Below are 144,179 nucleotides of genomic sequence, written 5' to 3' on the forward strand. Positions count from 1 at the left end.
GACCTCCCTTCCTCCTCTCTCGCCCCGCTCCGGTCTATTCTTCACTCCGCTGCCCGGCTCATCTTCCTGCAGAAACGATCTGGGCATGTCACTCCCCTTCTTAAACAACTCCAGTGGTTGCCTATCGACCTCCGCTCCAAACAAAAACTCCTCACTCTAGGCTTCAAGGCTCTCCATCACCTTGCCCCTTCCTACCTCTCCTCCCTTCTCTCTTTCTACCGCCCACCCCGCACGCTCCGCTCCTCTGCCGCCCACCTCCTCGCCGTCCCTCGGTCTCGCCTATCCCGCCGTCGACCCCTGGGTCACGTCCTCCCGCGGTCCTGGAACGCCCTCCCTCCTCACCTCCGCCAAACTGATTCTCTTTCCCTCTTCAAAACCTTACTTAAAAATCACCTCCTCCAAGAGGCGTTCCCAGACTGAGCTCCTCTTCCCCCTCTACTCCCTCTGCCATCCCCCCTTTACCTCTCCGCAGCTAAAGCCTCATTTTCCCCTTTTCCCTCTGCTCCTCCACCTCTCCCTTCCCATCCCCACAGCACTGTACCCGTCCGCTCAACTGTATATATTTTCGTTACCCTTTTTATTTTGTTAATGAATTGTACATCGCCTTGAAGCAGCGTGGCTCAGTGGAAAGAGCACGGGCTTTGGAGTCAGGGCTCATGAGTTCGAATCCCAGCTCTGCCACTTGTCGGCTGTGTGACTGTGGGCAAGTCACTTCACTTCTCTGTGCCTCAGTTCCCTCATCTGTAAAATGGGGATTAAGACTGTGAACCCCACGTGGGACAACCTGATTCCCCTATGTCTACCCCAGCGCTTAGAACAGTGCTCGGCACATAGTAAGCGCTTAACAAATACCAACATTATTATTATTAGTTGCCATTGTTTTTACGAGATGTTCTTCCCCTTGACGCTGTTTAGTGCCATTGTTCTTGTCTGTCCGTCTCCCCCGATTAGACTGTAAGCCCGTCAAACGGCAGGGACTGTCTCTATCTGTTGCCAACTTGTTCATCCCAAGCGCTTAGTACAGTGCTCTGCACATAGTAAGCGCTCAATAAATACTATTGAATGAATGAATGAATGAATTTAGCTCTGTACTCAGTAAGAACTTTATATTCTCAGACTGACAGCGTTTATGTACATATCCATAATTGATTTTAATGTCCGTTTTCCCCCTAAAGACTACAATTTCCCTGTGGGAGGAGTACCTGATGATGAACTCTTTTCTATTGTGCTTCCCAAATATTTAATACAGGGCTCTTTACACAGTAAATGTACAATGAATATCATAGATTGATGGATAGACTGATGAAGGGTTAGCAAAATCCAGACCAAAAGGATATTATGAGTAAGGGGTGTCAGAAGTGCTTTTCATGAAGGTTTATGTGTAATATTTACTTCTTGTGTAGGGGAATTTAGGCAGTGATTTTGTTACTTTCTAATCACAACAACATTTTGGGTTAGTCTTATACTTGAGACCTGTTAAACATTATTCAGGTATATTAACACAGGGATTCATGGCTACTGCAATAGGAACTGGCTTGATTTCTTCCTAAATGAAAGGCAGAACTATTTTGTTATGAAGATACAGTAGAATTAATCAACAGTATTTATTAGGTGCCTGCTATATATAAAGAACTGTGCTGACCACTTGGCAGGCTAAAAAAAAAAAGAGGTAGAAGATAGGATTCCTGCCCACAGAAAACTTATAAGTCTCTACAAAGTGCCCTGATATTGAAAGACAGATAAAAACTGGCAACATTCAGTCCCAGCTCCTAGCCATGAGGCTTAGCATTCTGTGGGGACTAAGGTAATGATAATAAAAGTGGTATAAATTAAGCACTTACTATGTGCCAAGCACTAGGATAGGTACAATATAATCAGTAAGATCAGAAACCATCCAGGTTCCACATTAAGCTTGCATTCTAGTGGGGAAGGAAGAGAGTTATTGAGTCCCCCTTCTACAGATGAGGAAACAGATGGAGAAGCCAAGTGAGTTGCCCAAGGTCACACAACAGACAAGAGACAGAACTGGGATTAGAACCCATATCTTCTCTGTTGCAGGTTTGTAGTCTTCCCACTAGGCTATCTGCTTCCACTATGTTAAGGTGATGCAGTGAAGTGGGGTCAAAACCAGGGATGAGCTACCTCACTTATCCTGGGAGGAGAGGTAGGGTGGAGACAGTACGTCAAATGAGAATATTCAGAATGTGTGAGTTGTCCTGGAATCATTCAATTTGTAAAAGTGTTTTTAAAATGGACATTTAAATTTGTCAAACCTAAACTGTTGAATTCTTTATATGTTCTTCTGCTCTTTAGATGGCAACCTCCTTGAAGGCAGTACCACATCCAGCTTCATTCCTTGTAATATCACTAGTATTTAGCAGAAGCCTTGGCAGAAAGTGGATATGCGGTAAATCACTGATCTCTCCCCACATCCTGTTCAGGGAAACTGGAGGGAACAGCACATTATGCTTATTACCGTAACAGCACATAATCTCACGGGCTATCGCAGAAATATGGCAAACTTTGTGAATTAAGGGAAGAGAAACCAGATGGACCACATGGGGAAACAAATGGAATAAGTTAAGCAGTTGCTGGACAAGAAATGATTGCAAGCAAGAAACAGACTTACAGGGCTAAAGCATATGAAGACACGTGACCCAAATGACTATGCAGTTGAAATTATTTTCCTCCTTCAGAAGAGAGTGAAGATAGAAGCACAATGGAAGCAGATGAAGTTTCTGTGAGGAATGGTGTGATTTCAAGTTTGGGAAGGGCTGAGCTACAGTTCTGGACTTTGGTATGGATAAGTTAGTTTACTGTTTAAATCAATCAATCATATTTATTGAGCACTTACTGTGTGCAGAGGACTGTACCAATTATTCATTCAATCAAGCTCCTGAGAGAGTACCATACGCCAATAAACAGACACATTCCTTGCTCACATTGAGTTTACAGTAGAGAAGTGGAGACAGACATTAATAGCAATATAATTGGTTGCCTCTTATATCTCCTTCAGCTTACTAAGAGCAGGGTGCTGTGCATAGATAGCACTTTATTTGCATTTAGTTTCTCTCCTGTTTGTTTACCCTTTGTAAGAGAGCTAAGAAGTTGGGGGATAGATATTTGTGGCCCAGTGGTTTAGGTAAAGGTGAGACAAGAGCAGAGGACATTTGGGTTAGGCTTTCAGAGCAATGATAATAGTTTTATCTTCCATAATCATCTTGTCCTTTTGTCACTGATACTGGTCCCATGTTTTGAGTTTAACTGCATTTTTAATAACCTTGTGTAACCACATCCACTGAAACTATGGCAGTGAACAGAGAGGGCTCTCAAACGTAGAAATTGCTAAATTCCTACTGGAGTGCTAATGACTAGCCGTGTTTAACTCTGATGGTGAGATGAACTACTATTCCTATTAATATCCATCTTCACTTGCAGATGACATGTGGGAATTGGAAAACACCTGGACTCCCCAGGAAGCCCATCGATGGCTTTGTTTACACAACAGCGGATGCTTGACTGGCTCTAGCTTTCTTGTCACCCCCACATAGTTCCATTTGTCTGTGGTTTTGGTTAATATTTATTAGCAAGTTGACAGCTATTATTTTAAAATGCATATCAGTTTGTGGAGCAAAGCTTGGGAGAGAAGGCATTTCTGCCACCCCGAGCTCTTAGGGAGATGAGGCAGAAGGAAAGATTCAGACGTGAAATATGCTCACACATAATTAGCCCATCCCACGGATGTTCAGACTGTTAGTGTGAAGATGCACATTCATAAGTATGTGGCTGAGTTTCCAAAATAGTTTTGCATTAAAAACATTGCACTGTGTAAAGTGCTTAGATTTAGTTGTGGTCTTTTATTGTTTGCTACTGATTCTCACTAACCTGAAGTAGTTAAGAGTATTTATTGAGTACTTACTCTGTGCAGAGCACCATACCATCTGGGTGTAAGAGAGTGAAAGTCTCATAGTTCCCAGGATTCCATCCCAGCTCCACCACTTGTCTACTGTGTGACCTTGAGCAAGTCACTTCACTACTCTGTGCCTCATTTACCACATCTGTAAAATGGGGATTGAAACTATGAGTCCCACGTGGGACAGGGACTAAGTCCACCCCGATTTGTTTGTATTCACCCCAGTGCTTACTACAGTGCCTGGCACATAGTAAGCACTTAACAGATATCACAATTATTATTATTATTATATGACACAAGGATGATCTCCAAGCCAAAAATCACCTCAATGCCTGAACTCTGGGATGTTTTTGAGAACTGGGTTCTGTTTTTGTGATGAATATACTCTGGAACTTAATCATAAGTATTGATTGAGCACTTACTGTATGCAGAGTACTGTACTGTGTTTCAGAGAGCACAATATTATTAGTAGACATAATCCCTGTCCTCAAAGAGCTTACAATTTAATGGGGAAGACAGACACTAAAATAAATTCCACTTGGGGAAACAGCGTAGCCTAGTGGACAGAGCGTTGGGCCTGAGAGTCAGACCACCTGGGTTATAATTCTGACTCTGTCACTTGCCTGCCATGTGACCTGGGGCAAGTTACTTAACTTCTCTGTGCCTCACTTTCCCCAACTGCAAAATTAAATTCAATCCCTGTTCTCCCTCCCACTTAGACTGTGAGCCCCAAGTGGAACAGGGACTTTGTCTTACCTGATTAACTTGGATCTACCCCATTGCTTACAAAAGTGCTTGACACATAGTAAGTACTTAACAGATATCACTGTTAGTATTATTATTATTAACAGCGGTTGTGTAAAATATGTACTTAAGTACTGTGGGAAGTTGCGAGGATTTATTTGTTTAGGTGCTGAACTGTATCCAAATTGATTATGTTGTATTTACCCCAGCACTTAGTACAGTGCTAGGCATAGGGTAAGCACTTCATTCAATTCATTTAATCATACATATTGAAAAGTTACTGTGTGCAAAGTACTGTACTAAGTACTTGGGAGAGTACATTATAACAATAAACCGACACATTCCCTATCTACGAGTTTACATTCTAGAGGACTTCACAAATACCACATTATTATCATTAGTAGTAGTAGTAGAAGTGGGGGGGGAGTATTATTATTATTATCATTAGTAGCAGTAGACGGCACCAAAGTGATGAACTGGCCGTGGGGGAGATTTAAAATTAATCAGGGAAGGACTTCTGGAAAAGATGACATTTTAGAAAGGTTTTGATGATGAGGAGAGCTTGAGTCTGTTACAAAGGAAGGGGAGGGAATTCCAAGTAAGGGATAGGCTATGAGTAAGAGGTTGGCAGCAGAAAGGAAGAGAATGAAGACAATGAGTAGGTTAGCTTCAGAGGAACAAAAACTGTGAGCTGGAGTGTAGTGGGAGAAGGAAGTGGATAAGTAGGGGGAAGAAAGCTGATTGAATGTCTGAAAATAAATGCTCAGAATGTTCTGCTTGATGCAGAGAGGAATGGGCAACTATTGGATTTATTTTTTTAGGAATAGGGATATGTATGTAGAATATCCAAGTAGCAGGGTGAAGTATGGACTGGAGAGAGAAATAGTGAGAAGGCTCATGGAGTAGTCAAGACAGAATATGACAAGTTCTTGGCCAACACAGATGCCTTCTGGGCTGAGCAGAAAGAGTAAATCCTGGAAATGTGGAAGAAAAACTCATAGGATTTGGTGACTGACTGACTATAAGGGTTAGGGATTTTGTCTACTTTCTCTTATGTACTCTCCCAAGCACTTAGTACAAAGTTCAGTAGACAGTAAGGGCTCAATAAACTCCATTGATTGATTGATTGAAAGAAAACAAGGAATCAAGAATAAGAAGAGTCAAGAAAGTCCAACTTTCATGTTGTAACAGTGTCTAGAAGTAAAATCAAATGGGCTAGGTCTATGCTACAGCAGCAACATCCTCAACTTGCATCATATCTGCAAACAATGTAAACCCTTTTGTAGATTATGAAAAGACAAATGAACTTGGTTCAGAATCTTCCAGTAAGTCCTCTGGCTAAAGGGATTGTAATTTTTTTAGTGGTCAATATCTGTTCAAAATTACTTGAACTTCTCTTCCAGCTGAAAAATTATTTTGATGTTTGAATATTGGCATGTGCAAATGTAGATATGATCAACTAACTCTAGAAATGCCAAAATATTCAGGGATTTGATAAAAGGACTAGCCCTTTAAAGGTCTCCTGATCATCAAGTCTTCTACAGAATTTGCAATTTTTTAATGGAATTTACTAACTGCTTACTATGTATCAAGCACTGTGGTAGATACAAGATAATCAGGTCTGACATAGTTCCCACCCCTCACAAAACTCACAGTTTAGTGGAGATGGAGAACAGGTATTTGATTCCCATTTTATAGATAAGGAAACTAAGGAACAGGGAAGTTAAGTGATTTTCTCGAGGTCACAGCAGGTAAGGGGCAGAACTGTGACATGACTCCTGGGCCAGTGCTTTTTCCATTAGTTCTTTTTGCCATACTGTTGTCTCCCAGACTCCTAGTATAGTGCTTTGCACATTCTTAACACTCAATAAGCACTGCTGAATGAATGAATGAAATCACTTTTTGAAGGCATATGTTCCATTTTTCTGGCCCTGATACTAATTTAGGGATCTAGATCCAGTAGGGAAACATAATCAACATAGTGATAGATGTATAATGTTACCCAAGGTGATAGGCTGAGGCTAGAAGGAACACGTGTTCAGGGCTGCACATTGCTGTCCATATTTCTGGTCACTTGTTCTCCAAGCCTGTTGGAACAAGAAGTGCAGTCAGAATGAAAGACTACCATTTAGAATGTACATTGCCCGAGTGATTAAGATAACAGCACTGTATCTAATAGCCTAGACTGTGCTGCCTTTTGTACACAAGAAAGGCTAATCCCATTAAAAGTAATGGTTTGAGATTGCTCACTCCAAGTTCTGTTAATGAGTTAAGTTTCTTCTGTCTATAATGAGCCTTCAGTGTTCTTCATGTCCTTACAATTGATGAAATACCCTGCAAAGTCCCCACAGATGCAGTTATGACATTCAATTTTTAAAATAGATTTTTGGTTAACCCTTAAATAACTCTGTCATGTTTCCCTCAAGTCCTCTTCATGCATACTTCTGAAGGTTTTTCATTTGGGATGGGGTGTAGGGTGTTCAAATGTTTATTGTGTTCCCAGTGACCTCATTTGCAGGACTGCAAAGCACATTACTAATTGATGTTTAGCAAATACTTTGCCAATGAAAAGCTAAATGAACGCTTAGCAATTTATTTTTGTCTACTACAACCGATAGCCCCATTTATAGTCCCCAGGTGTCCGTTGCTGAAATTTTAGCAGTATTTTGTACAGTGCTATTAGATTCTTAAAATTAAGCATATAGGCCCATGCCAAAATACAGTTCTATTTCATTTGCTCTCCTTAGGTGTCTATACTCTTTCCCGACACCTTGCTTCCACCTCAGAATATCTGGCAGTTCTGAGGTGACATAAAAGGAACATTACTGTTATTTATTTTTTTGCATTACGGTTAAAAGCCCCTTGATGTCCTCTGTGCTGCAGTATTCCAAATGTGCCTGCATCATTATTGAGCTGTATAAAAAATTTTTCACAACATAAAGCCATTGGAAATCATCACATACCTCTTTTAAGGAGCCTTGGAAGTGATTGAATAACATCTTACCACATGGAGGAGAATATAACAGCAGTCAGCAAAAACTAATTCCTCTGACTGGAGGGTTTTGCAGTCATTATTTACCTGTGCAGATTTTTTTTGCCTCCAATGGTAGGTAATAGAAATATTTTATCAGTTACTTAAATATTTGCAGTGAGAATTACTTCTATGGTACAGATATGATGCCCATTTGAGAGTGTTCTTAAATAGAAAATATTTCTGGCCTGAGAACTTGATTTCTCAGCTAGAAATACTGTAGATCCTTTCACAGTGTTCTGGAAATTTGCAGTAGAATTGACCCACTGTTTTGTGAAAATAGGTTGTACTGGGTGATACCAACTAGGGAATTAGGGACTCTGCTTCTCCAGGAACTGAGGTGAACAGGAATCTTAATAACTTTTATTCTCTGTACAGAACTTGTTAGCTAAATCAGCCTAAAGCAGAAATCAATGTAGCTCAAAAAAAAGGAGAAGAAAAGGCTATGGAAGGGGAGACATAGGAAATATAAGTGCTTTGGAATTTGATTCATAGCAGAGTTTTGTCATGACAATTTACTAGAAATATTTCCAACTCATTTCTTTCCACCAGCACCTATGTCAGATTTACCCTTGAAAAGAAAATATTACAATCCTGAAATAAGGTCTGATAATGGACACATAAAACTTTTAACATTAAAACATACATTCATATCTCTACCTCCATCTGCATGCACACTTCAACAGAGGGGCCAAAGAGGAAGGATGTTGGGGCCACTTGCCTTTCTAGAATTGGGACTATGGGCATGAAACCACCATTCATTCATTCATTCATTCATTCATTCATTCATTCAATTGTATTTATTGAGCATTTACTGTGTGCAAAGCACTGTACTAAGTGCTTGGGAGAGTACAAAATAACAAACAGACACATATTCCCTGCCCACAGTTTTGTCCCTTTCATTAACATTTAATTTAAGGAAGCTGGAGATTTGGCAGGGCTCCTAATAATTATTAATAATTGTGGTGCCTAATATGGGCCAAGTATTGTGCTAAATGCTAGGTTAGATACAAGATAATCTAGAAGGACACAGTCCCTGTCCCACATGGGGCTCAGAACCTAAAAGAAGGAAGGAGAACAAGTATTTCATCCTCGTTTTACAGATGAGGAAACTGAGGATCAGAATATTAAAATGACTTGCCCAAGGACACACAGCATTTAGTCAATCATACTTATTGGGTACTTACTGTGTCCAGAGCACTGTACTAAGCATACAGTGTATAAGAGTATAATTTAACAGAGTTGGTAGTCACGTTCCCTGCCCACAAGGAGCTTGCAGTCTAGAAGGGCAGACAGACATTAAAATCAATTGTGGATATATACATTAGCTCTTATGGAATGAAGGGTCTGGGCTGGGTTGTTGTAGGAGAGCAGCGAGGTAAGTAAGCTAGGAGGAGGATAGTTGATTGAGTGCTTTAAAATGATGGTAGGGAGTTTCTGTTTGATGCAGAGGAGGATGGGCAACCACTGGAGGTTCTAGAGGACTGGAAGATTGAAGGTTGTTTCAGAAAAATGATCTGGACAGAAATGTCAGAGCCAGGATTAGTACTTCGGCCCTCTGGCTCCCAGCCCGATGCTCTTTCCCCTTGACCGTGCTCCTTCGCTTGCAGCCGCTCTCTTCCATCCCTAAGCAGCATGGTATAGAGAAACAGCATGTTGTAGTGGATAGAGCACAGGTTTGGCAATCAAAAGGTCATGGGTTCTAATCCCCGCTCTGCCACTTGTCTGCCATGTGATGTTGGGCAAGTCATTTTACTTCTCTGGGCCTCAGTTAACTCATCTGTAAAATTGGGATTGAGACTGTGAACTCTGTGTGAGACAGGGACTGTGTCCAACCTGATTTGCTTGTATTCACCCTAGCACTTAGTACAGTGACTGGCACATAGTAAGAGCTTAACAAATACCATAATTATTAATTATTAGCTACTAGTCAGGAATGAAAGATTTAGACCCAGCTCCAGTCCTAAGTGCTGACTGGGCACAGATTGCTTTCGCTTTCCCTGCGGGTTGTCCAAGCTTTATTGTTCCATCTGAAGGTCCATGTCCCAGCCTTCCATGTGTCTTCCTCTCATTTATCCCCAGACCTGGTCCCTGGGGATCCTTCCCCAAATTTGATGCCAATTTTGTCCCCTCATCATAGCCAAAATTAAAAGCTGAGAGTTAAACTCAGTTCCCCCGAAATGCATGCTTTCACTATGCAGTTTGTGTAGAATTATCTTGAGAAATTAGAGAGTTTTCTTCCAATTACACACCCCTACCTAGGTAGAATGTGATGTACTGGAAAAAAAAACACTTATAATGTTGGTATTTGTTAAGCGCTTACTATGTGCCGAGCACCGTTCTAAGCGCTGGGGTAGACACAGGGGAATCAGGATGTCCCACATGGGGCTCACAGTCTTAATCCCCATTTTACAGATGAGGTAACTGAGGCACAGAGGAGTTAAGTGACTTGCCCACAGTCACACAGCTGACAAGTGGCAGAGCCGGGCTTCGAACTCATGACCTCTGACTCCAAAGCCCGTGCTCTTTCCACTGAGCCACGCTGCTTCTCTAATTGTGTGGCCTAGGGCAAGTCACATGCATGCAGCATCAATCAAAGTGTGGGTATTATAGTACAAGTTTAACTTAATCAGGTTTCTTCAAGAATGTGACCCTCATATAATTGGAGAACTGACTGCATTTCCTCTTTTTCCACTGCAGGAAAGGACAAATTTATGGAGATACCATACACTTAAATAGAAAGTACTAACGTGATCAAAATTGAATGGTGTGTATTGGTGATACCTTAGTGATTTTTCCTCAGCTTGAAGTCTTTATGGAGTGTTAGTTATTCAGAAACCATTTCATTATGCACCAAGAATCCCTCTATGCCCAAGACATGAACTTCCGCATTCGCACATCCGGATTCTATTGATAGTTTATGAACAAATGTTTTGAGTGTGCATTAAATTCTTCTAAATTCCAGATTTTACTGAATGATAAATACTTAAGGTGGGCAGAAACAAACTATTATTAATTATTGCAGACCAGAGAAGAAATTATATAAAACTTAAAAAAAATTGATATTAGAAGGGGAATTGGCTGAGGAATGAATTTACTTTGTGATATAAATAGCTCAGTGACCTTAGTTTTTCTCAAATACATTGTCAAACTTTACTAGGGAAGCTGTGTGACATAGTGATACATGGGTCTGAGAATCAGGAAGCCCAGGTTTTATTCCCAGCTTTATCACTTACCTTATGAACTTGGACAATTCATTTACGCTACCTGTGCCTCACTTTTCTCATCTGTAAAATGGAAATAAAATATTTGTTTTCCCTCCCTCTTAGACTCTGAGCTCCATCTATGACAGAAACTGTATTTGATCTAATTACTTTGTATATACCCAAGGTCTTTGCACAATAATTAACAAATTAACAGCAACAATAATAACGGTAATAATAATGAAGAAAAATATTCTGGTCTGCACATTCAAAGAATTGTGTGGTTGTTGCATAGGTTTTGAAGTCATTATTAATGCTAGTGTGTTATTGACAATTTATGTAAAATAAAGCAACCAGGATTGAATTGACTTAAAATTCAAATTGTGTAATTGGCTAAGTTTCCTGAAGAATAAATCTGAAAAATGAGGCAATATAAAGGCCTTTTCCTTAGAGGACTGTACCTAGGCGGTTCAAATAGGTTGGCTGCAGCAAGGGTGGAAAATTAACATGTAAGCATTCTATCTATCTAGATCAAGCCAGAGTACATAGCAGGAGAGTGAGCCCGTTGTTGGGCAGGGATTGTCTCTGTTGCCAAATTGTATATTCCAAGCGCTTAGTACAGTGCTCTGCACACAGTAAGTGCTCATTAAATACGATTGAATGAATGAATGAGTGGAGAGGGCAGAGTTGGTTCTCTGGGTAAGTCAGTTTTTTGTGGTTGAGAGAATAGTGGAATTTAAAGCAAACCTTTTGGGCAGAAAGTGTCTATCAACTCTGTTACATCCTACTTCCCTAAGATCTTACTATAGTCCTCTGCCCACAGTAAGTGCTCATTTAATATGATTGATTGATTCCAGCTGCATTCCTCCTAGAAATACTCCTCCTCTCCCTGTTCCCATGTCCCAAGCAGTGTTGCCTAATTGATAGAGCATATGCCCAGGAGTCAGAAGGATCTGAGTTCTAACCCTAGCTTCACTGTTTTTTTTTTTTTTGTAATGATATTTGTTAAGCCCTACTATGTATCAAGCACTGTTCTAAGTGTTGGGGTAGATATAAATGTATTAGATTGGACACAGTCCCTGTCCTACATGGGGCTTGCAATCTAAGAGTCTGCTGTGTGATCTTGGGCAAGTCACTTCACTTCTTTGTGCATCAGTTACCTCATCTGTAAAATGGGGATTAAGACTGTGAGCCCCAAGTGGAACATGGATTGTGTCCAACCTGATTAGTTTGTATCTACCCCAATGCCTAGCACTGTGTCTGCCACATAATAAGTGCTTAACAACTGCCAGAAAAAAAAGTTGAACTCAAGTGCTCTTTTTCCAACTTCAACCCTTCATTGGGCTTAAGCAGTGGAAATACTAGTCATCAGTACTTGCACCTTTAAATCTTTTTCCCCTTCAGTCTATGGAAGGAAATATCTGTTTCCCCAAGACTGTCAGTCAGCTACACTGACATTAGGGGGTTCAAAGCCTTCCTAATATCAATCATTGGAATTTATTGAGTGCTTATTATCAATTGATTAATCAATCATATATATGGAGTGCTTATTGTGCACAAAGCACTATACTGAGCACTTGGGACAGAATAATATAACAGTTAGTAGACAAGCATGAATTCTATGACTTAGAAGCAACTAGCTTAAATTTAGGCTGATTTTGAAGTTCCAGCGTTTTCAAGTACTTAGTTGTTTTAATTGTTTAACTTTTACTTGGTCCAATGACGAATTGAATCAATTAGAATGTAAGGAATCTAGAATACCTTTTCTAATGTATGCTTTTTTTTTCTGTGAGGTTTAAATGCTTCAGGTTAATGTAGTTCTGCATTGACAGATCATCATCTCATTATTATCGTGATCCATTTATTGCGTAACTACTATCTGCTGAGAATTTTATTAAAGGAACATATAAAGAGGTATTAGATGCAATCCTTATCTTTGGGGAGTTTATAGTCTAATAGGTAAGGCAGGCTGACAAAAAATGATGAAATACCAGTTAAGAGGTGAGATTCAGAGAAATAAGTAACAATTCACAAATAATGTCTAGCTGGTTTGTCCCTAAATGAATCCAAATATCAAAAAATATAAACTGATTCAAAAACTTTATAGTACTGTTGAAGTTATGGATATTATTATTTTTAAACACCATTTGTCCACTATTTGGGGAAGCACCATGGCCTAGTGAAAAGAGCAGGAATCTGGAAGTCAGAAAATCTGGTTTCTAATCCCCACTCTGCCACTTGTTTGCTGTGTGACCTTGGGCAAGTCACTTAACGTTTCTGTACCTCAGTTTCTGTAGGATTTAATCCCCATTTTACAGAAACTGTAAATTTTGCCAGCTACTTAGACTGTGAGCCCCATGTAGGAAAGGGACTGTTTTCAACTTGATTATCTTGCATCTACCTCAGCATAGAAAAGTACCTAGCAGAGAGTAAGCTTATAACAAATACAATAATTAGTGTGAGTTCAATGGTGTGGTGACATGAGATAAAGTTTGGGTTAAAGTAATCAAATTATTTCTACAATTAATTTGTGACATATTTGTCCAATATAATCTTATCTTATTCAGATAAGATTTCCACAGGTAAACTAAATATTTATGTCAATATTACTTGGAGAATTTATGAATATTTTCAAGTTCAAACCTGATTTTAATAATCAACAAATATGCCTAGTAATAGCTGATGGTGTAGGCTTTTTGCCTCAGCTTTTAAAACAGGAAGAATGCTTAGGAAGTCTAAATTTGAAGTGTAAAAGGTTGACTATTACCGGGAGAAACAATGAATAAAGTTGCTGTAAAGACATACAGTTCCCAGAAACTCTGTGTAGGTCAATGTGCTACATTTCTTTGCGGAAAAGCTATTAAGTTGCTTAGAGCACCTTAGCCAATGGATAAGGCTAAAGAGTTTCATTTCTGTGGTGTAATCACTACACTTTTCTATCAAGATAAATTGGTTTTGAGTTTGCTTCATGATGAATTTAAATGTTGAGGTCTGTCACAACTGGGCCTTTTACTGACACACCCATTACTCTGAACATTAGGGAAAATTTGGAAGTTCCAGCTGTATTTTTCTGTTAAACTGTCTCTTTTTTTAACCTTAGAAGATTGGTAGCTATGCAGCAAGGAAGTGTAGGTGTTAAAAGGTCTCCAAAAGCAATAGGTGTTGAATAAGCTGTTAAACAAGAGAATTGGAACTCTTTTGTCATCATTCCCAGTGTAGCATTGATTGATGTGAGGTTGAATAGGTATTGGTTTTAGATAAACAAGATAAAGTGAAAGATCAACAGTAACTGGTGAGGGTAAGGTTTAGAACAGGCTGTTGAAAGAGACTGCAGAGAGGGGAGGAGTCAAGAAAATGACAACAAATTTATTTTACTATTGCCTTTTCCACTATACCATGATCAGGTTGTATGTGGTCCTTGTCCCAAATAGGGCTCTCAGTCTAAGTAAGAGGGAGAAGAGATACTGAATCCCCATTTTACATATGAGGAAACAGAGGCACCAAGGTCACTCAGCAGGCAAGTAGCAGATACAGGGATTAGAACCCAGGTCCTCTGACTCCCAGGCAGGTGCTCCTTCCACTAGGCCAAGTTATTTATTAATATTGAAACCTGATTCAATATCTTTGTTCCTAAGTTTAGATCAGGCAACCTGAATGCCCTCAACTCTATTTTTTCTCAGTGGATATCAAATAGCTCCTTCAAATACTGCATATATACCATCGCTTATTAGCCTTTTTCCTTTAACTGGAATATAGTCATACTAGAACATGTTCTTCATCGGGCAGTGATTGGAGAGGAAACCTGAGTGAAAATTCAATAGATTCCTCCTATACCTACGTAACATCTTGCTTGTGACTCAGATTCTAACAGAGTATCTTGTTTTATATTATTATGAAATTTCTTGCTTGTTCAGATTTCCCTTCCCAAATGATCTCCCGTCCAGTGTAACCTAGACTGCGGGGGGAAAGAAAAATGAACCTAACCAGGGAAATCAATTATATGTGGATTTGTTTGTATTTTTTATGGTATTTGTTCAGCACTTACTACATGCTTGGCACTTTATTAAGCACTAGGGTAGATACAGCTAATCAGGTTGGACAAAGTCCACGTGGGGCTCACAACCTTAATTCCCATTTTACAGATGAGATATCTGAGGCACAGAGAAGTTAAGTAACTTTCCCAAGGTCACACAGGAGACAGGTGGTGGAGCTGAGATGAGAACCCAGGTCCTTCGATCTCCCAGGCTCATGCTCCATCTGTTAGGCCACACTACATCTCATTTGTGGGTTTGTGTGAATCTTTGTAAGAGCATTATTAGTAGCAGTGCATTGCACTTACAATGGGCAGAGCACACTACTAAGCATTAGTGAAGGAACGAAGATATTGAATCAGATTTCAGTATTGATAAATAACTTGGCCTAGTGGAAGGAGCACCTGCCTGGGAGTCAGAGGACCTGGGTTCTAATCCCTGCTCTGCTACTTGCCTGCTGAGTGACCTTGGTGTCTCTGTTTCCTCATATGTAAAATGAAAATTCAATATCTCTTCTCCCTCTTACTTAGATTGTGAGCCCTATTTGGGACAAGGACCACATACAACCTAATCATGGTATAGTGGAATTACAGCATGGGACTGGGAGTCAGAAAGTCATGGGTTCTAATCCTGGCTCTGCCACTTGTCTGCTAAGTGACCTTGGGCAAATCACTTCACTTCTCTGTGCCTCATTACCTCAGCTATAAAATGGGGATTGAGACTCTGAGCACCATCCAACCCAATTTCCTTGTATCCACCCCAGCGCTTAGTACAGTGCCTGGCACATAATAAGCACGTAAATACCACATTATTATTATTTTATCCTATGTCTATCCCACTGCTTAGTACCAGTGCTTGACTTTTAATGTGTTTAACAAATACTACAGTTATTATATGCAATTATACAAGTCGTGTTTCTTGATGCAAGGTCAAGAAATTCTTCTTATAACACCTTTCTAACAGCTGAATTTTTTAGCCATAGGTTTTACTATGCATGATTCTTCATTTAAAAAATAGCAGCTGGAAAAGTAAAAAAGTTATTATTCCAAGACAAAATGGGTTGCAAAACCTGGGAGAGAATTGAGATCCTTCTATTTCCAAGTCCCTTGTCCCTCTGAGGTTTCAAGGGGGCAGTTTAACAAAATTAGTCCACTGCCATCTCTTTAGGCTGCCTAAAGCAAGACCCCAATCTCACATAGTTTATCAAGGTAATCAAGACAAGGTAATCATTAAGAGATTTTCCTGAGTCTGGAATCAGATCAATTTTGACAAGCTTAAACACAGTTTACAAGGCCAGTCTCATTCTTCCCAAATGTAATGCTAAGATCTGTAATATTTCAGGTTTTGGAAAGATTGCACCATAAAGAGAGAGAAATGAAAATGCTTCTAGAGACTGCAGATAGCAAAACTAGCAATGCAGAAAGAGATAGTCTTTATATGCATACCAGGTGGATACTGGAAATTTTTACCAACCACACTTGTGCTCACAGAAAATTGCTCTATAAGATTTAGCATGCACATTTTCATCATAAACATGAGATTTTTGTGTGGCCTTATAGAAATAGCCCCAACCTGGGTGTCAGAGGACCTGGATTCTAATCCCAGCTCTGTCGTGTATCTGCTGTAGGAATTTGAGCAAAATCATATAAACAGCTTTGTGCCTCAGTTATCTTATCTGTAAATTGTAGATTGTGAGCTCTGTGTGGAACAGGGACTGTGTCTCACCTGATTATCTTCCCAGCACTTAGAACAGTGCTTGATGCATAATAAGTGCTTTATCAATACCACAGTTATTATTATTTCCCTGGAAATTTGGATTTCAATTTATACACACATTTTTCCATAGTATGAGGGTTGTATATGTAAATCCACTTGTTAAATAAAGGTTTTGTCATGATGCTCATCTGATCTAGTACTGCATGCATACCCATGTATGTATACATGAACATATGCACATAAAAATGTCAGTTGTTTCTTCAGTAATGTGTCACCTCCAGCCCAATAGGCTTGTGTTTTCAAAAGAATGTTTCCTAATTACCTAGTGACATTTTAGTTAAAATAGGCATCAAAATGCCACATTATGACAGAACTGAGTGTCCTTCCAATCACCTAATCTGTAGCTTTGTTATTAGAATGAGCAGTGTGCAGACATAGGATGTGGAAAGAGAGTTTTGAAGGAGTTTGTGCAAACCTACATCTTTCCTCAGACAGGGTTGGCAAAATTCAATTAGCAACAGATTTTTCTCCCAAACTGAGCAATAAACAGTACCCAGAGCAAGTACATCTTCCACACCTTTCTGGAGCTTCTTCAGAGGAATTTTTTGACTGGGTTAACTGAAAGTAAAATCCTCAGTTAAGAAAAGCAGTCTTTTTTAATAAATAAAATTGTTACATAATTTGCCAAGATGACTTTTAAAATGTTATTTTATAAGTCTATTTGTGATTTCCTTATTGAAAGCAGAATTCAAAAAGGTAGCTATTCACTGAATCTTCATTAGAAAGACATCTGTATAATGCTGGATTTGGTCTACTTACTGCTAGGTACATCACTTGCTCCTGACTGTATATGAAGCAACCCATTACTTGAAAAGGCATTAGAAACTGAACTTAGTTAATGAAATCAATCATAATTAATTCCTTCCACATGCACAAAGCCATAGTATATATTTCCTTAGGAGTTTCAGTCTAATTTGACATTAATGGAGATAGAAACTAGTAAAAACTGTACATAATAAAGGCATTGTGTCATTGGGGTTCACCAGTGGAATCACTGTGCAAGTCTATCAAGGTCAAATAGTTCCTCAGTTTTGCTTGCTTGTGAAGATAGAATTCCATATGAATCAGTTTGAGTGTTTTATCATTTTCTTGAACTGATATCTAAATCCATCAAGTAGAGACCAAATTCTTTCAGAGATTTTTTTTTTCATAATTTATATATTTGAATTTATATATTTCAGTAAAACATGGGATAGCAATATAGGGGCCTCTGGTGGAAAGGAAGGAGTCAATGCAGTGTTAGTTTCAAACTCCTATCCATGAGTCTGGAAGGGGTTGTTGTTTTTAATTGAAAACAATCCCATCCAAGAGTTAGGAGACCCACCTTAAAGAGAGTACAAACTACCTCAATGTCTTTTTTTATGATATTCGTTAAGGGCTTACTAACTACCTCAATGTTTTTTTATGGTATTTGTAATGTGCTTACAATGTGCTAGGCACTATTTTAACCTCTGGGATAGATATAAAGTAAATCAGTTTGGACACAGTCCATGTCCCACATGGACTCACAGTCTTAACCTCATTTTACAGACGAGGCACAGAGAAGTTAAGTGACTTGTCCAAGGTCACATAGGGACAAGTGGCAGAGCCAAGATTAGAAAGCAAGTCCTTCTGTCTTCCAGGCATGTGTTCTATCCACTAGGCCATGGTGCTTCTCAGATTGTTCTATTGGAAAATTAAAAATCCTTCCCAACAGCAATTATTATTTCCTTTCTTAAATAGATAACACTCACTCTTAATACCTATTATTCCTAATAAGGGAAAGCATCAGTGACTGTAGTCTTCAATAAGGGCCATCATTGAGGAAAATTTTAAGCCAGACCAAAATGGTCCATTTTAATAGGTGTCTTTAAGGAAGATAATCCATCAGAATCATCTTTGTCTTTATCCTACAATCCAAACATATCTATCTATCTGTTCTTCAGCCATCAATCAATGTAATCCTATAAGAATAGGATTTTCATTTCTAGTTACATAGGAGATCCACTAAATTTGATAAATCCAATCACTACTTGTGATGAAATGATTATTTAATTAATGTCAGCTCTGCTTCAAATAAATACAGAGAGGAAATCCAAAAACGTTGGCAGTCAATGGTAATTTATTAATCAATTAAATAGTAGTGCTCACCTAAGCATAATTTGCACAATAAAATTAAATTAAATATCTAAACACAGAAGGGTGTTTTGGTAACATTAAAGGTTGTGACAATGCAGAGAAAGCCAGAATATTCAAGGCTGAAGATGACAGACTTTAATATGTAGAGACAAAAGTCACATGAATGTAGACTGAAGTGTGAAGTTTCAACATTAGGTACAGATATCCCTGAACTGAATAAAACAAAACAAAAAAAACCCCTCTGGATTTTAGTATGAGTTTCTTATCTTCTCTTTCACAAACAGCAGTCTCTAGTCTCCTATTTACCACGCAAATTTCTCATTCTAAATTCTTATTATGTAAATTATACTTTTATATGTTTTGAAAAATCCTCTTGTGGACAAGAAATTGTGAAATGCATGTGTTTTGAATTGATGATATACAGATGGCAAATATTTAATAAGTGATTAAACCATACCATGCTATCTCGATATACCAGCATTCTTGGTTGGAAGCAAGCTAAACACAGATACCCTTTAGTTATCAGCACAGGGGCATACAACACAAAGGGGTCTTATGGAAGACCACTTAGACTGTGAGCCCATTATTGGGCTGGAATTGTCTCTATCTGTTGCCAAATTGTACATTCTAAGCACTTAGTACCATGCTCTGCACATAGTAAGCGCTCAATAAAATACTATTGAATGAATGAATGAGAGAATGAGAGACAGCGATTCTTGGAGGGATAAATTGGTGAAGGAAATCCAGCAGCATAGTAAGAAGTAATCAGATAATGTTCTTATAGCCCTTGGACTTCTTGGACATGAGGTTGAATTAAGAAACATGGTGAAGTCAGTTTTGGAAAGCTGCCTACCTGAAAGACAGTTTAAGTATGGGTTTAAATGATCAGCTATTATCAGTAACCTGCATTTGAAGGACAATTATCAGAAAGCCCAATTTTGCTGGCAAAGTAAGACTTCCATTTTGTCAGGGCACCTCCTTAAAGACAGGAAGCTGGAGGATAGATTAGCACAGAATCAAATCTTGATGTGGGCCATCTTTAAGCAAATTTGAAGAAAAAAATAAACCCTTCCCATGAAAATAGAACAACTTGGCTTATTGCCAGTTTTAATAGTTGCAGTATTTGCTAAGTGCTCTACTGAGTACTGACTGGGGTAGATACAATGCAATCAGATCAGATTTCATCTCTATCCCACATGAGTCTAAAATGGAGGGAAAACATATTTTAATTCCCATTTTACAAAGGAGGAAACTGAGACATGGAGAAATCAACTGACTTGTTCTAGGTCTTTTGGAACTGGCAAGTGGAAGAGCTATGATTAGAACCCAGGTCTTTTGACTATCAGGCCTGTGTTCTCCATTGGGCATATTTCTTCTTGTGATTTAACTAAGACCAAGCATGACCAATTAAATGATTTATCTCTCCTTTCACACAGAAATTGAGAATGAAGAAGAGAGAGAAATCATGAATTTTGAATTGCTATGTGTGTTCCTGTGAAACTGAAATGCTCTTCTAAATATACTGTCAAGGTGGCATAGCCAATTCGTGTAAACTGACTTGATTCTTGTGACACCTACTTCAGATAACTTTTCTCAGCGCCCAGAGGCTACTGATGCAATATGTATTATCTTGAACCACAATCATGAAGCTTGGCAGAAAATTTGCCTTAGATTTTATTGCACAAGTTTTTTTTGCCATAGAAATCTTCCCCTTTTGTACTCTAGAAACTCATGAAATGGGGGAAAAAATGTTTCCTGTTTTTTCATGTGGAATTATTGGCTTCCCTGACACAAAGGAGAGTGCTTTGTCATTGTTTTCTGTACAACATTGATGGATTTCATGTTGAATGGGTATTGGGTTTTAGTTAAACATGACAGAGGAAGAGATTTATAGGCAGTGGTCACAGGGGTTGTTTAAAAGGTCCAATAATGCTTCAGTGCACAGATGTGTTTTCAGAGTTCATTTCTGGTAAATAATCAGCCAGTGCCGTCACTCCACCCAGATTAGAGAGCTACTATCTGTAGCCACAAAGCTTTCCTTTCCTCCTCACTCCCTGCCCTTTAACACCACTCTTGTTTTCTACCTCTATCCACCATACACAGGCACATCCTTACCTTTTTGACTCTTTTTGCTCTTCTTCTTCCTTCTCTTTTGTGCTTGTTTCCCTTGCTAGATTCTAAGCTCCCTGGGGGCAGCTATCATTTCTATCAACTATATTGTATTATACTCTCCCAAGCACTTAGCTAGTGCCCTCCAAACAGTAAGCCCTCAATAAAAATCATTGATTAATTGACTGACAGAGAAAGGGACTAAGAACAGCCTTCCTTTGCCTCTACTATGCTTTACTTTGGATCTGGCTCTGGAGGATACACTTCTATTTTGTTTGTTTTTGTGGTATTTGTTTAGTGCTTACTATGTGCCAGGTACTGGATTAAGCATTGGGTAAGGTACAAATTAATCAGGTTGGACACAGTACCTGTCCCATATGGGGCTCACAGTCTTAATCCCCATTTTACAGATGGGGTAACTGAGGGCCAGAAAAGTGAAGTGACTTGTCTATCACAATGCAGACAAGTGGTGTAACTGGTATTAAAAACCAGTCCCTTCTGACTTCCAGGCCCCTGCTCTATCCTCTAGGCAATTCTGCTTCCCTTCCCCTCGGCTCTATATCACACACTCCACTTAATAATAATAATAACTGCGGTATTTGTTAAACACTTACTATGTGCCAGGTACTGTACTACACGCTGGGGTGGATACAAGTAAATCAGTTTGGACATGGTCCTTGTCCCACATGGGACTCACAGCCTCAACCCTCATTTTACAGATGAGGTAACTGAGGCCCAGTGAAGTGACTTGCCCAAGGTCACGCAGAAGACAAGTGGCAGAGCCAGGATTAGAACCCAGACCCTCTGCCTGCCAGCTCCATGCTTTGTCCACTAGACCATGCTACTTCAGGGATACGAGTCAAGCAGTCAGAAGAGCTTTCAAACATCAATCAATGGTATCTATTGAGTGCTTACTTTATGCAGAGCACTGTACTAAGCACTTGACATGATCTCTTGGACTCAAGGAAAGGTACTGGGGACAGGTTCTAAGGCTGGCTATGTCCAGGCAACTCTATTCTATCCGCAGGCTGCCATTTCCCCTCAGACCACCTATAGACCACCTTAGTTCTCTTGCAGCTGCTGCAGCTACTGGGCTGCCTGATCTCTTGGTGTTGGGCTCAAATGGCAGGGCCACACTGACTGTCCTACCTCTCACCCCTAGCTGCCAGCAACCTGGCAAACTGCTTTATAGATATTTTCCTTCAGACCAGGGATGAAGAAGGAGACCATCTCTCATTTTTTCCAGCTCTACCATGGAAAATTTGGCCATTTCATTCCCTCAGTTGGCTATTGTGATGGAACCAAAGGAAAGAGAGGGCTGCTTGAAGGTGGAGAGGTTTCAAGCTCAATCTTCTCAGGAGGGTTCTGGGCTTAAAATATTGTATTAACAAAGACAAATTTTATTCCAACAATCAATCAGTCAATGACATTTATTGAGCACTTACTGTCTGCAGAGCACTGTACTACTACTACTAATAATAAAGGTATTTGTTAAGTGCTTATTGTGTGCCAGGCATTGCATTAAGCCCTGGGGCTGATACAAGATATTCAGGTTGGACAAATTCCCTGTCCCACATAGGGCTCACCATCTTAATCCCCATTGTACAGATGAGGGACAGAGAAGTGAAGTGACTTGCCCAAGGTCATACAACAAACAAATGTCAGAGCTGGGATTAGAACCCATGACCTTTTGACTCCCAGGCCCTTGCTTATCTACCAGGGCATTCTGCTTCTATAGCATTTGGGAGAGTACCATACGACAATATAACATATAGATTCCTTGCCCACAATGAGCTTACAGTCTAGAAAGGGAAACAGATATTAATATAAATAAATTGATTATGGGTATGTACATAAGTGCTGTGAGGCTGGAATGGGGGATGAATAAAGATCAAGTCAGGATGACACAGAAGGGAGTGGAAAAAAAGAAGGCTTAGTTAGGAGAGAAGGGGACAGAGACCTTAATGAGCCTTATTCTTCCGAACAGCATTCTGAAAGACACTCTTGACAGTCAGCTAAGAGAAATCAGCCTTTTTCGATTCCCCTCCATTGCTTTCCACCTGATAAAGGTGACAACCTGCTTTAAATGGGAAAATATCTTCCCAGGAGGGCAGAATCTGGGCAGAATCGTCTGCCCCCCAGCTCTTTATTTCTGCAGATCACCCTTCAAGGCACACTGAGAATTCAGAAGGGAAGCAGCACAGAAGCAGCAACCATGTAGGAGAAATCACCAGAGAGGCCCAGTCAAAGTCCCCCTCTGACCATCCCCACACATGGTACCATATCCCTGCCCTCAGATTCCAGGGCAAATATGCTATAATATTTGCATTACAGGTATAAAAGGAGACATACTCTCCTGTCCCTTCCACTTGAGTTCATTTGAGTAGTTCTGAGGACTGTCTTTTGTCTTTTCATGCAGAGGGGACAACCCGACTCAGTGGTAATAATCTAACTCTCTGATTCTAATGTGATTTGCTTAGCGTGGCTCTAATTTCAAATTTTGGCCCAGAGGGAGCACAATTCTCCAGACACTTCATATTTGCTTGAAATGGGCTCTGAAACAAGGAGAGATCGAGTGTAAATTCCCTCCATAATCACAAAAGTATAAAACTTCACCAAATGAACTCTAAAAGGCCAAAGGAAGATGATGAACTAAGAGGAATGCACTTCACACCAAAAGCATGTAACCTTTAGTTCAAGTTACATGGATATTACTGTAGACTCTCAGGGTTAATCTGTTTCAGTCTATTTATACAGCTATTATATAGCCAATGACAGGAGGATTAAAATCTATTGCACTATTCTTCTGAGGTCCTTAAATATAAAAAAATCCATGTTTTCTCAATATGGAGTCTATTAATTAAGAGTAAATTAAAAAGTATGAAGACTAACTCTGAATCATTAGCAAAATATAAATGCTTCAAAGAACAAAAAGGGTTTCATCATTCCTCTTGTTCTCTTCATGAGGCATCACATTAGAAACTGTAAACCAGCTCTTCTCTCAAAGTAACATGGCTAGTTGGTGAACCATGTTAAGGGCTAGCTAGCAAATACCATACTCACTCAATTTCCACCACATTTAATTTTGTTTTGGATCTTTACTATCTTTAATGGGAAAACTGTCCAATTAATGACACCCATGTTAAAAGAACACCCAGGATGTGCCAAATTTGCTTCTCCATAATATATTTTCATAAAGACCCATCCCACTTAAAAATCACAAAAGCAAAGGAAATTTTTCCCGTGCCTACTAGAAATAAGTAGCATGGCCTGGGAGTTAGAAGGACCTGGCTTCTAATCCCAGATCCTACATTTGTCTGCTCTGTGACCATGGACAAGACACTTCACTTTTCTGTGCTTCAGCTATCTCATCTGTAAAATGGTGTTAAAACTGAGCCCCAAGTGGACAGGGACTGTGTCCAAACTGATTACCTTCTATCTACCCCAGTGCTTAGAACAGTGCCTGGCACTTAGTAAGCGCTTACAAATAAAACAGTAAAAAAAAAAAGCATAGACTGGAGTCAGGAGGCTGGGTTTGAGCCCCGAGTCTCAGCTCCACCACTGGGACTGCTTAAGTGACCTTGGGTAAGTCACTTGCCACCTCTGGGCCTCAGTTTTCTCATTTGTAAAATGCGATAGACTCTGAGTCCCATATGATACAGAAACCTCATCTCATAACCTTGTATCTACCCCAAAGTTTAACATATATTAAGTGCTTAATGAATTCCATAATTATTCATCATTAATTATTGTACCTTTCCCTAAAGATGGAAAAGATTACCTGCAGGTCAAAGTGAGAGCTTCACCTGGTGCCTTGAAAGCCAAGTGGTAGTTTACAAGACACCACCAGAAATTATAGGGACTGGTACCTTTGATCATCAGAAGGTGAGGCACATATGGGACTCTCAGTCTTAATCCCCACTTTACAGATGAGGTAACTGAGGCACAGAGAAATGAAGTGACTTGCCCAAGGTCACACAGCAGACAAGTGGAGGAGCTTGAATTAGAAGCCAGGTCCTTCTGACTCCCAGGCCATGCCTCTTCTTTCTAGTAGGCATGGAAAAAATTCCCTTTGCTTTTGTGATTTTTGAGGCATCATCAATGGCATTTATTTAGTGCTTACTATATGCAGAGCACTATACTAAGTGCTTGGGAGGGTACAATACAACAGAGTTGGCAGAAATATTCCTTTCCCACAATGAACTGAGAGTCAAGGGATCAACCTTCCCATTTTTAAATTTTAATGGTATCTGTTAAGCACTTAGTATGTTCCAGGCACTGTACTAAGTGTTGGGGTAGATTCAAGCTAATAAGGTTGGACATAGACCCTGTCTCACATGGGACTCACAGCCTTAATCCCCATTTTACAGCTGAGATAACTGAAGCACACAGAAGTGAAATGACTTGCCTAAGGTCAAATAGCAGACAAGCGGCAAAGCCGGAATTAAAACCCAAGTCCTTCTGACTCTCAGGCCTGAGCTCTGTGGATATGCTGATGGTGATCTATTTGTAGAACCTTAGTCAACATTTTTAAACCTATCAAAATCCTCAGATGAAAGCAATACTCCTTTGGGATTGCTCAATAAAGTGTCCAAACACTGTGTCTAAGAAAATCAATAGGGTGGAAATACTTATCAGGTCACAAATTCAGCATGGTCACTTGTACTTTCTAGGATTACTTAGCAGTGTACTGGAAAGAGTAAGGGCCTGGGAATCAGAGGACTTGGGTTCTAATCCCAGATTTTCCAGTTGCTTTGCTATGTGACCTTGGGCAAATCATTTAACTCATTTATACCTCTATTTCCTCATCTGTAAAATAGAGATTCAGTACCTGTTCTTCCTCCTACTTAGACTGTGAACCCCAAGTGAGTCAGGGACTACATCCAACTGATTAACTTGTATCTATCCCAGTACTTGGAACAGTGCTTGACATGCAGTAAGTGTTCAACAAATGCCATAAAAAAATTTCAGTTGAAGGAAAAAATGAAAAAAGGTTTGTTAGCTTTCTGATTTTATAGACATCGTGTTTGATTTTGTTTCTCAAATTCATGCAGATACGTGCTAGTTCAGCATAGTAAGGCAAATATCACCAGATTGCCATAGAAGGAATGAGCCTTCGCAGACACACTGATGTAATGAGACATTAAAAGGAGACACAATGTGCTGTAGTTGAAATAGCACTGAACCATGAATCCTCTCCCAGCCCTTTTCCCGGGTGACTTTAAATAAGCTACATAACTTCTCTGAGCAAAAGATTCCCCAGCCATGAAATGGAATATGATGAGCCATGTAGGTAACCCTGAACTTCTTGGGTAAAAAAAAAAAAGTAATAACAATTCATTAATATCACTTTCTTTAAAGACTCGGGCTTTGCTTTTTAATGGTACTTCACCCTCCTAATCAAATGCTGGTTTTCAATTTGAATATTGAACTCTGCATCTGAATTATTTGAAGACTTTAATTGGACTGCATCTTCAGTAGTACATCATGTCTATGAAAAAAATGTGTTTCCTTCAGGGAACTTTTTAAAGTACCATCTTAAAGGACATCAGCCTAATTAACTAACTTCAGATTCTCTCCATTGAGTTTGTTCTTTAGTCTCGTATTTTTGTTTCAAAAATCTCAAAGAAGTAGAAATTGTTTTGAGAGCTTCAAAGGCGATTCTGAGTGTACATGGAATATCACTGCCTCTAAGTTGTGTGAAAGGAGACTGGTTTCTATGTAGAACAGAGGGCTTTTAACTAAGGTTGTGAACCTTGGGAGAGGAAAGTTAAAAAAAAAAATGAGTGGTCAAAGAGCCCATATCCTTATTGTTTTGCGCTGCGTGTTAAATGATCTCTCTGGTTACATTTGATTATTTTAAGGTAAGGGTAGCACTGTGACAAAGGGCCAAGATGAGAAATGCAAAACATGCCTGAGTAACATAATGAATGACCATGCTGTCAGTTGAAAAGAGCTGGCTCTCTGGAGGCAATTTGAGAGGATCTGAGGAGTTTTTCAGGGCTTCTCATTCAACTACATAGCTATTTTGCAGGGCACTTCACAGACTTGGTGGTGTCAATTCTCCCTCAGACACCACACTTTCCAGCTCATGGAACAGCATATTGTCAGTCTAAAGTACACTTTTGCTCTTAACTTCGCAATCAAAATATTGTGCCTGATGTAAGTGAGACTGCATGAAACATGAGATATGGGCTCCACAGAATCCTTTACTTCTTCAGCGTGTTCCAAACAGGGTCACTGATTTATGGTAGAGTTGATTACTACAAAAACATGCATGTTTTCTAGGGCCCAGACTCTTATGCAGAAACATTAGGAAATTGATTAAGATGTATAAAGATATGAAGTGTTTAGGCAGGAACATCTCATCCAACATTTCAAGGGTAATGGCACCAAATTAATGATGTGGTTTCAGCTACTGAAATCTGGCAATCCTCAAAAATTGAATACCTGTGAGCTTTCAAAGAGGAACAACCCCCAAAAGGCTTGTAAAACTATTATTTTCAGATAGTGTGAATTAGAACTTGGTAGAACAGATATATGGAGCATTTTAGTCGTTAGAAAGGTTATTCCATCTTTGATTTATCCCCAATTTTATTTCCAATCAGCAGCATGGCCTGGACTTTCTGCTCTTTAATAATTGCAGTAGTTGTCTGGTTTGAGCAATGGGACTCAATTCTGGAGTTTGGGCTTGTTTTTGTACCAGGTGTGTAAATTAATTGGATCAGGCCAGAATAAATAAATAAATAAATGATTTCCTACTATGGCTCATTCTGTTCACTTCAATCCTCTCTTACCAACCTACCCACTGTACCTTCATCTCATCTGTCTCATCTATAATCTGTTGACCACAACCTTGGTCTGATTTAGAAGTCCCTCCCTCTTCATATCCAACAGACCACCACTCACCCCAACATCAAAGCCATCTTAAATCACATCTCCTCCAAGAGGTCTTTCCAGATTTAACTGTCATTTCCCCTAATCACTCTCCCTTCTGCATCACCCATGCACTTGGATCTGTACACTTTAAGCACTTGATATTCACCCCACTCTCAGATCCACAGCACTATGTACATATTCTTTTACCTTGCCATTTCCCTATCTGTAATTTATTTCTGTCTGTCTGTATGTCTGTCTAGTCTGTAAGCTCCTGATGGGCAGAAATCGTGTCTACCAGTTCACACAGTAGGTGCTCCATATAAGCCCCCGATTGATTGACTGATTGATATTGCAGAGTCTAGTAGGATCACCTTCTGAAGGTAACTGGATTTTCCCAGTTGCTGTCAATATAGCCACTGCAAGACTATTTCCCCAGTCCTGGCCAGGCTGCACTGAACAGGATGGATGAGAAGGTACAAAAGAGTTGAACAGGCCTTGTCCAACAACAGGCTCACAGTCTAAGGGGAGGGAGATTGAGAGAAATGGAGTGACTTGCCCATGGTCACCCAGCAGATAAATGGGGGAGCCAGGATTAGAACCCAGGTCCCCTGCCTTCTAGGCCTATGTTTTTTCCACTAGGTTTTTTCCATTGCTTCTCAGTAATCCTTACAATGCAAGGAAAATATTATTAGATTTAAGAGATTGAAATTGGGACCACTTAGCTGGAAAACCTCAGCCTGGAGTATAGGAAAGAGTGTAAGAAAATAAAATGGCTGAATTTTCCTAGTTTCTGCATCAAGAGAACTTAGCCCTGGTGAGGTGAGGCTTTCCCTCAGTTGGCAGAGGAGTTAGCCTCATAAGGGAATGTCCCAATAGTTTAGAGGCAGGTGAAGGGGGGTATTGATTAGAATTCTGTTCCATTCTATGTAGCCCTCCTTCCAGGCCTGTGATACTGCTGTCTAGCAAGCATTTCCTAGTTCCTCAAAAGTGTGCTATCCAAAAGACCAAATGAAAACACAGGATTACTGCCTACATAGGCAACTCTGATATTAACCTTAACTTCTATTTCTCAGTTCTCCATATTCAATTGGTCATTAAATACTCTCCATTCTTCCACAACATTTCCAGGATTCAGCATTAATCTCCATCCCAAAAGCCACCATGCTGGTTGGCACTTGTAATATCCATGATTAAATATTGCATCAGCCTCTTTGGAGACCTTCCTGCCTCCAGCCTCTCCCCTCTCCAGTCTGTACTTTACTCTGCTTCCCGAGTACTTTTTCTAAAACATCATTCAGAACACATCTCCACTCCTTGAAAACTTCCAGTGGTTGCCCATTCTTGTCCATATCAAGAAGAAACCTCTGACCATTGACTTGAAAGCTCTCCATAAATTGTCTCCCTCCTACTAAACCACTCTCTTCTCTCATTAACACCCGGCTCGAACTCACTGTTCCTCCAAACCGGCCTCTTCACTGTCACTCATTTCTCATCACTCCTGCTGCTCATCTATTCCTCACAGATTTCTCCCTGCCTAGAACTCCCCCCACCTCACTTTATGTCTGACAACCGCCAATATTCTGAAATGCTTTTTTCCTCAAGGAGGAAATGGATACCTAATCTCCCCACGTTATAACCCCCATTTGCCACTTTAGCCCTTCCATGACACCTCAGCACTTAAGTATTCATAACCTCCCATAGAACTTAGGCACACAAATCATATTCTTTATTAGTTTTGAGTATGAAAAAAATGATGGCATTTATTAAGCTATGTGAGATTTTCAAGATAATCAGATTGGACACAGTCCCTATCCTACATAGGGTTCACCATGTAAGGAGGGGGAAATTGAGATGAGAGAAGTTAAGTGACGTGTCCAAGGTCACGGAGTAGTCTCTACTTTGTATGTAATTCATTTAAATGTCTGCCTCCCTGCTAAACTCTAAAATTGGGCGGGGGGATGCATTTTGTCTATTCATGGTAATTCATGCGATGGAATTTAATGAACATTTACTATGTGCAGAGTACTGTAATAAGTATTGTACAGTGCAACAGATTTGACAGACATGTTCCCTGCTCTGCCTGCTCACAACAAACTTGCAGGCTAGAGGGGTGGACAGGCATTTATAGAAATAAATAAATTACAGTAATCTAATGAAGGGTGTGTACATTGGTAGTGTGGGGTTAAGGGTAGGGAGAATAGCTAATGTCCAAAGGTCACAGGTCCAAGTCCACAGATGACAAAGAAGGGAGAGGTAGCTGATAAAGGAGAGGAGGACATGTGAACATAACAATGCTTTTATTAATGTGAACTTAATGATGTAATCTCCCTAGCACTTGGTTTAGTATTCTGCATACCTGGTCTACTAGGTCTCTAAGGATGCTCATTGATAACAGCCATTCTTGAGTTCATATAGTTTTTAAGTAAGAATAGAACAATATTCAAATTATAGAGCTAATTTCTTATCGTGAAATACATCATTTCTAATGATGCACTGCCAATTCTGGGGCATTGCCCAATTATTTTCAGAACTTTCCTTTATTTTCCCAGGTTTTCGAACAAATAATCATTCCTCTTAAAGGCCATAGGTATTTTTTAGCTTATCCTTTGACATGTTACTGTCAAGAATTAGGAATGACAAATTAACTCTCATGAGGCCAAAGTACTGGAGTAACACAGTTTCAATAGAGTAAATCCACCATAAAATTAAACTTGCTTGGAAGTATAAGAAATTTTGGGGACTGACAATAGTAAGGTGGTCTTTGAATTGAAAACAACACTGCTGATTAGAAGATTGTACATGTGAATATGAGTGTCAAGCTGAGAATTATTTGTGCACTTACACTTTTCATCCCTGAAAATGCAAGGAGCATTTATTAGTAGCATTTATTAAGTGCTATGGCCTAGTGGATGGTGCATGGGCCTGGGAGTCAGAAGGATCTGGCTTCTAATTCTGACCCTGCCATCTGTCTGCTGTGTGTCTTTGGGCAAGTTACTTAACTTCTCTGGGCCTCAGTTACCTTATCTGTGAAATGGGGATTAAGACTGTGAGCCCTATATGGGATGGGGACTGTGACCGACCTGATTAGCTTGTATCTAAGCCCAGAGCTTAGAACAGTGCTTAACAAGGACTAAGCACTTAACAAATACTCTTATTATGATAATTATTATTACACAGCACTAGGAGAAAATATACAGGTGGGAAAAAAGCATGGTCCCGGTACCTCACAGGCCCACAGTCTAAAAGAGAGTTGTGATTTACAAACAGCAGGATGTGTGCACTTGAGTTATTTTTATTTGATTACTGGTGATAGTTTAGGCTCATCTCCCTCACTCTCTCACCTGGTCCCTCTGTGTACATCAACACCTTATGGCCTAGTGGATAGAGCACGGGCCTGTGAGTCGGAAGAACCTGTGTTCTAATCCTGGCTCTGCCACTTGTCTGCTGTTTGGGTGCCTGTATCACCTTGGGAAAGTCACTTCACTTCTCTGCCTCAGTTACCTCATCTGTAAAATGAGGATTAAGACTTTGAGCTCTATGTGGGACAGGTACTGTGTCCAAACCAATTACCTTGTTTTACCCCAGCACTTAGTACATTGTGTCATACTGTAAGAGCTTAACACATGCCATCATTATTACTGTGAGATGGATAGTAGGGAGCAAAAGTGTTGTCTGTCCCAGAGCTGAATATCTCTGAGACTGTACAACAGCTGACATTACTGTGCCATCACCGTTTTGTGAACCATCTCTGAGTATGATTGCTGTTTTTCAAAGCAAGAAATGAAACCCAAAGAACATCATCAGCAAAAAGAAGTATACAGTTGAATACTGCACAACTAGACATATCATAGCCAGAAAATAGCAAGAGCATCATAACAGGAAGGGCATTTGAAGACCAGGGTGACTATTTCAAGGAGAAGTAGAACATCATCAGACAATCACTTATAGCTCTGGGCAGATTTGGACAGACCATTCCCAGGAATTGTGAAACCATTTCCCCATCAGTGACTCCTCCAAAACAGATGCATCAGCATCAATCTTGTTTGAGCTGTCCCTCAACAGGCCATTTAGCCTGACCACTGGTGAGAGATATTGACTCCACATCTGGCCGGCCCATATGGTACCAATGCTGCCATCCCTTCTGGGGATGTTCTTATTGTCACCTGGCACCCTGTTTGGAATGGGTACGATATGGAAGTGGCATGTGTGGAAGTGGAGTGCGGTAGATTAAATTGAATGCCTAAAACATGGCAAAGATATCACATCAGCTGAGAAACTAGATGGTGGGCATTCCATTTCTGGGTCACACTATTAGAAGACATAAAAAACAGAAATAGCTTAGCCTTGCTTGCTAACTTTTAGTTTGGTTACTACTCCCACTTACACTGTGAGATCCATATGGGATGGGGACTGTGGCCAACCTGGTTATCTCGTACCTACCAAATGCTTAATACTAGGTAGAAGCAGCGTGGCTTAGTGGAAAGAGCATGAACTTGAGAGTCAGAGGTTGTGGGTTCTAATCCTGGCTCCCCTGCTCATCAGCTGTGTGATTTTGGGCAAGTCACTTAACTTCTCTATGCTTCAGGCACCTCATCTGTAAAATGGATATTAAGACTGTGAGCCCATGAAGTACAACCTGATTACCTTGTATCTACCTCAGCATTTCGAACAGTGTTTGGCACATATTAAGCGCTTAACAAATACCTTCATTATTATTATTACTGTGCTTGGCACATAGTGTAAGTGTTGAAAATTACCACAATTTTAAGGATGACTCTCACTACTGACATACAGAATATTGGCAATTAGAAGGGGTTTGGTAACTGACAGGTCTGCTGTAGATAGTGAATGAAAATGAATGAAAATATAAAATGAAAATATATAGGATCAGAGTGCAAATTAGTGCACCTGGACCTTCCAACTCTTTCCCATGTTAACCAGGAGGTAGGGGATAGGGAACTACTGCTTCTATAAGAATTCACTCCCAAGCATACCCTGTCTAAACTAATACAAGCAAAATGCAAGCAAACATAAAGGAAGTGGTGTTTTATCTTGTTTTCTGCCCACTTCCTACCTGGTTCTGAATCTGGGGAGATGACAAAATACTATGATGTTGATTACAATTTGATATAAAGAGGGAATTTTGGCCTCCTGGATAGAGCATGGCTTGGGTGTTAGAGTGACCTGGGTTCTAATCCCAGTTCTATCACTTGTCTGCTGAGTGACCTTGGGCAAGTCATTTAAATTATCTGGAGCTTAGTTACCATATCTGTAAAATGGGGATTAATACTGTGAGTCCCATTTGGGGCATGGACTGTATCCAACCTGATTAGCTTGTACCTACCATCAAGGCTTCCAACAGTGCCTGGCATATAGTAAGCACTTAACAAAAACAATAAAAAACTTTAAAATCTGGATTATTGAATTAATATATTTCTTATATAGCCACTTAGTGAGAAGCGCCAGGTGCTGAATGGCATGGCAAGTGTCTCATTGGAGATAATACAGACTTCTTGTGGGCAGGAAACGTGTCTACCAACTCATACCTTCTAAGCCCGGCTCTGACACTTGTGTGCTGTGTGACTTTGGGCAAGTCACTTCACTACTCTGTGCCTCAGTAACCTCATCTTAAAATGGGGATTGAGACTGTCAGCTCCATGTGAAAGAGGGACTGTGCCCAACCAGATTTGTTTGCATAGACCCCAGCACTTAGTGCAGTGCCTGGCACATTGTAAGCTCTTAACAAATGCCATAATTATTATTATTACTCTTCCAATCATTTAATACAGTGCTCTGCACACAATACACACTCAATAAATACCACTGATTGATTGACTACAGGGCATGGAGCTAATATCAGAATTCTTCATCCTTGTTCCAACAGCACTATATTCACTGTAACTGTGTATCTTGGCAGAGTACAATCCCAATTGTGTGTTATGAACTCAGTAGGATCATAGCACACTGCTCAATGACCCTAAATGATTTATCGCAAGGGTGTGGTGAGACTGAAATATTCTAAATGAAAACAAACACAGGGAAGCAGAAGCAGCATAAGGGAAACAATAAACACTGGTGCCTATTTTCAGAAAGAGTGGTGACTGAGTTCTCTTTTGGATAAGCAATGCTCAAGTCAGACAACTCAGTCTGCAATTGATTTTTTTTAATCATATGCAAAAATAAATGAATAATATACCCAAAATGCTTCAATTTCTCATTCTCTGTGGCTTCCTATCTTAAAAGTGGGGATGAAGTCAATGTAAAATGTATTTCAAAAAAAAAAAGACATCCTCAGGGCCCTTGCAGAATTCCAAGATGAAACCCAATATATTACTTGGTTAGCATCCTCCTTCTGGCAAAAGGAGAAAATTTAAAAGGTGAAGTTGCCCCAATTCTAACACATAATGCGATGAGCAATGCTGGGACTGCAATCCAGATTTAATTTATCTATTCTTCATGCATCGTGGACACAATGTAGAGTTGAAAATATATTATGTTTCCACTTTATATCAAATTTACATTGGGTTATGGTGTGTTCCCTTATTTCAGATTTCACCACATGTATTCCGGTAATTACTTTTCTTTGTAATAAAATAGAACATAGCTTTTGACCATTGTAAGGGATATTGCATCTTTTAGACATCACGTATAGACAAGAAGATATAAATGAGAGTTAATAACCATCAAATGTGCCTATTTCCTTTTCCTATAAATTAGACCATGCTTTCCTACTGAATTTTGCAAGAAGGAAAACAGACTCCCTCCTGACACTGTGGGAAAGCAGTTCTAAATCTCCCTAAAGATTCACTCTAGCTTCTTACAGCTGTATGCTAGTACCTTTTTATATGCAATTTTACTTCATTTAGTCTTTAAGGTTGTGCCTGAGGTTAGTTTAAAAGGTTAGTTAAATGTTAATGGATGTTAATGCTGCAATTAAATTGTTAAATCAATTGAAAACTGAGGCTCCATCTCTATCTGTGTTAGTGCCCGCCTGAGCTCCATCGGCGTATAAATTAAAAGCTGTAAATCTAGTGAAGTCTAATTAGAGACCAAATTTCTCATTTATCTTATTTTCACAGGACTGTAAGCACTGATAGATAATCAACGAAGGGCTAAAACTTTTTAACATTAAAAAACTATTTTATCTATTTCAGGGCTCAGGTGACTGATTATAATTCAGATCCAATTACTGTAAAAGGTCATATGTGAAATGAAGTTCTTACAGACACTACAAGTTTTATTTTACAAGTTTGCCCACAACTCAGAATCATCTCAGTCCCAAAAAGCAAATATAAATACATTATTCGAGATTGGCCATAAGAATACTAAAGCAAAGATAGGACTCTGAATGAGCACAGGCAGGTTTTTAAATGTGCATTAATGAGCTAAGGAATTAGACAAAAATAAAAAAATTAGAAAAAAATAAACATGAGTGGTACATTTAAACTCGAGGGACGATGTATTCCCAGGCGAAAAATTCAGCCTCAGAAAGAACTAAAATGACAACTTTTCTGTATTGTATAGAACTGGCTATGACTGTGTGACTTTTCAAGAAAAAACATGTTATGAGTTCAAACGAGAAATTTTCTTCATTCCAAGTACATTTACTAGATCATTCAGTGCTTTTAAGGCAGTGCTCATAAAATAAAAATGTGTTTCCTTCAAACTCAGATCCTCTGAAGTTAAAAATGAAATGTAAGCATGCTGTTGTGGTTTCTAAATTACTCTTAAACCCTTTGCTAGTCTCCAAACTGCAGTTCTTAAATTACATTATCCTACTATGGACTGTTCTATGCACAGGGAAAAACATAAAGATGTGTTAATTTACAAATAAATTGTCAGGCAAAATATCTACACTCACCCAATCATAGCTGTATTACCTAATCTTATGAAGTTGAATCTAACTAGTGTTAGCCATATATGCTCCTGTTCCAGAAGCCGGAGGTGGACTTTAGTTGAAGAATAGAAAGTCCTTTCATCCAACCAATTATTTACTTCTCTACTAGTGCAAGTTGTCTGCTAGTATTTAGCTAGCAGGCCTAGTCCCCTAATGAAGATGAAGATCTTACCCTTTTACTTGGGCAAAGTTTCAGCATTCATTTAATCATGAAAGAAGATCAAATCTAAAAGTGAATATTTGAGTGACTTGAATGTGCTGAATTTTTCGTAAATTTTGTTTTGAATTCAGATCTTCTAAAGACGTCTTGATCACAGACTCTGAAGGAAAACTGCCATATTAGGTTGTGTGTTCCCTGGAGCAATTGAAAAGGATGTTCTGTTTCTTCAGAAAAGGTGCACAGATTTCCTGACAGCATCTTTGCTTCTTATTTGCATCAGTTCCAGACTTGGGGACTCAACGTACCAAGCTGTACAAAAATCAGTCCCAAATTAATGAAGTGTTATGACTGAGAGGGAGAGTGGGAGTGATGATTATTCCTGGATCTGATATATCTTTGCTGAAGTTTGGTAGGCGGTTGTTCATAAAAGTTGCAGGTATTTAATAAAAAATCTAGTTACCGGTATTGAATAATAAATCTAAATATGAATAGAACCCATTTTTGAAAAGAACTGTGATTAACCAGTAATGCATCTGAAAAAGCTATGGAATATTTCATTGAGCCAAGGTTTTTTTTTTCCTCATTAATGACTAAAGGCATTCGAATTATGTGTCGATGAGAATGGGAAACTGATAATGCTCCAGAATCATGTTTGGTAAATCACTTCCACAAATTTTGAGTGAGTAATTAATCATTGGAAATGATACATAACTCCGTATAACCAGATAAAAATATTATGTTAACTGACAAGTAATTATGATCCATGCACTTTCAAAGCTTAAATAAACTATTCCTTTGGCTAATAGCCTAGGGAAAATAATAATTCCATAGGCAAGGAAACCAAAGTTGCAACCTGTTTCACTGGAGTATTCCAGTGACCTGATTTCCAGGCCTCCAAATCATATTGCCTTCCATTCCAGTATAAAACAATTTTCATGCCAGTTTATGGCTGGACTTGAGAAATACAAATTTCTCTAACAACCTTAGCTGGGATATATAAAAGGAAGAGAGCCCCAAGTTATTTTCCGCTCATTAATCGATCAGTGGTATTTATTGAATACTGTACTAAGCTCTCAGGAGAATACAGGCCAATAGAGTTGGTAGAAACAGTGCCTGCCCAGTGCTTACAGTTTAGATGGGGAGCCAGATATTAAAATAATTTACAGATATGTACATATGTCTTTTGGGGCTGAGAGTGGGATGAATATCAAGTGCCTAAAAGCTAAAGATCCAAGTGCAAGGAGAGAGAGTAGGGGGAGTATAAGGGGATCAAAGTTCCAGGCCACAAAGAGGATGTGGGCATGGAGTTGACAGTGACATAGATGAGTTCAAAGTTCAGTGAGTAGGTTGGTCTTAAAGGTGAAGTGTGCAATCTGGGTTGGAGTAGGGAATCATTGAGGTAAGTTAGATGGAGGAGAGCTGATTGAGTGTTTTAAAGCCTATGGTAAGGAGTTTCTGCTCAATGCAGAGGTGGATCAGTAACCACTGGAAATTCTTGGCCTAAATGTAGCAGCGTGGCTCAGTGGAAAGACCCCGGGCTTGGGAGCCAGAGGTCAAAAGTTCGAATCCCGGCTCTGGCACTTGGCAGCTATGTGACTGTGGGCAAGTCACTTCACTCCTCTGGGCCTCAGTTACCTCATCTGTAAAATGGGGATTAACTGTGAGCCTCACGTGGGACAACCTAATTACCCTGTATCTTCCCCAGCGCTTAGGACAGTGCTCTGCACATAGTAAGCACTTAACAAATACCAACATTATCATAACAGCTTGGATCAGCATGGTAGCAGTTCAGATGGAGAGGCAAGGGCAGAGTTTTAAGAGATGTTGTGAAGGTAGAATTTGGGAACAGACTGAATATGTGGATTGAAGGATGCAAAGGTTATGGGCCTGTGAGACCAGGCAGAGTGTGAGAGGATGAGGAATTCTGTTTTGGGCATGTTAAGTTTGAGATGTTTGCAAGAATACAAGTTGAGGTGTCCTGATAGCAGGAGAAAATGTGAGACTGCAAAGAGAAGAGAAGTCAGGGTTGAAGTAGATTTGGGATCATCCGCGTAGCTGTGGGAGTAAATGAATTTTCCGAGGGAGTGAGTATGGATGGAGAATAGAAAGGGACCCAGAACTGAGTCTTAAGGGATTCCCACAGGGAGAGGACAGGATGAAAAAGAGGAGCCTGCAAAAGAGACTAAGAATGAGGAGCCAGGGAGAGAAGAGAACCAGCAGAAGACAGAGTTAGTGAAGCCGAGGTTGAATAGTGTTTCCAGGAGAAGGGATCGTCGACAGTGTCGAAGGCAGCTGAGAGGTCAAGAAGGATTAGGATGAAGTAGAGGTCATTGAATTTGGCAAGAAGAAGGTCATCTGTGACCTTTAAGAGGGTGGTTTCTGTGGAGTGAAGGGCCAAAGCCAGATTGGAAGAGAGCAAAGAGAGAATTGGAGAGGAACTAGAGCGTGTGGGTATAGATGACATGCTCAAGGAGTGTGGAGAGGTGTGGTAGGAGAGAGATGGGCAATAGCTATTGGGAGCTGTTGGGTCAAGGGAAGCTTTATTTAGGGTAGGGGAGTCATGGGCATGTTTGAAATCATTGGGGAAGAAGCCATTGGAGAGTGAACAGTTGAAGATGGTGTCTAGGGAGGGAAGAAGGGAGGGGGGAGGTGTTTTGATAAGGCACAAAGGGATGGGGTCGGATGCGCAGGTGAAGAAGATGGATTTTGAGAGAAGGCAGAAAATCTCCTCTTGAGATACTGCTGGAAAAGATGGGAGATTTGAATTAGGAGCAAGAGGAGGGAGGGACTGGGGAGAGGCAGGGGAGATTTTAGGAAGATCACTAAAGTACTTGAGAGAGTAAAATACAACAGAATTGGTAGACACCTTCCCTGACCACAAGAACCTAATAGTGATAATAATAATAATAATAATAATAATAATAATAATAATAGTGGTATTTGTCAAGCTCTAACTGTGTGCCAGGCACTGTACTAAGTGCTGCAGAGTCAGGTTGGACACAGTCCCTGTCTGACATGGAGCTCCCAGTCTCTATCCCCATTTTCCTGATGAGGTAATTGAGGCACAGAAGAGTGAAGTGACTTTCCCTAGGTCACACAGCAGACAAGTGATGAAGCCAGGATTAGAACCCACGACTTCTGACTCCCAAGCCCATGCTCTATGCACTGCGCCATGCTGCTTCTCACTAAATAGTCTGGAGAGAGAGAAGCAGACATTAGCATAAATACATAAATTATAGATATGTACATAAGTGCTGTGGGGCTGAGGTTGGGGTAACTATCAAGTTCATTTAATTGTATCAAGTGCTTTAAGGGTATAGATCCCAGTGCATAGATAACTCAGATAGGAGAGAGAGTAGAGGAAAAGAGAGCGTAACAGGAGTGTCTTCTTGGAGGAGATGTGATTTTAATAAGGATTTGAAGATTGGGAGATTGATAGGTCTGTTATATATGGATGAGGAGGGAGTTCCAGGTCAGAGGGAAGATGTGGGAATGGGGTCGGCAGCAAGAAGACAAGATCATGGTACAGTGAGCAAGCAGGCACTAGAGGAGCAGAATGTGCAGGCTAGGCCATTGTAGGAAATCAGTGAGGTAAAGTAGGAGAGGGTGAGCTGATTGAATGTTTTAAATGTTTTAAAGCCTTTGGTAGGGAGTTGCTATTTGATGTGAAGGTGGATGGGCAAGATGTGGCAACAGCATTTCAATAATCTTCTTCAAAGTACTTTACACCACTTGGGAAGACTACAAAGAACTCTTTGCCTGCTAATATGTGAAAAACATATGATTCATTTATTCATTCAGTCATATTTATTGAGCACTTACTGGGTTCAAAACACTGTACTAAGCACTTGGGAGAGTACACTGTAACAATAGACACCTACCCTGTCCACAACAAGCTCACTGTCTAGAGGGGGAGAGAGACATTAATATACATAAATAAATACATAAATTACAGATATATATATAAGTGCCATGGAGCTGGGAGGAGGGGTGAATGAAGGGAGCAAGTCAGGGTGACGCACAAGAAGTGGAGAAGAGACGAGAAGGGCTTCCTCAGGGAATTCTCCTTGGAAGAGATGTGCCTTCAATAAGGTTTTGAAAGGAGGAAGAGCAAGTGTCTATCTGTTATGAGGAAGGAGGGTGTTCCAGGCCAAAGGCAGGATGTGGGTGAGAGGTCAATGGCCAGATAGATGAGATCGGAGTACAGTGAGAAAGTCCGTATTAGAGGCATGAAGTATACGGGCTGGATTGTAGTAGAAGAGTTGTGAGATGACGTAGGTGGAGCAAGGTGATTGACTGTTTTAAAGCTCATAGTGAGGAGTTTTTGTTTGATGAGGAGGATGATGGGCAACCCCTGGAGTTTCTTGAGGAGTAGGGAAACATGGTCTGAACGTTTTTGTAGGAAAATGATCCAGGCAACAGAGTGGACTGTGATCAGGAGGCAGAGAAGTCAGCAAGGAGGTTGATGCCATAATCAAGATGGGATAGGGTAAGTGCTTGTTTACTTGACTGATGCCTTTATGATTTCCTCTTTTTGTGAGATGAAAATGAAACCATCTCTACTCTTCAGTTAATGACATGCCATGTTTAATATCATGTGACAACTGGGATTACAAACTATGAGTTCATCCTGTCGCTGGGCAGACTACCTGAAAAAAGTGCTCCGTTGGCAGCAGGATACCCACACAGCAGCTTTACGTGCTGTTAAAATGGGGTGACTAGGAAGGACAGAAGAATACCTTAAAGATACTATGAGGCAAACCTCCATTAATATGGTAGGGAAGCAGAGAATTGGAAAACAGGACCAGAAAGCAGATTATCCTGGAGCAACCACCAAAGACAGAATGACTGTCTTAAAGCAAAAGCTCTGTACAGGTGGTGTCAACAAGAGGGAGAAATGAGAAAGGTACATAGGTATTAAGGATAATCTTTAGCTGTAAATAATAGGGAAGGAATGTCAGTCACCCCATGGTCTTATCAGGCACACCTGCACACAGTTTATAAAACCAAAAGATTTATTCACAGTAATGTTATCCTTAAACCTAAAGGACAGCTTTACATTTTCTTTTAGGCAGTTCAGTTTGCCATTAAAATGAAGTAAACTAAAGACCTGGTAAACTGATATAAATCAGATTTCTGAATTAAAGTAAGAGTCACTTAAACTTCAGTTGACGTTTGAGAATAGGAGATGTGACTTCTTCCAAATTTGAAAGATGAGCCTAATGTAGATAGGCCAGCAGAATTGTGAAGAGATGGGAAGAGTTTTTGTCAATAGAGAGTAGAATGGCCTAATGGAAAGAGCATGTTCCTGGATGCCAAAGGACCTGAGTTCTAAATCTCTGCTCTGCCACTTATCTGCTATGTGACATTGGGCAAGTGACTTTACTTCTCTGTGCCTCAGTTTCCTCATCTGTAAAACAGAGATTAAATTCTACTCCCTCCTACCTAGACTGTAATCCCTGTATCTTGTATCTGCCTGATTATCTTTTATCTAAGCCAGTGCTTAGAAATGTGCTTGGCCCATAGTAAGGTCTTAACAACTACTATTGTAATAATAATCTTGATTATTATTACCAGCCAGATAAAGGGTGATATATTTTAATGCTCATCCTAAGAAAAGTTATAAATCTCTAGAATTTTCTCAAATGTGAGCTGTTCATCCTTGAAATAAGATTTTCCCCATAGTGACTTTTAAGAACTTGTAGTGCTCCTTCAAAAAAAGTCAGTGAAGCCATTTTACCCCATAAACATCTTCAGTTAAACCTGACACAAAATTAAATAAAACACAATTTAGACTTCAAAGATCAGTGCCATAAATGAAGTGAAAAAAAAAGCTTTTTATGGCATTATCACCATCTAATAATATTTATTGAGAAAACACAAGCAGAAACTCCTTACCATTGCTAAAAGGCTCTTTACTAGCCTTTCCCAACTTATATATCTGTTCTCTTACTTGCAACTCCCAGGTCACAATCTTAGATCCTCCCAAACTCTCTTAAGTGTACCTTTCACTCTATTCTTCCACTTCTGACTTTCACATGAAATTATTGTAGTGCTTATCCCACAGTAAATAAATACCATTGATGATGAACATGATTTTTGGGTGTTACAGGCTTGGCCTAGTGGAAAGACCAAAAGACAAGATTCAGAATACTTGGGTTCTAGTTCCACCTCCACCATTTCTTATTGGGTGACCTTAGTGTGAGGTACACTTAGTCTCTCTGGTCATTAGTTTTTTCATCTGTAAAATGGGGTTAAGATAGAATGTGAGCCCTGTGTAGGACAGGCAGTGATGTCAAAACCTTTCCCTTGTTGGCAGGGAACATTTCTACTAAAACTGTTACATTGTACTCTCCCAAGTGCTTAGTAGAGTGCTCTGCAATCCATCAAATCAATCATATTTACTGATTGTTACTGTGTGCACAGCACTGTACTTAGCACTTGGGAGACTTTAATATAACAGAGCTTATAGATGTGTTCCTTGCCCACAACAAGTTTACAGTCTAGAGGGGGTGGGCACAGTAAGTGCTCAATAAGTATGACTGATTGATTGTATCTACTTCTATGTCATATACAGTTTAAGAAAGTGCCATAATTGTAAGAGTTCATTTTGATGCTTTACAAAATATGAACTAAACATACCCCCCACCCCCCATCTTTAGAAACACAGCACCCTAATCTCAGGCCAAAACCTGAAATTATCTCACATCTCGTCATTATACTTCTATGAATGAGGTTTAACACTAAGTGAAATCCAGAATGAAGGACCCCACTTTGGAACAACAAAAATAATAATAATAATAATGATAATTTTATTTGTTAAGCTCTTACTATGTGCCAAGCATTCATTGTAGGCAGGGAATATGTCAGTTTTATTGTTTTGTTGTATGCTCCTAAGTGGCCTAGACACAGTAAACACTCAGTAAATACAACTGATTGATTGAAGCACTGCTCTAAGGCCTGGGGTAAGTGAAAGGCTAACAATTTGGACACAATCCCTGTCCCACAAGGAGCACACAGACTAAGTAGGAAGGAGTAGGATTTAATCCCCATTTTGCAGATGAGGCACCAAGAAGTGATTTGCCCAAGGCCACACAGCAGGTAAATGGCGGAGCCAACATTAGAACCCAGATCCTTTGACGCTCAGGCCCCGGGCTCTTTCCACTAGGCCATGCTGCTTCTCAAGCCACAGTACTAAATGATTTTATTATTTTTATTTTTTTCTTTGCATTTGGAAGCATTGTATTGGTTTGGCTTTTCTCTGTGCTAGAATGAGGAGAAAGAAAATAATATTGTATTCTGGGAAGTTATCAGGTTAGGTCATTGCTCTAGGTACAACCACTAAAACAGACCATAAAAGCCAGCAACATCATTCTTATCTTTGTCCTAGCAGTCAACATCATTTTAAGAATTCAGAGACAGCAGCTCTGGGCTCATCCTCCTAGCTTCCAAGTAAAGTTTCAGCTCTCTGATTTCCCCCAAAGAGGGTATTTTGTGAGAGGAGATGGTCAGCAATTTCGTTCATTCGTCTCAATATTATGTTAATAAGGCCAATAACATTTTTTCTCCCCATCCCCACATCCTCTGCTTTTCACTCCCCCAAGGCATCATGGGGCAAGTTTGTTGCTTGCAGAAGAAAGGCTCAAACGTTTGTGCAGTCTGACTGTTTACGTACGACTAGGCTCCTGTGAGCCTTACCAGCTGTGACTAATAGCAGAGAAAACGGGGAAAGAAAGCTTCTTGGGCCTGTAGGCTTCAGACAGGCAGGCTCTAGGGGAAACAAGAGAAAGCCATTAACTAACCACAGTATTATCTTGATTCTCTCAGAGAAACGAGCTAGGGAGGACTAATGAACTAGCCTTAACGTTTCAAACTGAATGCACCTCTGGGAGCTCTGCTAGAACAAACAGTGTGACAGATCAATGCCTGATTTCTATATCAAGAGAAAAGGTTATTTGCTTCTCTAAGGAATTATGGGATTAATACATCTGTATAGTAGACTTTTTTTATCCTAAAACTATGTTTTCTTGGCATACTTCACTACAAATAATGGAAAGTGGGTAGATACATATGTGAGCATATTTGTGTAAAGTGGGTTTAAAGATTATTAGCAAGGGAGATAATCCTGCTGAATGCAAAGGTATTTCCTTCCTTTTTTTACATAGTAGATAGGATAGTTGTTGTCCAGTGAAGGCACTTATCCACATAAAATCAGAAAAGTCTCAGCTCAGGGGCCTAGAAAGAGAAGTAGGGCAGAGTACCGGGTTACACTTGAAAAAGAGGGTCTTTTTATTCCTGAGATCACAATCTCGATCCTAGAGAAGATATTTTCTAAAGAGTAGTGGCTGAATAGCAAAACTATGATATTTAAGAGTATTTAAATGTTGTCTTTATAAGTAAGCTCCTGGCATGAAGTGATTCTTAACTTGTTTCATGTCACTCTGTATTGAAGATTGGTATAGATTTTAACAATGAAGAACAGGTCGACTTGGTCAAAATAGTGGCATAGAGAGATATTGGATACATTCTGCAATTTTCCCCTTAGAATCACAAGTGGAAGATGTTTTGCTCAGTGGCCTCATTCAGATAGCCATTTTTTCCATACATATTAAGATTGTTCAATGAGATCATGCAAATTTCACAAGATTGCTTCCAGGGACATTGAAGACAGAGATTTTCACATTACTTATCATTAATGATTTCCCCAAAGATATCTGAGAGTAGAGTGATTTGGCAGGGTGATTTTCCCATTGTTAATGAATAAATGTCTTTCCTTCACCTTTATTGTCCTAGTAAATTTTACTTACATATTGAATTACAAATTCGAACAATGACCAGTGATTACTTATTGCAAGGCATGAAACCTTGCATATATTCTCAAAATATCCAGGAAGGACCATACCCTGTTTTTTTCCAGAGGTCCGTGTGCAATATTCTTTTTATAGGAACAACTACACTTGGTAGTTTAATCAGATTTGTTGATGATGATGAACACCTGAGAATTTTATTTTTGATTTGGTACAATGTCTGTTGCTTTTATATTAAACTTGTAAAGCCAGATATGCAGGCAGTGCTCTTTATTCCCTTACACATATTGGTAAATTCTCATTATATCTATTATCTATAAGCATATTGATATGTTGGGTATTACATTATATTTTTAACTTCAAAATGCTATTGACTGCATTAACTGACATTATTCAATTAGATGGTAAATTAAAGCAGGACCTAATGACAACCCTGCTGTTGGCTGTTCCCTACCTTGACATCCCCCTTTGACCTTTTTTTTGCTTTTGCTTCTCCGCCAGCTGCTGTCTATCTCGCATGTCACTACCTCTTCATCTATATCAACTCCATGTCACTACTTTTTATTCACCAAAGGTTTTCCACCACCCCTCCTATTCATAACCTTATCTTGAGTTTTCTCAGCTTTCACTAACAACTGGCTCTTTTATACCATCCAATGTTAATGCCTAACCTGTCACCCATAAGAGAATACCCATTCTTTCAGGAATTATTGTGAATTGAAATCCACTTTTACTATTTAGCCAAAGGGTAATCTGTCCAGGTTCTCTGGACCCTCCATGGTTGTTTGGAGTTTATTGTCTTTGAGGGAGTTTGGGGTGGTGAAAGTCATCCAGACTGTGAATTCCAACTTTTTCTACTCTTAATTTGGTTGTGGCTTAGTATGGGGGCTAAAGTAGACTTTGAAATGTCAGAGCCAAGTATCTGGGGTATGTTCATATCTTTGGGAAAGCGAGAGAATTTGGCCTAGGGCTAAAGAAAGCAAGAGGGCACTGGATCTTTCACACTGCTTGGCTCCCTGGTACTAGATTGAATTCAAAATCAACACTGTTTGCAAGATCTTGCACTCCAATTTACCTGCCTCAATTTCCAAAACCATATCACATATCACCATAACCATGCAAAATCAAAAATTTCAGTTATTCAGCAGTGACTTCATCAGTCTTTCAAATGTGGCCCCACATACAATTTCTCTCTGGTTCATGATTTTCTTTTCACAGTTAAACAATGTCCAAAAGCCTAATATTTTCTCCAATTCCTATCCCATCATATACATAAGTGACATGCATATATTTGTGTACATACATACAACTCTTTTTTGCTTTTAATTGGCCTAAATAAAAGTAAGACAAGTATTTTTGAAACACTGTGTGTGGGAAACATAGGCCAAGCTAATTCTATTTTAAAGTGCTAAGTAAATACCATTGATTGATTAATTTTCACGCTAAAATATTTACAGAAATATTTTCTTAGGGACAATTAAAAAAATATTTTTAACCTAGACAAAATCTAAAAACCAAGAAACCTTCCTCTATCCATAAGACATGTGTGTGTGTGTGTTGTGTGTTCATTGGTGTACCTGATTATAATTTCTTAAAGTGAATTTTGGATCTGTTCTAAAGATATTTAATTGAATAGCAACTAAAGGTTCATAATATATTTATATACTAATATCTATAGTATTATACCACTCCAGTGACTTAAAGGAAGCTGTTTTTCTTGTTCTCCCCAATGATGTTTTCTACTGCTACATAGATTTTTTTCTTACAGTTTAACATTACTGTAGCCAATCAACAAAAATGACAACTGGTTTACAAGAGGCAAATGGTGCATTTTTGAAAATTTATGGTAGTTATATTCAAAGTAATGCATACAATTTACTTTTTTACAATTTATGTATATGTATTTATTTTATTATGGCTTCATTTAGACAAAATATCCTAGGTGACTCCTGCCTTTACAATGCAGTGCAACAAGTGTTGTATATCAGATATGTAGATTCCATTTAATTGGATTTTGGGTGACGAGAGCAACTAGATAGAGTTGGGTATCATGTTTTGAAGTTTTGTGAAATAACCAGAAAATCTAATGGAATAGAATTTGATTCATTTTATTAGGAGAAGGATTATCAGCGAGAATTTATTAGGAAAAGTATATGTGTCAAAAAAAAAGTCCTTGAACATTTTCTACTTATAATTTAATATAACTAATAGTAATAATTTTGGTAGACTGTAGACTGTAGTCTCCTTGTGGGCTGGTAACATGTTTACCAACTGTGTTATTTTGAACTCTCTCAAGAGCTTAGTACAGTGCTCACCACACAGTAATCAAACAGTGGTATTTATTGAGCACTTACCACATACAGAGCACTAAGCACTTGGGAGAGTACAATACAGTAGAGTAAGCATGAACATTCCCTGTCCACCATGAGCTTACAATCTAAAGGGCAAGAGAGACATTAATATAAATAAATTATTTGTAATGTATAATTTAAAGATAATATGAGGTTTAAGGTTTTGTGGGGTTGAGGGTGGGGTGAACATCAAATGCCCAAAGGTCTCAGATGCAAGTGTGTAGATAACGCATAAGGGAAAGCAAGCTGGGGAAAAGAGGGCTTAATTGGGGAAGGCCTTTTAATTCTGGGAAGGATTCAAGAACCACATAATTGATTGTGGTATTTGTTAAGTGCTTACTATGTGCCAAGTATTATGCTAAGTGCTGGGTCAGATACAGCACAATCAGATCACACACAGTCTAGGGCACACAGGAAAGGAGAATGAATAATTAATTAGTCTCCATTTTGTAGGAGAAGAAACTGAGGCATAGTGAAGTCAAGTGACTTGTCCATGGTCACACAGCAGACAAGTGGTTTCATGACCTTCACCTACTCTGTGTTCCATGTCTCCATGTGGAGAAAAGTTATGCATTTCATAGTAACTTTGACCAATTAAAATCATCAAAGTGAGCTCCTTAAAATTGAGCAACAAACAAAAATCCTTTCAAAAATAAACGATAACTTTTTTCCCTTTCTTTCAGAAACTTCAAGAAGAATCTCAGCATTCTAATTGTTAACTCAGTTCTTACTCAAATTTTTTAGACCTACCTCCTGCCTCTTGGGGTCATTTTGTCAGATTTAAGAAAAAGCTACTTTGAATGCCAAGGGCAGAAGTGAGGAACGAAGTCCCTGTGAAGGAGTAATGCATATTATTTCAGCAATGGACTGCAATTCACAGTAGGTGAAGTAATCCCATGTGCATAAATTCAGAAAAAACATTTAGAAATCCTTAAGGATAAAAGTTACTGTGCAGATCCAAGGTATTCTAAGAGCTAATTACTTCAGTATACAGTCACTGAACAATTTCCATTAATATGCCCCACTAGGCATCTTCTCCAAGGTTTTTGGGGGTGTCTCTTTGGCACTCAGCATTTTTCACTTTATAGGAATGCTATCTCCCTGCAGACAACTTAGATACAAGCAAAATCCCAATTCTAAAGTGGTCTAACACAGACTAACCTTATTTTAAACTACAGCAGGCTAAATAGAATGTAAGATGTTTCTTACTGTCTATAGAATCAGTGGGTTGAAAAGCTGCTTTTCACAAGTTCCCTGAAAATGTGGTAAATATTAGTATCGGGCACAACAAACATTTTGAGGTATAGACTATGAGGAAGGTTTCCTCTTAGGCAAGTTTTAAGTCTTTCAAATTGAACTGGAAAGCTGATGATTTTCTACTGAATTTGCTCTGGTTGAATCGCTGATCTGTATAATTTTTTTAAAAAATTTGGATTTAAATGACTGGGGAATCTAAACTAATTAACTATGTAATTTCCCAGATTTTAACTTTATATTACAATTTGTCAAATAGGTCTTATATTTCAAAACAGCAAACAACAAAGGCACCATTCCTTCTTAGAATAATTTAATGAAAGGACTAACATTTATTCTTTGGTTACGATTAATATATCTTAATTTTCCAGAAATATCTGTGTGTGTATTCCAAAAAAGATTTTCAGGTTCTCATGTTACCCCTAAATGTGCTAGCTGCTGGAAAAGGGTTATCCCACAAGGTTATTATTGTGTGAATGAACTTGTAGACAGTACATATCAGAAAGCATTGAAAGGAAATATTATATAGGCCATAGTCTCAAATTTCCTGATTACATATACTGAGCCTAAATAGGATAGAATAGAACTCGTTCAGAGTCCAGTGAAAAATAGATGCCTAATGTGAATTATAATCTCTTTGACTATGAAAACTCATGAAAATTTATGAAGATAAAGCTAAATTTCTGTAATTAGAATATATGAGGGCTTAGGGTAAGGAGCCAAGACCTGGCTTCTGTGGCCCAGAGAAAATATGAATGTGTGGTGCGTGAAGATTGCAGTTGTTCATGTGAATGTGTTTGCTTGGGATTTAACACTTGGGGTTTTGCATTTCTCCTTCCTTGTGATATCTCAGATAAGGCATGGTAACTGAGCTCTCAGGGTTTAAAAAAATTTTACCTGCTAACCTAAAAGGACCATTTACAAATTGGAATGCACATCTAAACTGAGATCCAGGTCATTTCAGGCCTTCGAGACCAAAAAGCCATCCTTTCAGAAAAACAACCAGAGACTGTGGCAACAAAGTTTCCAGCAGGCTAGGTGAGAGACCGGTACCCGAAGACAGCTGCTTAGAACAGCTGTCTACTTACACAGCCATCTCAGAGAGAGAATGATTAATGAATTCACTTGGGCAGCAAGAAGCACAGAGCAGTGATCCATAGTTTCAGCACAGGTATTGATGTGAAACTAATGAGAAATTTGATGCTCAAATTTGAATGTTTATTCCAATTACCAACCAACAGATCTAAATTTTAAAAATAGCTTCAAGTTTTAACCTTTTATTAGTAATGGTGAAAGCTGAACTGTTGCTTTGCACCATGTGACCTAATTTAAAGACAAGGATTACTATCACCTTTGCTATTTTAGGTTATGTCCTTACCTGATTGACTATGCTCCAGCAGTGGAACTAGAATCTCTTCCTTTATTAGGGCTTCTTTAATTTACATGTTTTTGCCACTTGTGCAAAGCCTTTTTTTTAGCATCCACTTAAGGCTCCAGAAAAGGATTGCTACTGTAAGTATCAAAAGTTTAGCCATTTATTCATAAAAAAGGCTTATCCTGGATCTAGGAACCTGAACTCTCAGGAGAGTTGCTGAAGTGAAGAATAACTTCAATCCAATGTGAGTGTATTTTATCAACTAGATTAACCTACACGGGTAAGGAATTTGAGGGATTTCTCTCAACAAGAATCCTTTAGTAGCTGCTGTAACTCTTTGGCCACAAAGTGTATACTTTGGGAAATGACTAATGTAGTAGCTAAATAATCAAGTAATAGCCATAAATCAGTAAATGCAGTTTCCAAAGCAGTCTGACTGATTTGCTTCCAGGAGTGGTGAATGGGTGACAAGGTAGAATGGCCTGAACCGTCTACCACCAGATCTGGGTTGTTGGGGGGCTCTGAGGCCTAGAACCCCTCCCTTTTCTCCCTTCCTTTCCCCCAAAATGCCAAATGATTACTGCAAATCAGTAATTACTGTTTTGTGCCATTACTGAAAATTACTGACTGCCATTCAGGAAAGAACAAAATAGAATGTGAAAAGCTAGAAAAGATTTGGGAAAGAGAAATTACTAAGCATCATGTACTCTAAGCAGTCACCATTTGATACATAACTGATTACACACAAACTCATCTTTGTGATTAGGTTTTACATTTTGCTATCAATTATAGATTGCTCAGTGACAAAAAATGTGCTGCTGATATGGGCAGTGAATATTCAAGTGTTTAGTACAGTGCTTTTCACACAGTAAGTGCTCAGTAAATGCAATTGATTGATTGATTAATTGATTGAATTCATGGATTTAAGCTTTTAGTAGGTCACCAGTCTATAATCCCCAAATCTCCCTTCTCTTATCCCCCTATCAGAAATAACAGCAATGACAGATCATAACAATATTGACATGTTTTATGGCAACTTTCTTCTGAGGATTTCAGAGAGTATCAGGGACAATGTGGTGGTTAATAAAAATTGTCTTGGGAGGAAAGAGGAGGTAAGCAGGTATTGCTAATTAATCCATCAATCCAACAGTGATATTTATAGAACCCTTACTCTGTGCAGACCACTGTATGAAACACTTGGGAGAATACATACAAGAGAGTGGTTAGAAATGAACCCCTGCCCTCAAAAAGCTTACATTTTCCAATAGTTCTGGCTCCAGAACTGTTTGGGCCATGAAGCAAGATCTTGGTCAAGAAAGATTATTTTGCAGAGGTGAAAAAAAGAGTTTTGGGCCTGAAAATTGAGAGGGTAGCAGAGTATTTGGTGCACTGCCCTCAGTTACCACTTCTCTGTGTTTGGATCCAGTGAGTTTCTTTTCTGCTTGATCTTCTACTCTCAATTGCATTTTCTTTAGCACCTCTATTTGCAAGGGAAGTACTGAATGAGCAAAGAAAGTGCTTCTGGGCTATAGAGAAAATATGCATACATATTTGTATAGTGCATTTATATACCAAGGATCAGTGATGGGTAGCGTTCACTTTTCTACTCTATATGCAAAATGACAAAAACTGAAAAGACATTTGGGGCCTGCTAGTGATTGAATGATTGATTGATCACTAATCAATCAATAAATATCATTTACCCCAGCTCCCTCTCCCTTTCCCTTCTGCATCATCTATGCATTTGACTCTGTAACTTTTGGGCATTTGATATTTGCCTCACACTCCATCTCCACAGCACTTATATACATGTCTTCAAATTATATATTGTGAAGTATTTATATTCATGTGTGGCTCCCTCTCTATACCTTAAGTTCATTGTGGACAGGGAACGTGTCTGCCAACTCTGTTGTAATGTACTCTCCCAAGTGATTAGTATAGTGTTCTGCACATAGTAAGTACTAACTACCATTGATTGATTGATTGACTGATCAGTTTTCTTGCCCAGCCTCTGTAGCTCATGCTGGACCAAGGTCTGTGCCCTGCATGTCTCTCTCTATCCCTGTCTTTGTCTCTCTCTCTCTCTCCCCTCTCCCACTTCCTACTTATCTCTCTGTGTGTATGTCTCTGTGGCTCTCTTTCTGTTTTCCCCCTTTTGTGACTCTTTCTCTCTGTCTTCATCTCCCTCTCCTTCTCCCTTGAGTTCTCTCTCTCACTCTCATTGCTCTCCTTTTCTCTCTGACTTCTGTCTCGGTTTCTCTCTTCATCTCTTTTTCTCTCTATGTTTCTCTGCTTCCCTCTCTTTGCTCTGGGACCTTAAAGGGCAGCAGAGGGAAAAGTAGTCTGGAAACAATGGAATCTCTTTCTCTTTGTATTCATTCCCCAGAAATTATATATGAATGAGTCAGATATTATTAAGTCCTTGGAAATATATAGCATCTTCTTCTTCAAAAAAAGTTAACCTGATATTAGATTTACTTCCTGCTATTATGACCAGTGAATCAAAGGAGAACCAGGACTCTGACTCTGTTTTTGGAGAATGCTTGGTATCATATTTTTTACTATTAGTAGAGTAGTAGTAGTAATAATAATGAGGGTATTTGTTATGCATTTACTATATGTCAAACACTGTACTAAACCTGGGTAGACACAGTGCAAGTAGATCAAAGTCCCTCCCACATGGAGCTCAGAGTCAAAGTAAGAGGGAAAACAGGTATTTCATCTGTGTTTTACAGATGAGGTAACTGAGGTACAGAGAAGTTAAATGACTTGATCATGGTTACACAGCAGAAAAATGACACAATCAGGATTAAACCCAGGTCCTCTGACTCTCAAATCAGTGCTCTTTCCATTTGATACACTACTTCTTGTATTTAAAGCACCTAAGTGTGCTGGGTCACACCGAATGACACAAGTCCTGACCTTACAGAACAAAATGAAGATATTTGGCATAGAAATTAAATCACCTGCTCCTCTCTTTGATTAAAAATGGAGGACATAAACTATTTTAAATGACTTTTAAGTTTCAGAACATTTTAAATAGAAATGAAATAGATTTGGGAAATCGGGGAAGTTACTTAGAAGCAGTGTGACTTAGTGGAAAGAGCGTAGGCCTGGGAGTAGATGAGTTAGCCCAGCACTGTCCCTTTCCCTCCGTGTGACCTTGGACAAGTCACTTCACTTCTCCAGGTCTCAGTTTCGTCATCTCTAAAGTGAGAAATCCATTCCTGTTCCTCTTCCTGTTTAGACTGAATCCTATGTGGGACAGAGCTTGTGTCTGATTTGATTATCTTGAATTTCCTCAGTGCTTAGTACAGTGCTTGGCATATTGTAAGCACTTGCCAAATCCCACAATTATTATGATTAGCATTCAAATTTAGAAATGTATGCTAGGTTTAAAAGCTTAGTCACCATCTTCTTTTCAGTTTTTCAATGCTGAATAACAATATACAGACAATAGAAGCAGCGTGGCTTAGTGGAAAGAGCCCAGGCTTGGGAGTCAGAGGTCATGACTTCTAATCCCGGCTCTGCCACTTGTCAGCTGTGTGACTTTGGGCAAGTCACTTAACTTCCCTGGACCTCAGTTACCTCATCTGTAAAGTGAGGATGAAGAATGTGAGCCCAAGTGGGACAACCTGCTGACCTTGTATCTACCCCAGCACTTAGAACAGTGCTTGGCACATAGTAAGTACTTAACAAATACCATCATTATTATGATTATTATTATTACCGTCTGTGAAATGTCATTAACAATATTCAGTGTCTTTCAGGAATTTACATGTGAGAATATTATTTCTATTATTTTCATATCCTTCCTTTCATAGCCATGAGGTGTTTAGCAAAAGCTAGCTTTGAAAGCCATTCTTACCCTTTGTGAAACAAAGAAAACTTTGAAATGAAATGACCTAGGCCTTGCTTTGGTTCACACCTATCTGGTCAAAGAGTTCACATCTCTGTGGAGTCATCCAAGCTAGCAGCATTCAGGCGGAACCTGTTTGCTGGCTTTCAGGCTGTGTACTTTGAAGGATGCCCTATCTCTGTGTGGCTGACCTCTCTCTAGCCTAGCAACCAAAAGGGAAGCCTATTGGGAGCTCCTGAAAGTAAAATTCTCTGCTTTTGGTCAGATCAAGGTTGTTCACCTCAGAAACTCCACCACTGCTCTAGCCTTGTCTAATCTGCCAGCCATGAAGAAGCTTATAGTTTGTTTGTTTTGCCTCCACCTCTGGAGATATTAAATACTTCTCTTTGACCTTCCTTAGAACATCAGAACAAGGAAGAAGAAATATCCATTAACTACAGGTAAGTAATACCTATCTAGAATACACAGATCCACAATTGTTTAGATTGAAAGGGAGGAGAGGAAATCGTAAGGATATTAAACACTGTGTTCTTACTACTTACATTGTTCTTGCCATCTTTTTGGGCAGAGAAATCAGCCTCATATCTCTGATTTGAGCATATATCCATTCCTGTTTGGGAATATGAAAATTTAGAAATCGGAGACTCTTGCAAGTTATAGAATGTTGTAAAGAGTAATGATTAATAAAATTATAGCTAGAAAGTTGAATTGGAGAAAGACAGTGGACCTAAATGCAGAATTAAAGGAAAGGTAATGTACTACAGAGAACACAGTCTTAGTGGAAAGGAGCAAGGTTTTTGTATGTGTATTCTCACTAAGACCTTTAGCATTCTTCTTTACTCCTCTTATTTCTTTCATAAAGCAGGGCTCTGTAATTTTTTAACTAGATACATTGAATTTTGATATATTAGGAGACCAAATTTCCCATTCCTATTTATAGCATATAGATCCTATTTACAGACATATAGATCCTCCAGAAGAGGTCTTCCCTCTTAAGCCTTCATTTCTCTACCCAATTCTCCCTCCACTCTGCTTCACCTATTCACTTCAGTGCATACCCCTTAAGCACACTAATACCCACCCCAAACCTCACAGGACTTTCATTCATTCATTCAATCGTAGTTATTGAGTGTTTATTATGTGCAGAGCACTGTACTAAGCACTTGGGACAGTACAATATAACAATAAACAGGCACATTCCCTGCACACAATGAGCTTACAGTCTAAAACAAGGAGACAGATATTAATACAAATAAATGAAATTACAGATACGTTCAAGATGATCTATCATCTATCGTCTTGTACTCTCCCAAACATTTAATACAGTGCTCTGTGCACAGTAACTGCTCAGGAAATGCCACTGAATAAATGAACGTCACACGTCCTTGAAACATCCATTAGAATACTTACAATTTTAAGGGATAGTTCTTTCATCCCACTTAATGTGGGAGTTCTTCCACACAATGCGTGTGAATAAAATCATCCCTCAGTCATTTTTGACCAGCATAGCCTCTTTCTAGGTATTCTCCCCTTTGCTTGGGAATAGCTAACAATGGTCAGACACAGATGGATCTGATGAATAACACAAGAATGTGTTTGTGATATGATACTTGTGCCACTGAGCCCTGCAAATCAACAAAAATGGAGGAATAGGACAGAATTTTGTTGATTTGAGGATCTAACATCTTCTGTATATTTGAAATTGGCTCAAAACAGGCTGAAAATGGTTGATTCATTTTTAGTGGGAAATGATGAGACCGTTATGAGGAGTAGTTGACTATTCATGGCATTCCCTCAGTGTTCTGGGTGCTGAATAAAACACGACTGAGAAATTAATACATTCATAACTGTACTTATTTGCAAAGAGATATGAATAAAGGGCTGAATAGCAACAATATAGAGAGGGATCTATAGTATAAAAAATTCAAATAATTCTATGGTAGATGATTGTTAAATGCTACTTATGTTAAATAAATCAACAGTACTCTCTCACAACTACTTTGGTCCTATGAACCATGGCCAGAGGATTTCGGGAGATCCATGGAGATATAGAAGCAGAGAGACAGACAGATACAAATGGATAGAGTGATAAGCAAAAGTAGGTAGAGGATTGACAGCAATAAAGAGGAACAGAGAGGCAAAGCCTGGGAGTCCGACACACAGAGAGAAAGAAATGAGAGGCACAGATAGCAGGATAGTCAGCAAGTGAATATTAAAATACAGTGAAAGTTTCAAAGATTTCTACTAGTTTGAACCTAGTAATTGGTGACAACAGTCATCGATGATCTTCTTCTTGCCAAATCCAATGGCTCCTACTCCATCCTGATCCTCTTGGACCTCTCAGCTGCCTTTGGCACAGTGGACCATCCCATTTTCCTCAATACGTTATCCAACCTTGGCTCTCGTGGTTCTCCTCATCTCTCTGGCTGTTCATTCTCAGCCTCCTTCATGGGCTCCTCCTCTCCTTCCCATCCCCTAACTGTAGGGGTCCCTCAAGGTTCAGTTCTTGGCACTCTTCTGTTCTCCATCTACACTCACTCCCTTGGAGAACTCATTTGCTCCCATGGCTTCAACTATCATCTCTATACAGATGACACCCAAATCCATATCTCCTCCCCTGTCTGTCTACCTCCCTCTGGCCTCACATCTCCTCTTGCCTTCAGGACATCTCTACTTAGATGTCCTCCTGCCACCTAAAACTCAGCATGTCCAAGACAGAGTCCCTTATCTGCCCTCCCAAACGCTGTCCCATCCCAAACTTTCTCATCACTGTGGATGGCACAACCATCCTTCCCATCTCACGAGCCCGCAAACTTGGTGTCATCCTTGACTCCACTCTCTCATTCACCCCACATATTCAATCCATCACCAAATCCTGCCGGTCTCACCTTTACAACATAGCCAAGATCTGCCCTTCATCTCCATTCAAACTGCAAGCACGTTAGTACAATCACTTATCCTATCCCAACTGGATTACTGCATCAGCCTCTTTTCTGACTTCCCAACCCCCTGCCTCTCTCCACTTCAGTCCATCCTTCACTCTGCTGCCTGGATTATCTTTCTAAAGAAAAGTTCAGGGCATGTCATTCCCCTCAAAAATCTCCAGTGGTTGCCTATCCACCTCCATATCAAAAAAACCCTCCTCACTATTGGCTTCAAAGCTCTCCATCACCTTGCCCCTTCTTTCCTCACCTCCCTTCTCTCTTTCTACATCCTAGCCCACACACTCTGCTCCTCTGGTGCTAACCTTCTCCCTGTGCCTCGATCTTGCCTGTCTCACTGCTGACCCCTGGCCCATGTCCTACCTCTGGCCTGGAATGCCCTCCATCCTCAAATCCTCCAAACGATCACTCTTCCCCCTGTGCCACCCCCCTCAAAGCCCTACTGAAGGCTCACCTCTCCAAGAGGCCTTCCCAAACTAAGCTGCCTTTTCCTCTGCTCCCCCTCCCTTCTGCGTCACCCTGACTCGTTCCCTTTGCTCTCCCTCCTGCCCCATAGTACTTATGTATATATGTGTATATTTATGTATCTTTAATTCTATTTATTTATTTTGATGCCTGTTTACTTGTTTTGATGTCTGACTCCACCCTCCCCCCCCGCCCCCAGACTGTAAACCCGTTGTGAATAGGGATTATCTCTATTGCTGAATTGTACTTTCCAAGTGCTTGGTACAGTGAGCTGCACACAGTAAGAGCTCAAGGAGGAGCAGTGTGGCTTAGTGGAAAGAGCAAGGGCTTGGAAGCCAGAGGTCATGGGTTCTAATTCTGACTCTGCCACTGGTCTTCTGTGTGACTTTGGACAAGTCACTTCACTTTTCTGGGCCTCAGTTCCCTCATCTGTAAAATGGGGTTTGAGACTGTGATCCTTACTTGGGACAACCTGATTACCTTCTAACTAACCCTGTGCTTAGAATAGTGCTTGGCACATAGTAAGCATTTAACAAATACTATCATTATTATTATTACTATTATAAATAAATTTGATTGATTGAAATGAATGAATGAACCTGTGCAGACAAGATTAAATAAAAAGACTTCTCCAAAATTTAGCTGAATATCATTTTCACTTGGGGAATCTCTTACCAGTCCTTTGCCCTGGATTCTACCACCCTTCAATGATTGTTCATGCCATATCATTGACCTGCACCTCCAAATCACATTCCTGCCTCCTAATTAATCAATCAGTGGTATTTATTGAGTGCTTACTGTGTGTAGAGCACTGTACTAAGCATTTGGAAGAGTACAATACAGCAGAGTTAGCAGACATGCTCCCTGATCACAATGAGCTCACCTCTCTAAAAGCAACTTCCTCCAAGATGCATTTCTTGATTAACTCTGTAGACTGTAAGATCACTGTGGGCAGGGAATATCCTTTATTGTTATATTGTACTCTCCCAAGTGCTTAGTCCAGTGCTCTGAACACAATAAGTGCTCAGTAAATTCAACTGAAGGAATTAGTTTCACCACCACCTGTGGCAGACCATATCTTTCAACAACTCAGTGACTTAGCAGTTTATTTATTTATTTATTTATTTATTTATTTATTTATTTATTTATTTATTTATTTATCTAACTGGACTAATTCTGTTTATCTCTGCTCAAGTAATCTAAATTATTCAATATTTATTTGTCTTATATGCGGGCATGACTTTCCTCTTCAGAATGTAAGTTCTTTTAGAGCAAGGACTATCTTGTTCGCTTTACCTTACACCACTTGCCTCACTTCCTCTAATTACCTTGCTCTCCAGTCACACACAGTGAATTGTTATCAGTCAGTTTATCAATCAATCAATCAATCAATCAATCAATTACTGGTATGTATTGAGCACTTACTGTGCACCGAGAATGGCAATAAGCACTTGGGAGAGTATAATAAAGCAAAGTTTGTTGACAGGTTCCCTGCCCCCAAGGAGCTTACAGTCTAGAGGAGGGGACAGACATTAAAATAAATTATGGATATTATGTTGGGGGGCTGGGGTGGAGGGAATATCAAATGCTGAAAGGGCATAGGTGCATAGGTGACACAGAAGGGAGAGGGAGTAGGGAAACAAAGGTTTAGTAGGGGAAAGCCTGTTGGAGAAGATGTGATTTTAGTAGGTCTTTGAAGGTGGGGAGAGGAGTGGTCTATCAGATATGAAGGCAGAGGGAGCCAGGCTAGAGGGAGGATGTGCAAGCAAGGGGTTAGTAGTAAGGTAGAAATGATTGAGGTACAGTGAGTAGGTTGGTATTAGAGGAGCGATGTGGGCAAGCGAAGTTGAAGTTGGAAATCAGCAAGGTAAGGTAGGAAGGAGTGAACTGATGGAGTGTACGAACTGACTCCCTGCAGTTGTACTAGGTATGAATTTAAGTAGCCTTTATTATGTTGGTATTTGTTAGTATTTGTTAAGCGCTTTCTATGTGCCAAGCACTGTTCTAAGCGCTGGGGTAGATACAGGGTAATCAGGTTGTCCCACGTGAGGCTCACAGTCTTAATCCCCATTTTACAGATGAGGTAACTGAGGCACAGAGAAGTTAAGTGACTTGCCCAAAGTCACACAGTTGATAGTTGGTGGGGCCGGGATTAGAATCCATGACCTCTGACTCCTAATCCTGTGCTCTTTCCACTAAACCACTTCTGTAGGGACTTTTTTTTATGGTATTTGTTAAGTGCTTACTATATGCCAAGAACTGTAATAAGTACTGAGGTAGAGACAAGCTAAACAGGTTGGATACAGTCCATGTCCCACAACTTTAATCCCCAATTTACAGATGAGATAACTGAGGCTCAGAGAAGTGAAGTGACTTGCCCAAGGTCACACAGCAGACACATGTTGGAGCCAGGATTAGAACCCTGGTTTTCTGACTCCCAGGCCTGTGCTATTTCCACTAGGTCATGCTGTTTCTCCAAGTTTTCTCCTTCTAATGCATTCAAGCGCCTGCCTGCTATTTGCCTAGAGTATAGAATGTCCTCTATTGCTGATGAGACCCTGACTCCAGACAAGGGGCAGTCAGGACCCTGAAGTTCAAACCAGGTGGGTTGGGTTTATTTTTAAAACCCCAAAGCTCATGGCAAAGGCCTTGAGTCCTAGCTCTGGTCTCCCCACCCATCTGCAATTGCTGGCCAGCTTTCATTGCTCTCTAAACTGGTTTGTGGCCAGAGACTGAAAGCCGGAAACACTGTGGTGTGATCCGGTTCCGGCACGAAGCCAAAGGAAATGCTGTGGTTTGGGATAGTTTTCCTTTGGAATAGAAAGCAAACCTCAACATTCAGTGTGAGGGCTGGTAATATGGAGGAACCCAAAACACAAACCAGCTGCACAAGCCCCACAATTAGAAATCACTAGAATTGTCATACATCTAAAGAATGGTCTTGTTTAATTTACATCAATTTTGTGAGACAAATGGGCCAAGATCTAGGCTTGCTTCTTTCGAGCAATGACCCTGCGAGCTTAGGGAATACAAACAGAAGAGTGGAGAAGGCTTTTTTAAAAAAATCTTTCTACAGAAACATAAAGGCAACACCTTTCATCCTCCTTTACCAAATACTGTGCAATAATGGGACATAAACTGGTTCTTGGCTTAACTTCCCAGTTGGCATTGTTTTATTTATTTTATGATTACGAGATCGCTGTGATGAAGGGTAGAGTGAGAGCAAACACTCATCCACCTCTGTGGCCCAGATTTAAAATATTATAATAATCATTTATAGAGCATTAGCTCTGTTGTTTGACTTGGGGAAAATCATACTGTTTTGCAACAGTTTGCTTTGTGGGCTGGTGGCCTCCAGTCAGGCCTTATCTGTAAGTTACTTCTCAGGAACTGGGCCAGATCAATACTGTATTCTTTCAGACTTCTCTAAACCCAGCAGGGAAGGCAATCACCATGGTGCAGAACTCTGCACATTCTGGAACAGATCAATACTCCGACAGTGCTAAGCTTTGTTCCTTCACCAGCTTTAAGATGTTCTGCATGCTCTACATGATTGCTTAAAGGCTTGTTTTCTCTTCTCCCTATATGACAACACTGCTCCCTCCCTGATCTTTCCTAATAGCATCACTGTAATTGCCTTGACTTGAAATAGCAGCACAAACACAGAGGCTTTGCTTTGAAGGGTTTTGTCTTTTTTGAATATCTCTATTAGAAAAAGGGGTTGGTTTGGCTTTAATATGGAAGTCAGAGCTTTAATGTGTATTTGTGCTTATTTACACTGGTTTGCTAAACATGCCAAGATGATTTTACCTATGGGAATCATATAGGAGACAGTTACAGGGGAGAAAAAGATATAAACTACTAAGCCCAAGAATATTAGCTTAAACTTTATGCAGCTTGAAGTCCATTATAGCCTACCCCATACCATGCCAATTTGTCTTAGGAACACTATGGGGCTTATTTACTTTTTAACTGAAGCTAGGTGAAATTAAATATTTATTTTACCGTTTTCATCTCACATATTCCATTAAGAAGTAAATAACATAAAAGCCTCACAACCCATCTTTCCAATTCTTAGTTTGGGTTGCCTGCTAAGCAGTTATTGATACAGCCTGAACCCTAGCCATGCACAATTCTTTTCTCCCCACACACAATATTAAAGCTTTTTCCATTTTTATAACCATTATAGGGAAGTGACTTTACACTGGCCTGATTTCTTTTCAACCCTGCCCATTAAAGCATCTTAACCTGGAGAGTTTTAGTGCAAAATATGGGTTTCTGTAAGAGACACCCAAGTGTCAGATACCCAAATTAGGTAGAAGATAGTGGGCAAGAAGAAATCATCCAGACTGTAGCTTATATTTAAAACCTGATTATCTGATTTGTCACTTCTCATGTGATGTATTTGTGCTTTTGTCTAATGGTTCAAAGAACCACCCCTGTGAGATTATTTTTTTCCTCTGTAGCCACAAATGTTAGGTGTTAGTAGGTGTGTAGATAAATGAACTGGTTTCTTATTTTCAATGGGTGCCAGCACGAGCTTGGTTAACATTTTATCCTGGCATCACTGGCTATCTTCACTGGCTATGAAGTTCTGGTGCAAGAGATTTGGCCTCCTAGACTAAATTCCCTCTAGACCGTAAACTCAATCTGGGCAGAGAATGTACCCGCCAACTCTCTTGTATTGTGCTTCCCCAAGTGCTTAGTACAGTGCTTTGCACAGAGTAAGAGCTCAATAAATACCATTGATCAACTGGGAGAAGATTATAGGCTTTCTGCCATAACGTGTCATGACAGGTGAATACACTAAGGCTAAAAGGAAAAGGACCATTGACCCCTGGCCCCATGTCCTACAGCTGTCCTGGAATGCCCTCCCTCCTCCCATCCGCCAAACTAACTCTCTTCCCCTCTTCAAAGCCCTACTGAAAGCTCATCTCCTCCAGAAGGCCTTTCAGACTGAACCCCCCTTTCCCTCTGCTCCTCCTCCCCTCCCCATTCTCCCTTCTCCCACCCTCTGCTGTTCCCCCTTCCCATCCCCACAGCACTTGTGCATATTTGTATATATTATTTCTCTATTTATTTTGTTAATGATGTATATATATCTATGATTCTATTTATCTTGATGATATTTATGCCAGACTACTTGTTTTGTTTTGTTCTGTTTTGTTTTGCTGTCTCCCCCATTTAGACTGTGAGCCTGTTATTGGGCAGGGATTGTCTCTGTTGCTGAATTGTACATTCCAAGTGCTTAGTACAGTGCTGTGCACATAGTAAGCGCTCAATAAATATGATTGAATGAATGAGTGAATGAAATGAAAGAGCTCAACCAGACCTGAAGGTCAGGTCCTGAATGAAGTATGAATAAGGCTCTTCTGCCTTACCATACACATCCTCACTGCAGCCACTGATTTTCCACCTGCTGGCTCCTGAACTCTCCAGTTGCTTTCCCTTTTGTCTACCATAGAGAGGAGGATGTAGGCAGGATTTTGAGAGAGTTGCTGCTGTGAAGAAGAAAGGTTTGGATGACATTTTGTAATGCCTGTAATCAATTCTGGTTTCATTATTGATAAGTGGATTGGAATTGGCCAAGGCAAGGTAACAATGTTGATCTCTGATAACAATTAATCAGTGGTATATATTGAGTGCTTACTGTTTATAGAGCACTGTAATGACCGCTTGAGAGAGTACATTACAACAGAGTTGGTGATCATGTTCACGGTAGGTAACATCTGTGTAATTTTCATTTTTATTGGCAAGATATTTAGCAATCAATCAGCCAGTCAATGATATTTATTGAGTGCTCCTGAAATAGTGCACAGGATTCCTTGAAGGATTATTGCCATTTTGAACTCTGACCTGCTTTTTCTGGATGAGTCCTCTAAGATAAGTGGATAAGATCCCTCAGTATCTTGTCATCTCACCCACTGTATGGCTTAAACTATCTCAGGTGCTGGCCTAGTGATAAGAAGGTGGAGGTGGGACATTCCAGTGAACCGTCTCCCACCTCTCTTGGAACAGGTTCTCTGTCACTGACACCTGCCTTGCCGGAGCCCTTCTCTGTCTCCTCTTTGTCCCCTTCTCCATTCTCCCGCTATCCACACCCACCCCCCAGCCCTGGGGTTATAGAGGACAATGTTCTGGGTGGGCATGACCCCATCCGAGTAGCCAGGGCATATCCACCTTGAATTTTCTTTCACCTTCCCTCTGTCTAGGGTAGCAGTAGTGGGCATGACTGGGAGCCAGTAGGTGACATTGTAAATCCTTTGCCTCCTCTCTGTCCAGGGCAGTGGCAGTGGGCACAACACTGCCCTCTCTTCTAGGAGTCAGGATGTAGAGTCATAATCTTGTGTACCCCCACAGGAAGATTGTCATTCTTGTGCAGGAGTGGTGATAGTGCAGGGGCTCTCTATGCCTGGCTGGGAGACCCCTGGCTCCCACCCTTCCCATAGCGACCTCTCTGTCTTCTCCATGGCTCCGTGTGGCCAAGGAGCCAAGGTAGTTGTAGTTTCAGTTTTCTGCTCTGCTCCTCCTCTTTGTCCAGGATAGCTATGGTGGTCCAGACAAGGAGATTAGTGTGGTGGGAAAAGGAGCTAAGGATGGGGAATGATACTGATTTAATTTTTTCAGAAACATTCTCTCTGTCTTTCTCTTGGTCTCTCTCTCTCCCATTATGATTTTGCTGCATCAGAAGATTGGAAGATCTTCCAATCAATCATATCCTGTCGGCAAGAACAAATCAGGAAACATGGCTCATGAGCTTGCCTTAAATCAATCCTTTCAACTAGGTGGAGGATGATCAGATATGGGTGCTCAGAGACAGCCATAATCCCATCAAATGTAACTTCAGCAATTCACAGCTATATTGTAAGCATACTATACGAAGTGCTTGGAAAAATACTACAGAAGGAAAACATTCATTTCGTATTCTCAAGGACTTTATAATCTAATGGAGTCAGACAAAAAAAATACAAGGAGTGGAAACAGGACAAAAATAAGGAAAAATCGGTAGTAGTATGAAGATAACAGGATGGACAGACAGAAAAACATTTAATATACATTTTAATATACAAATGCTAAGGATAAATATTAAAATATTAATACAACAGGTAAAAATAAAATAAGGTATTCATTCATTCATTCAATAGTATTTATTGAGCGCTTACTATGTGCAGAGCACTGTACTAAGCGCTTGGGATGAACAAGTCGGCAACAGATAGAGACAGTCCCTGCCGTTTGACGGGCTTACAGTCTAATCGGGGGAGACGGACAGACAAGAACAATGGCACTAAACAGCGTCAAGGGGAAGAACATCTCGTAAAAACAATGGCAACTAAATAGAATCAAGGCGATGTACAATTCATTAACAAAATAAATAGGGTAACGAAAATATATACAGTTGAGCGGACGGGTACAGTGCTGTGGGGATGGGAAGGGAGAGGTGGAGGAGCAGAGGGAAAAGGGGAAAATGAGGCTTTAGCTGCGGAGAGGTAAAGGGGGGATGGCAGAGGGAGTAGAGGGGGAAGAGGAGCTCAGTCTGGGAAGGCCTCTTGGAGGAGGTGATTTTTAAGTAAGGTTTTGAAGAGGGAAAGAGAATCAGTTTGGCGGAGGTGAGGAGGGAGGGCGTTCCAGGACCGCGGGAGGACGTGACCCAGGGGTCGACGGCGGGATAGGCGAGACCGAGGGACGGCGAGGAGGTGGGCGGCAGAGGAGCGGAGCGTGCGGGGTGGGCGGTAGAAAGAGAGAAGGGAGGAGAGGTAGGAAGGGGCAAGGTGATGGAGAGCCTTGAAGCCTAGAGTGAGGAGTTTTTGTTTGGAGCGGAGGTCGATAGGCAACCACTGGAGTTGTTTAAGAAAGGGAGTGACATGCCCAGATCGTTTCTGCAGGAAGATGAGCCGGGCAGCGGAGTGAAGAATAGACCGGAGCGGGGCGGGGAAGGTACTTATACACACTTACACAGTGACTTCAAAATTTAACTTTGCATCATCGGTGTATCTACCCCAACACTTTGTACAAGTGCCTGGCACTTACTAAGCATGTAACATATTATTATTATTATTATTGTTATTATTATTAATGTGACATCAAGTTGTTTCTGATTCATAGTGACTCCATGGATATACTTTCTCCAGACCATCTCTGTCATAATTCGCAAGCTTTCCAATGGTTCTTCCGTTATCATTGTTATGGTCTCATCCATCTAGCTGCTGGTCTGTCTCTTCCAAGTTTTCCCTGGACTTTTCTTAGCATTAGTGTCTTCTCCAGAGAGTTAGTTCTCCTCATTATATGTCCAAAATATACTAATCTAAGTTGAGTTATTTTGCCTTCCAAAGACAACTTTGGTTTAATTTGCTCTAAAATCCATTTGTTTGTCTTTCGGGCAGTCCATGATATTTGTAAAAGCCTTCTACAACACCACATTCAAAAGAGTCGATGTCCTTTCTGTCCTGTTTTTTCACTGTCCAGCTTTCAGATCCATACATCATCACTGGAAATACCCTAGAGTTGACAGTTTGTATTTTTGTGGCAATAGTTCCATCAGAACATTTCATGACTTTTTCCAGGCTCTTCATAGCAAGACTTTCTAACATTAATCTTCGGCGTATTTCTTGGCTACTATTTCCTTTATTATTGATTATTGATATCTGCAGAGAAAAATGGTCAACTATTTCAACTATTTCAATCTTCTCTTGGTCACTACATATACCGCCCCCCAAAATGTGAGGTGCTTATTGTTGAAATATGTAGTTTGAAATTTTGTCTGGGTTTTACCTGCTACTGTTCAGGGTTGCTGTCTTCCTGAATTTGCATATGGTTCGTAGTCTGTTTGTAAATTTCCACGTCAACTCTGTTTTATGGGTGCCGTCTTTATTAGAAGTTGATGTTACCGATGGTTAGTGTAGCCATGTCTATTGATAGTCTGAAATGACTATTCTGGGACCAGCAATGTCCTTCTGACATATAAAGCTTGTTCTTCACTAGGCTGCCCCTCCACCTCTGCATTAAACAAGAACTCCTTACCATCAGCTTTAAAGCCTCACATCACCTTGCCTCCACCTACCTCACTTAGCTATTCTCCCTCTTCAACCCAGACCACATTCTTCATTCTTCTAAAGCCAACCTTCTCAATGTACCTCAAACTCATCTGTCTCTCTCCTGACACCTCACCCATCTCCTGCTTCTGGCTTGGAACTCCCTCCCTCTTTATATACAACAGACAATCACTCTCCCCTGTTTCAAAGCCTTGTTAAAAGCACATCTCCTCCAAGAGGTCTTCCCCAACTGAGCTCTCCATTCCTCTTCTCCCACTTACTTGCACTTGGATTTTCACCCTTTATTCCCTCTCTCCTCAGTCCCCCTGCACTTATAACTCAGTCCTGGATAGAATTTGAGAGCAACTGTAGTTTGGCCAATCCAAATGGGTCAGCCATAAACAGGGAAGGAAGGAAAATTTTTTAAATGCAGTGTAAGACAACTCCAAATGATATGGCAGAGTAGCAGCCTATTAAAAGCTAGCAACAGAAATCTGACCAATGCAGACTATTTCAATGTTTATTTAAGATAAGGACTCTGTCACTCTGATTAGCCATTTGATATTAGGAATGGAAGCCAAATGAGCCAATTTTTCCATTTTTATGGTATTTGTTAAGTACTTGCTATGTGCCAGACATTATACTAAGCACAAGTTAATCAGGTTGGACAGAGTCCATGTCCCACATGAGGCTCATAGTCATTTTACATAAGAGGTAACTGAGGCTCAGAGAAGTCAAGTGACTTGCTCATGGTCCTACAGCAGATAAGTGGAAGATCCTGGATTAGAACCCACAACCTCTGACTCCCAAGCCTGCATTCTTGCCACTAGGCTAAGCTGCTTCCATGACTCTTACCAGAATGTTCCAGAATGTACCAACTCTGTTATTCTGTACTCTTCCCAAGTGCTTAATACACTACTCTCCACACAGTAAGCCCACAGTAAATATGATTGATTAACGGAAAAGAGACAGGTGGGAAGTGTTTGATGGTGTGAAAGTAACACTGGGGAGATAGAAGGAAGCCAATTCCTCCCACTTCCCCAGTGAATCTTGAGTAGTGGTATAAGATGAGTCCCCATCTTATCAGAGTGGCAGAGGAGACCGTACAACCTATAGTGAGCCTGGTGTCAGTGATGGCGAGGAAGAGTAGTGACTGGGCCAGAAACAGGTCAAGGATGAAGGGAAGCATTTCTCTGATGGAGTGAGAGTTCCGTAGGCTCCACTTGGCTGAGACTGTGAGGGAAATGCCAGGGAAAGGGACAGTGCAGGAAATGATTGGATGGGAGTGAGCTGGTGGGGACCACTGTAGGGGGAGAGATGACAAAGAGATGGGGTGTGGACAGCATTAGCAATAGGTAGTGGTTTGATGGGAGTGAGCTGAGGTGGGCCAGTGTATAAGGAAGGGATGGCAGGGGGTGTTGGATGAGAGGGGAAGGGGCAGGTTGACTAGAAGGCGGGGACTGAGAAGGCATGATGAGGCTAAGGCACTCAAGAAACCTAGAGGACCCAGTGAGCAATGCAGGTTCCTCTAGTGGGTGGGGTTCCAGCAGCTCCTAAAAGGGGGGGATCCCCATTGTGAAAGAGGAAATGTTAACAACTCATTAGAGGCTGTCCTGGTTGAAAGGGCAAGTACTAACAAGTCATTTACTGCTAATGGGCAATTGCTAATATGTTCTTAACAGCTGGGTTGATGTGGGAAGTCCTGTGTGTCATGTGAGAAGCAATATGGCCTGGCAGATAGAGCACAGGCCCGGGAGTCAGAAGGACCTGGGTTCTAATCCTTATTTCGCCATTTGTCTGTTGTGTGACCTTGGAAAAGTCACTTAACTTCTCCTTGCTTCAGTTCTCTCATGTGTAAAATGGAGAGTAAGACTGTGATTACCATGTGGTATAAGGGACTGTGTCCAGCCTGATTATCTTGTATCTACCCCAGCACTTAGAGCAGTGTTTGATACACAGTAAGTGCTTAACACATAGCAGTGTGGCTCACTGGATAGAGCCCGGGCTTGAGAGTCAGAGGTCACTGGTTCGAATCCCAGCTCTGCCACTTGTCAGCTGCGTGACTGTGGGCAAGTCACTTCACTTCTCTGTGCCTCAGTTACCTCACCTGTAAAATGGGGATTAAGACTGTGAGCCCCACGTGGGACAACCTGATTAGCCCGTATCTATCCCAGTGCTTAGAGCAGTGCTCTGCACATAGTAAGCACTTAACAAATACCAACATTATTTTTATCATTCCCCTTAATTTTCTGCCTCTTTGACATAGTCTCGTGATCCTGGTGTTTGGAGGTCGGTGTTCCTTCTTCAGGCTCCTGGTGTGTTGAGAGTGGGGTGGGGGAGGGTAGATGACTCTTCCCTTTATTTCGGTCCCAAACCCCTGAAGCGCATAGGGTGGGCCTAGGGGTTGCTGTCCTTTCTGCTTGACTAGGTTTCAGCTCCCTGATGTGATGGGTAGGAACTGGGACTGTAGGAATATTAACATTTTTAGGATTAAAAGTGTTTTGCAAAGGCAAGATGTTATACATAACGATTGACAACCATTTTCAAGTCTTTGTTCTTTCTTGTCTGCAGTGGAAAGACAATGGTCCTCTATTATGCTACTCTGAAGAGGCTAAAGAAGGCTGAAACAGGCTGAAACTATCTGGGATACTTATTTGCATAAACAATGCTTTGGGCCCAGTCTTGGGTGGGTCTTGTGTAAGATCCTCCTGGGCAGAGAGAATGTCCATCAGCTCTATTGTACTGTACTGTCCCAAGCATTTAATAAGTGTTTGTCATGTAGTAAGTATTCAATAATAGAACATGGGCCTGGGAATCAGAAGGACCTGTTGCCGACTTATTCATTCCAAGCGCTTAGTACAGTGCTCTGCACATAGTAAGCGCTCAATAAATACTATTGAATGAAAGGACCTGGGTTCTAAGCCCAGCTCTGCCATTTGCCTGCTGTGTGACTTTGGACAAGTCAGTTCACTTCTCTGTACCCCAGTTACCTCAGCTGTAAAATGGGCATTAAAACTGTGAACCTTATGTGGGACAGAGACTGTCCAACCAAATTTACTTGCATCAACCCCAGTGTTTAGTACAGTGCCTATTTATTACTATTATTATCATTTTTTGATAGATTGATTAGCCAGGCAAGGAAGAGGTACTCAGGACCAGGTCTATTCAGCTAAACTATGTGACAGTGTGAATTTCTGCAATGATTCAAGGCAGTAAAATAATCGCCTCCCCACCCCGTCACCATCCAAAGGTTCCTGAAAATGGGATCCGTTTGACCAAAGAAATGCACATATGTGGCTCGTGAAAGGAGTTTACTTTTATCCACCCTTTTCAATATGGTTAAGCAAATTGAGTGTTCACGATGCTGAGTGACTAATACCCGTGGCAAACATCCAAGTAAGATTTCCCGCGTGGCTCCACAAATGCACACCATTCCTGACCTAAACACCTTGAGGTCAAACCTTGGCCTGGTTGTTGAGTGTCAAACTCCACGGTCTGTTTGGTGTTGTCCAGAACAACGCTTAGAGCAAACTCATATTCACTTATGATTGAAGACTTAGTTTAATTTGAACCTAAAGCTCTACAAGTGAGAAACTAGTGATGATTTGCCTAAAACACTGGGTTCTTAGGAGAAAAGAACCTTGGGAGATAATGCTGTAAATCCCTGAACCATTCCAGATGAAAAAATCTGTCATAAGGAACAAAATCATCACCTGTAGTTTAATTGACTGACTCTAAGCAAAACCTATTATGTGTGAGTACTAAGCCTCAAGAGATTTATGTCTGTCACATACTATAACTGAAAAGGCACCATGAATTGCATGCATTCTCTGTCTTGTCGCAATCAATGATATAGGGAAGTTAAAGACACACCCTAGCAAACAAAATAGCAAAATTGTCCTCCTTGTGTCCATTGCATAACCGACAAATGCAATTCAATAACCTCCTCCTTGGCATTTTCCAGAGATTGCAGTGAAGGCAGTGGACCCCCTTGCCAGATTCCCATTTAACTTGATTTTATTTCTTTCTCATATCCTGCTCCCTCTGGTACCCCTGTAGCTTTCTTCATTCTAGCCCTCTCAAGGGACTTTAGAGAGATGAGCTTCAGCTGAAGAGCACTGTGCTGTTTGGGGGACCCTTGGACCAAACCCATGGCAGTGGGCTCAGAGACTCAGCAAATCCCATTTGGTCTCCATGCCCAAACTACCCTCAAACTGGGGAGCCCTGCTGGTGGAAATCCAGATGCTAGCCTGACTTCGTCCATCTCACGTTCATCCTCACCTATTTTAACTCTGCCCTCTCCTCCTCTAGACAACAATACTTCTCCATCCTTATTGACTCCCTCAACCATTGCCCTCACCAGGTGTTACAGATGTTTAACTCCCTCCTCAAATTTCCTGTTCACAGTCAGTCAGTCATTCACATTAATTGAGCACTTACTATGTGTAGAGCACTGTACTAAGCTCTGGGATGAGTACAATATAACAATAGAACAATTACATTTCCTGCCCACCTCCCACAGAAGTCTTGGATAGGGGAGGGGAAGATTGAAGGAAGAAAAACTTATCTTGGGGCCAGAATTCCTGAATGGGGGTTCTGGTCACAATAACTATTTAATTCAGAGTGAAGAATTGAGGAAAAAATAAATGAATAATAGTCATTTATTTCCTCAAGCATGTGTCATCCTTAAACCCTTAAATTTTGTTTAACTCAGGAAGCACAAAGTAGAAACACAAACTAAACGAAAGTTTTGTAAAAGAGCAAACTCTTTAGCAATTCAAAATAACCCAAACGAGACTACAGGTGAAGGGAAAAACATCCATTTCACCATTTAGTAATTTATTTTCATTTTCATGCCACCCAGCTTACTAACCTGGCCCTAAGCTAGAGAGGCTGGGACTGAAAGAATTTCCTAAAATCAAGGTGATGTTGGTATGTTTGGTATGCACTGGAAACTTGCAATGCTCATCTAAAGCAAATTTAGAGTTCTGAGCCAGATGCATAATTGGTTTTGAAAAAATAATTTCACAATAAATATAAAAGGCTAAAGTTTTGGTTTTACTCGTATTTAAAGCCAGATTTACAGGGGCTGGAAGCCTGACCAGACTGAGCTCCTGTCAGACTGAAGTATAGAGTGTTGGGTGGGTGGTAGTGGTGGTGGTGGTGGGGAACTTGTGGAATAAATGGGTTTATATTTTCAGCGTTCTTCTCTCTGGCTGGGAGCCAAATTGCGCTGTTCTAATTGACTGAGAGCCAATTAGAGCAGCATGGGTTTGGCATGGAGCCAGGGAGAAGAGGAGCAGTACTGTGGAAGTAATGGAACTTCCGTGAGTTCTCTGCATAACGTGGCCAGCACTACCCAACAAGCAGCCAGTCCACTAGGACCCTGGAGAAGGCCAGGAGCAAGTATCCATCACATCCAGTGAGCTCTGACTTGTTCTTTTCCTTCCCCAAATCATCAGCAATTAACTACATAGAGAGCATTTCTTATCTCATGGCCCAAGGAAGGGAGGGCAATGTTAAAATCTTGCCTTCAGTTGTGGGAATGATTTTCCAAATCCAAATCTTTTCAGGGAGAAGAGTTCAAAATGCTATTGAGAAAAATACATCCATGTATTTTTATGTATACGCACATCCACACCCACAGGGAAGCTGAGTCCAAAGTTTTCCTTGTTTCATTCATTCATTCAATCGTATTTATTGAACACTGTGTGCAAAGCACTGCACTATGCACTTGGGAGAGAACAATATAACAATAAACATGGATATTTCCTACCCAGAACCAACTTACAGACATTAACATGAATAAATACATAAATGAATTACAGATATGTACGTAAGTGCTGTGGGGGATTTCTTTCCTACAAAGGGGTGCAGTTACTCAGTGGCTAACATTTTAAAAGTTAGCTTAGTACAGTGCCCCAGCACTTAGTACAGTGCTCCAGCGTTAACAGTGCCCCAGTGCTTAGTACAGTGCCTGGCACATAGTAAGCACTTAACAAATACCATTATTATTATTACTAAAGGAAAATTTCAGTGCACACTTGGGTCAGTAGAGAAAGCATTCAGTGTATCACTGGTCACCATAAAATGAAATCTCTAGCACCAGCAAAACAGGAGTTAGATGTTATCGTGAACAGTTGAAATGAAATTAACCAGCTGGAATGGCTGCTGTCCTGGTAGCCTCTTCAGCCATATCAAAGATAATCACTGCTTTTATTACTGCTAGCACCGAATAAGGGTAGACAGAAAACTGCGGCTTATCAGATCTCGGTTTAGTCAATTTCAACTTATGGATCAGAGATTTGAGCTGTCAAAAGGGACATTTAAAAAGAGATCAGTGCCTTTGAAGTAATAACACACAGAAGCCTATGGGGCATATTCACCAAACTTCTATGTACTGTGTATACTAAAAAAACTCACAAAGAATGTCCGTGACTTACAGTAGAAAACTTCAGGGACTAGCCTGTTCCAAATGGCGTTAGTTTAGTGGAGTTCATAAAAGGACTTGGTCACCTCTTCCATCTTGTTTTTCAATGTAGCATTGCCAGTGGATGTGTCTCAAGCTTCCCATGAAGCAGTAATCCCAGCAACTAGCATCTTCATTCACAAAGCTGAGCTTTTGTAATTTGGCCTGGGTATGTGTTGAAAATCACTGAATTCCAGAATTTTTAACATTGTTAAATCACAACCAAACCATAACCTCTCCCCCTTTTATTTAAAAAAATAAGTATAATGACGGAGCAAATTGCATGTTTGAATACAACCCTTCCCTTCAGGATTATCTTTCTACCAATACACTTAGGTCAACTGAAAGGGTTTGGGAGTCACAGGACTTTTTTTTTAATGGTATTTGTTAAGCTTTTACTACATGACAGGCACCGTACTAAGTACTGAGGTAGATACAAGTTAATCAGGTTAGATATAGTCCATGTCCTACATTAATCCCAATTTTACAGATGAGGTAACTGAGAAACAGAGAAGTCAGGTGACCTGTTCAAGGTCACACAGCAGACACGTACCCCATGTAGGACAGGGTCTGCAACCAACCTGATTACCTTGTATCTACCCCAGTGCTTAGAACAATGTTTGGCACATAGTAAGTGCTTAACAAATACCACAATTATTATTATCATTATTATTATATGGAAGAGTGAGGATTAGAACCTCACTATTAGAACTTATTATATGTCAAACACTGTTCTAAGTGCTGGTGAGAGTACAGAATAACAGAACATTTGTAGAAACTCATAAACTGATAAACTCATAAAAAATACCCAGTTTTCCTATAAGGCAAAAGTTGCCTTCTTGAAAAACCTCATGTTATGGGAATCCCATGCTGTAGTACCTACTCAGACACCTAAAACAGCTGCAAAAGCAGTTCATTCAATCATTCAATAGCATTTATTGAGTGTGCTTACTCTGTGCAAAGCACTGTACTTCTTTCAATAAGAAAGCATGATGAATCCCAATATGCTTGGATTTTCAGAAAAAAAATTCCCTAATTGTGTTTTATCCAACTGAAAACTTGCTGCTGCTCCTACTCTCCCAAGCACTTAGTATAGTGCCTAACACTCAAAGGTGCCCAGTAAATGCTTTAATTAATTGGTAGATTGGTAACTGAGTGTATTGTGCTGGGATTTGGAAAAAATGGAAAGTGAAGGCTTGGGGCTATTTTTTTTAAATGGTATTTGTTAAGCACTTACTATGTGCCAGGCATTGTACTAAGCACTGAAGTAGATAAAAGATAACCATGTTTGACTAGGTCTCTGTTCCCATCGGTTTGACAGTCTTAGTCCCCATTTTACAGATGAGGTAACTAAGACACAGAGAAGTTAAGTGACTCACCCAAAGTCACACAACAAACAAGTAGCAGAGCCGATATGAGAACACAAACTTCTGCTCTTTCCATTAGGCTATGATGCTTCTCAGCAAACACATTGCTGATAATCAGGGCATCACTGGGCACCCTCCTTTCTATTCCCATCTCCTTTCTCTCTCCTGTCCCCTATTCATATATACAAGTTTCTTGTGTTGTAAAGCCTCTTTGAATGTGAAAGAAGATAGAGCAGATGAGAGGAACCAACCAGACTGTTTGGATAAGCCTGTTTTAGACCTGTCCAAGATACATAGCATTCACTGCAGTAGCCAATATATCCTCTCTGGTGTCAATTAATTAATGGTATTTATTGCTTACTGCATGCAGAGCAAAGTAATAAGCACTTCAGAGAGTATAATACAACAGAATTGGTTGACATGTTCTCTGCCCACAGGAGCTTGCTGTCTAGAGGATAGTCAGAGGTGATTCACAGCGGTTTCATGAGATGGCTATTGCTAGAGCAGCATGTCCTAGTCAGTAGAGCACGGTACTAGGTGTCAGAAGGATCTGGGTTCTAATTCCAGCTCCACCACTTATCTGACCTTGGGCAAGTCCCTTCATTTCTTTGTGCCTCAGCTATCTCAATTGAAAAGTAAGGATTAAGTCTGTAAACCCCACATGGGACAGGAACTGTGTCCAACCTGATTTGTTTGTATCCATCCCACTGCTTAATACAGTGCGTTGCACACAGTAAGCACTTACCAAATACCATAATTATTAAAATTATTATTATCATTAGAGTACATAAAAGGAAGGGTTCAGTTTAACTGATCCAATACCAGTAATTAAGTACCAGAGTTGAAATTCACAATTTTGGCTGGGCTTTGAGTGTACTTGTAATCCCAGGAGAGAGTTAGAATTACTAGACTACATTCCTTCAAAATGTTGAGCAGGTTTAGTGTTTGCATATGTTTGACTAGGCATTTCATAAGCAATGAAACGTGATGTGCTCGTTTGTCTGCTAAACTTTTGTGTTAACTTTGTCTCTGGGTGAGCAGTGAAAAGACCCAGTCAGGTCATGGCTTTCCAGATGTTCCATTCAAGAGATCAAATGAGTACAAAATGTACTTTCAAAAACTTACTCTAAAATTTTCTTTTCCCCAGTGGCTTCACTTTGGTCTCTTCTTCCTCTTACCTCGACCATTAAGTCACATTGAAAGGACGACTTTGCTCAAACATGGGTTCTTGAAAAATTGTGGTGACTGTGAGCCATCCCAGATAAAAAGAGAATTGGTTACATGGGGATTGGCTCTTGCTTTTTGTGACATGGAAAAAAAATTATTCATTTAGGGGAGAAACTAAAAGAGCCTTTGAAAATTCAGGATTTGCCTTTTGCCTTTCTTCTCCTGGGTGAGAGAGATTGAAGACCAAGATGACTTTTTGTATGTGGGCTTCCCACATGAAGTTCTTAGCTCTTAAGGGCTTTTAAATGTCCAACTGCATTTTCCTTGACTTTCCATCTGGCCCTCCATCCCCCCACATTAGCTGTTGTGCAGGTGTCTCCTCCTCAGAGAGTGCCACATCTGTGACAAAATATAGCCTGGCCCAGTTCAAAGTTGCCTCATTAGAACACTGAAATATGTGTGAGTTGTGAAACCCGCTTGATGCAGAAGCAGGGCTCTTTAGAAAGGTAGCTCAGTGCATAAGAGAAGCAGTGTGTTCTAGTGGAAAGAGCTTGGGTCTGGGATTCAGAGGACCTGGGTTCTGATTTTGGTTCTGCCACATTTCTGCTGTGTGACCTTGGGCAAGTCACTTCATTTCTCTGTGCCTCAGTTTCCTCATCTGTGAAATGGGGATTATATCCTACTCCCTCTCCCTTAAACTGTGAGCCCACATGGGGCAGGGACTGCACCAAAGAAATAATTTGCTCCTTCCTCTTGTCTTCATAATAATGCATAATTATCATCATGTTATAAGCTTACTATGTGCCATGTGCTGTACTAAGCACTGGTGTAGATTCAAGATAAACAGGTTAGATACAGTCTAAGTGGGGATGAGAAGATCTTATTCCCTATTTTACAGATGAGGAAACTGAGGCCCAGGGAAATGACTTTTCCTAGGTCACACAACAGGCAAAAGGCAGAGCTGGGATTAGAACCTAAGACTTCTGACTCCCAGGGCCATGCTCTTCCTACTAGGCCATGCTACTTTTTAAAGAGAGCAGAAGTACAAAAGTATCACTGTTTGGCACAGATATGATGCTGAAAACAGTTTTCAGTCCTTGGCCAACTTCTTCGAACACCTGACTCTGAAGCTGACCCCTTGCTTTTCTTGTCCTCCCTCAAGGATTTTCTTTAATTTTTTCCTCCTGCTCCTTAAGAGGGCATAATGGTCATAAACCTGACAACTATTATATAAAATCTTAACTTGTTCCAGAGGAGAACAAGCTCTGATTCATTTGCCCTGAACCAGAGAAAGGAAATGCTCTACCTGATTTCTAGAAAGGACCAGTCAGGCTAAAATAATATTTGGAATTGCTTCTCACTAGTTAAATCTACAGTTTAACCCCTTTGTTTTAAAGCAAGAGGTTAATGATGGTTCTGGAATTGCTATTCAATGGAATGGGAAAGACTGAATTATCTAAAATAAATTACATTCTTGAGCAGAATTGAAAAAATAAAGCCATATATTTTGTTAAATATCAGTATTTTTGAGAGATGATAAAAATCTATTTGGATCCAAATCAATGAAGTATGAAGTATGCAATGAAGTCTTCTCTACCGTATGTATTCTAACTGGATAATTTCCTAGTTCTTTCTTTCACTTTGACTTTTAGTGGGATTAAACAATGCAATCATGAGATTCTCAATGAGAAAGTTAACATTTTCAGTGATTAAAAACTTACAACTTGTAAGCTTCCACAATATATACACTCAAATAATGTGATCTAAAAATGTATTGATTAACTGCATTTTGCCACTTGGGTATTTAAAAAATGCACTTAATATACCTTTTTTTAAAAATAGAGATATCCTAATCAACATACTCTAAATTATAAATGTCAATCCATTTTGCAGAATCTTGGATGCAATATTTTATTACTGCTCTCGCTGTCACAAACTATATGAAATGAATTTTATCAGAATTAATTGAAAAAAACATTGATTACCCTATGATACATCCTTCAGTATCTTATTCTTCCTTCCTCATACAGAACAAATTTTAAATAGGGATTTCCCCAGCACCAGTCCATCATTTGTATCTTTGTTAATACCTCATATATTTGTTACTGTGAACAGTGAAGGACTTTATAAGAAGTGATGTGAACTGATCCTTCAATCAGTAGGATTTATTAAGGATTTACTATGTCCACAGCACTGTGCTAAATGTTTGGGAGAGTACAATATAATAGAGTTAGTAGACCCATTCCCTGCCCACAACAGGAAAGTAATTGTACATGAATGTCCTGACATCCTGTTATTAGATATACCATTAAATGTGGGTCCCATTGAAAGTCTTGTTTGTCATGTTTTTTTTAATGTTTATTTGTGCAGTCTCACAGTTTACTTCCCATTAACCAATTTTTATTTTTTATGGTATTTGTTAAATACTTATTTTGTGCCAGACACTGCAGTAAGTGCTGGGGTAGATATAAACTAATCAGGTTGGACACAGTCTATGTCCCACATTGGACTCACAATCTTAATCCCCATTTTACAGATGAGGTAACTGAGACACAGAGAAATGAGGTGACTTGTTCAAGGTCACACAGAAGATAAGTGGCAGAGCCGGAACTAGACCCAAGTCCTTCTGACTCCTAGGCCCATGATCTATCCAGTAGGCCACAGTGCATCTCATCAAACAATTATAAAATGGCCCCAAAATATTATTTATGATTTTCTGTAGCACCCAATCTCAGCTGTAGAAGGTCTAAACGTGTTGTTCCTGCTGCTGTGGCCATTTTTTTTTTTTTTTGGTATTTGTTAAGTGCTTACTATGTGCAGAGCACTGTTCTAAGCGCTGGGGGAGATACAGGGTAATCAGGTTGTCCCATGTGAGGCTCACAGTCTTCATCCCCATTTTACAGATGAGGTAACTGAGGCAAAGAGAAGTTGTGACTTGCCCACAGTCACACAGCTGACAAGTGGCAGAGGTGGAATTCGAACCCATGACCCCTGACTTCCAAGCCTGTGCTCTTTCCACTGAGCCATGCTGCTTCCAATTCTGAATGTAGGTTGACTTCCTCTGTTCCTTGACTCTTTATGACTTTTTCAGAAATATACTTTGTATTAATTTGATCAAAGTTCATTGTAAATTGACTTGAATTGCTCTTAACCCTTTTTGAGATGGTCTCTTTTTGAATCATACCTTGATATGTATAACTCTTTCAATTTCCCAAAGCATTTGTACAGCCAGGTATCTCATTTCATGATAATAACATCCCTTTGAGGTATTCCTACCCCATGTTACAGATAAGGAAACTGAGATCCAGAAATGTTGAATGACTTTCCTGAGGTCATCCAGTGGGCCAGAAGCTGAGCTTAAATTAGATCATGTTTTTCTGACTCTCCTAAGCCTTTTTTTAACCTCTGCCTTTCTATTAAGTCTACTACTCTTTCCACTAGTTCTATTAGGAGGTCCAATCATTTTTTAACATTACCTCGCTCGTGCCATTGTTGATGTAGTTGCACCACCACCTCAATCTTGCCACAGCTGCACATTAGGGTGGCATCCCAGGAATGCCTTTGAGAAAAAGTGTTAAGAATGTTCCCCAAACTCTCTCTTAAACATCAACCTTGTAAATTTTCACCCATATCAAGTCTTCACCAGCCTGGAGAAACTCTGAGGCCCTGTGGTCCCTCTCTCATCATTAATTTCCATGAGATTTGAAAATGTAAAAAAAGAGGGATAATATGTGAGTGAAAATACAAATTTTCATTGTAGTCCCCCTCCCAATCCCTGCCCAGTTCACCTATGGCTTTGAGCCAACAGCAGTTAGTTATGAGTGCCTTCTGGAACCATCTAGTTTGGCAACCCTTGAACTTTCTGGTATTATCTCTTACATACCTCTGAGACCAGATGTTGCATCCAGAGGGAACATCTATAATGCAATGTTAAATATGTTTTGTGCTTTAGCTGAGATACCTCTCATGAGTAATGTAGCTAAAACAATACTACAATGTCATTCACAGGTGGTTTATTTTCCCTGTGTTATATAGCTTGTGTTATAGATGATCTCAGGTACAATTGTGATATATTTTTGGAGTAAAGAAGATACCCCCTCTAGACTGTAAACTCGTTGTGGGCAGGGAACTTGTCTACCAACTCTGTTGAATTGTACTTTCCCAAGTGCTTAGTACAGTGCTGTGTACACAGTAAGTTCTCAATAAATCCCTTTGATTGATCAACCATGATTTGCTAGTTTATCAGTTATGCTCCCTTGTTTCTGTAAGTGAGACTATCCATGTTGCCCAGGAATAATATGGGAGCAGAGAAGTACAGTGCTTTGGACACAGTAAGTGTTAAGTAAATATGATTTAATGATCAGAGTACACTTACTGTAACCCTAGATACTACTAGATACTTCAAAAAATTTACAAGGTACTTCTAGTTTGATTTTACCTTCTTCATTCAGCTAATCTGCATCTATTTCTCTTGTCTCTATTTCTGTTGCTATTTGGCATTTTCAAGTCCCAGAGAACCCCTTTTCTCCATTTCTTCAGGACCTCTACTCTTCTTGGCTGTGGCCGTAGGCATGCTCGGTCAAGAATCTACATCTCCTCGCTGCCTTTTTCCCTGCACTAAGGGCCAGCTTCAGAGGGTTCTGCTCTCTGAAACGAGAGGTCAAAGTGCAGTTCCTCGCAACTATGGCACATGATGCAACTCATGTCAAGTGGAAAGAGCATGGGCCTAGGAGTCAGAAGGACAAGGGTTCTAATCCTGACTCCATCATTTGTCTACTGTGTGATCTTGGGCAAGTCACTCACTTCTCTGTGCCTCTGTTACCTCTGTAAAGACTGTGAGCCCTATGCAAGACACAGACAGTTTTCAACCCGATTATCTGTGCTTTAGACTGAAAGTTCGTTGTGGGTAGAGAACGTGTCTACCAACTATATTATAGTAAACTCTCCCAACTACTCAGTACAGTGCACTGCACACAATAAGCTCTCAATAGATATGATTGATTGATGACATCATTCACCTTGACCCTTTGTCATCAGAATGAGCTGTTTCATCATGTGGTGTTTTCTAGCTCCCAAATCTGTAAACTTCTCCCTTCTCTCCTGTCTCCAATCTCCCCTTTGTTCCCCTTTGTGCTAAGCCTCTGGGGCCAAGGGCTGAACCAGGCTGAAGGCTGTAGCTACAAGGTCAGGTCCTTGCCTAGGATAAGGCTGATAATAAGAATAACAACAATGATAATAGTAATAATAATAATTGTGGTTTTGTTAGACACTGTGTGCTAGGCACTGTACTAAGCACTGGGTTGGATACAAGCAAATTAGGTTGGACACAGTCCCTGTCTCACATGGAACTCACAGTCTTAATTCCCATTTTATAGATTAGGGACTGAAGCGCAGAGAAGTGAAGTGACTTGCCCAAGGTCACACAACAGCCAAGTAGCAGAGAGAATTAGAACCCATGACCTTCTGGCTCCCAGGGCCATGCTCTATCCAGAGACAACCAGAGGCAGAGGCAGAAAGAGTTAGTTCCCTCCTCTCCTCTTTGGCCTGATCTCACGGCAAGCCCTAACCAGAGAAATGGGCAACACCAACCTTGAATTGGCAGTCAGTCCTTTCTCTAGATCTCTGGCCCTGAAACTCCTAATTCTGCCCTGTTTTCCCCCGCCCCACCATGCCTCTCTTGGACAGTAGCCTACTCAGTTCCGTACCTCTACTGGACAGTAGCCTGCTCCTCTCTGCTTCTTCTCTCTGTTCCCTGCTGCTTACAAGTTCCTTCCTGAACAGCCTCTTCACCTTGCTGACAGGAAAGGATCCAAAGGCAGAGTTCAGGCACTGTAAGCATCAGACTCTGAACCTTGCTCCCTGGAACTGAGGTTGGGAGACTTATTATTATTATTATTTTTAATGGTATGAAGTGCTTACTATGTGCCAGGTACTGTACTAAGCGCTGGGGTAGATACAAGGTTGGACACAGTCCATCTCCCACATGGGGCTCACAGTCTTAATCCCCATTTTACAGATGAGGTACCTGAAGCACAGAGAAGTGAAGCAACTTGCCCAAGGTCACACAGCAGACAAGTGCTGGGACCAGAATTAGAACCCAGTTCCTTCTGACAACTAGGCCCTTGCTCTATCCACTAGGCCATGCTGCTTAGGTGAATCCAACACAGTAGTTCTGATTAGATTCTGCTGTGCAGGCTCCAGTCAATAAGACATCTGGGTAAGAAAGTCATAGGAACTTTGAGCTGGCCAAAGTCAAGATGAATTACAATAGTAATAATTCTTATGATATTTACTAAAGGCTTCCAATTTGTCAAATGGAGAAGAATGTTGTGTTCTATTGAAAAATGCTTGAGGGCAAGGACCACCCCTTTTGTTTTTGTTGTATTTTTCCAAACATTAATTGCAGTTCTTTGTACCCAGTAGGCAGACAATAAATACTGCTGATTGAATGATTATGATTGATTGATTGAAACAACCCCACAAATGCATTTTGAACTCTCTTTTGGCCTCAGATTTCTGAGACTGGGACTATTTTGCCAAAATAAATGAATAAGAAGTAAAAACAACTGTCTTCTAAAGACATTCAAAAGTGAAGAAACTAATGATTCTGATCAGGGTTCATAGGAAAACACTGCATACATCTATCGAAGAGTTACAAAACTTTGATTGAACTTGCCTTATAAATAATTTCAAGATACAGCAAGCACCAGCAATAATATTTCACTTTAAAGTTTCACTTGAAGCAGGTATGAAAAAGAAAAACTCTGATTTAAACTGGATATCATAAAAAACACCAAAACAACCCCCAAACCCAGAAGAGGGAAGCCCTGGTTACCTTGATTAGCCTTTCCCACAAAAATTGATTAAGAGAAGATGACTCACCAATTGAACCAGGCCAAAACTCAGAGCAAAGCCTCCCACTTCTGCCAGTTGCAGGGTTAGACAGAAAATCAGTAAATTATTCAATCAATCAATTATATTTATTAAGCTCTCACTATATGCAGAGCACAGTATCAACCAATTGAAAGACTTCAAAGCAGTAAAAGACATGATTCCAGCTTTGAGGACATCAATCAATTGTATTTATTGAGTGTTCATTGTTGGCAGATCACTGTACTATACATTTGAGAGAGTACAACACAACAATATAATAGACACATTCCCTGGCCACATTGAGCTTATAGTCTAGAGGGGGAGGCAGATATTAACATAAAGAAAGAAATTACATATATATACATAAGTGCTGTGGGGCTGGGGGAGGTGGTGAGTAAAAGGAGCAAATCACTGTGACACAGAAAAGAGTAGGAATTGAGGAAATGAGGGCTTAGTCAGGGACAGCCTCTTGGAGGAGATATGCCTTCAATAAGCCTTTCACCATGGAGAGAGTAATTGTCGGATCTGAAAAAGGAAGGCCTTCCAGGGCAGAGGCAGGATGTGGGCAAGAGGTCGACGGTGAGAGGGATGAGATCAGGGTGTAATGAATAGGTTGGTATTGGAGGAGCAAAGTGTGTGGGCTGGGGTGTAGTAGGAGAATGTCAAGGTAAGGTATGAGGCAGCAAGATGATTGAGTGATTTAAAGCTGATGGTGAGGAGTTTCTTTTGGATGCTGAGATGGATGGCAACCGTTGGAGGTTCTTGAGGAGTGGGGAAACATAGCCTGAATATTTCTGTAGAAAAATGATTGGGATAGTGGAGCGAAGTGTGGACTGAAATGGGGAGAGACAGAAGGTTGGAAGGCCAGCAACCTTCCAAGGCAGGATAGATTAAACTGCTTGGATTAACGTGGTAGCTTGTGAAGGTTGAACTTTTAGGATTTAGTGATAGATTGAATATGTGCTTAGAATGAGAGAGAAGAGTCAAGACTAATGCTGAGGTGATGGGCTTGTGAGACAGAAAGAATGGTGGTGCTATCTACAGTGATGGGAAAGTCAGGGGAGGACAGGATTTGGGTGGGAAGATAAAGATTTCTGTTTTAGACAAATTAAGTTTGAGGTGACAGAAGGACATCCACGTAGAGCTGTCTTGAAGGCAGGAGGAAATGTGAGACTTCAGAGAAGGAGGAAGATCAGGGCTGGAGATGTAGATTTTTGGAAATCATCTGCATAGAGGTAGTAGTTGAAGCCATGGGAGCAAATGAGTTCTCCAAGGGAGTGGGTGTAGATGGAGAATTGAAGGGGATCCAGAATGTAACCTTGAGGGACACCCACAGTTAGGGAATGGGAAGCAGAGGAAGAGTCTGTGAAAGAAACTGAGAATGAGGAGCGAGAGAGCTAGGAGAACCAGGAAAGGACAATGTCAGTGAAACCGAAGTTGGGTAATTTTTCCAGGAAAAAGGTGTGGTTGACAGTGTTGAAGGCAACTGAGAGGTGGAGGAAGACCTTTAGGATAAAGTACAGGCCGTTGGATTTGACAAGAAGGAGATCATCGGTGACCTTTGAGAGGGCAGTTTCACTCTGTTCCCTGATTATCTTTCTACAGAAATGCTCTGGGCATGTCATTCCCATCCTCAAAAATCTCCAGTGGTTGCCTATCAACCTTCGCATGAAGCAAAAACTCCTCACTATTGGCTTCAAAGCTCTCCATCACCTTGCCCCGTCCTGCCTCACCTCCCTTTTCTCCTTCTACAACCCAACTCACACACCCCACTTCTCTGCTGCTAACCTCCTCACTGTGCCTCGTTCTGACCTGTCTCACCATTGACCCTTGGCCCACATCCTACCTCTGGCCTGGATTGCCCTCCCTCCTCATATCCTCCAAACTAGCTCTCTTCCCCTCTTCAAAACCCTAGTGAGAGCCCTACTGACAGCCCACCTCCTCCAGGAGGCCTTCCCAGTCTGAGCCCCCCTTTTTGCTCTGCTCCTCCTTCCCTCCCATTTCCCCTACTCCTTCCTTCTGCTCTACCTCCTTCCCCTCCCCACAGCACTTGTGTACATTTATACATATTTATTGCTCTATTTTATTAATGATGTGCATTTATCTATGGTTCTATTCATCTATTTTGTTGGTAGTGTTGCCTGTCTACTTGTTTTGTTTTGTTGTCTGTGTCCCCCTTTTAGACTGTGAGCCCATTGTTGGGTAGGGATTGTCACTATCTGTTGCTGAATTGTACTTTCCAAGTACCTAGTACAGTGCTGTGCACACAGTAAGCACTCAATAAATACGATTAAATGAATTAATGAATGAATGAAGTGAAGGGGGCAGAAACCAGATTGGAGGGGGTCAAGGAGAGAATTGGAGGAGAGGAACATGACACAGCAGGTGTATACAACTCTAGGAGTTTGGAGAGGAATGGTAGGAGGGCGATAGGGTGATAACTGGAGGGATCAAAGAAGGGGTTTTTTTGGACTAGGAGACAAAAGAGCTTGTTTTAAAGCAATGGGGAAGAAGCCATTGGAGAGCAAACAGTTAAAGATGGTGATCAGGGAGGGAAGAAGGAAGAGGTCAAAAGTTTTGATAAGGTGAGAATGGATGGGGTCTGATGTGCTGGTGGAGGGGGTGGATTTTGAGAGAAGGTAGGAGACTTCCTCATGAGATACTACTGGGAAAGATGGGAGAGTTGAAGAAGAGGTAGGAGGAAGGAAGGACTGGGGAGGGGCAGGGGAGATTATGCCTGATCATTTCAATTTTCTCAATAGAATAGGTAGCAAGTTCATTAGGGGTGAGGGATGGGGGAGGCGGGAAAGACAGGGGTTAGACGAATGAGTTAAACATCTGAAACAGCTGGTGAGGGCAGTGGGCATGGGTGTCAATCAGGATGGAGAAATAATTTTGCCAGGCAGAGGGGAGAGCAGAGTTAAAGCACAGAAGGATGAACTTGAGGTGGACGGGGTCAACCATTCATTCAATAGTATTTATTGAGCGCTTGCTATGTGCAGAGCACTGTACTAAGCGCTTGGGATGAACAAGTCGGCAACAGATAGAGACAGTCCCTGCCGTTTGACGGGCTTACAGTCTAATCGGGGGAGACGGACGGACAAGAACAATGGCAATAAACAGCGTCAAGGGGAAGAACATCTCGTAAAAACAATGGCAACTAAATAGAATCAAGGCGATGTACAAAATTCATTAACAAAATAAATAGGGTAACGAAAATATATACAGTTGAGCGGACGAGTACAGTGCTGTGGGGATGGGAAGGGAGAGGTGGAGGAGCAGAGGGAAAAGGGGAAGATGGAGAGGTAAAGGGGGGATGGCAGAGGGAGTAGAGGGGGAAGAGGAGCTCAGCCTGGGAAGGCCTCTTGGAGGAGGTGATTTTTAAGTAGGGTTTTGAAGAGGGAAAGAGAATCAGTTTGGCGGAGGTGAGGAGGGAGGGCGTTCCGGGACCGTGGGAGGACGTGACCCAGGGGTCGACGGCGGGATAGGCGAGACCGAGGGACGGTGAGGAGGTGGGCGGCGGAGGAGCGGAGCGTGCGGGGTGGGCGGTAGAAAGAGAGAAGGGAGGAGAGGTAGGAAGGGGCAAGGTGATGGAGAGCCTTGAAGCCTAGAGTGAGGAGTTTTTGTTTGGAGCGGAGGTCGATAGGCAACCACTGGAGTTGTTTAAGAAGGGGAGTGACATGCCCAGATCGTTTCTGCAGGAAGATGAGCCGGGCAGCGGAGTGAAGAATAGACCGGAGCGGGGCGAGAGAGGAGGAAGGGAGGTCAGAGAGAAGGCTGACACAGTAGTCTAGCCGGGATATAACGAGAGCCCGTAATAGTAAGGTAAGCCGTGGATCCAAGGACACCACTCGGTACGTCACCGCAATAGCTCAAAGGTGACAGTTTTCCTTCCGTTCTGCAACGCTTCGATTCCACTTACCCCCATAGCCGCAAATACGATGGCGAAGTTCTCCTCGCTGTAGTCCATCACATCTTTGGATTTCTTCACTAAACCAGCCTGGCGACAGATCTGTGCCGCGATCTGATGGCGTTACAAGAAGGTAAGGGTCATGGAAGTTTTGTTCAGCAGAGAGGGTTGTTTGGAGGACATGGATTTTTGGTTCAAGAGAGGGGAGGTGTGGCATGATTACCTGGGGTAGAGGCAATAGATCCCTAGTCAGTGGTTGTAGAGGGGTGTACCCCTTATGGAACTTATAGGCAGTGGTTAGAGTAGGGGATAGAACTCTCCTTGAGCTCTCACTGCTGCCCAAAATAAATTGAGGGGAAGAGGGAAGAAATTTAAAAAAAACTTCCACTTTTTAAATACTCTATCCTTTCTTCCCTTTACTTCTATCTCCTACAATCTCATGTCTGTATCCTGCAATCATGTAGCAATATGGTCTAGTGGATAGAGCATGAGCCTGGGAGTCAGAAGGACCTGAGTTCTAATCCTGGTATTACCACTTGTCTGTGTTTGACCTTGGACAAGTCACTTAACTTCTCTGTGCCTTAATTCCCTAGTCTGTAAATAGGGATTAAGACTGTGAGTTCTATGTGGGACAGGAAGTATGTCCAACCTGATTATCTTGTATCCACCCCAGCGCTTAGCACAGTGCCTGGCACAAAGTAAATTCTTAACAAATTCCATTATCATTATTATTATTACCTTCAAAGCCTGGCCTGAGAGGAAGGGTCAGGTTTTAAAATGGTGACAACAGAAGGCTTATTTACACACCCACAGGGTGCTATCTGTGTAGTTAATGGAAACAGAAAGAAAACATGTAATTCCATTCAGATCCTCAAATCATACTCTTTAATAGTTCCTCTACTCAGTGGTCCCTCAGAACAAAAGGGATGTTTGTGTGCAGGGGGCAGGAGGATGGGGTGGTATTTTGGGATATACGGTAGTAGCTACAAATCTTTCCCTATTCCCATCCCAGGTACTGTTACTAAATGTTTTTATATGTATAAAATGCAAGGGTAAAGATGATTTCAGCTATTTCCAAGATATAAGGCTTGGTGTTCCATAACATTTATACTGTTGTATTTTAAGGACAAAAGTTCCCTCCTTTCTAATTACTAGAGGGCATGTTCCCCAACTATTGGAGTAATTGGGGTATAACAATAACCTGTGTGAAATGAATACACAAATTTTAGCAAGTATTTCTGAAAGTGCTGTCCCTAGGGTGAGTTATGGTAGTTATTTTAGCTGAGAGATTTGTTAAGATCAGAAAAATTGAATATGTAAATGTTTCAGCCTATACGACTAACAGTTTTTATATTTTAAGAGCTGTGTAACACATATTAGAATGTCTTCTTTCAAAAATTATTTTTGGCAAAAATCATTGCTTTGGAACTGCATCTGCATGAAAGATAAGCACAGATGTCTTTATTAGGCTTGAGTCGAAGCAGCTTCCCTTGAGGGTATCCTAGCTGTTTGAAATTAGCAGTTTGATTCCTAATCTGTGAGACGCCCATGTGCTCATTACTGTGCTAGTTGTGGGTGGCCACCCTTAAAAGTAGGGAAAAGATATTGCCATTATTACATTTTTAGGATTTGTGTTGTGTGTTGGGGTGGGGGGATAAAAAATGTGCCATTAAAAATGAAACATTGCTCCAAAATAGGCCCTAAAAACATTTTCTTCAACATGTGCTTTCCATTATGTGAGAACATCCACAGTACATTTATATCTGAAGTCCAATGAATTATCATAATTTATCTTTCTGCTCACCACATAACTTCAAGTAAAACAGAAATGCTAATATGACAGCATTTTTATGTGCTAATGACTCTTAGAACAATGAGGATATAAAAATTCTCTGTTCGGTCTTAGATATTTCTGCATTTTCAGTCTGATAGAAATATCTGTTTCTATCTTTGACATACCACTGATATAAATATGGCTTAAACTTTTTAAAAAAAGTGTTCAGTGCTATGGCCAGGCAAGTCATGGGGTCCTTAAAATTTTGCATGGGAGTGCAGGTTTGAAGAAAAGATCTACTAAGGTTTTCACCATCTGAATGGGAAACCATCAAGCTCTTGACTAAAGGAAATAATGAAGATTTGAAAGTAGTAGTGCTTGTTATAGTACTATTTATTAAGACTTGCTGTTGACAGAGCACTGTACTAGAACTGGGAGAGAATAAGCAAGTGGGAATTAGACATGGTCCCTTGTCCTCTGGGAGCACCAAATCTAAGAGTATAAGTGGGAAGAAGGGAGTGGAGACAGATACATTAGAAATTAGTGCCATTGTTCTTGTCTGTCCGTCTCCCCCGATTAGACTGTAAGCCCGTCAAACGGCAGGGACTGTCTCTATCTGTTGCCGACTTGTTCATCCCAAGCGCTTAGTACAGTGCTCTGCACATAGTAAGCGCTCAATAAATACTATTGAATGAATGATGAAACAGTAAGATACAACACAGACAGAAACACAAAATACAAACAAAATCAGCAGGGTTCTGTGGCTAGAGAAGAAGAATATGAAACCCCTCAGGGCTCATAGTCCAGGATATATCTGTAGCCACAGAAACTACTACAGGAGCCTCCAGTCTTCCCTCTAGTCTAGTAAGCTCATTGTGGGCAGGGAATGTATCTACTAACTCTGATATAATGTACTCTCCTAAACGCTTAATACAGTGCTTTGACACAGTAAGCTCTCAATAAATATGATTTTGTGGCAGCCTCATGCTGTGGGTGCTCTTCTCTTTCCCACTGGGGTTGTTTAAAGCAAGACAAGATGCCAATTCTTGGGGAGGTAGAGAGACTGTCTGGGGTGGAGATGCAGAGGGCACATGGGAACAGATTTTATCCCCAGCCTGGCATGTTTGGAATATGTCAGGAATAGAGGTCCTTCATGGTAAAAGGGAAGATGGCAGTTACCATGCATGATTTGCTCACTCTCTACCCAGGGTCCCGAAGGAATTTGTTTCAGTGGCGGATACTGGGGGCTATTCTCGGGTGAGAAATAAATCCAGAGTCTTGCTCTTTGGTGATTAAATACGGCCTAATGAACCTTTTCACAAGAGGGGTTGTATTTCTTGATAGTGCCTAGTACTGAAATCTCTTCACAGTTGGGGCTTTAAAATTTTTGACTTACTGGCTTCCACAGGGCTTTATCGTTCAACTGTTCTGTCCTTAAGTTACTGTTAATGGTGAAGTATTGCATTGAGTAGCATCTCCTCTTCAGTGCCTCAGATCACTGTATAATACCTAAACCCTGTCTTCCCCTTGACTTTTCCATCACTGTAGATGGCTTTCCCACCCTTTCTATCTCACAAGCCTGTAACCTTGGCATTATCCTTGACTCCTCTCTGTCATTCAACCCAGATATTCAATCCATCACCAAATCCTATTGGCTCCACCTTCACAACATAGCTAAAATCCTCCTTTTCCTCTACATCCAAACTGCTACCATGTTAATACAATCACTCATCCTATCCCACTTGGATTACTGCATCAACCTCCTTGATGACCTCCCAGCCTCTTGTCCCTCCCCACTCCAGTCCGAACTTCACTCTGCTGCCCAGATCATTTTTTTACAAAAATGTTCAGGACCTGTCATCTGACGCCCCCTCAAAAAACTCCACCTCCACATGAGACAAAAACTCCTCACTGATGGCTTTAAAGCATTCCATCACCTTGCCTCCTCCTACCTTACCTCACTTCTCTCCTTCTACAACCTAGCCTGCACATTTCATTCCTCTGTTGCTAACCTTCTCAGTGTGCCTCATTCTCACCTGTCTCTTCTCCGATCCCTAGCTCACATCCTGCTTCTGGCCTGGAATGCCCTTCCTCCTCTCTAATATGACAGACAATTACTCTCCCCAACTTCAAAACCTTATTGAAGGCACATCTCCTCCAAGAAGACTTGTCAGTTAAGCCCCACTTTTCCGCATCTACCACTCCCTTCTGCATCGCCCTGACTTACTCCCTTTGCCCTTCCCCACTCCCAGCCCAGCAGCATTTATGCATATATCTGTAATTATATTTATTTATGTTGATGTCTGTCTTCCCCCTTCTAGACTGTGAGCTCACTGTGGGCAGGGGACATTGTGTTTATTGTTGTATTGTACTTTCCCAAGTGCTTAGTACAGTACACAGTAAGCTCTCAATAAATGCAGTTGAATGAATGAATGAATGGATGAACTACTACTCAGGGAGAAGTAATGGCATCACTATCCAGTTTTGGAACTGAGACAATGACAGAGGAGGGAAAAAAGAATACTAAAACTAATTCTTCCTCACGGTAGAGACCCACTAGACTATACATCCCAGTGTGAGGGCAAGCAAGGTTAGCATAGAGCAAGATCCAGTCAGCTTGTGGTAGATGCTAAAACCTACTCTCCTCCATGTGTATGGGTCTCACTGTGGGGCTAAACAAGGAGGGCTAGATCGAGGAATGTCTTGGCCTGGGTTTCAGGACCCTGCAAGTTTTCCATGGGACCTTCGACCCAGATGATATCCTAGACACCATTGTGTAATGACAATACATGTGGTGTGACTTGATTGTATCAGCACACTGTGACGTACCTCTCCACTGAGAATGTAACTCCAAATAAATCAATTAATATTTTCACTGAGTGCTATGTGCAGAGCACTGTACTAAGCACTTGAGAGAGTACAATATCACAGTGTTGGTAGATATGTTTCCTGTAGCATGGCCTAGTGGAGAGCCTACGGGCTGGGAGTCAGAAGAACCTGGGTTCTAATCCCAGCTCTGCTAATTGCTTGCTGTGTGACCTTGGGCAAGTCATTTAACCTCTCTGTGTTGCAGTTCCCTCAACTGTAAAATGGGGATACGCATTCTTCCTCCTACTTAGACTGTGAGAACCATGTGGGACAGAGACTGTGTCCAACCTATTTAACTTGTACCTTCCCCAGTGCTTAGAATAGTGTTTGACACATAGTATGTGCATAACAAATGCCATAAAAAGAGTTGGTATCCCAGATTACAGCTCTGCCCAGCTTCAAAGCCCTTCAGAAACAATAAACTCTCTCTCTCCCTCCCTCTGTCTCTCTCACACACACACACCCGCCCCTGCCCCCCAATCTCCTCACATGGCTCCAGGTACTTTGACAACTGCAGAAAGAAGATTAGCTCATGAAATGTGAATTCCTTGGGACACTCTAAGCCGTGGTAGGCCAGGAGATCACGGCTGGCAGTGGAAGTGGCATGAGCATCACCCACAACCTCGTTGGCTGCAACCAAAGTCATGGTGGCACAAGATTTCACTGCAGCCCCAGCACTTGCCCCAGGCCGTGTGCTTGTGGCTATGCAGCTATGCCACAGAGACTCCCGTGGCAGTGATAGCCCGGACACTTCCAGGTATGGGAAACTGAGAGATGCTCAGGAAGACACCATGGGAGAGGAATGTGGTGATGGTGGCGACAGGCCATGGTAGATAATGGGAAGTGAAGCTGGGAGAAGGACAGTGGCAGTGGAAAATGAGCCCAAGTGGCACCATGTTTTGGTTGGATTCCCTTGTGGTCACAGTGTAATGGTGGGGTTAGCAGTTTCTGAATCCCCATGGATCCTCTTGAGCCTGGGGTCCGGGATTTATGTCCCGCAACCCCCGGCTTTAATATGGCACCAACCACCAGGATTTGAAGCAAACCCCTTGTGGTCCAGGGCAGACTTGTACAAAGCTACTCTAACGGAATCCAAGCGACCTTGTGCTAGCTTCAAGGTCCAAGCAAGTAAGAAGCTGCTAAGAGCCAGAGTGCACAGCACAGCTGGCCAATTTTCCCCACCACTACAGCACCACCTTTGTAACTAAGATTTCCACTAGTAATTTTAGACCAGTAACACCTCAAAAATAGCCTGCATTTAAAGGGCTTACATCTCCTGTTAAAGTTGGCCCTGGTCTGCAGACGGATTTCAAAAAAATTGATACTTGTCTGGCTAGACTCCCATGTGCTTTAATACCTTTTGATCATAGGCCAGAACCAGATCAGGGAAGAGGATCTGGGCTTGGTTCAGTGGGTCACCAAAATCTGGTTAATGCACAGCTTGATCTGGCTCCCTAAAATCTTTGTCCTAGGTATCTTTGGAGGAAACCCAATAATGGTCGTACCTCAAGACCAAAGTCAGCAAGGAAGACAATTTTTCCTGTATCTTCACCAATCAAGGCAAAGTAACCAGCTACTGTGACTCACACATAGCAACAAAAAAATCCGCAGCCTTCACCTTAAATCTCAGCTCACTAGGATTGGTTCAGGAATATTGTAAATGTGGTTAAGCCACAAGTTAATTAAGTTTAACATTGTTACCAGGAGTTGGCAGGGGTGAGAGGAGAATAATAAAGATAGGGCTTCAACACTAGAGGGATTTCAATTCGTTTTAAAAAAAAGTTAGAAACTGCCTGAAGTTCAGGAAATTAATTTCCACAGAATCAATACAGACTTGCTTCAAAATATCTTAGTAGCCCCAAGGGATTTACTCGGTCCAAAATATCCAGCTCGTCTCCTTCACCCATCTCTTTATAATTTTCCCCTACCCCTTCTTTTTCCTCTGCTCTCCTTAAAAATCCTAGAAATTCATAAGTGAGAAGGAAATGCAATCTCTATCCATATACTGCATGTATCATCTTATTCAGTTAAAAAAATTGTCCTTTAAGAATTTGGAAACTAGCTTTAAGCAGTATTAGTAAAGCTGAAAAGGAAAGGGGAGATTACTAGGGTAGGTGAAGAAAAGGAAAATTGAAGAACAAAAAAAAGAAAAAAAACTTTCAAAAGTGCTGTCAGAAGCCTCAAGGAGGGTCAGATGATCCTGTTAGACACTGGGGAGTAAAGTGGATAATCTAAGAGTAGTGGGTTTGTGGTGAAGCGAAATTATTTCTTTAAATTAATCCTTCACCCCTGAGGTGGATAGGGAAATAAATACCATTGGTTAGTGTTTGCAGAAAGTGAATCTGCGATATTGTCAAGATATCAAGAAATTCAAAAGAGATAAAACATTTCAAAAAAATTAAAAAGCAATAAATTACCAGAATTGCACAAGTGAACAGAAAACTTCAGGGACTCCAACATTATACGACCTGAACTTCGAAGAACAAAGCCACTAGTCTTTGATGAGAAAATGACCAGGGTTCAGTTAGCACAAGAACTCAAAGAGGAAAGATTAACCTTTAGTGCATAGAAAGTAGCATTGATAATAATACAAAAGATACACATCTTCATATTCAATCCCTGTAGGATTGGAGTGGACTTTTGAAGAGTGGAACTCTTTTTCCTAGGAATGAGGATAACAATGAAGAGGATATAAAGAAGGGCAACTGCAATGATAGAGGGCTTGTAGAAGCTTACACATGAAGACAGAGAGAGATAAAAAGAGAGGGGGAAGGGATAGAGAGCGAGAGGGAGAGAAGTGAATAAGACTCTTCAGTTGAGAACAAGAAAGCTGAGAAGAGATGGGTTTGAAATATGCATAACCTCGATGGTTGTGGACAGGGTGAATATGAACTTGCTATTCACTAAATCCCATCTCAGCAGGAAGTGGGCTTCCATTGAAGTATAAAGATGGTCATTGCAATATCTTAAAAAAAAGAAATATTTTTTCACACAGTAGGTGGGAAGCACATGGAATTACTTACTACAGAAAGTTATGCTGGACAAAAATACCAATAGGTTTGAGAACAAATTGGGTAAATCTGAGGACGAGAGCTATACTATCATTTCAGAGAAGCAGTATGGCTTAGTGGAAAGAGCGCGGGTTTGGGAGTCAGAGGATGTGGGTTCTAAACCCGACTCCGCCACTTGTCTGCTGGGTGACCTTGGGCAAGCCACTTAACTTCTCTGTGCCTCAGTTATCTCATCTGTAAATTAGGGATTAAGACTGTGAGCCCCACATGGGACAACCTGATTACCTTGTACCTACCCTAGTGCTTAGAGTAGAGCTGCTTAGAGTAGAGCATGGCACATATACCATATAACAAATACCATCATTATTATTATTATTATTATTGAAGGAAAGCCATGGATGTAAGGAAAAAATGAGATATTTTAGGCAGTGAGGTATTTTGGGTGAACATCAAATATCAATCTGTTCTCCCAAGTAACCAGAAGAAACCAAATGATACCTTTCAGTGACTTAAAATCTCCATTATGGTGCCAAACAATGATCCACCCAGCCTATTATTCTGTCTCTGACAGCAAGAATAGGTGCTCTCCTGGTGGCAAAGAATGTGTAAGCAACAGTTATTATTAAACAAATCAGTCGATGGCATTTTTTGAGTACTACCAGGTGCATTTGGGAGAATTTAACCGCAACAAGACACCATGTTCTCTGTCCTCAAGGAGCTTAGAGTCTAATGGGTACAGCAGACAAAAATGACCCACAGTGAGTATCATTTTTCTAAAAAAAATTCAGTCCATAGCTCCCCTCCCCTCAAGTACCTCTGCTAGTTCCCCGTCCACCTTCACATCAATAGGAGCTCCTTACCACTGATTTTAATGCAATCAGTTCACCCCCTCCTATCTTACGTCTTAGATTTCCTACTACAGCCCAATTGGCACACTTTGCTCCTCTAGTGTCTGTTTGCTCTCCATGCCTCAGTCTGTTTGATGCCTTCACCTTGCCCACATCCTACCTCTGACCTGAAACTCCCTCCCCCTCCATACACAACAGACCACCACATCTTCCCACCTTCAAAACCCTACTAAAATCGTATCTTCTCTAAGAGGTCTTCCCTGACTAAGCCCTCATTTCCCCTACTTGCTCTGCCTTCTGCGTCACCTATGCCATTGGATCTGTACCCTTTAAGCACTTGATATTCACCTCACTCTCAGACCCACAGCACTTGTGTACATATCTGTTATTTATATTGGTGTCTGTCTCCCTCTTTATACTACAAGCCCCTTAAGGGCAGGTAACATGTCTAACAACTCTGTTGTATTGTATTCTGCCAAGTGCTTAGTACAGTGCTCTGCACACAGTAAGAACTCAATAAATAACACTGATTAGAAGAAACCAGAGGAAGAATAAGAGTAAAACAGGCAGCAATCCAAAGACATCAAGACAAAATAGCTGAACCAATAATCAAATGTACGAGTATAAATGTATAAATTAATAAAGATACATTTGAACACAAATGCTGAAGATTGCATGAAAGCAAACAAGAACTAAGGGAAGGGATTATATCACATGAGACAGGTCTTGTGAATTAATTGGTGCTAACTACCTGGAGGAGGTGAGATTAAATGGTATCAATTGATAAATGTATCAAACAATGGTACTTACTGAGTACTTACTGTGTGCAGAGCACTGTGCTAACTGCTTGAAAGAGTAAAATTTACTAGCAATGTTATAATAATAATAGTGATGATGATGTCATTTGTAAAGCAGTTACTATGTGCCAAGCACTGTTCTAAATCCTAGGGTAGATACAAGGTAATCAGATTGTACCACGTGGTGCTCACAGTCTTAATCCCCATTTTACAGATGAGATAACTGAGGCACAGAGAAGTTAAGTGACTTACCCAAAGTCACACAGCTGACAAGTGGAGGAGTCAGGATTAGAACCCACCACCTCTGACTGCCAGACCCATGCTCTTTCCACTAAGCCATGCTATCAATTGTATTTATTGAGCTCTTACTGTGTGCAGACTGCTGTACTAAGCACTTGGGAGAGTACAATATAACAGTAGACATGTTCCCTGTCCATAACGAGATTACAGTCTAGTTGGGGAGACAGACATGGGTATAAATAAATAAATTATGGATTTGAACATAAATGCTTTGGGGCTGGCGGTGGGGGTGGCGGGGGATAAAGATTGCAAAGCCAAGTGCAAGGGCAGTGCAGAAGGGAGTTGGAGAAGAGGGAATGAGGGCTGAATAGGGGGAGGCCTCTTGGAAGAGAAGCAGCATGGCTTAATGGATAAGAGAGCAGAGATCTGGGAATCAGAAGACCTGATTTTTAATCCTGGCTCCATCATATGTCTGCTGTGTGTCCTTTGGAAAATACCATTTAACTTCGCTGGGCCTCCGTTACCTCATCAGTAAAATGGGGATTAAGACTGTGATCCCCATGTGGAACAGGGGTTATGTCCAACCTGATTAACTCATATCTACCTCAGAACTTTAGGAAAGTGCTTGGCACATAGTAAGTGCTAAACAAGTACCATAATTATTATTAGTGTTATTATTATTATTACGAGATGCGCCTTCAATAAGGCTTTGAAGTTGGGGAGAGGGATAGTCTGCCAAATATGAAGAGGGAGGGGATTCCAGGCCAGAGGCAGGACATGGACAAGAGCTAGATGAGATCAAAGTACAGTTTGCAGACTGGCTTTAGAGAAGCAAAGTGTGCAGGCTGGGTTGTAGTAGAAAATCAGGGAGGTAAGGAAGGAGGGGGCAAGTTGATTGAGTGCTTTAAAGCCTATGGTAAGGAGTCTCTGATGGATGGGCATCAACTGGCAGTTCTTGAGGGTGGGAAAAATGGACTGAAAAGTTTTGAAGAAAAATGATCCAGACAGCAGAGTGCAGTATGGACTGGATTGGGAAAAGACAGGAGTCAGGGAGGTCAGCAAGGAGGCAGATGCAGTGGTCAAGGCAGGACAGGACAAGTACTTTGATGAATAAGGTAGCAGTTTGGAGGAAGATGAAAGGGTTGATTTAATTGATTTTTTGTTCTTTTTTTTATTTTATCTAATGGCATTTGTTAAGTGCTTACTATGTGCCGGGCACTGTACTAAGCGCTGGGGTAGATAAAAGCTATTCAGTTTGGACATAGTCCGTGATCCACGTGGGGTTCACTGTCTTCATCCCTATTTTGCAGATGAAGTAACTGCAAGTGAAGTGACTTGCCCAAGGTCACATAGACAAATGGCAGAGCCAAGATTAGAGCCCAGATCCTTCTGACTCCCCTCTGATTCCCAGGCCCATGCTCTTTCCTTTAGGCCATGCTGCTGTGAAAGTTGAACTGGCAGGATTTGGTAACAGACTGACTATGTGGGTTGAATGAGAGGGATGAGTAGAGGACAATGCCCAGGTTATGGGCCTGTGAGATAGGGAGAATGGTGGTGCAGTCTACAGTGACAGGGAAGTCATGTGGAGAGAGGGTTTGGGTAGGAGAAAAAGGAATTCTGTTTTGGACAAATTAGAAGTGTTGGTGGGACATCTAAGTAGCGATATCCTGAAGGCAGGAGGAAATGTGAAATTTCAGAGAAGGAGAGAAATTGGGGCTGGAGATGTAGATTTGGGAATGATCCACAAAGAAATGGAGGAGTTCTCTAGTGGAGTGTGTGTAGCTGGAAAATAGAAGGGGACTCAGAACTGTGACATTAGGGACTCCCACAATAAGAGGGTGGGAGGCAGAGGAGGAGCCCATATAAGAGGCTGAGATGGGATGAGAACCAGAAGAAGACAGTATCAGTGAAGCCAAGGTTGTTTTCAGAAGAGGGGATTGGTTGACAGTGTTGAAAGCTGCAGAGATGTCGAGGAGAATTAGGATGGAGTAGAAGTCATTGGATTTGGCAAGAAAGAGATCACTGGTGTTCATTCCTCCTTCTTCCATTCACCTCTCCTCAGCTAAGTCCCCTTTCCCTCTGCTCCTCCCCCTCTCCATTCCCCTCCCCTCAGCACTCTGCTCATTTGTATATATTTTTATTACCCTATTTATTTTGTTAATGAGGTGTACATCCCCCTGATTCTATTTATCGTAATTATGTTGTCTTGTTTTTGTCCATCTGTCTTCCCTGTTTAGACTGTGAGCCCATCATTGGGGAGGGATTGTCTCTATCTGTTGCTGAATTGTACATTCCAAGAGCTTAGTACAGTGTTCTGCACATAGTAAGTGCTCAATAAATACTATTGAATAAATGAATGAATGAATGGTGACCTTTAAGAGGGCATTTTCTGTGGAGTGAAATGGTAGTCACAATCCCTGCTCTCAAGAAGGTTATGATATAGTGGGGGAGACAGACGTTAAATTACATATAAGGGAAGAAGCAGAGTATAAGGATATGATAAGTGTTGGGGGTTGGAGGTGGGATTAATTCATTTAATCGTATGCATTGAGCGCTTACTGTGACTATCAACGTGCTTAAGGGATGCACAGCCAAGTGCAGGAGCAAAACAGAAGGTAGGGCAAATAGGGGAAATGAAGGCTTAGTCGGGGAAGGCCTCTTGAAAGTGGGAAAGGTGATGGTCTTTTGGATATGAAGGGGAAAGGATTTTCAGGCAGGGGAGGGAGGAAATGAGCAATGGGTTGGCTGAGAGATAGACATGACCAAGACACAGTAAACAGATTAGTGTTAGAGGACCAAAGTGTGTTGGCTGAGTTGTAGTTCATGATAATAGTGACATTTGCTAAGCACTTACTATGTCCTGAGCTCTGTACTAAGCACTAGTGCAAATCCAAGATTGTCAGGTTGGACATGGTCCTTGTCCCATATGGGGATCACAGTCTAAGTAGGAGGAAGAACAGAAATTAAATTTCCATTTTTCAGATAAGTAAACCGAGGCCCAGAGAGGTCTAGTGACTTTCCCAAGGTCAGGTAGTAAACAAGTGGCAGATCTTGGATTTGAGCCCAGGTCCCTTGACTCTCAGACCCGTGCTCTTTTCTCTAGGCCAAATTATTTCTAGTTGGAGATGAGCAAGAAAAATAGGATGGGGAAAGCTAATTGAGTGCCTTGATGATTGAATAGCATCTGCTTAGCATACTGGATACTCTTTCATAGATTATTATTGTAATCCATATTTTTATTACAATTTTAATGGTCATTATTTCTTGAATAAGTACAGATAGTTTCAGCCCTTCGAAGACAGGTAAATTAATGAATGCATAATTTTCACTTATCAAATTTTAGTGTTTCAACTATCAAATCAATTAATGGTATTACTGTACTAAGGGCTTGGGAGAGTACAGTGCAATAGAATTGATATACACAATCCGTACCCTCAAGGACCTCACAATGTAATGCAGGAAGCAGATTTTAAAATACCTTTTGGTTTAGTCCTAGTCCTACACTACAAATTATATACCACTGACATGCAAGTAGCTGGGTAAAGTGATGTTCTAGCCTTGACAGACATAATAGGTTCTAATATAAATTTATAATAATAATAATAATATTTGTGGTATTTGTTATGCGCTTACTATATGCCAGGCACTGAACAAAGCACTGGGAGGGATACAAGCAAATAAGGTTGGACACAGTCCTTTTCCCACATCAGGCTCACAGTCTTAATCCCCTATTTAGAGATGAGGTAACTGAGGCACAGAGAAGTGAAGTGCCTTGTTCAAGGTCACACAACTGACAAGTGGTGGAGCCAGGACTAAACCCACATCCTCTGACTCCCAGGCCTGTGCTCTATCCATTAGGCCATACTACTTCTCAACTGACATATCAATTAATCAATGGTGTTTATTCATTTAATCATATTTTTTGAGTGCTTACAGTGTGCAGAGCACTGAACTAAGTGCTTGTTTATTGAGCACTTACTGTGTGCAAACAATTGTACTAAGTGCTTGGGTGAGTACAGTACAACAAAGTTGGAAGACATTTTCCCTTTCCTCAAGGAGCTTATGGACTATAAGGGAAGGCAGACATTTAAAAAGAAATACAGATATATACATACATTGTGCAGGGCTACGGGTGGGGTGAATATCAAGTGCTTAAAGGGTACAGATCCAGTAGAACATATGTGATGCAGAAGGGAGAGAGAATAGGGGAAATGAAGGCTTAGTCAAGTAAGGCCTCTTGGAGGAAACATGATTTTAGTAAGGCTTTCAAGGTGGACAGAGTGGTGTTCTATTCCACTGTGGGAAATTATAGGATCTATTAACATGATGTTGATAATAATAATAATATTAGTATTTGTTAGGTTCTTACCGTGTCTAAAGCACTGGTCTACATGCTGGGGTAGATACAAGTTATCTCTGAGTGTGTGTATATTCATACACCTGCATGTATATCTATATATCTATAGATGTATAACCTCTAGCTTTCATATCTTCTTCAATCTTTGCTGGTCTTTCTATCTTTCATTCTCTCATAGCAATGTGGATTTTTCGACCCTCAAAACTATTTTTGGAACTGTTTTGCACAAAGCAGAGAAAATGATGAGGTAGGAATCATTAAGTAGGACTTTTCTAGGAGTTCCCATTTTACACAATGCAAAGCCCAAATCACAATAATTCCACCCCATTTTCTTCTCACAACTCCTAAATGATTTCCTTGATTCCTCAGAAAAAATCATTTAGCCTTATTTCAATTATACACATTTTTGAAGTTTCAGTGCTCATCACTTGAGCACCTATACAAAATGAGGAGATCAGTGATAACCTAGTTAGAAAAAATACTCATATTCAAATTCTCCAAGCCATCCCCTCATAAACTAGAAATAAAATTGATCTGCACATGAGCTAAAAGGAGAAGGATGTTCTTAAATTGGACAGATGCCCAAGAGTGTTCAGGTTTTTATGGCATTCTGATCTCTGGAGTTTTATAATTAGATTCATAGACATGATATATTCCAAGTGCTTGTTACAAGATCCTGTTCTATTGTGGTGCAGAGAACTGCTGGGTTATGTCAGTCAGATTCTGTTCATCTCCCCTCCCTATACATTTCTTTCCTGTGAATCTTTTCCAGACATAGAGATACCCAATAGCTATGCATCAAAGAGAAAAGATAGTCCATGGAGGGGAACAAAAATTCCACTAATTTAGGATGGCCTTTCCTCCTACTTCTCCTTTCCCTTTATGTTTAAAAATAACCTAAAATGTTAATAATTCTGTATAAAGGATGTGTCCTGTTCTCATTCTCTCCTGGTGGAAAACTCTGTAATGAATGAAGTCGTTTATGTAAGGCTAATCAGTTATCTGACCATCTTGTTAAAGAGGCAAAGGCTACAATCTGCTGCATTTATTTCTTCATTCAGAGTTGGAGGCTTTTTGTTTGTTTTTTTCAGGTGGGTGCTCACCACACATAACATCCATGGTGGAATTGTTTAAACTTTTGATGTCAACACGATAAGGCTGTGAAATCGAATGGTTAGAAATAATGCCGTTTTAGCTTTACAACTGACAGCGAGGCGGATAGGCAGGCCCTCCAGAAGGCACCTCAGTTTTGTCCGTGTCACCTCTGAAAAGTGTGGCACTCGGTAGCTACTCCCACCTCATGCCACTCCTTCCTGATGCTTGAACAAATATCAGGCAGAGAGTGTGGGTTTGGGAGAGTAATTATTATTAAGCTTATGACTGGAACAAAAAGAGATTTTATTGCTTTGAGAACATTCACAGCTGTGATGTCATAGGCACAAAGACAATAATGAAATTTGGCTAGTGTGGTGTCAACTATACCTTGCCGCCTTTGTCTTTTTTTTTTCCTGAATAATTTTGTATCCTTGTGTGAATCGGCTCATTAGGGAAAGAGACTGAAAATTGGGGTCAGGGTATTTAAACCTGACCTGTGCAAAGGCCAAGCAATGGCTAGGCCCACCGTGGCTTCACTTCAGAAACCTAGACCACCCTTGAGGTGACACCAATTCAAGCCTCATTTTATAAAGGCCTTATTAATTATTGTCTTTATAAGAAGAAGAAGAAGCCATATAAAGAAATGTGTCATTCTTAGAGTAGGAGTGGGCAGACAAAAAGAGAGAGAGACAGAGAGAGAGAGAGGGAGAGAAAGAGAGAGAGAGAGAAACAGAAGATCAAAAGGGAGCTTTTTTTTCCCTTTTGCTTTTCATGCCTCAAAACCTCAAAGGAGGTCGAGGAACAATCAGGCTTAGGGGTCTCGTGTGCTTTCTGGCAATTAGACTCAGCTGATGGGCTGAAAGGGATTGAATGGCAGGGTTCAAGGCCCTTCTCTACAGCTTCAGACAACAGGCTTTTCCAAAGCAGCAGAGCAGCAGACACCACTGAAATCATTTCAAATGGAGACTTACAGCTCGGATTCATTAATTCACTGGCCTAAACAATTACTGGAACATATAATGTCTCTATATACACTTTGATAAGGACTGTCATCTTAGACCTTCATTTTCCCCATTTTATTAGAGATTTTTAATGCCATGTTTGAAAGGCATCTTTTATTTCTGCAATTACTGAATTAAACCCTTCTGCAGAAGAGTCCCCCATCTAGCCCCCAAATAACTGAATATTTTATTTCAAATATTAAAATGAACTACAGCAGGAAGCAAAATTCAGGAAGGGTTCTGTAAACCTCTCTTTCTCACACATAGACTCGCACATACACACAATCCACAAACCTCAAGTTGTCAACTGGACTGAGCTGAACATTACAAATTGCTTTCTGGCTCACCCAATCCCAAATTTGTTTTTTTGGTGGGTTTTTTTTTTTTTTGTAACAGAGGATGATCTGGGATGTTTAGATTTCAGTTAGCCTAATTAGTGAGTGTTTGCTAATCAGGAAAGATACAGAAGAGAAAGCAGCTCACTGGGAAAAAAAATGGTGTAATTTCTATAGTTTTGTGAACACATTAAAAAAAGATGAGCCCTCGACCTATTATCTTGAGAAACATCTAGATATTTAGAAACAAAAAGAAAATCAAAGTTATGAAGACAAATCCAGTACATGAAAATCTATTTCATTCGCTAAATAAGAGGAAGGGAGTACATAGATGAGATTGGCAAGCAGGAAAGCAAAATTATTTGTGTGTTGATTATTCATATATTCTTGCAGGTAATACTAGTCTGAAAGGCAACAGTCCCCAAATATAGGTAAAAAGAGAAAAAGAACATGCATTTTTTCAACATTCTGTGGATCAGCCAAGATTACTAAAAGAATCTGTATGACACCAATTGCATATTTACAGGGACTTTCACCTGTAAAAAAAACCCTTTCCTTCTGAGTTCAGGTGGAGCAGCCCTCCATAAACTGGCCTCGGAGATCAAGAAAAACAGCTTGTCCTTGCTCCTTTCCCTGAGAAAGGGTTTCTTTAGCTGTGATTGTGATGTGCCTCTAAGCAGGGCAAGGGTTAACCTCTCACATGCTAGGGAACTAGGAAATGCTGTTTCTAGCAAGGGCACAGAGCAGTCAAGAGAGAGGTGGCTATTCATGTCATAATGATAAGATCTGCTTTGCACAACTAATACCTTACATTGGAAGATTGTGAAACATGCATTACTCCCGTAGGTAGGGAAAATGAGCATTTTTTTAAGCATCTGGTCATTGAGACAGGTTGATACTTTGGTTTTCCTTAGGAGGAGAACACTGCAGAACCAGCCATTGAACACTGGACATTTGCTCCTTAGTCAAGTAAGTGCGGCCTTGTCCTGATCTTGACATGAGCATTCCCACAAAAACTGGAGAACATTGAAAAAACAGTGTATTTTTAGATTTACATTTCATTTCTAGACTGTTTGCATTGCTCAAGTGTCTAGGGATTAGCTGACAATCAATCAACCAATCAAATAATCATTAGTATTTATTAAGCATTTCTGTGTGCCAAGTACTGTACTAAGTGCTTGAGAGAGTAAAGTGTAATAGAGCTGATAGAGAGGATCTAGGCCCTGAAGGAACCTACAACATGGTGAGGGAGGCAGACATTAAAATATATTATATATAGGGCAAATGGCAGAGTAAAAGGATTTGTACCTAAGTGTTGTGGGGCCTAGCTGGGGTGAATAACAAACTTTTTAAAGGGTACATACCCAAGTGCATAGGTGATGAAGAAAGGAAGGTAAATGGGTCGGGTGATGGGTAGGCAGGGAAGGTGTTTTGGAACAGTCATGCTTTTAGTAAGGCTTTGAAGATGGGGAAAGCTGTGGTCTCTTTGATATGGAGGGGGAAGGAGTTCCAGGCAGGGGGAGAACATGAGCAAGGGGTCAACACTATGAGAGATGAGATCAAGGTACAGTAAATAGATTGGTGTTAGATGAGTAAAGAGTGTGCTGAGCTATAACGGGAGATGGACAAAGTTTAGGTAGGAGGGGGAGAGTTGATTGAATGCCTTAAATAAAGAGGTAAGGAGTTTCTGTGTGATGAGATGAATTAGCAACCATCGGAAGTTTTGGAGGACTGAGGAGACATGCACAGAATGACTGTTGAGAAAAATGATCCAGGCAACAAAATGAAGTATGGATTAGATTGGCGAGAGTCTGGAGGCAAAGTAGGATATGACAAGTTCTTGGACCAGTGTAGTAGAAGTTTGGTTCTTTAGGAAGGGGTGAAATTTTAAAGATGTTGTAAGGGGAGAACTTGTAAGTTTTGGTGACAATCTGGATATGCAGGTGGAACAAGAGAGATGGTTGAAGATAATGCCAAGGTACTCGGCTTGTGAGACAAGGGGGATAGTGGTATTGTCAACAGTTCTGGGAGAATTGCAGGTAGAAGAGAGTGTTTGGATAGGATGAAAAGAAATTCTTTTTGGACAGATTGTTTGAGGTTGTGGGACATCCAAGTGGATATGTCCTGAAGGTAGGAGGTAATGCAAGCCTGCAGTGAAGGAGAGAGGTTGGGGCTGGAGAGCTAGATCAGAGTCATCTATGTAGAGGTGGTAGTTGAAGCCCTCTTGACTGTAAGCTTGTTGTGGGTGGAGAATGTGTCTGTTGTAGTGTATTCTCCCAAGTGCTTAGTACAGTGGTCTGCTCATAGTATGTCCTCAATATATACATAGTGAGTGTTCAAGAATAATGACACATTAAACAAGAGCAGTAGGACCCTGTGACTAGAGGAGCCGGTTTCAGGATAATCTTGTCTCGGTTGAACAGTCAAGAAAATTAAGCCACAATCAGGGACTTCCCAACATTATTAAAGTTGAGAAAGTCATATCAATCAATCAATCATTTTTATCGAGTACTAACTGTGGGCAGAGCATTCTTCTAAGCACTTGGGGGAATACAACTCATCAATGCAACAGGCACATTCCCTTCCCACTACAAGATTACAGTCTAGAGAGGGAGACAGACATTAATATGAAAAAAAAGAATTATGAATATGCACATAATAGTTATGGGGCTGGGGGCAGTGGTGGTTATGAAGGGATCAAATCAATACAATGCAGAAGGCAGTGGGAAAAGAGGAAATCAGGGCTTAATCAGAGAAGGCCTTTTGGAGGAGATGTGCCTTTAATAAGGCTTTCAACGTGGGGAGAGAAATTGTCTTTCAGGTATGAAAAGGGAAGGTGTTCTAAGCCAGAGGCAGGTTGTGGGAGAGAGGTTGGCAGCAAGGTAGATGAGATCAAGTTTCCATGAGTAGGTTGGTTTTAGAGGAGTGAACTGTGCAGACTGGGTCATAGTAAGAAAGTAGCAAGGTGAGATAGGAGGGGACCAGTTGATTGAATGCATCATAAGCAATAAGGAGTTACTGTTTGATGCTGAGGTGAATGGGAAACCAGTGGAGGTTCTTGAGGAGTGGGGAAACATGGGATGAATGTTTTTGTAGAAAATTGATCTGGGCAGCAGAGTGATTCATTCATTCATTCATTCATTCATTCATTCATTCATATTTACTGAGTGCTTACTCTGTGCAGAACACTGTACTAAGTGCTTAGAACAAACAATTCGGCAACAGATAGAGACAATCCCTGCCCAGCAGTGGGCTCACAGTCTAAAAGAGGGAGACAGACAGCAAAAGAAAGCTAGTAGGCATCAATACCATCAAGATAAATAGAATCATAGATATATAAACATCATTAACAAAATATAGAAATAATATATACAAATATACACAAGTGCTGTGGGGAAGGGAATGGGGTAGAGCAGAGGGAGGGAGTAGAGGGAATGGGGAGGGGAGGAGGGGCAGAGGAAAAGGGAGGGCTCAGTCTGGGAAGGCCTCTGGAGGAGGTGAGCGTTCAGTAGGGCTTTGAAGAGGGGAAGAGAGTTAGACGGATGTGAGGAAGGAGGGCATTCCAGGTCATTCGTAGGACGTGGGCCAGGGGTCAACAGTGGGGCAGGTGCGAACAAGGGTCCATGAAGAGTTAGCGGTAGAGAAGAGGAGTGTACAGGGTGGGCTGTAGAAGAAGAGGGAAGTGAGGTACGAGGGGGCAAGGTGAGGAAGAGCTTTGAAGCCAAGAGTGAGGAGTTTTTCTTTCATGTGATGGTTGATAGGCAACCACTGGAGGTTTCTGAGTGATATATGGACTGGAAAGGGGAGAGGCAGGAAGCAGGGAGGTCAACAAGGAGGCTAATACAGTAATCAAGGAGAGGTAGGATAAATGCTTAGATAAATGTACTAGCATTTTGGATGGAGAGGAAAAGGCAGATTTTTAAGGATGTTGTAAAAGTTGAACTGACAGGATTCAGTGATAGATTGAATGTATATGTTGAATGAGAGACAAGAGTCAAGAATGCCAAGGTTACAGGCTTGTGGGACAGGAAGGAAGATGGTGTTGTCTACAGTGATGGGAAAGACAGAGGAAGGACAGGGTTTAGGTGTGAAGATGCGAAGGTATGTTTTAGATATGTTAACTTTGAGGTGGTGGGAGGATATCCAAGTAGAGATGTTTTGAAGACAGGAGGAAATGAGAGACTGCAGAGAGGGAGAGAAATCAGGGCTGGAGATGTAGTGTTAGTTGACGGTACGAGAGTGAATGAGTTCTCCATGAGTTCACATGCTGCCATTGTTCAAGTCCTTTCTGGATTGGACCAAGGGCTGATTGGAGTTCAGGGGGTTTGGGGAAGGGTCAGCTCCTCTTCCACTTGGTCTAACTCTGTTCTACTAGGAGACTACTTGTTGGCTCACCCTGCTGCCAGTGGTTCAGCCCTTCTTGGACTGGATCAGGGGATGATAGGCATCCAGGAGGCATGGGGCAGAGTCAGCTTCTCCCCTATGTAGTCTATTTGGGCACTGCTTTCCAGGTCACTCTGCTGTCAGTGTTTCAGTCCTTCCCAGGCGGGATAATAATGGTGGTGTTTGTTAAGCATTTACTATGTGCCAGGCATGGTACTAAGCGATAAGATAATAATAATGATGGCATTTGTTAAGCACTTACTATGTGCAAAGCACTGTTCTAAGCACTGGGGAGGTTACAAGGTGATCAGGTTGTCCCACGTGGGGCTCACACTCTTAATCCCCATTTGACAGTTGAGGGAACTGAGGCACAGAGAAGTGAAGTGACTTGCCCAAATTCACACAGCTGACAAGTGGCAGAGCCAGGATTTGAACCCATGGCCTCTGACTCCCCAGCCCATGCTGTTTCCCCTGAGCCACAAGCAAATGAAGTTGGACACAGTCCCTGTCCCACTTAGTACAGCTTGTGAATGTGCAGTACATTGGTCAAAGTGTGAGTACTATAATGTGAGTTTTCCTTAATGCGGGGTCATCAAGCACATGATTTGTTACAAAACTGAGGAGGCCAGGTTCAACTATACATCTCCAATTGTATGTTTCATTGTGTTCAAAGAGAAGGGCAGGGAGGAGTACAGTTGGAGAGTTTGTCCCAGTAAAACCGCTGGTACAAACAGTCCAGATATGTGTCTGTGAACATTATAGTCTGATAACCTTGTATCTACCCCAGCACTTAAGCACTTAACAAATACCATTGTTATTATTATTATCATTTTAAAATTAACATTCTCATTTCTTCCTTTGCAAATGTTCATCAGGTTGAGTGACATTCTGACCAAAGGAAAAAAATATTGCTATCTGCATGGAAAGGGAAGACCCCAAAACAATAAGAATAAATATGTTGGACAGAGGAGAGGGATGAACAGGCAGGTGGAATACAGAAATATTTTAAATAAAATTTTCATATGGGGAAAATAGAAAATTGTAACTTTGAAATATCTATTAGGTCACATTCCACTCAGCTAGGTATTTTACCCATTCGTCCATATCCTGTGATATCTCCTACAGATTGATTTTATTTTGTTTTTCATTCAATGACTTGAAATACTTTTCTCAATGTAATTTGTATAAGGTGCAGCATTGCCTATAGCCATTAAGAAATGCGAGTGCATTATCTTTTGCAAGAGTCCTGATGAGCCTGGGGATATATTAGAACCAGAAATGAAAATTCTGGTTCTTTCACCTCTGAAAAGCCTGCTGTTGCTAAATTCTACCGATCTTCCCTGTATCTTTAGGTCGATTACCTGTTGAACTTGCTTCTGAGAATCCCATTCACTTTTCCAAGTACTTCTTTCTGTAATAGCTGTGCCACTGGCTGAGGGAATCTCTGGGTTGCCAATATGCAAGTGCCTCTCCCTAAATTTCTGAAGCATAACTGGTGTTTGGTATGAGACCCTAGCATAACCCTTTTGTCAAAGGGGAACCCCGCCTTGCTTTTCACAGTTGCTCTGCTTGCTTCTGTTTCTCATACATTTGCTTCAAGTTGCATTCATATGTTGAGATCTGCAGCTAGGCCTAAGGTCTGAAGATGCTCACTAGGGGAGTTTGCCCAGTGTCTAAGGAAAGGTAATTATTCCTTCTTTGTCCTTGTTTAATAAGTGACTATTTTATCAGTAGGCTTCCTATGTCAAGAGGCTCCCATCTCTCCCCTCATCAACTGACTGTATGAGCCAAGGAAACAGTATAAAAGCATTGTACACTAAGCATGATGGAAAACACACACTCATTCTCTCTCTCTCTCTCTCTCTCTCTTTCACTTTTCCTCCCTCCTCTCTCCATCCCCACCACCTATAATACTAATCTGTCAATCTGTGTTTCTTCCACCAACCACTCTGCTTTTTCCCTAAAAGTCATCCCCTTTGTCCTTGCCCACTGCCCATTGATACCATTCTCAATCAATCTTCATTGAATGAAGCAGTACATCATTAACTCTTCTTCCGGCAAGCCACTTAACCCCATAAGCCCTGGAGCAGATTCATTACATTGCCTTCATCCTATGAATGGCCACATCCACACTTGACTTAGGCTATTACTCAGTCACACAGTTCATCATCCACCCGACAGTTTCCTTCTCCTGATTGATTAGGTTGATGTTACAGTGTCTGGGATTATTCACAGAGCTGGTTTCTCCATTTTTCCTAGTTTGAAAAAATATGACCCAGCTCTCTCCGTTTATTTGCCGTAACTCCCAAGGGTTAGGGAATGCCATGAGTTTATGACAGGAAACTCCACAGCTCTGAACAGATTCATGGAATCATGGTTTCTCATGGAATCATTTTCTACAAAGTATCTTCCAACATTCTGTCAGGGCTCTGTAACTATTATGTGTTCAGATGTTTTTTTATTTATATTATTGTCTGTCTCCCCTCTAGACTATAGGCTCTTTGTGAGAAGGGAATATGTCTGTTATTGTTTTATTGTACTCTCTCAAGCGCTTAGTACAGTGTTTTGCACACCGTAAGCTCTCAATAAATGTGATTAAATGAGTGAATTAATGAATGAAAGATGTCGTCTGGAGCTAACCCTTCCGACTAGATGCCCATCGTGAGCAGGGAATGTCTCTGTTTACTGTTATATTGTACTATCCCAAGCACTTAGTACAGTGCTCTGCACGCATTAAGCACTTAATATATATGAATGACTGGCTAGATGCCAAACCCCCGATCAACACCTATAACAAGATTAGGCAGAGACATCTATCCAGTTTTACTAGTGAATGAGCTCCTGAGCTACACCTGCTTCTTACTTTTTACCAAATCACATTGGGTATGCCAGTGAACTTCTCTAAGCCTCAGGTTCCTCAGTTTCTTTATCTGTAAAATGGAGATTATGTGCCCTGTGGAATGGTTTTTGAAGACCAAATGAGATTAATCAGTTAGTCAATCAATCAATCATATTTATTGAGTGTTTACTGTTTGCACAGCACTTGGGAGAATACAACAGTATATCAGAGTTGGTAGGCTTGTTCCCTGCCCATGACAAGCATACAGTGTAGAGGGAGAAACAGATAATAATAATAACGATGATATTTGTTAAGTGCTTACTCTGTGCCAAGCACTGATCTAAGCGCTGGGGTAGACACAAGGTAATCAGTTTGTTCCACGTGGGGCTCACAGTTTTAATCCCCATTTAACAGATGAGGTAACTGAGGCACAGAGAAGTTAAATGACTTGCCCAAGGTCAGACAGCAAACAAGTGGAGGAGCAGTATTAGAACCCACATTCTCTGACTCCCAAGCCTGTGCTCTTGTCACTATGCCTATATTAAATAAATTATAGCTATATTGGATTGTTTTGAATTTTTCTGAAGAAAAAGCCTGAATGGAAATTTCAGTTTATATGAGAAGTTCAAACCTGGGCCTTTAGGACAGTGAAAGCTTTCTGGGCTAAGGTCTTGAGTGAAAAAGCAATTCTGTAGGGATGTCCAAATATGGAAAGAGGAGTCTAGGAAGGGACTTCAGTTCCCTAATATAACCATGGGCTTAGGAAGAGGGCTGAGAAGAGTTGAGAAGGCATGAGGAAACGGAAAACAGAGGGGAAGGTCTTATCCATTAGGGGTCACACCTAACGAAAAGATACTCATACCCATTACCTCCAAAAAATGTCCTAAAAAGCTTTCCAGCTCCCATGAACCTTTATGTCTCCTCACCTTTCTCTGTGTCTCCTTCTTGCTGGTTGTCCAACAAAATACCCCAGAGTGACACAATTCTTGTCAAGGAATGTTGCCAGTTCCTTCTCTTCCTTTTCCTGTTTGAATAAATGAATAGTGAAGAGAGCCCCACAACACTTATGTACATTTCTGTAATTTATTCATTTATATGAATGTCTGTCTGCCCCCATTCATTCACTTAATCGTGGCCACTGAGCCACTGAGCCATGCTGCTTCTCTAATCCATCAAGATTGCTTCTATTGGTTCTTTCCTGTCTATCTTAAGAAGATAAAATGTGTATGATATGATTTACTGTGTGCAGAGCACTGTACTAAGTTCTTGGAAAGTACAATTCAGCAATAGAGAGAGACAATCCCTGCCCACATCAGGCTTACAGTCTAGAAGGAGAGAGACAGACATCAAAACAAGTAAACAGACACCAATATAAATAAAGAGAATTATAGATATGTACACATCAAAACCAGTAAACAGGGATTAATATAAATAAATAGAATTATAGATATGTACATATATACACAAGTGCTGTGGGGTGGGGAGAGGGGGCAGTGAAATGGGAGTGAGTTGAGGTGACACAGTAGGGAAGGGGAGCTGAGGAAAGGGGGAGCTTAGTCTGGGAAGGCCTCTTGGAGGAGATGAGCTTTCAGTAGGGCTTTCAAGGGGGGAAGTATGATTGGCAGGTTTGAGGATGGAGGGCATTCCAAGCCAGAAGTAGGACGTGGGCCAGGGGCCAACTGTGGGACAGGTGAGAATGAGGCACAGTGAGAAGGTTAGCACCAGAGGAGCGGAGTGTGGGATGTAGAATGAGAGAAGGGAGGTGAGGTAGGAGGGGGCAATGTGATGGAGAGCTTTGAAGTGAATAGTGAAGCCTCTAGACTGTAAGCTCATTGTGGGCAGGGACTTTGTTTATTGTTGTATTATACTCTCCCAAGCACTTAATACAGTGTTCTGCACACAGTAAGCACTCAATAAATATGACTGAATGAATGACTGAATGGAAGGAGGAAAGGATCAACCAGTGTTCTACCAAACAATGATTAGGATATTGAGAAAATGTGATGAGGGCTGGCAGGCAAAGAGTTAACCAAATATGTCCTGGGAACATAGAAAATATTCAGATAAGAGGCCTTACTTAAATGAGAAGCCCAATTAAAATTAAGGTCCCTAACAAAGACAATGTGCCATTTTTAGGAAAAACAAGATTTAATTTGCTACGATTGTACTGTACGAACTTTGTTGTATAATAATACAGTACATAGGCCTCCCCTGGAGAAGCACAAAAGAACAGGATTAATTATCATCTAGCCAGAAGGATGGGCATAGTTAACACCTTTCTGGGTGGGCTGAAATTAATGACCCCTCCCCTTCAAATCCTTTTATAAATGAATACACAACCCAGTAGTTGGTATTCAGATCACAAGAGAGGGCGTTTAACCAAAGCATTTGTCGACAGGATTTGATGTGGGCTTTTTTTTTTCAGATCTACAATCGGTTTATTAAGCAGAGTAACTGGAATCTGTCTGATGTAGTCTAGATATGTCTCCCCTAAATTTAGCCACATGATTATCCTAAAGTCAATTTCTTGTTCTTCCTTTCCCTGAATGTTCTCCAGGGGTGAATGTGCTAGTGTGCTACAGAAAAGAGAGAGTGTGATTTCAGGGCAAATCCATAGTCTTGCAAAACACGTGATAGCATCTTTAAATGTTGTATTTAAACAGCTCTGTATAGGCATTAGGATGGGAAAAGGCCCCAGATGCTCAGCACTGGAGAACATTTCTACAGACCAATACTTTGATCGTAAAGTATCCTCTCTCTGCATCTGGTTGAATCTCTTCTATAGGAAAATTGTGAGTACTGTAGGTCTGCCAACAGTCTGTAGGCTACTATTTTACAGGACAACCAGGGAATTGCTTTGAACTTCAACAAGCTCACTTTTAGACCTGGTCTACACCCAAAGGAAAGAGGATAGTTGACCAGTGAACTATTATCTTTTTTTTAAAATGGTATTTGTTAAGCACTTACTATGTGCCAGGCACTGTACCAGCACTGATTATTATTATCTGGTCTATCAGTATGTCTTGTGTATAGCTTAATTATATTTTTCTGTCCTCAACATGGACTTTTAATTTCTATTTTCCTGTCTGAATTGACTAGATGAAGTCACTAGATAAATACTTTATTTTGGCTAGGTAGATAAAAGTGACCATAACTTTCAAAGTTCAAACTGTGGTTAGAGATGAACCTTTCCGGAGTCAGAGCCAATACCAATAACTGAGCATTTAGAGAGAGGAATGGAAGGAAGAGAAAAAGACCAACAGGAAGACAGAACCAAAGAGGTCAAGCTAGAAAGATGTAGTGATACAGAGAAGAAGAAAGTGACAGAGAAACTGAGACAGATACACAGGCCAGACCAGCACACATCCATACCCACCCACATAATCAAAAACACTCACCCTCACACCAATTTACACATATGCACACTCATGCACACATTCACACTCACCTAATCACTCACATACTCAACCCTATTGATATTATTGGCACATTTTAAATGGTGTTTGTTAAGCACTTACAAATATAAGTGTAAAATTGACTGCTCTAAAGCCTGGGGAAGGTAAGGTTAACTAGGTTGGACATAATCCCTGTCCTGCATGGGGCTCACAGTCTAAGTAGAGGCAGGAAGAGATAAAAGACATTAGCAGTGAAGCAGCCACCTCTTCCAGAATGCCTGTCATGGTCATCCCTCTCTGAGTTTATTGGAGCCTCAGGGTCTTGCGTGACATCTGTGTTTACCTTCTTCTGTCATTGCTGGTTAACTTGACCTGGGTTCCTTGGAATTTTTGCCACTGCCATGATTGAGAGCAATATCATTTCCAGTGCCCTGGCTTTAGCTGGGTGGGCCAACATTTGTGATGGTCCCACTTGGGACAGTCCAGATGCTCGTGTTATGAATAGACATGGATTTATAATCCTTCATTGTTTTAATGAAATTTTTTATAAATATATTACTAAATATTTAAAGTCTCTTAAAGTCTATAATCGGGTTCCACTGGGGCATATGAAGTCTTTGTATGAATGAAATTAGCTTTTATCTGTGCATTCTCTGGAACTGTATTACTCCCACCTGAAAAATTAAAAAAAAATTCCTATAAACTAGAACATTGCTGTTTAATAGTTTTGGATGGAAATTCAACATTCATTCCCAGCTGGGACGTAACCTATATGAAACTAAGGTGATCTTTTAGTGAAACAAAACAATGAGAGTTGCTTGAGTAATGTGGAGTATGTCTAACTCCAGAGTTTATTTTTCTATTCTGATGTCAACTATTCCATAACAGAAAGGGATTTTGAAGAGGAACATTAACAAAGGAACAGCAGTCAGTATGGAAAATTGGCAGGGGATTGCTCCCTGGGGTAGAAATATACCTAGTAAATTTTGTGGCGAGGAGCACAGGAGGAATGGCCAGTGAGATGAGACAGAAAATGTGCCATAGAGAGGATAAAAATGCACATTGAAAAGGACAGGAATGTTTTTATTGAATTTGTCAAAACCTGTGCATCCTTCTGGATATTGTCCTGTACATTATACTCAGCACTTTTGTAATCAATAATTCATTTGTACATGTGAGCCAAAAAGGATCATCCCATTCCTTCCTTCTGACTCTTCTTCCCCCATTACTTCCAAAGGAAACAAATTCTTTTCATGTTTGGAACGCTTTTCACTTTCCAAAAGGACAGTAAACCAGTTCCATCCAGTTGGCATACCATGTTTCCTTCAATGAATTAAGCCACAGTTGCTCCTCTGTGACTTCTTGGAAGAGCTTTTTTTTTTTTTTAACCACATCAGAAAGCCATCTTTCTCCATTTTGTCCAGATGTCTTTCTTGTTCTCCACCTGAAGGAGAACAAGCAGTCCACTCCTGCTCCGGGATGAATTATCTTCAGTATTGGAAGTGTGTGATCACTGAATGTGTTGGGTGTGATTTCTTAAATTGCTATTAAATGGTGTAGAATGTGAAACGGCAAAGTATTTTTGCTTAAAATCCACTGATGAATGACCACTTCTAATCTCTCTTCACAGCCTGGTCCAAGAAGCAATGAAACAAAAGCATCTTTACACTTGAGAGAGAAAACATTGCTTCAGAATGTTTTAAATATTTGGGGCCTAGGTACATGCCAATCATAATTAGTTTATGGTCATATGCTTATTGTCTTAAATTTTGCTTCTTTTTGGAAATAGTCTTCAAAACATTGCATATTAATAATAATGATAATGGTATTTGTTAAGCACTTACTATGTGTTAGGAACTATACTAAGTGTTGGGGTAGATACAAGTTGATTAGGTTGGACACAGTCCCTGTCCCATATGGGTCTCTCAGTCTTAGTCCCCATTTTACAGATGAGGTAACTGAGGCACAGAGAAGTGAAGTGACTTGCCCAAGGTCACAAAGCAGACAAGTGGCAGAGCTGGGATTTGAAGCCAGGTCCTTCTGATTCCCAGGCCTGTGCTCTAAACACTAGACCATACTGCTTCCAAAGTGCTCAACAGAAGGTCCAATTAAGGAATATCTTTATTCCTTTATATAAATTATCAATAAAAACATTACACAGAAAGCTTCTGAGAGTCAATATCTTTTCTACACAACTCAAAAGCAGCCCCCCTGATTTCGACACTGACCATTGGTAAGGATGATGAATTTTGCACTCTCCCAACAGTAATCTGGTCCAGGCTATAGTTACCCAGATTATCAATGAATATGTCCTGGAGGCCAGATTCAAAATGTTTTCTGAAATAATAGCAATAATAATAAAGTTGGTATTAAGTGCTTAATATGTGCCAGGCACTGGTCTAAGTGCTGGGATAGATATAAGATTGTCCCACATGGGGCTCACAGTCTTAATCCCCATTTTATAGATGAGGTAACTGAGGTACAGAGAAGTTAAGTGACTTGCCCAAGGTCACACAGCTGACAATAATAATAATAATAATAATAATGCTGGTATTTGTAAAGCACTTACTATGTGCCAAGCATTGTTCTAAGCTCTGGGCCGGATACAAGGTGATCAGGTTGTCCCACGTGGGTTTACAGTCTTAATCCCAATTTTACAGATGAGGTAACTGAGGCACAGAGAAGTTAAGTGACTTGCCCAAGATCACACAGCTGACAAGTGGCGGAGTAGGGATTAGAACTAATGACCTCTGACTGCAAAGCCAGGGCTCTTTCCACTGAGCCACGCTGCTTCTCTAATCCATCAAGATTGCATCTATTGGTTCTTATCTATCCTAAGAAGATAAAATGTGTAAGATATGATTTACTCATTTATTTTATTCTATGGATAAGTGGATCATCATATATGATCCACTATATATGATCCATATGATCATATATCCATATATGATCCATATGATCCACGATCCATATATAGCAAAACAGCATGGCATAGTGGAAAGAGCATGGGCTTGGGAGTCAGAGGTCATGAGTTCCAATCCTTGCTCTGCCACTTGTCAGCTGTGTGACTGTGGGCAAGTCACTTAACTTCTCTGTGCCTCAGGTACCTCATCTGTAAAATAGGGATTAACTGTGAGCCTCATGTGGGACAACCTGATTACCCTGTATCTACCCCAGCGCTTAGAACAGTGCTCTGCTCATAGTAAGCACTTAACAAATACCAAAATTATTATTATTATTATATGATGATGATGCATAGGATACAGTAAATGACTGACTTCTATGCACAATTTTTTCTTTGGAAAAATAGAACACAATTGTATGAGAATGGAACTGTATGAGAATGGTATTAACATTTGCATGGTTCATGAATATACTACTTTAATTTATTCTCCATAATTGCTCTTCAGTTCCTCTCCTTTCTGGAGCACTGGAATGTGTTGTGAGGTAATCATTCTTGGAGAAGCAACATGGATTAGTGGAAAGAGTATGAGCCTGGAAGTCAGAAGACCTGGGATCTAATTTCAATTTTACCAATTTTTTTTAAAAGCTATTCGTTAAGTGCTTTCTATGTGTCTGCCACTGACCTGATTAACTTGTATCTATCCCAGCGCTTAGAACAGAGCTTGACACACGGTAAGTCAAATGCAATAATAATAACAATAATGATGGTAATAATAATGATTATAATAATAGAGTTTAATTGAGCTGTTACTAAGTGCCCGGCATTCTGTGTTTGGGAGTACACATGAAGCAAATAGTAGTTAGTAGTGGCAGTATTTATTAAGGTCTTTCATGAGGAGAGCACTGCACTAAGCAGGGGGAAAGAATACACAGGTGGGAATTAATTGTGGTCCTTGCCCCCTGGAGGATCACATTATAAAAGTTTAAGTGGGGAGAAGGGAATGTAAAGAGATCAGGATTAACAAAACATTAAAAAACGTCACAGACAAATGCAAAAAAACCCCAAAAAACAAAATCTGCCATGACTAGCAGAGCAGAATTTCAGGTACCCTGGGGAATCAGAGTTTAGGACACACCTGTAGCCACAGCAACCACTTCAGCAGCCACCAGTCTTCCTGGGGGTTTGTGGAGGCCTCATGCTTTGAGTGTTTTTTTCTTTCCTGTGGGATGTGGAAGGCAGGAAGAGATGGGGGTCTCCTCGGTGACATGGAGGAAAGCTGGTGCCAATTCCCAGGGAGGCAGTGTGGCAAAATAAATAGTTCCTGGTCCTCAAAGGACTTCCAATCTAAAAATATCTCAAGATCTAAGAATTTTACAAGGAATTTACAATCTGTGTATTCTTAAGGCTGCATAATCCTCTTTATCTCAAACTTCCCCAAGGTTCATTCTCTCATAGTTTGCAGGAATAATAATGATGATGATGGTATTTCTTAAGTGCTTACTATGTGCCAAGGACTGTTCTAAGCCCTGGGGTAGATACAAGATAAGCAGGTTCTCTTAAAAATACTCAGAATGGTAATTATGGTATTGGTGAAGCTCCTGCTATGTTTTCAGTGCTGTTATAAGCGCTGGGGTAGTTGCAAAGTATTCAGGCTGTCTCACATGGGATTCAGTCTTCAGCACTAAAAGAGATCTTCCTTACAAACATGTTTCTCTCTCTTTATCTCTCTCTTTCTCTCTCTCTCCTCCTTTGTCTCTGACCTCTCACTTTGGGCTTGGTTCTAAGTCCTCCACTCTTCGCGCTTTACACCCTCTCTCAAGAAACTTATCCATTACCATGACTTTGGCTACCACCCTATGCCGATAACTCTCAAATCTAGTTCTCTAGTCTCTGAACTCTTTTGTCCTCGTACCTCCAGGACAACTCACCTCAGATGACCTGCTGGCATCATAAAGTCAGCAATGTCAAAAACTAAACTCCTCAATTTTCCTCCTAGCCCCACTCCAACATTCTTGAATTTCCCATCTCAATCAATAACCCCACCGTCTTCCCCCTCCCAGAAGCTGACACCTTAGTGTCATCCTTGATTCTTTGCTACAGTTTAACTTTCATATCCAGCCCCTGCACAATGTCTTTATGATCTGCCCCTTCCTCTCCCTCTGATCTGCTATCATCCTGGTAGAAGAGCTGATCTTTCTATGGCTAGACTATTGCATTGTCCTCCTCACTGATCTCCTGGCCTCCAACCTCCCCCACCTTCCAATCTGTACTACACATAGCAGCAAAGATCATCTTCCAGAAGCATCAACCCATCTCTCTTCTTAAAATCCTCCACTGTTTCCCTGTGTCTTTGGAAAAATGTAGCATACAACTGTGTTAGAATGGTATTTCTGTGTCTGTGTTTGCATGATTCAAAATCACATCTACTTTAATTTATTCTCTTTTACTATGTATTTGTTAAGTACATACTATGTATCAAGCACTGGTCTAAGTACTGGGGTAGATACAAGATAATCAGGTTGGGCACAGCCCCTGTCCCACATGGGGCTTATTGACTTGATCCCCATTTTACAGATAAATTGATTGAGACACAAAGAAGCAAAATTACTTTCCCAAGGTCACATCAGGCAAGTGGAGCAAAATTAGAACTAGGTCCTTCTGACTCCCAGGACTGTGCTCTCTCCACTACGCCAAACCACTTCTATAATTATTCTCCATAATTATTCTCCATAATTCCTCTTTAGTTGTTCTCCTTTCTGTAGCATTTGAATGTGTTATGAGAAAATGACTCATGGAGAAGCAATCAAGCAATCAATCAATAGTATTTATTGAGTGCTTGCTATGTGCAGAGCAGCATGGCCTTGTGGGCCTTTTCACATAAATGTGTGTCTTTTCATAAAAAAGGAAACAACTAATAATTAGCATCAAAGCTCTCCAGAATTTGGTCCCTATCTACTGTCTTGATTCACTATTCCCCAGCTCATTGCCTTTGTTCCCCACAAGTCAATCATAGAGCTTTACCTCGATTCTCCCACCTTCATCCCCTCACTCAAACTGTTCCCCTGGCTTGGAACTCCCTTCCTCTGCATATCATACTGATTACACCTCTCCCACATTCAAATCCCTCCTTAAATTGTATCACCTCCATCAAACCTTTCTCAATTCATTTCCCACTACTCTGAGCCTTATCGTCCCTTTAGCCAACTCTTTCAATTATGACATTATTTTTACCTACCTTAACCCACACATATATCTGTCTTCTCAATTTATATATGTTTGATCTCTTTAGCTGTATGTATATTTATGTTTATTTCCTTTAAAATGAAAGTTCTTTGTGGGCAGGGACTATGTCACTTCACTATCCTGTTCTGCAGGATAAGTTCTCTGCACAAAGTGGTCGCTAATAAATGTTCTTACTACTACAACTACTACTGCTACTGCTACTTTTCATTCATTCATTCACTAGTATTTATTGAGCACTTACTATGTGTAGAGCACCATACTAAGCACTTGGAATATACAACTTGGCAACAGATAGAGACAATCCCTGCCCAATGAGGGGCTCACAGTCTAAATGGGGGAGACAGACAGCAAAGCAAAACAGAACAAAACAAAACATCATCAAGATAAATAAAATCAAGGAGATATATACCTCATTAACAAAATAAATAGGGTAAAAAATAATATATACAAATAATAAATAATATATACAAATAATAATACTCTTACTACTGCAAATGGATTTCTACAACATTAGCCCTAATTCAGACAATACATTTTCTGTTTGCTCCGGGTCTGCTGTTTATGTTTTCTGAGGTGTTTCATCTAACTTCTATTTTCTTTTTTTGAAGTTCCCATCTCCTTTCCTATCATTTGAGCTGCAACTGTGTATTCTCTCTCCACACTCACTACAATCCTCTGCACTCAGTAAGCACTTAAAAACTACTATTACTACTACTAGTAGTTGGACTGTACTACAGCCGATTTTATATTCCAACCATTTACCAAACACCGGTGTTTGTCAGCATGCATTTCTATTTTAAGCCTAATTGAACATGTGCAATGCTTTTGTAATTTGTTCTGTTATCACTACAGCTAGATATGTAGACTAGACACATATAGAATTCCCAGGAATGCAAATCTTAATATGTGTAGCCCAAGTCATTGATAAAAGCACACCTCAAAAGCTGAAATGCAAGTGGGGAAGCAGTGTGACCTAAAGGAACAAGCACAGGCCTAGGAATCAAAGGACCTGGGATCTTGGGTCTGCCATTTGTCTGCTGTGTGACCTTGGGCAAGTTATTTAACTTATCTGTGCCTCAGTTAACTCATCTGTAAAATGGGGATTAAATCCTCCTCCCTCCACTTTAGGCTGTGAGCCCCCTGTGTGACAGGGACTGTGTCCAACTGGATTATCTTCAGTCTAGGCCAGTGCTTAGTAAAGGGCCTGATACGAAGTAAGTGCTTAACAAATACCAAAAACAAACAAGAAAAAAAAGCAGTACTCCAAAGTGAGAATTCAAATCTACAACCAGATATATGGATTTGTTCAATAGTGGATCATATTTAAATTAATGTCTATGAGAGTTCTAATGATAAACTGACCCATATTCAATAAACCCAGAATCAAACTGACTACCTTATTAGTAGTGCCTTGTTCTATATACATGATTTTCTAACCCAGTATCACTTCCATCTCAAGCTGAACAAAAAGGTTTGGGCATCAAGTGAAGGAGATTGAATGGCATTCCTGCACATGCTACTTTGTTACCTAGCAGGAGTTCTTGGAAAATTTTCAATGTTTTTCTTTTCTTTTGTGAATGTACATAAAGTGCTTCTTTTAAACCCAGCTCAGATTTCTTTCTTGCTTGTGTGGCTCTCAGAGGTGAATTAGTTAAGGCTGGCAAACTTCGGACTCCTGAGACTACAAAGCAAGGCAATTGGTCAGCTTGTGGTGCTTGCAACACCACTGGCTCAGAGGCACATCCCTTGAAGAAAGGGGAGGTGAAGGAGAGATAGGTCAGAGTTCTACAAGGGCATAAAAGCTTCGTTCATTTCAGCCGAAGGGTCAACATCTTCTCTTTTCCTTAACCAGAATAAACAAGGGAAGTCATCTGGAGCATTGCAGAAAACTCCACTCGGCACTATACCGGACATTCGCTTAGTAGCAAGGCAGGATTGCTCCACAGATTTCACTTTTTTCTCAACTTTGTATTATCCCCCTTTTCCTGTGCCAGTTTTACCAATGTTTCTCGACATCACATTAACTTCCCTCCCGGTACAATAATCGACTCCAATCTGCTATTATCACGGAAATAGAAGAGGTAAAGTGCCTGTAATAGGATCCAAATCAAATCACTTTCACTTCAGCCGGCTTTTGCTGTGAAGCCGAGGATTCCCCAGGGAGATTCAATACAGAGCAACACCTGCAGACACAGGCTGAGGACTGGAGATTATATAGAACACGACAGGCTAGGTTTTCCAGTAGCATTTCCTTAGTTACAAGATGGCCACCTCAGGAATAATAGCTAGAGGCAGGGCCTGATGAAGCTGTGACTCATTGGCAAAGCCAGGGTCCAACTTTCAACTGCTCTGACCCATCCTGAAGCAACATTTCAGTTGACATCTTGCCACACAACGGGCTAGATTTAAATTTCCTCTCCTGGAAGCATTTGCCTGAGACGTGGTTAGTTTTTTCAGGAAGCCCTGGTTGTGTTTAAGAATAGTCCAGCCCAAAGGGAAAATATATATATATATATATTACTCTCCCCTAGCGACTTGGAAAGGCCAAAGTAAATTGAATTGAATAAGGTTCAGGCCTAAAGGAAAACGAAACAAAACAAAAACAAAAAAAAACCAGACGTTGTGAATCTTTCCTTTTGGCATAAAAGATATTACAAATATGAAAAGGTTACTATAGGGCTGAAAATACCCAATTGCAAACTGCTTATAGTGTAGGTTAAAGTTTATTAGTGCAGTGCTCCTGGTACATTAGAGTGGATTAGTTCATGCATTTTTTTCTGTTGTTTCTACTTATGGGCCTAGTCTTATAGTGATACTGTATTGTTTGTGATTGTAGCATATGAACACAGAGCTCTTCTATCAAGAGGAAAAGTGACACTGATTTGGCAAGCAGAGTATAGATTTGATGTTTCCTTTTCAACGTCAGAGTCTGGAGCTGTAAGAAGCAGAGACTAATTGATAGCTTGGTAAGCAAGTAATCAGATAAGCAAAAAGAGCAATTATTTCTTAATTTTAAAAGCCTCCTGCAAATGATGCTATGAAAAAAAGCCGACATTTTACTGAAATCCTGAGCAGTTTTCCCCTTGCAGTTTTTTTTTTTCCTCCTTCATGTGCTTTGCACCTACTGGTTTTTCATTATGCGTTTGCTAAAGAAGCATTTGAAACTCAGAATTTGAAATCATTTCAAACCATGGGTGAATTTGAAAGGCAAAGGTAAAGATAACATTAAGTGCCTTTGTTCGAAGGGTTCTCCCAGGATGTTCCCCAAAAGGGGTTGTCTTTCTGTTAGTTTTACTCAAGATTATTTCTTGAACAAAAAAGGACTTAGTGTATAAATCCTACTGTCCCAGGTATTGGACATTTACACAGGTAATGAACATTATTGGGAGTTGGATCAATCAGTGGTGTCAATTGAGCATTTACTGTATGCAGAGTACTGTACTATGTGCTTGGGAAAGTACATTACAATAGGGTTGAAAGACACAATCCTGGTCTATAAGAAGCTTATAGACTAGAGGGTAAGGAAGACATTAAATGAATTACAGAAAAGTAAAGTGACAGAGGGTAAAGATTTATACCTAAGTGCTGTGGGGCTGAAGATAAATATCATGGGCTTTAGATTGCCGTGATCTCTGCGCCCCCCCCCCCCCCCCCCCCCCCCCCCGGGTCCGGCAGTGATGCAAATCCTGGGGAAGTCAACAGAAGCCCCTGGAACCAAATCTAGAGTAGTAGAGATTGTAACATCTGAAATGAATTGCTGCCAGTCTTCTCGGCAGTGGGGACACACAAACATGATGTGAGACATTAGAGGAAAGTTAAAGAGAAAATGTTTCCAGAGGAACATTTGAGAGAAACTCTTGGGAGGGAGGCATTAACACACTTCCTGAAATTCACTGAGTTTCCAATGTTCCTTAAATTTAAAGGAAGTAGTCCCAGAAAAAGACTTCCCTAGTGAACCTGAACATTTTGAGTTGTTAAAATCTCTATGAACCAATACACATTTGTATTTCTTCCTGGAGAAAATTCCCCTTGCTTCCTTTGTCAACAGAGTCCAGTTTGCTTTTTTCAGGACCAAGAGAATGTAAATTTTGGGATGCCAGATTACCAAAACTAAATACCTTTATTACAACAGTATATATGATCAGTTAGATTTTGTGGCTAGATGAATAGGTTTATCTTCTGATTAGGAGCAATTGTGATGATAATGTGGAGAATCACATACCATGTCATACAAAATGACTCAAATTCACCCTTTAAGAAGTATTTTTAAAGTATTAACATTTATTTTTTTAAATGATCATTTATTTCCTAATTAGATTTAAACAGCACCTTACTTCTGAAGAGTCTGAAGTTCTGAACAAAGACTTTGAAACCATATATTCTTTATAACCTGAACTATTGGAGAAAAATAAGTAAGGATAAAAATGAAGGTTTGGGAGAGAGATCATTTTTAAATTCTTTACAGTGGCAGGAGAAAATGCTTAGCAAAAGTGACAGAATGCATGGTCACAAATCTTGATCACTGATTTTGTATCTCCAGTATTATTGGAGGGATTACACATAGAGATATTTCATGTGGGAACATAATAAATGTAGATGAGACCATGTTAAAAAACATGTCATTAACAATTGGCCTATAACCAGTACCTATTTATTCATTCATTCAAACAAATTTATTGAGCACTTACTCTGTGCAGAGCACTGTACTAAGCACTTATATACAATAAGCAATCTAGATATCTTTTCTTTTTCCTTTTTTTCATGGTGTTTCTTAAATTTTTACTATAGCCAGGCACTATACTAAGCATTGGGATAGATCTGCAAGCTAACCAGGTTGGACACGGTCCATGTCCCACATGGGACTCACAGTATTATTCCTCATTTTACAGATGAGGTAATTGAAGCACAGAGAAGTTAACTAACTTGCCCAAGGACACACAGCAGACAAGTGGCAGAGTCCAGTTTAGGCATGATGCATGCTAAAGAGAGAGGATGGGTAATTTTTCCATAGGGTACATCACAGATTGTATATATTTTGAAGCAGTGCATAAATTTTTGCCTTTTCTATGGACTTTAAAGGCTAAAGCCTATAGCATTTCAAATTGTGATCTCTGGCATTTCTATGGAGCAATCAGGGGCTATCATCTCCTAGGTTTCCAGGTGTAGATGAGCCTCAGGTGTCAGTTCATCAGTTTCATTTATAGGAAGCTTCAGGGTTGAATGTGAGGAGAATAAAAATGTCCCTTAAGCCTGCTGGAAAAAGTTGTGTTTTCCTGCACTTTACATTCTTTTGGCAGAGTGCTTAAAGTTTGGCGAAAACACACTGTGAATGAAGAAGGGAAAACATTTTTGCTTTAGTGATGTCCTGGTGGAATGCTTAAAAAATCCTTTTGCTCCAAAGCAATCGAGAGGTGTTTCTCCTTTGGACATCACCAAGTATATTACAGAGACTAGAATTATATATTGCCAATCTTTCATTTGGACAAACAGATACTTTATCCACATCAGAGTTCCCACCATTGCATTTACATCATTACAAAATTAAACCAGTGACTGAAAGATTTTGACTAATTAGGTTTCTTGGATAATAAGAGCTTTTTAATAAGGTACATATCACTTACAATATTGCTAATGAAATGTGAAAGCGATTCAGTACTCTGTAAGATAATGGCTAACTTGTTTTAATTGTTAACATTTTTTCTTGCCTGCAATGACACAGTCATTATTTCGCAGTCACCACTTATCGTGAAATCCAAGAGGATTAATGGTTTCACTTATACTGGCGAAAATGTTTAAGCTGTCCCGATTATCAGTGCAGTTGGAAAGAATAATGGTTATTTGTCATTGCGTTTAGCAGTAGAATGAATTGTCCCCAGGCCAAGAGTACCATTAACCCTTTGAGTATATAGTAATAGAGTTTTACGGAGAAATATGGGAATGCCAAGATTTACAATTTGGTGTTTCTGTCTGTTTTATTATCATAAGAAACCACCTCAAATAATCACCTAGTCTTCTGGTCAAAATCCTCAAATCCCCATAAGTTCTCTTAGTTATTCCTGTTCCTCAGATATCTGAAATTAAAACTAGATTGAACTGATCTATTCTTTTGATGAATGAACAAACAAACACAAAAACCCACAATAAAAGGAGCCATGAATTTGGGATAAAAACCAAAAAATGCCTTTGGGAATCTCTTTCTCCACTCCTCTCCCCTCTCTCCTTTCTCTCTCCCCTACCCCCAGCCCTAGATGTATATTTGAAAGACCTTATTTTCCAAGATATTTTCCACATTAAGCATATTGGGGCCATATCTTTTCCACTTTTTTTTCATTTTTTGTTTTTATCGGTTTAGTCGAGGTGGTTATAATGAGCAGTTGGCTTCCATTCTGAAAGGCCTGAAATAGTACTAATTCAGGGAAGAGTTCTAGTGATAAGCATTAGCAGTGCTAGTGGGGTAATATTTGCACCCATTGAAGAATTAATCTAGAGTATGCCTAAAATTTTGAAAGGAAGAAAGAATGGATTTAATCATTGAAAGAGTTGAATGAAAATATAAGCTCAGAAGCTTCTTACAATTAATGTTATTAACCTAATGTTTCCTCTTTTAACTCTTTGAGCCAATAGTAACAATAATGTTCTAAAATGCCTCAAGCTAAATAAACTCACTTTATATAATGAAGAGGTGAATAATGCTCAGGAATGCAGGCTATCCCTGACTTTTCACCATCTATGTCTCTCTCCCTCCCTGTCTGGTGCATTAAAGCTGCTATAAGTCAGGGAAAGGAAGCTAACAGAGACCTCCCATACTTTTTGGGAAGTCATTTAAGAGTCAAGCTGACGGTGACATCGGTGAGGTGAGAGGGCAGCTGAAACAAAAATAAAATATGCCTTAGAAGATACAGTTTGGCTACCTTATCTTGTTACATAGAAGAGCACATCTCATGTACATTGGAGTTTGACCCTGTTTTACTGCTTGGTGGCATTTCTGAGTCCAGCACCTGCAAAATAAGCATCCTGCCACTTTTCTATTATACTGTTCCAATTCAGGACTCTTCTTCAAAGAAGGGCTAACTCTTCTCTTCCACAGCAACCGTAAACACAAATGGTCCCCATTGCAAAGCAATCTTCACAGACAATCAATTAATGAACCAAGTTTCAGGACTGAGGAAAGTGGTGCTGAAGAGAGAGTGTAGTAAGTTGGGTTGTGAATGGAATTGACATTATACAACACTTATGACCATAAAAAAGTATATCTTCAGGTGTCTTCTGAATTTAGAATCAAGATGATCAGTACATTTAAGCTTCCAAGCATTATCATTATCTTTATATGTGATTTATTGACAAATTAGAGTTTCTTTGAGATAGTAGTCAACACATTTTCTACAGAAGCCCCATGAGGTATTCTGGAACTGCACACCCCAGCAGTTTTAGGTGTAAAAGGTCAGAGGAAACAGCTGCCACCAGATTAAAAGAAAGATAAAAAAAAAGAATATGATGTATTTGAGAGACAAAGGCATTTTCATAAAAAATATGGTGCTATAAATGTAGATGTAGAAAGAAATCATGTAATTTTGCAATTGATCCAATTTAGAGTTTCTGATTGACATAGTGAAATATCAGGTTCTTCAGCCTTCTAGAGTTTCTGTTTCCTTACCTGAGCTTTCATAGTTTTTTTCTGAATTAATATGTATGGTGGAAATAGGTCTTATAATAATAATAATGATAATTATTATGATATATGTTAAGTGCTTACTTTGTTCCAGGCACTGTACTAAGTGCTAGGGTAGATACAAGCAAATCAGTTTGGACACAGTCCTTGTCCCGCATAGGTCTCACAGTCTTATTCCCCCTTTTACAGATGAGGTAACTGAAGTACAGAGAAGTGAAATGACTTGCCTGAGGTCACACAGCAGACAAGTGATGGAACTGGGATTATGCAGGAGTACATAAGGCAGAATGTTAAGAATGGTGATGATTTTGTAGAAACTCTTTCATCAGTGAAATCTACAGCAAGGATTTAATTCCTCTGAAATGGAGTAGAGTCCTCCAAATTTTGAAGTAAAATGCTACTGTAGTCTTTTCGAGTTGGCCAGATGCTTTGTTACAGTTCAGCTCCAACTGAATTAACGGTAGCAGAGGCTAATGTGGAATTTAACTTTTATTCTTGCCTCTAAAATAAAATGGAAATGTGCAATGTGGGTTAGTAGAAGAATTCAAATTCCAAATGAAATGCTCTTAAAAATCCTGCCAACAGATGGTAAGGTTAAAAAGGTAGAGGTGGGAAGGGTAAGTGCCATTTTAACACAAACAGCTAAAAAGCACATTTGAAGTTAGAATTCTTAATGGATTAAGAAGACTTTCCCTCAAAACAGTTTTATTCAAAATCCTGTCTCTATTGGATAGATGGAAATCAATGCAAAAGAAGTGCAAATTTAAATCATTAAATCCAAATGCCCAAACTTGATTCTGTGTCCGCCCCTACCATGTTCTTGTTCTCTGTGATCCCAATTTTAGGATTTAATATGGTGCATTATTTTATGCATTTATGCACATTGAGAACTATCTCCATATCATATACTGAAGTTACATTTTATCTTTCTTTTGAAATGACTATGATTAATATCCATAAGACAGATAAGGCTGCAGTAATCAATGAATTCACCTGATGAGGCACCTTTTTTTTTGAGAGATGGCACCAACCCTAACTGCTACAAATATAGAACAGCTGATTGGGATACATAAATGTGTAGTAGAGGGCCAGTAGCAGCTTGCCTACACTGAATTACTGCCTAATTCCAGTTTTTTTCCCTTTTGTAAATTATAACCTCCTTTACCATGCCAGCTGGAAGTCAGCATTCTGATTTTTTTCCCAGTGTCTAATAGCCTGGAATTCATGTTACTCTCCCCTCCCTCAAAGGGCAACATTTTAATTGACATATTCCTGGAAATCTATTTGGTCAGTTTTGAGTAGGATGAGCCAAATGTGAAAACATAGTTTTTACATTAAGTCCCTTTCTTAGTTAATCATCATGTCCATGGATGTTTTGTGCAGCTTATTCTTTCAAATGTACTATGAAACTTAGAAACTCCCCGTGTTATTTTGCATTTTTTCACCATAATTCTCCAAGTGCAAATTTAAATCCTACTCTACTAGTAGAAAAGAGACTAACTTTAAAATAAGGAAAAAGAAGGCATTACTTTTTCCCCTATCATCAATGCCTTGCATTTTCACTAGATATCTTATTCTTTGCCTTGGTTTCTACTCTTTGTTGCATTATATCTAGCTCCCCAAAAGATGTTCTGTCTTGTATTCATCCTAATAATGAACCAGGTGAGTTAAATAACTTCTGGAAACGTATTGCTAAGTTGCGAGAGATAGATTACCTTGCCCAGCATACAGAGCACCATATAATGTTCTGGAAGAGGTAATATGCCAAATAATAACTTGGTTCCTTGAAAGGGGCAATTTACTCACCTTGTATCCCAATAAGAGCACGAGTGCATGTGAGATATCAAAATAGTAGTTTTCCTCAACCTGTCATTTCCAGTCTCTTTGGACTGATATTGAACCTTATGGTTTAACATAGAAAAAATTGTAAGTGATCATGGTGAAGAAATGGTAACCACTTGTAGAGAAGAAATATCAAGGGACTTGGCTTTGTATGACAACCCAGCTGTGATCCCACAGGTGATCCTGGTACTCAAATGTGATCTACACCCGGTCCCTGGGATGGGATTTATTACAAAATATTTTTCAGTTCCCATGACACTGTTCCTTCCCCCTCTTCTACCCTTGCCTCCCAAGGTCTTATATGTTGGAACATTACAGGATTTCAGTCATAGTGTTGCATTATACTCTATGACCCTCACTAATTACCCAATGACAAGTTTCTTCTTTATTCTAAATTTCTATCTAACTCCTTTAATTTTAACAAATTATTTCATTTTCTAATATCTGTACTCAGTTATTTTAGTCTACATTTTCTAATCCACTTCTGTAATTTACCATGAACCATAGACAGATATAATTTAGTATCTATAAAATGGGCCACTACTTCCTTTTCTCTGCCTACTTCACAAGCTGAAAGGAAGAATTAGAGTGTTTTAAGATTGTCAAAGCAAAGTATTGGTTTAAATGTCAAATAATGCTATTTTACATTTTAAAGTGAAAATGAGATAACTTGAAGACATTGTTCAGGGTATCTTAGCCTAATGAACCTCAGAATAATCTCCATGCTTTCTAGCAGTCTCTCTTTTCCTATCTTACCCAGTGCTCATGCTGCTCTCAACAGGAGTGATTCAAACTGGAAGGAATAGGATTTTAAAAAAAAACACCCACAACTGTTAAATTGACAGAAAATTAAAAAATGGATTTAGCTTCATTGAAGTGAAATATATTACAGTCTCTAAACCCTGTGTGCAGAGGGATGGTGTATGTTAATATTTTGGGCATTTATTAAGCACCTGGTTTGTGTGAAAGCACTGAGAGAAACATTGCAGTAGAAACAAGATCCATAGTATTTTCCACACCTCCTATATGGTTTACAGGCTAGGACAGTAATACCAAAAAGAGCTGGAAAAGACACATTTGAATGAGTCTGCTATTCTTGGCTGGTTAGACCTCAGATAGCATTTCCATGGTTTTAAGGAAGAGGCTAAAGGAACTAGAAAAACTAAAGTTCATAAGCAGCCTGGGATCTAAAGCAAGGAGGGAAGTTAATAAGAATATTGCAGTTATTTTTACTGGGAGATAGGGTGAGGTGGGTGTGGGGGAGGAAGGTGAGATATTAACAAGGACATTCTGCTTTCTTCTGTGCTAGTCATATTTTTAATAAATTAAAATTTTACTCGCTTAAGTGGTCAAAATGATAATGAAGAGTGCCAGATAAATGTTGACATAAAGCCACCTCACAGAATTAGCCAGTGATATCTAGTTCATTTACATTAATGACCTAGTTATCCACAGCTGTCATGAAACAGTTATGACAATTGGCCCATTAGTGATTGAAGTAAGAGTTAAAAATCAAGAATCAAACATCATAAAATGCACTTTCCCCACCATGTATCTGCAAGTGAAGTAGAGTCCTGAAATTCATTCATTTATTCATTCATTCATTCATTCATTCATTCAATCATATTTATTAAGTGCTTACTGTGTGCAGTGCAGTGTACTAAGCATTTGGAAAGTACAATTCAGCAACAAATAGAGACAATCCCTACCCAACAACAGGCTTACAGTCTAGAAGTGGGGAGACAGACAACAAAACAAAACAAAACAATTAGAGGCATCAATAACATGAATATAAATAAATAGAATTATAGATATATACACATCATAATAAAGTAAATAAGTAAATGGAATAATAAATATGTGCATATATACACAAGTGCTGTGGGGCAGGGAGGAGGTTAGAGCAGAGGGAGGGAATCGGGGCGATGGGGAGGGGAGGAGAATTGGAGGAAAAAGGAGGCTTAGTCTGGGAAGGCCTCCTGAAAGAGGTGAGCTTTCAGTAAGGCTTTGAAGTGGGGAAGTGTGCTAGTTTGGCGGATGTGAGGAGGGATGTCATTCCAAGCCAGAGGTAGGATGTGAGCCAGGGCTCGACAGTGGGACAGGAGGGAATGAGGCCCATTGAGGAGGTTAGCAGCAGCAGAGGAGTGGAGTGTGTGGGCTGGGATGAAGAAGGAGAGAAAGGAGGTGAGGTAGGAGGGAGCAAGGGATGGAGAGCTTTGAGGAGTTTTGCTGAAATGCATTTTCAAGGGAGAGTATGCAGTTCTCTTTCCTAGGGAATTTTGAGAATTTACTTTTATGGAGGCAGGAGCCTGGAGTAGTTGATCTCTTGAGGTCTGACTTTATCATTCTATGGTTTTTAGCTCAAATAATTCATTATCCAGTAGGTTATAAGTTCTCTGAGGTTGGGGGAATAAGGTCAGCTACTCAACAGTACTCTCCCACTCACCAGTACTCTCTCAGGCACTTAGTACAATGTTTGGCACACAGTAGTCACTCTATAAGTAATACTGAATTATTGCTTGCTTATTGGTGATGATGGTATTTGTTACGTGTTACTCTATGCCAAACACTGTTTTAAGCACTGGGGTAGATATAAGGTAATTAGGTTGTCACATGTAAGGCTCACATTCTTAATCCCCCCATTTTACAGATGAGGGAACTGAGGCACAAAGAAGCAAAGTGACTTGCCCAAAGTCACACAGCTGACAAGTGGCAGAGTGAGGATTAGAACCCACAACCTCTGATCCCCAAGCCTGTGCTCTTTCCACTAAGCCATGCTGCTGGGGTTATTCTGTTCCCAAGAAGTATCCAATCATATGTTTCAGACATTTTATTAAAAGAATGAGATATTTTTAATGTTGACACTGCATACTGACTGTAAGCTCATTGTGGGTAGGCAATGTGTCTATTGTTGTATTATACTCTCCCAAGTGCTTAGTACAGTGCTCTGTACACAGTAAGCGCTCAGTAAATGAATGAATACTGCAGTGAAATCTTAACTTGGGTTATAGATACTCTGTTGGAAATTTGGGCACATTTCAGCGGGAAAGAAGAACACTAATATTTCTCGCAATAATAATGAAATATCTAAGTTTGGAATGAGGACTTTGATCTGCTTTCAGCCTTCTTTTTAAATCCACTATTGGAATGGTTCTTTTCTGCTAACATCAAATCAGACAGTTCGCTGCTAGTGTTTGCAAGGGAAAGACGCTACCCCAAGCCCTCCTTGGGTGGGAGGGTTAGGGGCCGTAACATTTTCTTATCTGAGCGTGATGTAGATTTCACCAAAATGAAGCTGATTGGCTCAACTCGCACTAAGTCTCTGAAAACAAACTGGCTCAGGCCGATACAGGTCACAGATGAAATGAGTTTAAGGGCTTTAGGCTAGACCTAGTGGACGGTTCTACGCATTGTACACCATCTCACAATTTAGCATAAATGAGAACAATTGATGGTCTCTGCACAATGGGTCCCTCATTACTGGAATTGCAGGGGTGGTTGTGGGTCATGGTAGAAGTACATTGGCATATATATATATGTGGGGGAAGCTAACACACACAGCATCTGCCTGCACTATGCCAGAGACCAGATGGTACTATTATTCTTTCACTTTCATGAGCACTAAAAGTCACCGAATCTCTTCTCCCTCTCCTCACACAATCCCGCCCTCCCCTCCAGAAAACCAACAACTAAAACCTTAGCTCAGTATTTGAGATAAAGAAATAAATGTACTTTGTCCCCTTGCCAAGATGTCTACTCATTTTGCACTACCATAGATGAGATGAGAATCTAATATAACAAGCCCAGCTCTTAGTTGAATATTGTTCAATGTGGAACGGTCAACGCATTTGCTTGCATAGTTGGTGGACTACATCGGGTGTGTGTGTGTGTGTGTGTGTGGTTTTTTTCATGGTTCAGTAAAGTGCTTTAAAATGCAATGTACAGAAAGTGCCAAGGCACTGTGATGCAATTCAATTTAGTCAAATATCAGGCATCTAGACAGTGAAAATGGAACATGGGCAAAGTATCTGATCCAAGTGCCTACTGGTGTAATTGACTCAACTGAGCCAGCCTGGGTCATTAGTCCTATAAACAGTTGCATTTACAACAATAAAACTGAAAAGCATGGAAATTAAAAGCTGTTAGGATTTTCTCTTGTGTGCATTTATCTTGGAAGAATCATGTATACACTCTGCACAAAATTTGTAATCTGTTTGGTAAAGTGGCATCATAGTAACCTGTGTCAGCAAAGTGCTATGTATCAAGTGACAAACTTGAAAGACAGATGAGTATAAGTGCAGACCGTACTGGAGTGATGTACTGACTTAATTGTCAAGCTATGACAAGAGTAGAAATGTAATGATGCATATTCATGTTTCTGAACAGACTAAAATTAAAGTCTACTTTTACAGTTATTGGGGACTATTTGAGTTGGGGAGAGATGTGAAACAAATTTAAATTCAGAAATACTGCAACATAACATTGCCAAAAGAATCACAAAAACAGGAGCTCAATTAGGATTGGTTTAGTTGGTTGTGTGTCTTCTACCTGCTTGAGCCCTTCTAAAGTCATGTGTACCCCAACAATCCTTTCCTCATTAAAATAGTCTTATCAAACAAGCTCTCTTTAAGTGACCTTTTTATTCACCACTCCCCATTACAGCAAAGATTTGAACATTTCCTTTGTTCATTCTGGTGTTGACACTAAAGAAACAGAGTGTCTTTCCATCTCGGCTGATGTGCCATAGACCACTTAACAGAAAATTGAGGGAGTATATTACAAGGTTAAAGAGCAAAGTTCAGAGGTTGCTATAATTCTCATTAAGAGATGTTTCTATGCAGTGCCCATAGGTGAATTAATCAATACTTATGTCTGAAAATGATCAGACTGTGCAAGAAGGCCTTTAATTGGGCATATGAGTGAACGTATTTGGACTTTTATGGCAATAAGCAGTAGCACATCTCCCAGTTTTCATGTTGGTTGTAAGATTGAATTTGACAACTGAGATGACAGAAGATTTTAACATTTCAAAACTCCCTGGAGTGAGAGAGGTAGAGAACCCTTGCAACTGGCCAGGAACTCCCCAAGTCCCAAAGTAGGAAACATTGTTAAAGACCCAGATCTGAAGGGAGAGGAAAAGCTTTGATTGCAGTGTTCTAAATGTTACTAAATTGTGTGAACAATCAAGAGAAACACACACATACACACACACGCACACACACACACTTGAATAAAGAGCAGCATTTTAATATCATTTTGACTTTCAAAATGGAGGAATAGAGAAGCAAAGTTAAAAAAAAAGTTAGCATTCATCAAGGAAGCATTTAGCTATTTTTTTGTTGAAGAAAAGAATACTAAGGATAGGTCCATATTGCAAAGTTAAGTGGATAATTTGGGGAATCTTTTGCAACTGTAGACTTAACCTAAATAATTTCTTAAATCTAATTTGCATAAAGAATATTTCAGAATCTTTAAAATTAAGACCTCAAGGCACAATATTCTCAAGTATATTCTTATACATCTGTAAACTTATAATACCTTCAGAAAATATAGCCGGACCAATATTAAATAAATCTACATCTTATATGTAGTCACACATCTTGCTACAAGACTTCATTCTTGGAAAGGGTTAGCCACATAATTGTAAATGATCATTATGGTGCTTTGGTTGGATTGTTTTTCAAATGCACACTTGTCAATCAATCAATCAATGATATTTATTGAGTACTATGTGCAGAGCACTCTACTAAATGCTTGGGAGAGTACAACAGAATTGGCAGACATGTTCCCTGATGACAATAATAATAATAATTGTAATATTTGTTAAGCACTTACCCTGTGCCAGGCACTGTACTAAGCGCTGAGATGGATGCAAACAAATGGGTTGGACACAGTCCTTATCCCGTGTGGGGTTCACATTCTCAATCCACATTTTACAGATGAGGTAACTGAGGCCCAGAGAAGTGAAGTGACTTGCCCAAGGTCACACAGCAGACGAGTGGTGGAGCAGGGATTCGAATCCATGACCTTCTGACACCCAGGCCAATGCTCTATCCACTATGCCATGCTGCTTCTTACAGATTAGAGTGGTAGATGGACATTAATATAAATGGATGATTAATAGTGTATAATTTAAAGATAGGTATATAAGTACTGTGGGGTTGAGGGTGGGGCAAATATCAGATGCCAAAAGGTCACAGATCCAAATGCAGAGATGATGCGGTACAGGAAGGTGATTTTTTTAGGAGACTTTGGACTGGTGAAAGTCCATAATCTACTTATAAAGAGGCACATTTGTTTATTTACTATACATTGAGGGAGAGTCCACATTTTTTGGCTGGCTAATTTGTCATGCCTTTGGATAACAGTAAGATTAAATATTACTTTCACTTCTTTTCTCCAGAGGGATACCAAAATTTGATCTGTTGAAGTTCTTCGAACTGAACAATAGAACTAACAGTGTTAGAATGAAATGTGAAAAACAATATTATTTAGGACATTGGTGCCTTCAATAATAGTCCACCTCTGCTTTTGATTCTTGCCATCATTCCTGAGCTAGATGACAGTTAAAACAAGCCAAGGCAAAGGGGCATTGGAGCAACTCACTTTTTCCGCTCTGACCTCTATGAATAGAAAGGTGCTTCGATCTATCAGTCAATTGATGATATTTATTGAGCATTTACTATGTACAGAGCACTGTACCAAAAACATTTGGGCAAGTATAATAGGGTTGGTAGAAATGATTCCTGCCTACAAGAAGCTTACAGTCTAGGGGGAATGCTAAGGTTAATACTAAGACTAATAGCTTGTTCAAGGTAAGAAAAGAACATGGAGTGTCAGCCTAGAGTCAATTATGTACACTCAATCTTAGATTATTACCTCAGTTTTACTATCACTTTGAAAATATCTGCTTTTATATATGTACATTCAGGTATTATTTTGTATTAACCTACAATATGCATTTTATTCCTAAGATATTTGTATATACACACATATCCATGTATAGTCATTCTCGGTCTCCTTTGCAGGCGCCTCCTCCCCCTCCCATCCTTTAACTGTTGGAGTTCCTGAAGGGTCAGTTCTTGGCCCTCTTCTGTTCCCCATTTACACTCACTCCCTTGGTGAACTCATCCGCTCTCACGGCTTCGACTACCATCTCTACGCAGATGACACGCATATCTACATCTCTTCCCCTGTCCTCTCCCCGTCCCTTGAGACTCGCATCTCCTCCTGCCTCCAGGACGTCTCCACCTGGATGTCTGCCCGCCACCTAAAACTCAACATGAGCAAGACTGAACTCCTCATCTTCCCTCCCAAGCCTGGTCCTCTCCCAGACTTCCCTATCATTGTGGATGGTACGACCATCCTTCCTGTCTCGCAACCTCGATGTCATCTTTGACTCGTCTCTCTCATTCACCCCACACATCCGATCCGTTACCAAGACCTGCCGATCTCACCTTTACAATATCGCCAAGATCCGCCCTTTCCTCTGCACCCAAATGGCTACCTTACTGCTACAGGCTCTCGTAATAACCTGGCTAGACTACTGTGTCAGTCTTCTCTCTGATCTCCCTTCCTCCTCTCTCACCCCGCTCCAGTCTATTCTTCACTCCGCTGCCTGGCTCATCTTCCTGCAGAAACGTTCTGGGCATGTCATTCCCCTTCTTAAAAACCTCCAGTGGTTGCCTATCAACCTTCGCCCAAAACAAAAACTTCTCACTCTAGGTTTCAAGGCTCTACATCACCTTGCCCCTTCCTATCTCTCCTCCCATCTCTCTTTCTACTGCCCAACCCACACGCTCCGCTCCTTTGCCGCCCACCTCCTCGCTGTCCTTCGGTCTCGCCTATCCTGCCGTCAACCCCTGGGCCACGTCCTCCCATGGTCCTGGAATTCCCTTCCTCCTCACATCAGACAATGTAATTCTCTTCCCCTCTTCAAATCCCTACTTAAAGCTCACCTCCTCCAAGAGGCCTTCCCAGACTGAGGTCCCCCCTTTTTCCCTCTGCTCCCTCTACCACCCCTTCACCTATCCCCAGCTAAACCCTCTTCTCCCACCTTTCCCTATCCCCTCCCCCTCTCCTGTCCCACCCCCTCAGCACTGTACTCATCCGCTCAACTGTATATATCTTCATCACCCTATTTATTTTGTTTAATGAGATGTACATCACCCTGATTCTATTTATTTGCCATTATTTTAATGAGATGTTCTTCCCCTTGACTCTATTTACTGCGATTGTTCTTGTCTACCTGTCTCCCCCGATTAGACTGTAAGCCCGTCAAAAGGCAGGGACTGTCTCTATCTGTTGCCGATTTGTACATTCCAAGCGCTTAGTACAGTGCTCTGCACATAGTAAGCGCTCAATAAATACTATTGAATGAATGAATGAATGAACATATCCATGTGTATTGAAGGAAATGTTATTATCACTTAGGTCACTCAGTTTTTAAAAAACAATAGTAGAAGTGTGGGTCAGTGCCTTCAAGCATCTGGGTGAGTTGAGCTGTATTATGCTGAAATGTGAACTGTTGAATCAGATTAAATACATAGTAAAAGGATGGTCACTTTAAAGAAGTTGCTCATTTTTGCGTACCTTCCTCTGGAAGCAGTCCAGTCACTAAATGTTTTATTAAACAAATATAACGTTCTTATATAGGATTTAATCATTTATAAGTGAATCTCAGTTGGGTAGTCAGACTTCCTGTTTCTCTATGGGATAGTTCTCTCAGACTTATTCTAAGATTCAGTAGGATTCATGAAAATTAAAAGTGTTATTTGGTGATAATTGTAGAATTATGAGCTGTGGAAGAGGTATGAATTAAAAAAAACCTTAATGGTTAGGGAGGATATATGATACAGGTGCAAACTGCCTAAACAACATGTGAATGGATGATGACACTCCTATTTGCTCATCACCCACCCAGTTGATGGTGTTGATTTATGACCTACTAATAAGCCGTGTCCCTGACCGGTTTCAGTAGGGAGATCTACCAATCTTCTGTTGCAATGAAATCATAGTGGTCACAGACCAAGAGAGATGCCGAGACAAAAATCAAAGTCAGTATTCTTCCCCCAAACTTCACAATACTGGACTCACTCTTGGGGGATAGGGGAGTTCATACATGCCTCCACCACCCTGGAAAGAAAGAAAGCGAAGGAAAGAAACAAGGCACCCCTGTTCTGGCTCCTCACGAGAGTTCATGCCCACCCAGGCTATTTAATAATAATAATAATGTTGGTATTTAAGCGCCTACTATGTGCAGAGCACTGTTCTAAGCGCTGGGGTAAACACAGGGGAATCAGGTTGTCCCACGTGGGGCTCACAGTCTTAATCCCCATTTTACAGATAAGGGAACTGAGGCACAGAGAAGTTAAGTGACTTGCCCACAGTCACACAGCTGACAAGTGGCAGAGCTGGGATTCAAACTCATGAGCCCTGACTCCAAAGCCCGTACTCTTTCCACTGCACCACGCTGCTTCTCATTCTCTACGTAAGCCCGGCTCCTATGACTGCCAACCCTCTCGAGGATAAAGAGCGGGTAGAACGGAGTCTGTAAGGAGATGTCTGTCAGTGGAGGGGGACAGAGGGAAGGTTGTGGGGTGTTCTGGGAGGGGGTCCAGAGAACCCACTATGGGAAGGATAGAAAGTGTCCCACCTCCCTTTTCCCATTTCTGCCCTCTTGATGCTAAACTGGCAAATAAATTTAAACCACTTAGACTATGCATGAGGCAGTGAGGAACTGTAGGAGTTTATATGCTCATCTTGGAGGACTTCACCAGATATAAGCTTTGTAGTTCAAAATTACAACAGTCCTTTGTGATGGTGATGTTAGTTCCAACAGGGAAAAATGAATCTTCTCCCTCATAAAATTTCTATGTCCAGGACTACTTGTTGTAGCTTGCCAACAATAATGCATCCTTGTTTGGTAGTGGCCAGGCTTCTACTATAGGAAAATTATTTTATACTCCTTGGTATAAAGGCTAAGGGACCCATTGGTGTGGCAATGTATGATTCCGAAATCTGTGCTGAGAGTGTAAAAGCATGCATAGGGAATACTTCTAAAGGGTATTCTTGTGATATTGGAAGAATATATGGATCCCTTTGATTTAACGTTTATAAACATTCACTCCTCATTGTATTAAAAGTAACTGATGCAAGCCTGCCCCTTAGATTCTTGGTGCCTGAAGATAGGGCCAGAATCTTTGGAACATTCGGTTTCAGGCCCACTGCAGTGTGGTTATTCTGTATGGGGGAATTTTGTTATTTTTCTCCTCAACCTAGCTTCTCTGTAACTAGAGAAAACTAAATTCCTTCCTGTAGGTCCCATAATAAGAATGTTTCGGCGAACTTTAATCCACAATTTAATTTACTTCAAATCCACAAAATAAATCAGTCTATGTAGGGTGATATTTACTGAAATGGAATCTTGAAAATCATGAATGGGAGTGAAGGACAATATGAATCCAGTTTCACCATTATACATTTATACATTTCTAATGTTACTGAAACTCCAAATGAAACTTGCAACCAAATCACCTAATAAAAAATTGGCATACTGCACCGTCACCTCGTTTTGTGGGATTTTGCTAACAATAAACCAATTTCATAAAAACAAACTGGCACATTTTTCTCACTTATCTATGTAATGTTCCAAAATGGTTCGTTGGCTATTTTAGTTCCATTGATAAGAAATTGGATATGTAGTGAGTTCCTTGAGTTTTCAAAATTCAAGGAATTAGCTGGATTACTATATTTTCACTACTGTTTTTATGTAGTGTAACCACTTTTATTTTACCCCTCTCCTCAAAAACCTACATTTCCCTTATCATCTAGCAAAAATTTCTTACCATTGATACAAGTCTCTCTTCTCCTCTCTCCTTGTTACTTATCTGTTACCTTCAACTAATACTCTCCAGCTCATGTTCTGTGCCCCACCTAATCAACCTTCTCACTGACCCTCCCCCCTCCCACCTCTGGCCTTTGATGCCCCCCTTATTCGTACAGTCCCATGATGGGTTAACACATTTTGCACTACATTCTGTTAACCACGTGAAATACTTCAAGATGACCTGGTAAACAAATGGTTTATAACATTTCCTTATCAATTGTCTTCATAGATAACAACACTGTCCATATTCAAAGCTCTCCTGAGTCTTACCTCCTCCAGGAAGCTTTTCCAGATTAATTTCTTTCCCAAGTCATACCTTATCTGCTACCATCTCAGTGGTAGAGAAGCAGCGTGGCGCGGTGGAAAGAGCACGGGCTTTGGAGTCGGGGCTCATGAGTTTGAATCCCAGCTCTGCCACTTGTCAGCTGTGTGACTGTGGGCGAGTCACTTTACTTCTCTGTGCCTCAGTTCCCTCATCTGTAAAAAATGGGGATTAAGACTGTGAGCCCCACGTGGGACAACCTGATTCCCCTGTGTCTACCCCAGCGCTTAGAACAGTGCTCTGCACATAGTAAGCGCTTAACAAATACCAACATTATTATTATTATTAGATTTGTCTTTGCAGTCACCGATAGCACTTATGCTCTAATCTATTTACATATTCTACTCTTTCAAGAATTATTTCACTTACCATCTTCCTAGTCTCTTTTTCCTCCTAGCTTTAAATCATTTTGGGTCTGTCTCCTCCACCAAATGATCTGCTCTTTGTGGTTGAGAATTGTCTCTTTTACCTCTATTGTATCCTCCCAGGCTCTTAGATTAATTTCCTGTACTCAGAGATGGAGTTTTAATCAACAAATTAATCAGTGGTTCTTATTGAGTGTTTACTTTGTGCAGAGTGCGTATTAAGCATGTCCCTGTTCTCAAATAGCTTACAGTCTAGTGGGGGAGACAGACACTTAAATGAATTACAGGTAAGAAAGCAAACCAAGTATAAGGATTTGTACATAAGTGCCAAAGGGAAGAGGATGGCAGGGATAATCTAAATTCTTAATGGTGGGACGAAGTGCATGGGAGAAGCAGTTGGGGCAAAAATGCAGTGCAGGGGATGAGGGCATAGGGAAGGCTACCTGGAGGAGATGTGATTTTAGTAGGATCTTGAAGACGAGGAGATGGCACTACCAAGACTGACGTTGAATCCATGAGTGTGAATGTTTTAGATGTTCACTGAATATAGTACAATTGATTGATTGATCGAGTAGATGAAATACTCCTATCCCCAAAGCTGTTTCCTGGGGTGGAGAAGGGGAATTCCTTGAACTCTGATCCCTTTGTTAGCTTTTTTTATTTAATGAAGTCTAGCAACATTCTTCAGGGGTGTGGTTGAATAATTTGCTATTTGTTCAATTGTACTTCTTTGGAGTTTTTCATTTTAGAATTTTTTTTGTCATTGTTACTCTTGTTGTTGATGAAGGGTGGAGGAAAATAATCTGAAAAGCAACCTTAGACAGTCTTAGTGGGTGCCATCTTTAATTGGTGAATTAATGAAAATAAATATGTGACTATATTTCTGGGTGCTGTAAAAGAATGAAAGGATTATTTTGAATGGCTTATACATATCACGTTTTTTAACTTTCTAGCTAGACACTACAGCTCATTAGGTCTTTCAGAGAACCTGGGAATAGGTTAATTCCTTAATATGCCAAATGTTTTTAGATGAAATCTTTCTTGTCTTGAACAGTTGCAAAGGCAGCATGCAACTAACTGTATTCACAGTCAGCATTCATGTGGTTGAGAAAGAGAGAGACAGTGAGAGAAGGATGGAGGGAGAGGGAGAGAGAAGGAGAATGTCCTATGCACAGAGATACCCAAGCATTTCAGTCTTGCAATGACATAACTCAGAGCCAGAAAAGGCATTCTGAGTATTAATATGTAAATATGCCCAGCATGTTTTTAAAATCTGCTTTTATGCCTCTCAAGTGCAAAGGTGAACAGTTTTCCTCAATGCTACCTTCCATCATTTCTTCACTCTGTCTCTCTAAATTCATAATCCTAAATGCAAACTTTTTAGGATTAGGGAATCTCTTAAGAACATATTTTGGATGAAGAGGGATTTGGTCCCTACTTGCAGCAGGGGAGATAAAAGTTTCAGTTTACGTTTTTAAAAGTGATTGCAAATGTGGCAGTTCTCCAATCTAAAGCATGTGAAAGCAAGTTGTTTGAATTAGAAACTGAGTGATGCATGGTATTGAATATAAATAGAATAAATCAAAGTCTGGTTTTTTTTGCCAACCCGCCTGCTTACATCAGAAGCTGGCTTTTAACACTTCTATAAATATTGCTAGCATTTCCAAAAGAAAATGACTGTTGGAGATATGCTCTGCTTAGATGCAGTCTGGGGGTGACAGGAAGTATCCCCCGAATTTCCAGGAAAATTATCAGGGGCCAACCTGTCACACCTTCAACTCCCTTCCTTCTTCCCCACTGTACTTTCCAAGTGCTTACTACAGTGCTCTGCCCACAGGAAGTGCTCAATAAATATGATTGAATGAATGTGCATTCACCTAGCTCAGTGAAACAGCATGCTAATAATACTCCCCAGGCCCTGACCGCCTACATAGACAAAATCCTATTCAAAAAACGACTGTAGGAAACTAAAGCACATGGTCCTGAAACGTTTGCGTCAGATGCAAACAACATTGAGAGGATCTTAGTCTTAAGACTTAAATCTCCTTCTATTCAGACTAGTAGAGACCTGAGAGAGGAGAACTGAGAACTATCCCTGACACTTAACATTGCCAGCTGCAAAGTGTTTCACTACCAGTAATTAAACACATGCTGGGAAACCATCGTAAGGGGGTAGAGCCACAGAGCTGATGTGCACTAACATGGTGATTTGCAATCTGAGAGTTTCCCTTCTACGCTTTTCTAGGGGCGTGAGGTGTCACTAGGCTGACACCTATTCCCCGTCTCTGACCTGCCTTCTGTTGAAGTGGATTTGTTCAGTCACTTGCAGCTAGGTCTTCTCGATGTGCCAGGAGCACCCCATAACCTTTTTACTAATTCCCATGACACCCTCTGTGTATCGCGGTAGGATTCAGCTGGCATGTCTTTCGAAGCAGAAGGAGAACAAAAGATTCCGCGGCACATCTGAAGAGGGCTGCTTGTGTGTGTCTGAATGTAGTGTCATGGTTTGAAAAAGGCTGAGAACCCCTACCTTGCACTAAAAGGTTTTCAATATACCAAGACACATTTTTGTAAAGAAAAAAAAAAAGCTCCCATCAACCCCGTTAGGCTGGATTCGTTTGTGTATGCAATTAAATTGCGACCCACTTTTTGGCCCACGTCCTAATGGGGGCCAAAAATCTGAGAAAAATAGAGTTGTCGTTTTTTCGCTTCAAAATTTTTTTGACCCATAAACTAAAAAATTTGCTCTGGAGCTAAGACTTGAGACCAAAGAAGCAGAACCTGACATAATTCAGAAGCAACCGACAGATCAATTCCAATCAAATCCTGAGAGTGGAGTTTTTCTGGCAGATTTAAGTATTTTAACTGTTCTCCAAATAATGTCAGGGTTTTTCTAATCTAATTTACTACATTTAAACTTGAATAGTATTGTGGTTAGCTTATCAAATTCAAGAACATGGCACTTCCACCTTACAGCTGCAGAAATTAAGTGAAAGGGGAGGAGGTAAAATGAAAACACAACTGTGAATGCAGAGTATTCAGTTTAGGAAGCTTGTGTCATGAAGAGACCTACTCCAACCTGTGGTTTTTGGGGATACCCTGAAAGGAGACTCAAGATGGTTTAAAGGAGCCTCAGGAGATTGATCTCCTTCCTAAGTAGATTGATCTACTTAGGAAGAATTGCAGGTGTCCTGGGGGCCAGGAAGGTGAAGGGCATGGCAGACCAGGGAGGAAACATTTCCAGTTTGGAGACTCTCGCATAAAATTGAAGTGATTTCAGGGTGCCAGTACATTTCAATGAAGAACTCACTGGAATGAAATGGAAATCGTGGAGTAGGGAGAAGAGAGTAATAATAATAATGGTATTTGTTAAGTGTTTATTATATGCAAAGTGCTGGAGCATATTCAGGATAATCACATAGGATTCAGTCCCTGCCCTGGTGGGCTCACAGTCTGAGGGAGAAAAACAGGTATTTAATTGGCATTTGACAAATTAAGGATGTGAGGCACAGATAAGGCATGAGAAGCAGCGTGGCTCAGTGGAAAAAGCCTGGGCTTGGGAGTCAGAGGTCATAGGTTCTAATCCCGGCTCTGATGCTTGTCAGCTGTGTGACCTTGGGCAAGTCATTTAACTTCTCTGTACCTCAGTTACCTCATCTGTAAAATGGGCATGAAGACCGTGAGCCTTACGTGGGACAACCTGATTACCTTGTATCTACCCCAGTGCTTAGAACAGTGCTTGGCACATAGTAAGCGCTTAACAAATATCAACATTATTATTATTATTGTAAGACATTTGACTTGCCCAATGTCACACAGAAGGCAGGGAGAGGAGAGAGGTTTCCTGACTCTCACTAGGGAACACTGCTTCTCTAAATGTCTTGGCTAAATCCCCCAGAATATGCCAGAACCATTTCAGCTCTACAAGGTTTCCCCTAGTGGAGACTACCACAGCCTCACTTAGGTTATAAAGAATCTATCCATCAGTTTACTTATTGAATGCTTACTGTCTACAGAGCAGTGTCTTCAGTGCTCGGGTCAAAGGTTACTGTTTACTGGGGCAAATGCAACATTCTTTTGAAAGTGCTTTCAGCTAACCTGACCCTCTGTAATGTCCTTGGGACATAACATCTTCATGTGATCCAAAAGGTGGAAGAGAGAAGGCTGGGGGTCCTCTTTGGTAACAGAAGTTGGAATTGCACACAACACATCTGTCAAGGTTGCTAAGGTGTTGTATTAGCACTCTTCTAGGGTAAATAACCATAATGACACA

This window comes from Ornithorhynchus anatinus, chromosome 5 (assembly GCF_004115215.2).
Source record: "Ornithorhynchus anatinus isolate Pmale09 chromosome 5, mOrnAna1.pri.v4, whole genome shotgun sequence".
NCBI classification, from domain to species: Eukaryota; Metazoa; Chordata; class Mammalia; order Monotremata; family Ornithorhynchidae; genus Ornithorhynchus; species Ornithorhynchus anatinus.